General features: G+C 33.4%; 13 protein-coding genes and 3 long non-coding RNA genes across 22 annotated transcripts in view; 9 read left to right on the forward strand and 7 right to left on the reverse strand.

Moving 5' to 3' along the window:
- Positions 1-4,573: 4,573 nt before the first annotated feature.
- Positions 4,574-22,229, reverse strand: Diap2 (Death-associated inhibitor of apoptosis 2). Of its 2 annotated transcripts, XM_053748928.2 has the most exons (12): positions 21,618-22,229; positions 20,465-20,610; positions 18,241-18,378; positions 17,544-17,748; positions 17,046-17,207; positions 12,454-12,525; positions 12,063-12,165; positions 11,587-11,734; positions 10,869-11,283; positions 10,490-10,670; positions 6,742-9,937; positions 4,574-6,629 (listed from the first exon to the last, which is right to left on the reverse strand). In XM_053748928.2, the coding sequence occupies exons 1-10, from the start codon at positions 22,020-22,022 to the stop codon at positions 10,548-10,550; spliced, it is 1,917 nt and encodes a 638-aa protein (XP_053604903.1). In that variant the 5' UTR covers positions 22,023-22,229; the 3' UTR covers positions 4,574-6,629; positions 6,742-9,937; positions 10,490-10,547. The 2 variants fall into 2 exon arrangements, with proteins under 2 accessions (XP_053604903.1, XP_053604902.1); XM_053748927.2 differs by having other exon boundaries at positions 4,574-9,937.
- Positions 12,376-15,419, forward strand: LOC128672037 (uncharacterized). Of its 3 annotated transcripts, XR_008404900.2 has the most exons (9): positions 12,376-12,542; positions 13,176-13,205; positions 13,318-13,507; positions 13,615-13,690; positions 13,970-14,089; positions 14,245-14,365; positions 14,520-14,648; positions 14,860-14,963; positions 15,266-15,419. It is a non-coding gene; the product is annotated as an uncharacterized LOC128672037 (long non-coding RNA). The 3 variants fall into 3 exon arrangements; XR_008404901.2 differs by lacking the exon at positions 13,176-13,205 and having other exon boundaries at positions 12,379-12,623; positions 15,266-15,418; XR_008404899.2 differs by lacking the exon at positions 13,176-13,205 and having other exon boundaries at positions 12,382-12,542; positions 15,266-15,416.
- A 596-nt stretch (positions 22,230-22,825) lies between the features above and the next one.
- Positions 22,826-25,611, forward strand: Kdsr (3-ketodihydrosphingosine reductase). The gene is made up of 3 exons (XM_053748586.1): positions 22,826-23,595; positions 23,814-24,055; positions 24,723-25,611. The coding sequence occupies exons 1-3, from the start codon at positions 23,052-23,054 to the stop codon at positions 24,933-24,935; spliced, it is 999 nt and encodes a 332-aa protein (XP_053604561.1). The 5' UTR covers positions 22,826-23,051; the 3' UTR covers positions 24,936-25,611.
- Positions 25,612-25,809: 198 nt separating this feature from the next.
- LOC128671815 (cuticle protein 76-like) lies at positions 25,810-28,001 on the reverse strand. Its single transcript, XM_053748587.1, has 4 exons — positions 27,856-28,001; positions 27,284-27,454; positions 26,616-26,771; positions 25,810-26,047 (listed from the first exon to the last, which is right to left on the reverse strand). Exons 1-4 carry the CDS (start codon positions 27,865-27,867, stop codon positions 25,949-25,951), a joined length of 438 nt encoding a protein of 145 aa, XP_053604562.1. The 5' UTR covers positions 27,868-28,001; the 3' UTR covers positions 25,810-25,948.
- A 15-nt stretch (positions 28,002-28,016) lies between these two features.
- Positions 28,017-35,967, forward strand: LOC128671812 (uncharacterized protein). 2 transcript variants are annotated; one of them, XM_053748581.2, is made up of 9 exons: positions 28,017-28,504; positions 29,511-30,334; positions 30,443-30,600; positions 30,875-30,983; positions 33,744-33,829; positions 34,408-34,548; positions 34,803-34,905; positions 35,209-35,361; positions 35,620-35,967. In XM_053748581.2, the coding sequence occupies exons 2-9, from the start codon at positions 29,674-29,676 to the stop codon at positions 35,715-35,717; spliced, it is 1,509 nt and encodes a 502-aa protein (XP_053604556.1). In that variant the 5' UTR covers positions 28,017-28,504; positions 29,511-29,673; the 3' UTR covers positions 35,718-35,967. The 2 variants fall into 2 exon arrangements, with proteins under 2 accessions (XP_053604556.1, XP_053604558.1); XM_053748583.2 differs by lacking the exon at positions 34,408-34,548 and having other exon boundaries at positions 28,133-30,334.
- Fnta (Farnesyl transferase alpha subunit) lies at positions 35,968-39,797 on the forward strand. Of its 2 annotated transcripts, none has more exons than XM_053748585.1 (6): positions 35,968-36,257; positions 36,410-36,550; positions 37,447-37,570; positions 37,952-38,042; positions 38,354-38,493; positions 39,018-39,797. In XM_053748585.1, exons 2-6 carry the CDS (start codon positions 36,421-36,423, stop codon positions 39,529-39,531), a joined length of 999 nt encoding a protein of 332 aa, XP_053604560.1. In that variant the 5' UTR covers positions 35,968-36,257; positions 36,410-36,420; the 3' UTR covers positions 39,532-39,797. The 2 variants fall into 2 exon arrangements, with proteins under 2 accessions (XP_053604560.1, XP_053604559.1); XM_053748584.1 differs by having other exon boundaries at positions 35,983-36,149.
- On the reverse strand, positions 39,794-40,622 carry LOC128671816 (uncharacterized). Of its 2 annotated transcripts, none has more exons than XM_053748588.2 (2): positions 40,257-40,622; positions 39,794-40,132 (listed from the first exon to the last, which is right to left on the reverse strand). In XM_053748588.2, the coding sequence occupies exons 1-2, from the start codon at positions 40,311-40,313 to the stop codon at positions 39,809-39,811; spliced, it is 381 nt and encodes a 126-aa protein (XP_053604563.1). In that variant the 5' UTR covers positions 40,314-40,622; the 3' UTR covers positions 39,794-39,808. The 2 variants fall into 2 exon arrangements, with proteins under 2 accessions (XP_053604563.1, XP_053604564.1); XM_053748589.2 differs by having other exon boundaries at positions 39,794-40,030; positions 40,257-40,590.
- A 3,267-nt stretch (positions 40,623-43,889) lies between these two features.
- On the forward strand, positions 43,890-47,847 carry AsnS (Asparagine synthetase). The gene is made up of 2 exons (XM_053748778.1): positions 43,890-44,050; positions 45,813-47,847. The coding sequence occupies exon 2, from the start codon at positions 45,819-45,821 to the stop codon at positions 47,496-47,498; it is 1,680 nt and encodes a 559-aa protein (XP_053604753.1). The 5' UTR covers positions 43,890-44,050; positions 45,813-45,818; the 3' UTR covers positions 47,499-47,847.
- Positions 47,848-64,794: 16,947 nt separating this feature from the next.
- On the forward strand, positions 64,795-65,921 carry LOC135309770 (uncharacterized). Its single transcript, XR_010369975.1, has 2 exons — positions 64,795-65,454; positions 65,783-65,921. It is a non-coding gene; the product is annotated as an uncharacterized LOC135309770 (long non-coding RNA).
- Positions 65,922-69,346: 3,425 nt separating this feature from the next.
- LOC135309771 (uncharacterized) lies at positions 69,347-70,159 on the forward strand. The gene is made up of 2 exons (XR_010369976.1): positions 69,347-69,554; positions 69,923-70,159. It is a non-coding gene; the product is annotated as an uncharacterized LOC135309771 (long non-coding RNA).
- A 1,607-nt stretch (positions 70,160-71,766) lies between these two features.
- On the reverse strand, positions 71,767-76,467 carry LOC128672106 (myosin-9-like). The gene is made up of 6 exons (XM_053749013.1): positions 76,331-76,467; positions 75,503-75,620; positions 74,175-74,310; positions 73,186-73,249; positions 72,487-72,641; positions 71,767-72,218 (listed from the first exon to the last, which is right to left on the reverse strand). The coding sequence occupies exons 1-6, from the start codon at positions 76,412-76,414 to the stop codon at positions 72,125-72,127; spliced, it is 651 nt and encodes a 216-aa protein (XP_053604988.1). The 5' UTR covers positions 76,415-76,467; the 3' UTR covers positions 71,767-72,124.
- Positions 76,468-86,287: 9,820 nt separating this feature from the next.
- On the reverse strand, positions 86,288-111,859 carry LOC128672107 (uncharacterized). Its single transcript, XM_053749014.1, has 5 exons — positions 111,625-111,859; positions 96,363-96,492; positions 92,328-92,473; positions 89,518-89,662; positions 86,288-87,858 (listed from the first exon to the last, which is right to left on the reverse strand). The coding sequence occupies exons 1-5, from the start codon at positions 111,695-111,697 to the stop codon at positions 87,642-87,644; spliced, it is 711 nt and encodes a 236-aa protein (XP_053604989.1). The 5' UTR covers positions 111,698-111,859; the 3' UTR covers positions 86,288-87,641.
- Positions 111,860-127,174: 15,315 nt separating this feature from the next.
- On the reverse strand, positions 127,175-129,071 carry LOC128671869 (tyramine/octopamine receptor-like). The gene is made up of 2 exons (XM_053748689.1): positions 128,961-129,071; positions 127,175-128,660 (listed from the first exon to the last, which is right to left on the reverse strand). Exon 2 carries the CDS (start codon positions 128,590-128,592, stop codon positions 127,195-127,197), a length of 1,398 nt encoding a protein of 465 aa, XP_053604664.1. The 5' UTR covers positions 128,593-128,660; positions 128,961-129,071; the 3' UTR covers positions 127,175-127,194.
- A 2,504-nt stretch (positions 129,072-131,575) lies between these two features.
- On the forward strand, positions 131,576-135,664 carry LOC128671996 (transmembrane protein 127-like). The gene is made up of 4 exons (XM_053748869.2): positions 131,576-131,747; positions 132,329-132,580; positions 133,135-133,434; positions 133,901-135,664. The coding sequence occupies exons 1-4, from the start codon at positions 131,723-131,725 to the stop codon at positions 134,179-134,181; spliced, it is 858 nt and encodes a 285-aa protein (XP_053604844.1). The 5' UTR covers positions 131,576-131,722; the 3' UTR covers positions 134,182-135,664.
- Positions 135,665-136,329: 665 nt separating this feature from the next.
- LOC128671803 (nuclear receptor-binding factor 2-like) lies at positions 136,330-137,578 on the reverse strand. The gene is made up of 2 exons (XM_053748571.1): positions 137,394-137,578; positions 136,330-137,287 (listed from the first exon to the last, which is right to left on the reverse strand). Exons 1-2 carry the CDS (start codon positions 137,415-137,417, stop codon positions 136,556-136,558), a joined length of 756 nt encoding a protein of 251 aa, XP_053604546.1. The 5' UTR covers positions 137,418-137,578; the 3' UTR covers positions 136,330-136,555.
- Positions 137,579-141,368: 3,790 nt separating this feature from the next.
- LOC128672060 (phosphatidylethanolamine-binding protein 1-like) overlaps positions 141,369-144,179 on the forward strand; it is a 2,926-nt gene continuing 115 nt past the window's right edge. The window contains exons 1-4 of the mRNA XM_053748956.2: positions 141,369-141,650; positions 142,003-142,095; positions 142,391-142,451; positions 143,273-144,179. The exon at positions 143,273-144,179 is cut by the window's right edge and continues 115 nt beyond it. Of these exons, the coding sequence (XP_053604931.1) occupies positions 141,420-141,650; positions 142,003-142,095; positions 142,391-142,451; positions 143,273-143,466 (579 nt within the window). The 5' untranslated portion in view covers positions 141,369-141,419 and the 3' untranslated portion in view covers positions 143,467-144,179. The remainder of the gene's footprint in view (positions 141,651-142,002; positions 142,096-142,390; positions 142,452-143,272) is intronic.

Raw genomic sequence — 144,179 nt, forward strand, 5'->3', positions numbered from 1 at the left:
ACGAATATAAAACGAAGATAAAAGAGTCTCGTCACGCTTATAACTCATATGGCACCTCAGATATTCCGCCAACATTTGTCTTAAATAACCTAATATTACATACTTATTCTATAACCCAACATAGAACATACCGATAATTCCAAACAACATTCCTAGGCGCAACTCGCCCTTGCAACAATAAAAAAAAAAGGCCCAATATAAAAATAAAAGATAAGAAATTAGAAAGACGCCATTGAAACCAGGAAACACAACAAACACAATAGCTAACACGTAGAACAAAAACAAATCCACAGCTGCAAGCCATAAATGAATAACATCGTCTGACTTGACGCAAACCATAAATTAAAACAAAGCAATTGATCCCTACAACAAAAAAAGGCATGAAGGTTACAATTTATTACAAAATAGAAAGCTAGCAAAAAATATACCCTATTACGCAAACGACTCTATAGACAAAGGAACCCCGAGCATTATAAACCTTTATTACCTACCTAACAAACTCACCAAGTTGGCACAACCCAGAGATTTACATTCGACGTTATAATTTAATATTGGCATTAGGTACCACAAACCAAACTTCATAACATATTCAACTAAAACTAATACATTTTTCTCCACAGCTGTTTTAGAAATTAAGCTCTTTTTACAGCATAGAAATATGGAGATATACGCAGACACCATAACAAAAATCCCAGGTGATGGTAACTGTCTATATAGAGCAATCGCATACCAAATCAACGATCTGTTTGGTATTACATTCGACCATCTAGCAATCCGACGCGACTTAGCTAAGTACGTTGAGGATAATCAACACAACGATAACATACACCAAGCTATTAGGAGTAACCTAAATGACACACTAACAGATCTACAGACTCAAATCAACAAATACCTACAAGCTCAATATAAAGAAGGTACCTGGGGTGGGACTGATATATTGATAGCAGCAGCTGAATACTACAGCATCAACGTCAAAATCTTCCAAGGCTATCCGCTAAAAGAAACAATACAATTCAGCCCGAAAAATAATGACGCAGCAGGTTGCATAGGCCTGATATTTAATGGAAATCATTACGACTGCTTCAAGAATCATTTGGGCGCTTCTTCACTAAACCCCACACAAAAGACAGAAAGCTCAGACGAATGCACCCCGGAAGAAATAACTGACGAAACCGGCTACAGACTAATAAGACCGAAGCCTCATTACACAACTATAAAACAAATAGACAACATCAATATCGCTACATGGAACGTAAGAGGCGCAGCGACCTTAAACAAAAAAGCAGACATTGACTCGATACTAGAAGATAAATTGATTCACATTGCATGCCTACAGGAAACCCACTTAAAAACAGGTTCTTACAAATCTAAACACTACCTCTGGTCTCTATGTGAAAACCGAAAAAGGGGATTAGCCATCCTAATCAGAAAAAATTGCGGTCTCACAATAAAATGGACAAAATCAAACACAAACAACATGGCAGCGCTAATCTACCTAGATAACCAAACTACACTATTTATAGTTAATATACGTGTCTCAAACTCAACGTCAGCGGCAACAAATGATTTAGCTAAATTCATACATTATAATACTGGGCGACTTCAATGCACACGTCGGCTACCAAAACCCAAAGACACGGCATAATCCAAAACAAATAGGTAAAAACCTGCATCACAAAACTACAAACAACAACGGTGAAATCATGACAGATCTATTAAGAATGGGAAACCTCCGACTGGACACATCTTTCGGCCGCAATAGTTGTAAAACGACATACAGATCCGGCCGCAATATTTCACAAATCGACCACATTATGACCCAAGCTAAAACTCCACCATCATTTAACTATATAAAAGGCGAATACTTACTACGAATATTAATACGCCACTTTCGGACCTTAAAATCATCTGGGGCAATCTAAGACCTTTAAATAGAAATACCAACAAGACCCACCAATTTAATACTCAAACAACAACACCCAAAAACAAGGAGCTAAACACATTTAAATATAAATCGCTAGATTATGAACTACTTCAAAGTAAAGGCACAAAAGAAAGATACCAAACGGAAGTAATTGAACTTTTAAATAAAAGACAGCAGAACAAAATCAAAGCCAATCTTTCCTGGGAAGAAATAACAGGAACTATGAAAACAGCAGCCACGAACATCCTGAAATTTTATCGGAAATATTCCAGAGATATACAGGTTAGCTCTAACAAAACTACAAAAAGCAAAATGCTTGAAAAACTAGCGGCCCTCTGACCCAATCCACCAAAAAATCCTGAAAAAGTGCAGATATCACCTACAAGCAATAGAGGTCGCCGAGGAACAAGAAAAATATCGTGCATTCTTCAGTGACCTATTAACTAGACACCCCTCAGTAAGAATGAAATTCACATGCGAATTCTATAGAAATCATAAGCAAACAGAAAGACGCCGACTAAAGCAGACTTTTATTCCTATGTCTAAATGGGAACAAGTACTGGCAAAAACAGAAGGACAAATCATAGAAGAATTGACAGGCGAAAACGCAAAAAAAAGAACTAGGCGCGGAACCTACACTATAAGAAATCGAAGGAATAATAAAAAAAAATGCGCAATAAAACAGCCCCGGGAATAGACCAAGTCGTAACAGAATGATACAAAGCCAACCCAGAAGAGCTAAATTTAGAAATTCTAAACCACATTCGAACTGCATGAAAAAAAAATCATACTGCCATCCTCATGGACTCAGTCGATTCAAGTGCCACTCCCTAAAAAAACTAACCCGAAACAGGTAAATGACTACAGACGTATATCAATATGTAGTAAGGGATACAGAATTTATGCAAACCTTTTACTAAAACGACTGGACGAAACAATTGAAACAATAGACAACTACCAAGCCGCCTTTCTAAGTAATCGCTCCACGGATGACCACATGTTCACCTTACGTCGAATATTGGATGAAGAATGGAAAGCGGGTGAAAAAACTTTTGTTCTTTTGATCGACATAGAAGCAGCATTTGACACCGTGGATCACTCAGCTTCAGAGATATAATCGCGTCTAGAACAAATAAATCCATGACAAATCGAATCATAAAAGCCACTTTGAATGAATCTACATGCATTAAATGGTTCGGACAACAAACCAAATGGATAAAAAAAGGTAAGGGTGTCAAACAAGGCTGTCCCATATCACCAAGACTCTGAACAATAGTTATGGACGACGTCTTCAAAACACTAGCGGAAGAACTACCTTATATAAAAATTAATCAAGATGACAAAATTCAACTACCAATTATTCTAGCCTTCGCGGACGACGTAATCATAATATCAAATGATATTCAATAATTAAACGAAATTTTTGTAAAGGCCACAAGTCTATTAAAGTCAGTAGGTCTTACAGTAAACGATACAAAAACGAAATTACTAGTTCGCGACCCACTAAACATAAATAACAGGAACTTTTTTGTACTGGGAGAAACTACTTTATCTCCCGTTAAAGAAATTAGGTATCTAGGGACCTACATCTCACCTGTACTGAACAGGAATGGTACAGTAAATGCCCGCTGCAAACAAGCGATCAAAAATTCGAAGACTCTACAAAAATTTATTTAAGAGTTCCCGCATGCAAGGGAAAACAATAAAACTTCTTTACAAAATGGTGATAGAACCAACTATGACCTACGGCCTCAAATGCGCAGCACTAACAAAAGCGAATCGCTCAAAACTTAGAAGATACGAAAGAATGATTTTACGCGACATGCTAGACAATGCAGGCCCCGCACATATGTACAGCAAGATACACGACATTCTGGATGGAAAAACTATTACAAAAAGAATCAAATGCCTTCGAATGTGTTACTATGGACACATACTACGACGCAGAGACCCACATCTACTACACGCTGCATACAAACATGAAGCAAAAAATCGTAAAATAGGTCGACCTATTTATACCTGGAAAAATTCCCTACAACAGGACATGGAATACTATAAGAAAAGCCCTTCAGAGTGGATAGAGCTCGCAACAGACAAGAAAGAACTCATTTCAGCGGCTAGAGAAATATACAAAATGGACGAAACGGACAGCGAAATAGAAAACGACGAAACCGTCACCAACACACACAACGAAGTCAGCGAGGAAAACGAAACACACCAACGCTCTCCTCCATCGAATAACCCGTCCTCCTAAATTCCAATATTGGCTACAGGCTGCATAGTCGGTTGATTGTGGTCGACCGGTTGCGGCTAGTCGACCGTCCTCTCCCATCCCAGAGCGTGTCACTCCTTATAAAACCGTGCCCCCTGGTGTGGGGTCGTGGGTCTGGGCTTGTGCGACGCCACCGCTTCCACCCAGCAAGGTAGCGGTCGCTGGGAACGTCCTCTGATACCTCGTATTGACAGCAAAAGTAAGCGAGCTCGACGCTGTTTTGTTGGCAAGGTGAAGCATGTAGACGAAGGACGTATATTCCAGCAAACGTGACTTTGATGGATGGAAGCAGCGTCGCATAGGTACGGCCAACGGCCTGTATTCGGTTCGTCCGTTTCAGCTTCGAGCTGGCTGGGTGTGGTGCATATGTTCATGTTCAATAAGTACTTACTTTTAGTTTATACGTAGTAAGCCGATTTACATCAAGCGAGCTCATTCTTGCATTTTAATTATTCGTAAAACAGTGGGTTTGCTATATGTAAACATAGTTAGGTATGATTATTTATGATTATTGAAAACTGCTTTCTCAAATTCAAGACATTCGTAAAACCACCACAATCACATACATCCAGTATTAAACCTTAAATATAGAAACTACACTATATAGAAACACTTTGATATTTTGGGAACAAGACTTTCAAGTCAAGATATGAGTTCAATTCCCGTCTATAAATATTTTACAATTGTTTTTTACTTTACCAGGATTTCTACTCCGACCAACTGAAACCTTAGATCTAAAACAGATATTGTTAATTTTCTACGGAATAGGACTTTACAAACATAGTAAGACAACAAATATCTTCTGTTTTAGTACAGACAAATTGGGTAAACTATGCATGTATATGTTTTAGCAAACTTCAACATACGAGAATATGTGCCCAAAAGTTTGCTTGGTGGCACAAAGTGATATATGGAACATAAGGCGAATAGATAAACATTAATCATACTTCGAATCGACCTCGTTAAATTAAATGTAGTACCTATATATGAGAATGTAAAATCTATTGACACACATGCTTCTAACGATCTAGGTAAGGTGCTTAGCTTTTTCTGTAAAAATGCTACTAAATTTTGAATTGACTGAAGTTATAAAAACAGCCAGGAAAATAGATGTTCCGGAAATCCGGATTCCGGAAATTACGAAAGTAGGAGCCATTTTGGAGTTTTTAGGCAAAAGTCGTTTTTCAAAATATCAGATCTCTTATCAACCTCCAGTCAAGTGGTCAAAACAATGTTGTTCATCTAAAGTTGTTTGTTCAAGCATTCCCTGTCCCCGCGGTGGTCGACGTCAACCACACACGACAGCCACTTGACAAACACTACTTCGGAAAGTGTTTACTTTATACCGCGTTTAAGCTCTATTTACAAGGAAATGGTTTCAGATAAATTTTATCACGATAAAATAATGTTGTAGGTGACTATTTGTATAACCTTGTCTCGCTGGTGGTAGGCCGTACCGAAATGGCACCTATAAGCTACTCTATATTATTGAAAACATTAGGTAATTTGTATTTTAATTAACAACAAACAAAAAAATCTAAACTTTACTTTTGTTTATTATTCAGGCTATATAAAATATCAGGGATATTTAATATAGCCTGAATAGTTTTTATAGGTAAAATTTATTTAAAATGGACATAGCATTTCCTTTCGCAGCAAGGAAGTCGCACCTCATCATTGTCCACATCCTGGTGATAATTTCTCGACCACGCTGGCTAATTAGCCGACAACCATTGACGGCCGTGCCTCCCGTACCCATTCATGATTGTACCATTCACCTCCCGTCCTCTATTAACCCTCTCTCGCTAAGTAGGGAATATTTTTAGAAGTTCTGTTACTGTTCGGGTTAATACTGTTTACAAACTATGTTTGCTTCTATGCGTGTGGGATGGGCAATGAACTTTTTTTACTTACATGCTCGAAGTTTTAATCCTTTTTTTGCAAAATTTCATACGTTTATCATCGTACAATTGTCGTTGTTCGAAATTAACGGCCGAAATTAAAGGAAAACTGGTCTTTCATTTCGGGGAAAAAAACTTTCAAATAAATCTATTAACATAATGCTCAATGTAACTGTTACTGCAACAAAAAACACCTTGCTTTTTGCGAAATTTAAATCTCAGAAATTAATTTGCGTTGGCCCTGATGTGTTTGAAGCTCAGGTCCAAGACGTGTGGGCTCCAAATTGTTTATCATTACCTTACTTAGGTAGGTAATACGCCTTTCAAATTACAATGGACAATTTAATCAGTGTCTACTAGGCACCATCCCTTATAAGAAGTATGAGTCAGAGATATTGCAGCACATAAAGACATGTAACCAGATAGACGCAGTCGTAAGGGCTTTATCTGCTGCAGCAGGCGTCATCGGCGCCACTGACAGTTTGTGACTGGGATATTATGTTTTAGAATTCCTTACTGTATGAGTATAACTCTAGAACAATATATTAATTAATTAATTTCTTTGTGGCTAACATTATTGTTCTGTTTATAACTTTCTATCATGACAACATTACACAATCGAATATGAAAATAAAACAATGTACCTATTTATTTTTCGTATCTCGATCCATTCTTTGGGACTTTGTAAACTGTTAACTCATGGCTAAAACGTTTAATGCCCACCACCTACAGCAAATAAATTAAAATACATGCAGGTACAGACTACAGAGTGATCTCATGAGTAATTAATGAGTTAATTGCATGATATGATACTTTTGACGAACGTGACTGATAACATTTATGATTATGACGGCCAAGAAAGATGTATCAGTTCTGAGAATGCATGTAGCATTCATAATATCGCACGTCACAAATACACAATTATGTGGAAATATTTCAACAAGAACCAGACGTAATTTTTTAGGACTGGTAGCGCCATCTAGAGATTGCTGCGCGATACAATTCATCAAATGTTGTTTCCTGTTTATTCTAACCAATCCATTTGAAGCGGCAATTTGAATTATTTTTGGGTATTTATTTACTGAATATTGATGAAAACAATGTTATTAATGAAACATATATTAATGAAGACACAGTCACTATTTTTAAAATCTGATATCAGTATCAGCTTAGGGATATATTTACAAGGTAAACTAAACTTTTTTACACAATTAATCACACAGGGATTACCAGAATATTTCATTTGCCTTAGTCATAAAAAATATTTACTATATTTTTACACAAATCTGCGTCTACATTTACGCCGATATGTTTAGGTATTTACAATCTCGACATATTTTTATTGACAATTAAACTGTTTAAAAATCAACATCTGCGCAACATTTTAATGCCTATTGTAATTTGGTAATTGATTATAATGTATGTAATGTCTAAAATAATCAATTGCAAAGATATTGGATTTTAAAGTTAAAATTTCAATAAAAAGTCCTGTAAAATTATTTATATACCTAAATATATTTGGTACAATGGTCAAGGAGGTAAATAATTGGTTGTTAGTATAGTTACTACATAATTAGAAAGACAGCGGTAATTACCGGGTAGATTCATATTTTCAATGAATTACAAATAAATTATAAGGAAAACCATAAACAGTCGTAATTTATTCTATGAAGTAACATGAGTAATTTGTATTTTTTTAACGATATAGATAATAAATAAGTACTTAAGTAATGATTTCACTAGTAGGTTGAGATTGGCATACATATCAAATGAATAGTGTTGTCTTGTCGCTCCGAAAACCAAAAACTTGAATGATTCGCGATGGAACAAAAAATTATCCTAAACCTCACTAATATTATAAATGCGAAAGTAAATTTGTTACCTCTTTACGCTCTCTCGACTAAACCAATCTTCTTGAAATTTTGCATACGTGTAGTTTAAAGTATGGAGGACATAGGGTATTTCGTCATAGCGGAAAAATAACAGTTCCCGTGGAAAATGACGCGGGCGAAATCGCGGACAAAAGGTTGTAATGTTATAGTATTATCATTTATCTCCATGCTTTGTTGTTTTTATTTATTTTAATATAATGTTAAATATGTTTAGTTATTTTCGTTTTCTTAGTAAAAATAGTGTGGTACATGTGACAATATGCTTAATGATGAATCAATATTATATATAAGAAAAGCTCTTGCGTTACTGAGTCACTGACAGACAACGCACAGCCGAAACTACTGGGCATAGAAAGCAGAAATTTGGTGTGTAGGTTCCTTGGACAGTGTAGGGGAGCACTAAGAAGGAATTTCCTGATATTCCCACGGGAAACGGATTTTTACTCACATGCGAAGTTAGGTAATAAATGTCTGAAAATCAACTTTACCTATTCGAGTTATTTTTATAATATTAACGCAAAGTTTTTGTGGGTTCGCAATTATTCTGCATATTTGATAGAATTTGAGACCAAATTTATTGAGCTAAAATTACACGAGTTCGCTATATGTGTTCAACAGTTCACATTTATATTATTCTCGACTCTGTAAGGGAGTCAAGTAACAAAATAATGTTGAAATAGGGTTTCTATATTCAATTACAATAAAAGCCACATTATAGTTAGACCTTTTCATTAAACTTTGTTCACATAACACCACTATCACTAATACAATGATCAACAATTATATTTAAACCATATCACTGGTTAGTTACATAATCTTACTATTCCACATCAAAAAGTGACACGAGCCAAACCCTCACGCTTTTCATTTTACCCATAAATATTTAGGCAAAATTCATTGATTTGTTATTTGACTGAAAAACGTTACTCGTCTAAGTCGATGAGCTAATTCATCAAAGTAATATCATTCATTCCACTCACTCAAATAAAAGGCTTGCTAAACCTATTTTAGTTAAAATGTGTGCGATGATTAATATCCTTCTTTTAAAAGAGAAGCAGAACCTAAACTTAACTAAATAATCATCCGTGTCAGCAAAGATTTGTTTCTCAATAAGGCGAGTATACTCCAGTCAATTCATAGATATTTTAATAATGAAAGTTACATCTACAAAACAAAATAGGATGTTCAAGTAATTTGCTGCAAAAATAGACGTCAATAACGTGTATCTGTAATTGTACAAATTTTAGCGGACCCTGGGCTCCGACGTTTGGGATGCAACGGGGAAAACGCTCAAAGGAGACAACAATTAGAAAAATAAACCTTGAAAAGTTTTTCGAAAAAACCTATAAAATACTTCTTCAATCGGCCGGAGTATTAATTCAGAATCATTACGAACTTCGCAAGGCCCACTACAAGCGTACATTACATGTAAGCCTACAGTGTAGATTATTATATTATTCTAAATATATAAACACCAACGCCGATTCTACAGAACATATTTGTATATATATATAAAGATTGTAGATTACACATCATGATTTGGTTACTTCATAAAACTATAATAATTTAAAACTTGATGAGGTTCAAAACCAATTAGTATATTTTAATGATAGCGCAATACTTCGTAAGTATGCGGAATTAAGTATGATTAGATCATAGTTGTTATACTCTAAATTTTAAATAATAGGTAACCTAATTATTTATAATTCGATGTTTAGTAAGTACTAGTTACAATGACATTAAATTCTTGCAATATTAAAATTTATAATTTTTGGAAATATATTAAATTGTTTGCAAGGATTTAAAAATAAAAGGCTGCTCAATAGAATCGTCGTCCGTGCTGTCTAATGATAACTATACCACGACCACATCAACAGCTAATGCACTTGACTGAACAGCTAACTTGCGAGCACGACACGAGGCCTACTCCAGTGGGAATCCCGATGTTCTGTAACAAGTAAACTTTATTAATATTTTTATATAATTTCATACCATACTTATTGATTATACTTTATTTAGCTTTATATCAACAACAGCATTGCCATTCCCAAAGAAAGTTGAATTTAGGTAGCCGATCGGTCGTAAATTTACAATCTTCAAAAGTTTTATTTTTCAGGCGGACACCGAGTTTTGCGGCTTCTAGCTGAGAGAGATATATCCAATGGCACAGCGACACAGTGGACAAGCGGCCAGCACGTACACCCTGTATAATGTACTAACATTTACCGGCGGCTTCGCCGGCGTCAAATGAATATCGCGTCTTTTAAAGAACGCGACAGCGCTTTTTCTTCTTACGTTACAAATTTCTACCCTGTTTTAAATTTACTTACTACAAAAAGTATGTTTACCAATTTTCAGCTTTTTATCTTGAAAATTGTAAAGTCCCATACAATCTTTTACCCCCCTCTTGGAGAGGTTGAGGATTAATTTTCAGAAAAATCTGAAATATGTATTCATTAATTTGTTGTAAACTAAAATCCAATCCTCTCTTAGTGCTCACCTACACTCCCCCAGAAAACCTATATGGCAAATATCGTGTAAGTGTCGGCTGCACGTTGTCACGCGAGGTAGGCGCGGACGAGCGCGCGCACGGCACAGCGACACAGCGGACACGCGGCCAGCGCGGCGCCGCAGCGCGCGCACGACACCAGGTGGCCGCATGGCAGGAACACCACGCTCACCTGCAACGTACGTATTGCATACGATCGAGGACAGGTCAAATTAAACTAACAAAAATAATGAAAAAGAAGAATGAAAGGAAAAGCGCTCAATACCGACTGAAGAAACCGGGAAAAAACTACGAGGGAGAGAGAGATAGATTCAATTTTTCGATGTTTACTTTTCATTTTTAATATCGGAAATGCAAATGTTTTACTAACCTCACTATCCATACACACTTTACACAGCCTTGCTTCTTTCAGTTGCCTGTTCTCCTCTTCTAACGACAAATGTTTCTTTTCTACCACAGGACTTGTTGGATTCTCCTTATTCCTATCAGTTTTTATCACTTTAATATCGCTAGTCGCCGTTTGAGGCATACTTGAAGTTTCCACAGCTTGGCTTGAAGGTTGGCTCAAAAGTTGACCCGAAGATTGGCTAGAAGTATGGTTTGAAGGTTGACTGGAATTTTGGCCTGAAGGTTGGCCCGTTTGGTCCAAACTTTGAACTGGTTGATTGATTTGGCTCGGAAGTTGACTTGGTGCTTGTCTGACATTTAACGGTGAAACTGAACGTGTAGAACTTGTGGTGGATATTCTGCTATCAGGTCTGTCGTCCCATTGCGTTGGTATAAGACTGGAAAATAATTGTGTAAATTAGTCAAATCTGCTATTAATGTAGTTATCAATCCCAGTATACTAAAAATACAAATGTGTGTTTGCTACTTTGTTAGGTTTTATTTTTCAATTCACTTTAATAATAGCTACCTTTTATTCCAGAAACAAGTACCTACTGTTACCATGGAAAATTCACGCAAACGAAACCAAGGACAAAAGCTATCGCTAAGGAGTAGATGTCTCCGCTTGAGGACATATTCGACCGGCCTTACATCACCTAGTTGTACATAGCTGATCAGAGCAAAATATAGAAAAAAAATACCCAGAAATAGGCGCGAAGTCCCTGAGAGTCTCCGCCAGGATGTCTCTCGCGAACCTCTGGCTCTGCGGAGTGACGCTCCAGGCCTCCTCGTTCAGCTGCTCGTCCAGCACCGCGTCGATTAGCGCCTCCGACGAACTGAACGGTAGACCTGGAAACATATCCCATCTACTTTTTATCGAAGGGGGAAGCCGCGGTACGGGTCTATAGTGTGTAAAATACATATTGACCCCTGTGACAGAAGGATGAAAGAAATTATAGCGACAGAGACAGATGTATTATTTTCATACTATTTGTCATCTGTAATATATCAAACTTACGTTTTATAAACCATTATACAGCATAGATTATATAATCTCCGATTTTTCGATTCGATTAGATGTCGAACAAAATTCAACTTATTGTTGAATTTTGTTAAAAATACCTTGACGATTGTATACCTTTTAGGATTCGTAAGAAAAAACAGAGTATAGAGTTACCGGTGGCCCGCAATCTCCTGGCGATGGCTCTCCGCACTCTGGCGGCGTCGAGTCCGGCCCCCAACGCCGCGAGGGCTGCAGTGCTTTCCATACCTTCCTCCACCTACAGTAAGGTTCAAAATTCAATTTCGATTCGCATTGGACATTACCATGAAGAAGAAGATAAAATAACATTTATTACTTTCACACACAAGATAAATTTATATCCATTACAATACATATCATATATTTTTTTATTTCATACATCTTATTTGTAGTTTGACTATACATGTAGTTTGGCGACGTTTTATGATTTATTTATAGAAATCTTAATAGTTTTGCCAAGGTTATATGCTGATGCAAACACTGGATGCTTCAATGTCATAGAAATTTATATGTTTTTAACACGTACCTGACTCTCAGTAATAGGAAAATTAACACCAGGATTTCTTCTTCTCGAACTAAGGCCACTGTCAGCAGAAAACTAGAAACAAAAATAAGGTATCTACTTATTTGGAAAAAAAATATCTGAGCTAAGCTAAAGACATGTTACTATTTTACTAATAGTAATAAAATAATTATGTAGGTATTTGTTACTCATTCTTACATATTCAAAAGTTATATCCATTGTTTTTTTGTGTAGGTAATTGCACTGTGGCGTGATTTTTACAATGCCACACTGGTTGATATTATTAATTACTTTGCTTTTGATTGATTTTACCTAAAAGAGAATAAAAATAAAATAAACGAATACCGAATCATTGTTTTCATGCTTCGTTTCAAAATATATCATAATATTTCATAGTAATAATATAAATTGTAAATTAAAACACATTTTTAGATAAATAGTTACATATTTTCCTTTTAATACCCATATTAAACATAAACACTACTTCTTGTATTTCTATTCATTTAGAATTATATTGTTAGTCGCAGTTTATGTCAATATTTTTCTCATTTCATGTAACCAAACTGGATGCTTTTCTAATTTATTTATAAAAATATCGATAGTGTATGTTTGTGTTACAATCTGTTAAGTAAATTAAAATCCAAATTTGCTTAAAAATGTGTTATAATTATAATCTAAAAATTAATGATTGTGATCATAATATATTTTTTCCAACCTTCTGCAAGAAAACAAACATTCTGTGTAGAGCTTGACAGGTATGTATTTTTATCGTATATATGTTTAAATTGAAATGCATTTTATTTCTTTTGTATATGTATATATGTGTATGATTACAAATTTTATAGTCCAATGTTTTTATTTTTTCAGACTACAGAGGGATACAAAACTGCATCGATTGAACTGCTGGCAATCTTCAGAACAATTGAAATATCATTCAAGCTGCAGCTAATAATTTCAGCAATTGTGGAAATTGTTGTTTTTGTGTTGTGTGATTTTTTCTTCAATATTTGTAAATCAGTCAATTCAACAGCTATGCATAAATGAAAATGTAATACAGGTAGTAACACTTGCATGCTACTTATTTGATTGACTTAATTAAAATGAACCCCAGTTTAACATGTATAATTGAAATGACTTATTTTATTATATTATATTTTATTTCAGAAGAAAAATATCGTAGTATCGATAATCTAATACAAGTAGCTGGTGAACCGAGGAATGCATATACTACCTTATTCAGGTATTTCAACATCTGTTTCTATCCTCAGAATACTCACACAAATATTCACGTTCATCCATTACGGTGCCAATGTTGTTAAACATTTTGTATTATGTATATATATAAATAATCGGATATTACAATCTTCATACCGGATCACTATATTTACTTACAATAAAACTGTTATTGAACATATAACTTTGTGTAATCGTCGGGACGTGATTCAGCCTTTTGTTTTACTTTTCTTTACTTTATTTTTAAAATTACATACACATTAATCAAATTGTTTTATTTTTTCAGAATACAAAATCTATCTCATACTCATACGACCAGCCATAGTTGAACTGCGTAACTAATAATAGTACAGGTGGTGACAACGAAAATAGATATTTAAATATTTGAAATAAAGAAAAACAGAAGGTGCGATAGACATTATTTATTCTTAAAAGATTTACGCCATATTAAATATACAAATGAGATCAAGATCAAGACACCACTTAAATGTCATTATTTTTTAAATTTCATATTTATCTGACTTCATAATTCGAAATCTATATAAAAAATCATTATTTCAGAAAATGATTGCTGAATTCCGGTCAACAGCCTCTGCCTTCATGGAAATCTTCAAACACAAAGTACATCAGCCCTACATCAAAACTATAACAATATATGAAATGATCAACAAAATGTTTTGAAGTAAGTATTGTATTTCCAATTTATCTTCACACAGAACAAGATTAGCATCACTTTATTTACATAATTTTTGTTCGAAGGTTTTCAAGTGCCCCAAACAAAGTTGTTCCTAAAGGGAAAGCAAAGGGTGCTAAATATATCTATTGTATTTTTACAGATTCAAATTCATCTCAACTACATACGTGAAGTAATGCCTAATAGAAGGCCAATAAAAACGAAACATGGCGGAATTCGACAACTTTTATCAATTTTACCAACTGGACCAAGATTAAATAGCCATTATGACGTAAGTAGTATATTTCAAAATCAATTTTATGGAGTCATACAAAGATTGATTAATTTTTATTAAAAAATCCCAGATGATTTAAAATTTGTTAGCATTTCAAATATGTACCTACCTATACTAAATTAACATTTTGTAAATAACTTCTCTACAGTTGAAATTAGTAAACTTAGTTACAATAGATATAATATCTATTGTGTTTACACTGTTTCAGAAGATGCTCACTATCCGAAGAAAGCGCGTAAGACAAATCAAACGAAATAAATGAAACATCGACGTCGAAATCGTCAGCATTACACTCTACCACATAATACAAATGTAAGTATATTTTCTATTCAATATTTTTCATGGCTGTTTTACACTATTGGTGAACACGACGAATGCGAACATAAAATATGAGATAAAATCTGCAATGTAGGTACATCGAATTAAACACGATCGTAATTTTCAAAATCTACCTACGGTTTATTATATATTCATTTTAATACCAAGACATTGTGATGGTAATTTAAATCCAAGACTTCGTCAGAGACATCTATCGGGGCTCTCGACACATTATGATGCTGTGTTCAAAAATATATCATTTCAATTATTAATATTCTTATTGTAACTTGTTACAGGTAAACCATTGAAATGAAGATCAGCCAGATGGACATGAAAGGCATCGTACCAGAACAGAATACATTTCTATTTTATTTTTTGTGTTTTGGTGAAATAAATATTCAAGAAATTAAAAAAGTTAGAAAACTTTGTAGTTTTATTGATGTTTTCATTATATTAAAATATTTCAAACAACGAAGTGTGCATTTAATAACAAATTAATGTATAGTTATTTTAAGGTATTTCTTTCAACCAATTGCAAATTTGAAGCAAGTTGACGAAATTCTTTTCTGCGATTTTTTTTTACCAAATGTAAGTACATAGGTACCTAATAACCATAGGTTGCTCTAACGCTTATTAATTTGAATAAACAAGCAACATTTAATAACCGTTTAGGTAGATAGTAATCGATTTGCCAAATACCTATCTATAAGAATTAACCATATATAAAAAAAACTGTTACAGAGGTTCATGATAATTAGGTAACAAATACACACACTACATACATATGTAGTGTGTGTATTTGTTACCTAATTATATATGTAGTGTGTGTATTTGTTACCTAATTACATACATATGTAGTGTGTGTATTTGTAACACACACTACATACATATGTAGTGTGTGTATTTGTAACCCTGAACATTCAGGGTTTTTATTTTATTCAACAAGATAAGGTACATGATGAGAAAGTACAACGGACCATAAACACTTTATACATGGATGATGACATGCCAACTTTAGTTAACCCGACTGGACAACCGGATCAGTCACAGGCCGAGCCACTCGTACACACTTTATACATAGATGACATTACACCTTTCGATAACCCCATTGTCCCGGAAAAATCCGACTCGACTACCAAACCAGTTACAAAAGCAACAGCCGCATGCGCCCCCACTCCTGCACACTTTATACATGGATGACATCCTACTTTTCGGTAACCCTGTTTTCACCAGAAAATCTCAACTCTCCAAACGAGCCAGTCACAGGCCGAGCTGCACACTTTATACATGGATGATATCCTACTTCTCGGTAACCCCCTTTTTCACCAGAAAATCCCAACTCGACAACCGAACCAGTCACAGGCCGAGCAGCCGAGCCCCCATGCAACCTCTAGTTCACAGTTATGAAGCTAAACATAATTCTGGAGATCCACTTCCAACAATATTGTGAGGTAAGGTATATTTATATTGCTATCTTTTTCATCAGATGCCCTCCTATGTATTGCTATGTTTATATAATAAGAACAGAAGGTATAAGAACACAATTATAACTGTACAATGCAGCGAGCAAGAGTAGTAGGGTATTGGTAGAAAGAAAGACATATTAAAATAAAAGTTTTTCAGAGTATTGTTTGAAACAACACTTTTTTATTTGGGTCTACGCCCAGTATTTTCCTAGCTCTTTTACAAAAAGGCCAAAGGTACGTTTGCGTCCGGTTTTTTGGAATGATACTGAGCATAAACTCATTTATGGTTGTCTACATTATCTATAGCTTAATGCTTGCGTGTTGACGCAAGTTGAGGAAGCTGTTGGGGTTACCGAGACACTGTACCGTGTCGAGAATGTTTGTAGCGGTCGCGGGAAGCCATAGTGCGGAAGAGGGTAGCCTACCAAAAGAGCAAAGAGTGGATGCTAGCCCCAACAGCCTTCTCTCTGTTATTGTTGGCAGGGACCCAGTTTCATGTAAATACTACTGTTACTAACTTATTCTTAAGATCATTGTTAAACATAAAACTAACATTTACTGTGGATTCTATCAGAAATAAAGAATTATTATCAAAATGCACACAACTGACCGTGCGTTGGACGGAGCTCCTGCTCCGGCATTGGTCGACGTACTCCTGCCCCTTGATGAGCAGCACGTAGCCGCAGTGCGGGAACCAATTGGCGTGCTCCGACCACGGCGCGTCCCCCGCCTCCCACAAGCCTAGCCCGCCGTCGCAGTAGAAGCAACGGACCTAGGAAATGATGGTATTTTAAATACACAGTAAAATAATGGTATTTTAAATACTGTTGCAGCCAATATCAAGCATGAATGCAAAACGGACTAACCTGTTTGGTATAACGTAACAAAAAATAGGTTTGGCTGCGTCAGGGAATATTTTACGTTTAAATAATAATAGTTTTGATTAATGAAATGAAAATCGGGCAGTAGAAAGTAAAGTAGAAAGTACGTGCGGTCGGTAGACAAGCCGTCATAGAAGGCCAGGCGTAACCTGTCTTTATAATATTAGTCAGGATTTGCCACAGCACAAGCGACCCAACACGGATGAAGACCGTGTCGCCTCACATACCTGGTCGCCAGTGCCGGTGTAGAAGAAGCCAGCCTCGGCCAGCGTGCAGGGCAGCTGCGTGCGGTCGGCGGGCCAGCCCTCGTAGGAGGCGAGGCGCGCGGCCAGCGACGCGTGCGCCGGGTGCCGCGCCACGCCCCCCACCACGCCCAGCGTGCGCCACGTCCCGCCCGACTCCAGCAGGCGGGCGTTGTGCTCCGCACCGGTGCTAAACATCATTTCAAAGTATGTACAGACTTTCGGCAGATTTGTGGAAAAGGGGAGGCCTTTGTGGAACACGTCGATAAGCTCAAAACAGCAGACTAGTAGGTCCGACTTTGCTGAGATAAAAAGTAAATATATATATATATATATATATATATATATATATATATATATATATATATATATATATATATATATAGCTATTCCTGGTAATTCTTAGGAAAAAAATCATCATGTGGGAAATCTTAGAGATCACTGTTTATCCTTCTGTGGATGTTGTTCGAGGTGATTACACCTTGGCAACTGAGGCAACAATGGCTTTCTCATAGAGGGTTGGCGTTAGGCAGAAGGCAGAAATCTTTAAAATTGTAAGGTTTAATTTCTACACCGACCTCAGGTTTCTCGGCGTCGAAGCCCCGAGTGCGAATGGGATCATGTGAAGTTGTTTGGTATATACTCTTATTGTGATTGTGTAAAAATAAATAAAATAACCTACGACTGAGACTGATGATCCGTGGTGTCGGGGGGTGTCTGTATAGGCGTAGTCTCGGGTGTGGGGGAGGCCGGGGGAGACAGGTGGTTGGTGCGGCGCGCCGCTTCCAGGGTGGCCGCGTGTTCGCATCTCGGGAAATACCTAAACGTACAACTTTAAATGAGTTTTTTTCTTCCCAACAGCAATAAGTAGCCATTCCAGAATAACAGTAGTATCTTTTTTTAAATGTCCTTTAAAATTGGACTTGAAAAAAAGCATAAGGTCTAATTTCTGAATAAATGGTTTGACAACTATTACATATTGGAGAAAAGTGTTTCTGTATCAAAATCCAGAATGAAAAATTGACACGACGACCTAAATTCTAAACTTTCTAATTATTCTATTTCTATTATTTAGTTGTTTCTAATATATGTATATTTAGTTGTTTCTAATATACAATATTATTAATAATATATATATTTAGTTGTTTGTTTAATAATACTGTCTGTGGAAATACAAATATTCTATGAAATCTATATATTAGTAGGGACGCCCGCATTGGGTCTAAAAAGATTGCCAACCTGTATCTCGACGACCTCGGTGGCGCAGTGGTAAAGTTCTTGCCACTGGACCGAGAGGTCCCGGGTTCGATCCCCGGTCGGGTCATAATGGAAAATGATCTTTTTCTGATTGGCCCGGGTCTTGGATGTTTATCTATATAGTATCGTTGAGTTAGTATCCCATAACACAAGTCTCGAATTTACTTTGGGGCTGGCTCAAACTGTGTGATTTGTCCTAATATATTTATTTATTTATCTATCTAATAACATTCCTTAAATGTCTAAAATTTTACTCTTAATAAAATGCAAGTTGCAACTAAGTCAAAGCAATGTGGAACTTTTGATGATTATCATTTTCGTTTTAATGGTTGTTGCACCACAAATACTAATTATAGAATTACAAGAAGACAAATGAAAATAGTTGTGACTTCTTTCACCCATTTCATCAGAATTTAACACATCCTCGACACAAAATGTTTGTTATTGTTCGAGCTGTTTGTATAATCCGACCATGTAGAATAGTTTTCAAATGATAACCAATAAGAAAATAGTAAAATGCATACTTAATTTGATAAACCTACTTTAAAGTCAGTGGACTCAGTCGTTCGTTCCTACCCATAGATAAAATAAATTCTTTTATCTGTGTTCCTACCACTATTATAAAGTTCATTTTCTTTTGATTTAAGAATGTTTGTTGTTTTTATATTGCCGGACTATTTAGGTACTCCGTGATATACTTTCTTAGATTTTACGTGCTTTTCTGTTTTCGTTTGTTTTGCCGACCGCGGTGAACTAATACAAAATTAGTATAATCCTACTGTTTTATAATAGTAAAATTCTACATAATATCACAACAGTGAAAGCGACGTAAATGATTAGCTTTGAAATTTTTAGTAAGTAGCTAATTTTTTTGTTCATATACTGTACAAAGATCAGAAACCGAGATATCTATGTTTTAGAGCCGAACATTAATGGGGGCGGTACGACGTGAAAGTGAATAAGTTCCCCTCAACTCAACTTCCTTTCATTTGTTAGTAGATAAAATAAAAATCGTATATACATATATTATTTTTGATAATTTTTGCTAGATTTTGTTAGTTGTTAAAACACGATTGAATAAAATATCTTGATAGAATAATAATTCTATCAAGATATTTTAATAACTGAATATTTAAGCTAAAAAGCTTTAGCATACCAAAACAGCAGGTATTTTAGAAGTACATTTTTGACTACTTAGTTGATCTTGTTGGGAGGCTTTTGCCCAGCATTGGGACATGTTATAGCTATAAAAAAAAAACTTGATCTTTATAGGCACACATCAGGTACTAAATTATCATCCTTCAGTTTTTTTTTGGGCATTTAGTTTTTAAATATTATTTTCATGTAGAAAGCTTGAAAGATCTCACTATACTGAATATAGAATATGACTTACTTAGAAATATTCATTTGACGAGTGTCATTTCTAAATTTGCAAGCATTCAATCACGAAAAGCTTTTTTGTAAATGTTCTGTTTTGTTTATTTCAGTAGGCAATGTACAATACAATGTGTCGCACTGGCTTTATCTGGCATTGTACTATGCTATCTCTGTTTCGGTCTTATGGTTGTCTGGTATAGAAGGCCATACTCTGTATACATACAGAGAATGTCGATAGAAAACTCATCAATTAAAATAGAAAAGAAACTTACATCCTATGCACCTCTAGTGGCGTACCAAGAGAGCCAAATCGCCTAAAAGGGGCTAACTCCCCTCCGCACCAAGCACAGCGAAGTCGCCCTTCACCAACATGGTAAAAACCAGCACTGACCAGTGCTTCTCGTGACACTGACGGGTCCTGTATAAAGTGGAAAGTTGAATATAAACAAATATATATTAAGTTCCATAGAAACCAAACTGCTGATAGAGTAGAAAAATGTTCTGCTGTTTATTTTTATAAATATTCTTATTTCCAAAAAAATGCAGGGTAAATGAGAAGAGATCCCTTCATGGGATAAGTCCACATTTGCATTCACTGTTCTAAATTATAATTCTATGTATGCTATAAATTAAAACTATTTAGTAAACATATATTAGCCTATATTTCTGTGGCCTTTGAAAGTTGTTGATACCTTGAAAATTTAAAACAAGTATCATATAGCCCTGTTCAAATATTATAAAAACAATATTAACTATTAATTTAATTTTACAAATTACCTAGTTGTTATTGTATTATGCATTCACAAAAATTCTGGGAAGTCAACAGTCATAGTTAATACACATAGGGAAGCCAAACAGTTGGGATTTATTAGGTTTTATGTCCTAATTAACAAAAACTAACTACTCTGTGTATACAAAATATTTATACTAACATTTTGTATACACAGAGCCCTGATAAAATGCAAAGTTTTTGTGTATTGTTTTTGTTAATTAGGACATAAAACCTGTCCTTTGCTTATTTGTGCCATAGCAGATAAGTAAAACAAGGTCAAATATCAGATGGTGTTAATTAAAGGTCAAATAACATGTATGACCTTAACATTTCTATTTTAAGTTATATCAGTTAGGACTTAGAAATTTTGGATATACAAATAAGGCCATATGTAGATACTAACATATACTAATTAATGATTGAACATTATTGCTACAGCTTGGGATTTCTCCCAAGTGATAATGAAAATAAGTCTACTTATTTTAAAAAGAAAATAAAATAAAAATACATATATTGAAGTCACATGCTAAGCAAAATAAACATTTACTATTGATAAGAGTTATCACCGTTATTATTTATAAAATCTTAATGAGGAATAATGTTACAAATAGGTTTGAGTACATATAATAATAAAACATTGAGAATTGTCTTACATTCCAATTGATAAATGACAACAGCCGCAATGGATCACTTTTATACACTTCATCTTCTTCAGTCAATCCATAATCATGAGATTCTACACGTTCGTTTTGTTCCTCTGCCGTCCAAGACGTAGAGGAGTCAATGGTTGAAGGGCATTCAGAGCCCAAAACTAAAGGCACGTTCCCTGACTGACGAGGGTTTACAACAAACTCGCAGTTTGGCTCCATGTGACGGTGGCGCCACATTACTTGGTCACCATAGTTCCAGTGAGATATTTTACCGCCACAACTGAAGCATTGCACTTCAGTACCCTCACCAGTATAATAAAATCCGGCCTTGGCTATTCTAATGGGATCTACAAGGGCTGATGCAGGCCAACTCGAAAACGTATTAAGCCTATTTGTCTCATAATTCATTTTTTATACAACACTACACAATGTAAAAAGGAATGTTAATACGAAGTAGTACCTACACAATAGTTTATTATTCAATTAAAAGATAAGATTCAATATGCTTTTTTTAAGCTTGACTGAAGAATATCACTTCGTCCAAAAGGATAGAATAACAAAATTCTCTTCCGACTCAAGTTCACAGGATCCCAAGAAAATTGACTGACAAACAAAATTACTTTTCTGACTTTTTGTTTTTTAAAGTGTCATGGCTCCATCGTTCGCCTAAACGATGATTTTGCTAATGTCAAGGTTGAGATTGACGGTACACGGTCTTAGACACGGAATGTGTGTAACCTAAAAGATAAGTGTATTATAGTCAAATATATTATATATACATACGTATATAGGGGAGAGTAAATAAAAATTATAAGTAGATATTATTATTTTCTATACATTTTGCCAATATAATAGGGCATATTACGCAAAGCTCAAGCGTAAATGGCGCTACTGGTACAACTAGGGTACACAAATATTGCCAATGGAGGCAAAAAGCGCCAATTTTCAATATATATTTTGGAGATTTACGACCAAAAATTCAAACTTATCTGTATGGACTAGTGCTATTTGCCTCCTCAATGAAACGAGGGAATAAACGGAAAAAAATAGAACGTCATAGGTACAGAACTAAGGTGCACACTGATCCGTGTTTATTATAACATATTATATTTCGTGTCAATTTCAACCTTGACGTTGGCAAAAACATCGTTTTGCCGAACGATGGAGCCATGAAATTAAAAAAAAAAACTAAGGTAGTTAGGTGTACCTACCTAGTCAAGTCATTCGTTTTGTTTTGGAAGTCATAATTCACTCACTTTGGTTGGTTTGGATTATGTGGAGTGGAGTAAAGAAAGAGATAGCTTATTAAATTCTGTCGTCTGAGTTTACATTTTTACTATTTTTTTACAAAGGTGTTAATTTACTACATATACTATATAAACTTAATCAAAGATAGGTTATCTTTGATTTTTAAAAACAGTTGTAAGATTAAATACAATGTTTTTATATATTGCTATTATTATCAGTACAGTAGTTGCTCTGGTTTCTTCTGTTTTATTTTACTCTTTAGAACGCAAGACTGTGTATAAGAACTTAAAAAATAAACACGTAGTCATAACTGGTGGCTCTAGTGGCATAGGAAAAGGCGCTGCGCTAGAGGCAGTTAGGTTGGGTGCTAATGTTACTATCATAGGACGAGATGTAGAGAAATTAAAATCAACTGTATCAGAATTAACATCACAGTGTTCAAACACACAACAGAAGGTGCAATATACCGCTCTAGATGTCACATCAGGTTATCAAAACATAGAAAAATGCTTAATGGGCATAGAAGAAGCAATGGGTCCTATTTTTATGCTTGTAAATTGTGCTGGCATGTGCATCTGTGGAAAATTCGAAGATATGAAACATGAAGACATCAAGCAGATGGTGGATCTGAATTACTTTGGTACTGCTTATGCTACGAAGTATGTTTTGTCTGGAATGAAGAAAAGGAATGAGGGATTGATTATTTTTGTGGCTTCAGAAGCAGCATTTATAGGTAAGTTATATAGTTATGTTACATATTATGAGTGTTATATTATTTTTAAGCAATTTCAGTAATTGCATTTGGAAATTTCAATATATTAAATCATCTATGCCATTGGTGGTACTTTCTATGGTGTTTGTTTTTATTTCTTGAATAACTTTGCAATGTACTAATATGAACATTTTCCTATATTGTGAGAACGAATTTCATTAAATCTATTTTAATTATAGGAATTTATGGCTATGGTGCATACAGTGCTGCAAAATGGGCATTAAGAGGATTGGCTGAAACAATTCTTATGGAGCTTGTTGGAACAAATGTGGGGCTGATGCTGTCATTTCCCCCTGACACAGACACACCTGGCTTCCAAAATGAAGAGATTTCTAAACCTAAAGAAACCAAACTTATTTCATCATCTGGTGGTTTGCATTCTCCGGACGAGATTGGAAAAAAACTCATCCATGATGCTGTGGTATGTTGAAGTTATTAAAGCAATATTTTACTTCTATATTTTTAAAATTATCAAATGGGAGGCAGACCATAGTTTCTATGACATTGATCTCCCATGTACCTATCTTACAAATAAATATGCATTGTGATTCCAAAATTATTTTTATTACATCCATTATTTTGTGTTGTAATTTGTGACAATGTTAACATACTTAGCTATACCACTTTATTGTTAAATTTAAGGCTCCGTAAATGTGTTTGCCAATACCAAGGTTGAGAAAGACAATGATATTTACCTACATCTACATATACATAATATGTCACTGTTTATGCAAAGATTTTCTTAGACTTCTTTTTGGAACCTCATATTATTTTACTTGACTAGTGTTAATATGCTCTTTAAATCTTCTTTAGTTTGAACAAGTGCTAGCTTGATTTAGCCAATCATGAAAATCAATTGATAAGCAGTTTGACTTCTAACAATGCCAATGACTATGCATGCAAAGTGGAGAAAAGTAGGAAGTCCAACCACCCCTGGGTTGGATTTCCTACTTTTCTCCACTTTGCTAGCTTTAGAAGATAACTACTGGAAAATGTTCAAATGAGAGAGAATGTATACCTATTTTTAAGTGGATATTTGATAGTACATAATAACTTATTTCTAACAATTCTTACTTTTTTCTTTTCAGGCTGGAAAAATATACTCTACCTATGGTATTTCTGGAAAGCTCCTGTCATTATTATATGGAGGTTCCCTTGAAAGTGTATCTCAAATACTAATACAAATATTTTCTTTGGGCATGTTAAGAGCTGTCATGGTAAGCATTGTGTTATCATTTCATTCAATTGTCAAAGATGTGGCAAAAGAAAGAAAAAAGGAGGAAAGTGAAAAATCCAAATGATAAGTTGAGATTTTTTAAGATTATTATTCAGATGTCAAAAAATTCAAAAGCATTTTAAATTATTATTAATGATTTTGTCTAAATGACAATTTAGACAAAATCAAGTATTTGAAATAATTAAATAGGCAGACAATAATCTAAATAAATTGAGATCTACAACATGATAAAGTTGTTTTTATGAATCTAAAATTATTTTACCAAATATTATTTATTATTTTTTATTAAAATTGTATTTCAGTATTGCATGCCGAAAGATAAAATGTAGTGGTACTATTTTCTATCTATATAAAATCACTGTGTTACCTATATTTGCAATAAATAATTTGATTTGATAACATTGACAAATTTTACACAATAAATTAATAATTTAAAATGCTATTTATTTTGAACTAAGAGAATTAGTAATAATTGTGACCAAAGGAGTATATAAAGTACATGATATTTTTGTAATCAGTGTATGCAAGCAATTGTATGTTTCAATTGCATTTTTTATGCTAAGTTGAATTGCACAGTATTTATGCTTGAATGCTTTTGTTATACTTGCACATGCATAGTTAAGTAATACTATTTATTTAGAACACTTTAAAATCTGTATTGTAAATCAATTCAGATTGTATTTATATTTTTATGATGTAATGTTTCAAGCATATGGAAATATATATGAATTTATGAATAATGATAAGAGTTTTAGTGAACTAATCTTGTATAACCTGTAATGAAAGACTTATTAGAATTCATTATTCAAGGGCCTTATCGGTAAGGTGTAGAAAAAATGATACATATTAAATTCCCCCAATAGTCCACAACATTGCCTTAATTAACTGTATTTTGTAACCTACCATTATTTTCCATTAGGACGCAATTAAAAAACCCATTGAATTGAAAATACATTTATTCATAGGCACTTACAAAACTATAATAAATATGTTAAGCTAGTAGGTAACAATCAAAGAGGAATCATTCAATTCGTTAAATATTAGTTACATAAAACATTGTTCTAAGAATTCCTGTGTTTACCAAGCGTACGCGAGGCCCAAGCCATTGCTGTACGTCATATGAGAGACGGCTGGCGCTGCGGAGTATGCTACTCCTAGGAGACCACCTGCTGCCACCTGGGTGAAAAATGTACATATGTAATCTCAAAATATAACTTCCGATTAGTTAACTTTTTTCACTAGTGTGCAATCCTAGGTGTACAGTTGCATCTACTGTCATAATCGTCACATCAGATACCTTTAGGAGACATGAATAAGTTTCAACACATCAGTAGCAGCAATAACCACAGTCGTCAAGAAAAAGAATAGTTAGCTTTTTTATTATTTTCAAAAGATCAGGGAAATCGCTCAAGTAAAATAAATTATTTTCTGTCGCTCTTTTTTATACAAAACTACCCTTCACAATCGACCTGACACGACCAATGTGACAATATATGACTGAATATTGCGTAGTTTGAATGAGAGTTTATTTACCGCAAAGAAAAACCAGCATTGCATATCGAATCTGCCAAGTTTGGCGAACTGTTTCGTGATAATGTATAGCCGGCATAATAATCTTCAAACCTTTCCCGTTCATAGTCCTATAGGATTCTATACTAAAGTAAAAGTTTCGTGTAGTTACGATAAAATGCGGCACAGCTGTGAATGCAACAGGGAACACGCGAAATTAGTAAAGAGTTCTTACCTTAGCCACAGGGGCGGCTACTCCAAGGTGGGACACGTATGGAGACGCTAGACCTCCATAGGCGGGAGCCACTGCGATGCCGGGGTTGCTAACACGAATATCTGCTTTACGGACGCTGGAAAAAGGCGTATCTATGCTCTTCGAGTATGTAGATACCTAGATATAAAAATGCTATTCATATTACTTACGTAAATATTGTGTACAATTTTAACAATGACAAATGCATAAGTCAAATAAGTCCTACTAAATATAATAAGGTGTAAGCATTGAAGCTGTGGTGGTGTAATGGTTAAGACGGCCGTCTGTGGATCGAAAGGTCCCAGATTCGGATCCTACTCGTGCCACATGTTTGTATACCAATCTGACTCATGTATAGTACTTTTCATATACCACCACTTGCTTCCGGTGAAGGAAAACATCGTGAGGAAACCTGCACACTGGTTGATTATTATTAACTTGTGTGTGAAATGGAGAACGCATTGGCAAATCACTCCATTAATAATGCCAAGTTGTTGTGTTTCATTCCACCTCACGACCCTAAGCCATGAAGAATACGACTATGAAGAAGAAGCATCGAAATAGTAAATTCTTATTAGAGTGTATAACGTTCTTGGTTGACGATGTCATTTAAATATCCGATTCAAAGGACCAAGTTTCAAAAACAACACCTGTCCAAGGTTAAATGGCGATCTCAGGATGTTGGAGTGCTGAGTGGCCAGCGCCGGCTGCGCAGGGTACGCGCTGTAGGGGTTCCAGCCTCCGTATGGCGACCCGTAGACACCAGCAACAGGCGCCACCAAAGCATGCGAAGCTGCCACCATGCACGTCAACAGGATAATCTGTGTGGGAGAAAATGATCTGGTACCCAAAAGGCTAAACAATATTAGGTACTACATGCTTCCCGGAGCTAGTGCTCTGCAGGTAAAACACTTGGATGCGTTTCGGTCAATCTTTTGTCGTCAGTCGTTTTCACCTAATTTCTGGGCACTGTGATTTGAAATTTTGCATATCTACCACCAAATTTCTTTAAAGTCGGTTTAGCTATGAAATCAATACTTTCCTGGTGAATGGATGTATGTTTTCCAATTAATTAGAACTAAAGTATTAAAAGTATTATAATTTTAATTGATAGCAGACGTATGTAATTTTTTTAGGCCTATCTCTTTTTTCTCTTTGCTTTAAAAATATGAAAGACTAATTAGAAAATTGGTAAAAAAAAACAAATATATAAATTACTCACTTTTAGAATCATATTGTTGTTTAATCCTTCAGATCTGGACCTAAAGTGCTCTAAAACAGACTCTTGTATGTCTTTTATAGTAGGCTTGCTTTAAGAACATTATATGTGTCATATGTTTGCTATATAGCTAAGAGCATAGGGCGGCCAATTGTATGTCGACATAGACGTATTGCACAGCTACATTAGGCCTTTAGAAAAAGCACCAAGGTGCGGTGTCTGATTTAGATTGTTACTTCCAAGACTAAATTGGAGAAATGGCTCAAAAATAGAAATATTATTAATTTGCAAAAACATGATGATTTACATAATTTTAACTTTAAATCATTTAGAGCTTGCTATCATCCCACAAAAACTAAACATTAATAAAACTTACCACTTACCACTATATAAACGAACCAAATTTCAAACGTTGAGGTTAAAAAAAATTAAAGTGTGAAAACAAGATACGAATAAACTACATTGAATGTTTTAAATTCAAAAAGCTGTTGCGAATTTCTCTAAGAATTCCGACCAGTGGGCTGGTATAGGGCACATAATTCATAATAATGATTGATATTGATTGTATTTTATTTTAAATATTAATATAATCTAAGACTGTTATTATATTTGACGAGGATGAAGATTCAGAGCATCAATCAGCTCTGAAAAGGTAGAAAATATTTCCTACTTTACTGGACTTGTTATAAGTATGGCTAATTACTGCATAGCTGTTGTAAAGAGGCCAAACAACTTTAATATAATTATAGTAGGTAGGTATGTACATACATTTCATACACCTACGATTATTTTCTTATCCAACAATATCCGCGACCAAGTGGAGCAAGTTCGTCTGGTTACCAACATAAAGGCTATCTATGATCGGCCAATAATAAATTATTAATATCGAGAAACAATTTGTAATAGGCCTAGTTTTTGGTCCTTCGAATCCGGAGATACTGTTCATGTACTTGCAAAAAGAGGCGAGAAAATTTAGGTTAGGTATGGACAATTTTTATGCTTGATTTTAGTTTTTAACTGTGATTTTTTTGTAATTTGTGAAATAAGATCATGTTCGAGCAGTAAACCGCTGAGAGCCTATTCTTTATATTATATTAAATTATATAGAATATACATTTTTATGAGAACGGAAAAGCGACGTGAATTATTTCAACTCTGTAGGACAAGTGGAACTCACAAGATTAGATTAGGTACAATGTACAATCAGACTAGTTAATTAAAAAAGTGAAACTAATAAATGCTTTTAAAAAAAGAATGTTTGCTGCAATTGCACACTACATTCTATGTGCCAGACCACAAAATTAATGGTTAGGCACGTGTTAAGTTATTAACAGGGTGCGGCCTAATGTCTCGAACTTACCCATTGAATATGTGACCTAAACACGTCAATTACTAGCCCAGTCGCGTGTACCTGCCTCGATTACTTTGTGTGTAATATGGTATATTGAGTCATGTTAGAAGGAGGCCGATAGAATTTCACGGCAAACAGCATAACCACAATAATCAAGCAAAATTAAATTTATCTACCTAAGTACATAATGTACTTAGTATAGGGTGAACTGATTAGTACTTAGTTATCTCTTAGATGCAAGAAGGATAGATATTTATCATCATAATATATAGACTATTCAAGGGACAATAACTCTTGTATCTTCCAGAACTGTTACGGTATACTGAATCAACTGAATGCGATGCTCGAGTGTAGCTTACTTTCTGACGTGCTAATGATAGGTCGCATGATAGCTAAACTATCACCTGTGGTATCACAAATAAACAAACCAGAACGGTTTCTACACATTTAATTACATCCGTTCCGCAGTCATGGACCAAGTGCATCGTGACACTGGGTGCAAGGTAGACGCCTTGCACTTGACAAATGTTCTATTTAGCCAAATAGTTAAATATAAAAATAAAGAAATGAAGTATTTCCACGTAGTCGTACTATTTAGCTTAATCATCATCGGTGATGGCGAACTGTGGTATTCGGCAACGGGCATCGATAAAGATAAGGCTAAATCGACAAAAGCTTACGATACAGAATATCTTCAAACTGAAGGCGGTTTCGTACCATTAATTGTAAAGAACTTCACCAAATCAGTTGACATAGACCCGAATAAATGGCATTTCAAAAGAAAGAAACTGGATCTGAATTACGCTCAAAATTCAAACTTGTCTGTAGCAGCTCACCCTAATGCTACATTATTGCGGTACTTGAATAATGTGCGCATAATAAACGTAGCACAAACCAAGAAAACAAACAATAAGCTAATTCGAAAAAAATGTCGGCCTATGAGTAATAAGAAGCTGTTGGGTAAGGGTAGGACAAGGTTTTTGGAAGTGTTTGAAGTGGTTGAGTTTGAACATGTGGCCTGTATTTCGAGTAGTGGCTTAGAGGGTACCTGTTTGCCCGAAAATGAATGCCAAAATACAAAAGGCAGTCCTATGGGAACTTGTGCTGATGGATACGGTACTTGTTGTGTCAGTAAGTAATATATTTTAGTTACCTAATCCGGTTATACGTAAGCTGTGTGCACCTGTTTAGATGTAATTAGTGTTTATTTTACATAATTTGTGTTTCTGTTATTTTCAGTTGAATTCAAATGCGACGATCATACAGTAGCATCTTCAGGTTGGTTCACTAACCCAGGTTTTCCATCCCCAAGCACTGAAAGACTTTCTTGCGCGCTTTCTATACATAAATCATCAGAGGATATAAAACAGTTGCGTCTGGATTTCATGAATTTTGAGGTAGGCATCCTTTACAACATTACTGAAAACATTATATGAAAACCATTGCAATTAATTAAATACCTACATACAGAAAGTATTTGATGGTATAAATATATTAAATTACAAAATTTTGGTGATAAATTGAGGAAATTTGCTCAATTTTCGCAGTTAATATATAGGTAGATTGAGTAGGTACATGTCATCAGAATTTTACGTACCTTTTTTGTAAATGTAACAGAAACAATGTTTTAATCGATGATTTATACAGTTTTATTTTTGTATCAATATGCAGCTGCTACCACCCACAGGCGGTACATGCCAAGAAGACCAATTCATAGTATCCGGACAAAATGTAAACAATATGATACCAATTATCTGTGGAGTTAATACAGGTCAACACAGTACGTTTCTATTTATTAATTTTGAATAGCTACAACCGATTCATTGCGGATGGCACGCCTGCCGTGCCATTACTTTCTTTTACGTGTGGCGTAGGGCGCGGGAGCCGTGTCATTTTTAAATCGATGATAACTCCTTCAAATTAGGTTTTAGGGAGATCTACCCAGAACAAAATTGTCGCTATTTTTCATCTAAATCAAGGTCGTAGCCTTCGTTTCTGGTAATTGTATGATTTTATTAAAAGCAGGTGTAACCAACCTTTTCAGATGCTTAAAATTGCAATTTAATAATACCTAGGCTACATGACTCAATTTTGTTTTGTTTAAATATGGAAACACCTCTAAAAATAAGCCCACTAGTAAAAGAAATACCATGATTACTGAAGAACTCTTTGACATAAAGTCACACTTTTTTGGCGAGTCCAAAACGTTCCATAGAGAAGGCTACCTAGGTGTGACGTCACTTCTAAATAATATGTATTTCGTAGGACACGTGCGTGAACTTTATATGATAACTATGTAAAATATTGTGTTTATGGTATAGGCCTCATAATAAAAGTTGCTTTGATTTTAATAAGTTACCTTATGATAATACAATTTTTTGCTTTTTCTATAGTTTTAAAATGGACTTGCCCAACTAACTTCAAATAATCTTTAATATAAAAATAAATCGCTAAATGTGTTGGTAAGCGCATAACTCAAGAACACCTGGACCAATTTGGCCAATTCTTTTTTTTTAATATTCTTCGTAGCTCAAGGATGGTTTTTACGGCGAGAAAATGTATGTACCTCGGGCGAAGCCGGGGCGAGCAGCTAGTAGTTACAAAATTAAAAGTGTGATTATTAGTTTCGGTTAGGTAAAAATTTATGTATTATGAAACATTATTTCCAAAACTCTACTCCTGTCATGTAGCCTATTAGTTATGGAAAAATACCACGTGCGGTTCAATATGGCTAATATGAGTCTTATTGCACACGACACTTCATGTCCTAAACAATGGAGGATCCCTGCCGGAGAGATAACAAGTTGCATGTCCCTACGAAGTACCAACAATGTAAAATGACCAGTACGTTTTGTACAATATGGTCCATTTTTGCGTGGACAGATAAGAAAAAGGTCCTAAAAAATTCGAAGGTGAATGTTTTCTTATCTTTTGTGAATTAGTTCTGTTTTGCTATCCTTGGTGATCAGATCTGCGTGCGTATCGATGACATTGAGATCGTATATCTGGGCTTTCGACATTTGTGTTGTGAGGACTGTGTTACTGTGCTCTGATCTTCGTAAAAAAACGACTGCTGCTTGTATAACTGGACTCCGTGATCTGCCAATGTGACGACTCAGCCTGTGTACATAAATCTCTGCTTGCCGTAAACTTCATGGTAACTTATTGGGTAAGTTACTCTTATTGGTACTCTTTTGAACTCCTATAAGAGCACACTATAAGGTAGGTACTCTTTTGAACAGAGTAAACTTTGTTCAAAAGAGTACCTATCTATGTATCCAATGGAGGGATCCTGTTTGTTCTCATGATTAAATTTATCATAATATGGTTTGTCATAAGGCCTTTCTCATAATTTTTCTAACATAATAATTGATTCACATAAAGTTTATTGCTATAATGCTTGTGTAGGCATAATGTTAGTTTATAATAATGAGTTTTGCTGTAAAATAGTATATCATAATGGGTTTGTCATAACAGTTATAGTCATAATCATAGTTTATTATAATTTATTTAGTTCATAAATTCTATTCTAACTCTATTTTAAACCCTTATAAGTGGCTAAAATTTGAATAAGTTTTTTCATAAGATTTTCTAACGAGAAAACGAGAGAATTTTGTTGATGGTTTCCTGAACCTGAAAATGTAAGACATTAACATTTCAATAAGTATTTTCACTTTAAATTACTTAAAAACACTAGTATAGGTTAAGGTGCGGCGGCCCTTGGGCCACCCCTTAGCCGCGAACATAAATAAACTAAATAAACTAAATCACTTTAACTTATCACATTCTTCTTATTAACATAGGTAAAAACTTAAATGTTATATGTTATATACTTAATATTATTTTTTTTTTTTATTGGATCTCAATCACGCTGAAACGGCTGAACTGATTTGGATGAAATTCTGAACGGGAATAGTACAATCAACTTAAGCTTAGACAATGTATTAATTTGAACGCGGGCGAATTGCGGGAAAAAAGCTAGTATTTTTAATAAATATATACCTATTAAGTACTAAATCAAACTTGACAGTTTATCATTACGTAGTGTAAATAAGTTGAAATTTCTTGTGAGCAAAACCAAAACAATAATTACAGAACTAACTTAAAACCTCATTTAGTCAAGCCCACATTCCTATAAAACTATTCAAACCATTAGGACTTAAAAATAAGTTCAAAAGGTTTTGCACACCTTCATTAGAAATGTCACTTACCTTCCATTTTCAAAAATACACTTGTTATGCCACTTATAATCACTTGAAACAACGTTTCTGTATGTTCGCGTTAGATTTCGAATGTCAACTAAAAGTATGTAAGCCTAAAACATGTAAAAACTGGTTGAAATACTGTATTCTTTTCCACATGGCTGAAGACACAGGAGGCGTGTCATGTAATCGTATGGCGCTTGACCCGGCAGCCGTGTCACATAGTTTTTGTTGAACGCCATTAGTAAAAGTTTGCAAAATTAGGCATCGCAATGAATCGGTTAAATAGATGTTTGATTACTTACCTACTGAAAATGCTTTCAAATACGTTATTTCAGTTTACATCGAAGTTGGAGAAACTGAAGGACCTATAATATTGGCTATCCAAACAGTATCTCCCGACTCAAGACTCTTTTCGATAAAAGTAAGTACAAACAAAAATTACCTAAGTAGGTAACAAAGCTTGTTAGTTGCACTTTGTGATGTACTTAGCTAAGTACTTGAAGCGTACAAAAGGAAAGAAGTGAGGTCAAGATGGTTTGTTTTAAAATTGTTTTCAAGAATTCCGATCTGTCAAAGGTCTACTCGAGTTTCCAAGACACGACTAGTTTGTGCTTAACTAGGTAGGTACTGTTTTCCTAGAAGTAGATAATGTTAATAAAATAAAATCCATGAATTCATAAAAAACCGTAGATAGGTATTTCTGTTATATGTCTATTAGGTAGAGATACGGTTTTCTATGAATTTCACATGCATGTTTTTACTAATTATACATCACATTAATTGAAATACACCTAACATTTCTCAGGAATCACACTATCTACTTATTGGTGAAACCCTACAAAAATCAGTCAGGTAGTTTTTGAGTTTATCGTGTACGCGTTAATGTCCGTGTCTTGCTGTTTGTACTTTACAAACAGTAGAGAGACACGGTCATTTTTTCCGAACGGGATTTCTTTTTATAAAGTACCTAAGGTCTAAGGTAAAGGATGATTATTACAGATAACCCAGGTTTCTGTAACGGATGAGTTGGCTGCACCCACGGGTTGTTTCCAATACTTCACGGAGACACAAGGTATTATCGAGTCCTTGAACTACCGAGACAAGTCTGACATTGGGATCGCACGAACTCCCCAATACCTTGTGAGTAATTAAATCAAGCTTCAGGTCGAAACGCTAATGGCTCCTCTCCTCCCCACTATGCGATCTCTGACAGATGCCGACTCCGAATATGAACATAACTTACTTTGCGTAGTTTCTATCAACGTTGACTTCAAGAAAAAAAAACGCGAAAGTTTGTCTAATTGTTTGCCGATAGTGTGGAGGCATGACTGCTGCTGAATTAATTAATATACATATATTTCGATCTTCTTACTTTTCAATGTATTTCTTTTCAGAATAATTTAAACTATGCTATTTGCATAAGCCGAGCAGCACAAACATGCAGCGTTACGTACACTAATTCAAATTATTACATGCAAATCGTCAATTACGATGCTGGTAAGAATGATTGGAATAACGCCATGGGATACCTAACTTATAATGTGGATATAATATTCTACAATATTCATAAATGGATACCTATTACCATAGATTACATAATACCCTATTACATAATTATCTGCTTTTGCTTTTTACCTCCGCAAACGTTGATTTAAGGCGTTGATGCTGTATCTTTTTTTTCTCACATTTAAGTATATCATACCTTTATAAAACACGTACCTACACGTATATTTCTTATTTTTTCCTATTTCCAGAGCTTGACTTGCATTGGGGTTTTTATTAAATTTATGGGTTTTGCAGATGGGCTACCAGTAATACCAAAGGGTCAAGCAGGCGTAGAAATATTTAATTGTCCCAGTGACTGGTTGTTGATATCGGCGACTCGACTCTGCGGCGAACGTCTTAATGACGGATCTGTAGTGCAAGACTTTTCTTTGGACGCCCCCGTCACAGGTAAGTAAAGATTATCCCTTTATCATATAATAGTTAAAGTATACTCAGCTATAATAGCTTAAATAATAATTTAGTAATAGTATAGTATATATAATAGCTTTAAGCACTCATGCACATGAACCAAGCACTTTATAATATTTTTCAGAAAGAGAAAAAGCATTATTTATCTTTAATTTTTTTATGACTAACAGGCTACCCCGGAGCTGCGGGCAACAGTTAGTAGATTTATTATATCATCAAATGAATCCATCCTTACAGATTATGGAGCTGGCCCGATAGTCGTATGGTTCAGAACTGATGAAGGATACGTTGGGCGTGGATTCCAGCTGCGGTATCAACAAAATGCATGTAGTTAACATGCATTTAGTAAAAATGATTATTTGTAGCAAAAAAATCTTAAAACGAATTGTATTACATATTTAAACTACCTACATACTACATTTAATAAAAAATATACCTACTGGTACATAATTTCATTTGGTTTTGTATATTTCTAATTTCAAAACGGTGTGAAAGGTATAGCTTTGCATTACTTATGTAAAAAAAATGTGTTTGACACTGGCATACTTGACAATGACATTCTATTCTGTAACCTTTCTTTGCCTTGTTGAGTGAGTGAGTGAAATTTAGTAATCCATTTTAAACCAACTTAAAATTATTGTAAATTCTTCGTGTTTAATTAATTTTGTATGGGGTTAAACGAGTTCAATCTCTTACTTACTAAACGAGTTTTCGCTATAGAATTGTTAACAGTTAAAAACGTACATCTAAAAACTATTTTGAATTAGGTACATATTCAATTCTTTCTAGCGAAGTTGCATATAGTTTCATTTGCTAAATAACTAGGTCAGGTACTCTCAGTTATTAAATTTACCAGTGTGTAAAAATAAATATAGGTAAGAGTTAATTAAATCTCAAATGCTACGGACTTAGATAACTGGGTGTTGTTTATTCACGTCGCTGTAGTGTGTCTTAGCATTAAATGATTTGATAAGATTCTAGTGTAAAGTAATAAAAGAGAATCCTTGGTTTAATTGTTATTGAATAGAAGTAGTCGCGATGTCGGATAGTGGTGAGAGCGATTTGTCTTGGGTCCTCTATAAGGACAGGCCTGAATGGAGGGACTTGCAACCAATTCCTGAAGACGACGGACCTGCACCAGTGGTTGTCATAGCACACTCAGAAAGATGTAAGTATATATAGGTAATTACTAAAAAATTGTACCTAATACTTTGAGGTTCAGTAAGTTTACTTTTGTTACCTTATCATCTTATTATATTAGTCATTCTAAATGCTTTTTGATTTTATATGTTCTGTTTACACCTTTAATGAAAAAGAAGTTATGCATAAAGTTTAAAAACATTAGCTTTGTAATCATGTTTCATCACAATGCCATGGTGTAATCAGTTCTGATCGTTTAAAGTGAAAATAATCACACAAAACTTAGCAGTATAGTAGACATATGGCTTAAACTATGTTTATCTTAAAGAAAGTGTACAGTACAATAGGTTGCCTTATCACCAGAGTGTAACTATACAAAAGAAAATTAATAATGATGAATCTATGAATCTCTCTCTTTTCATTTCATTCATTCTTCAAGAATCTTGAAGTCTAATGTAGATCAAAATAGATTTTTTGCAAAATGGTTCCCTTCCATTTGTCTATGTGTAAAAAAAATCTACCAATCATGATGAAAGCAAGATTGTTGCATAATCATCTATTCCTTAACCTTCCCCCAAAGTCATCACATTTTGAAAGTAGCTACCAGAATTCATTGAGTTACATATCAATTAACAAATAATTAGTTTAAATGGATTTGTTATACATGTCACACACTTTTTAACTTATTTTTTTCTAATTATTTTTGATAATAATAATGATATGAAAAATTCTCGATAGCTGAGTGGAAGAGCACTGTCCATGATAGACAGGGGCACTGGTTCAATTCTTACTCAATTCCAAAAATTTTTCATATCATTATTATTTTCAAAAATAATTAGTTTATGTTATAATGAATAATATAATATTGTTGAATTTTTTTTTTTCAACTATCTGGTTTTGTGAATTTCTGTTTACATATTCCAGTTGAGGATGTATACAATTACTTCCGTGCAGTGCTGAAAAACAATGAGAAATCGGAGAGAGCTCTTCATCTCACTAAAGATGCAGTTGAAATGAATCCAGCTAACTACACTGTTTGGCAATACAGGTATGTGATTGGTAATTTATCCATCTACTTGAGGAATTCCAGAAATAAATTTAGTCTCAGAGCATTTGTCTTGAATAAGATATATAAGACGGACAGAAACTATAGTAAACTTTTTTCATTAACAAGTTGCAGTAATTCTTTAACTAATACTTGTATGTTGTAAGTATATTAAATGTTATCACTTGGCTTATTGAATTAGATTTTATGATTCAAAGCATTCCATTCCAAAAACCCTTATCAAATTATGACAGTCTGACGGAAAAGTGATCGGAAAAGTGATCCGATTATATTATAAAACTTTGTATGTTTGATATGTGTAATAAATAAAAAAATAAAGAAGATGGCAAACCAAAGATAACAATATGCGTTTTATCCTTTCAGGAGAGACCTTCTCCGGGCTTTGGGAGCAGACTTAAGATCTGAATTGGAATATGTTGAAGCTGTCATTAAAAGTTCACCAAAAAACTACCAGGTTGAATATATAATTTATTGATTCTATTTAAGAACCCTTATTTGTAGCCCACATTGCATGGTTGTAAAACTTGTGACAAATATCTTGAAAATATTCACTCTCTTTATAATACACTCTTGATAAATCTTGTACAAAATCACTCTTGATATTCATCCATTTTCTGATCATTATTGCATTGTATGTATTTGGTTCAAATCATTGATATATCAAGATTTTGAATGATTGAGTAACAAACATTCTCACTCACATCTAAACTTTCATGTGTTAGTTTGAGTTTAGTTAACCCAATGAAATCCATACACAAATTTCAGGTATGGCATCACAGAAGAATGTTGGTGGAATGGCTGCAAGATCCGTTATTGGAGTTGGAGTTGACCGGAGATGCACTACTACAGGATCCTAAGAATTACCATGCCTGGCAGCATAGACAATGGGCTATGAAAACATTTGGGTGAGCTGTTAATTTTCTCTTCTTTTTCCATTTTTTATGGGGTAAGTTTGGTGTGTTATCCATATAAAAAGGTCCTTGTTACCCTGAAGTGTATTCGAGGGAAGATAAACCTAAATCCCCATCTTATTTTATAGGGGTCAGGTTTATCTGCCCCCAAATGGAGGTTTAGACAAGACAGAATAATTACATTATAATACAAGCTTATTAGACACCATATTATAAGAGGTGGGATTTTCCGTTCGCTGTGTTGAAAATCGTAAGATAAATTTTTACGATTTTCAACCCATCCAGTTCCGTAGTATTGCCTTAAATGAGCACATACTAAGTTAGAGAAAAGCATTTTTCGAATCCGGGAAAAACATGTTTTAAATTAGACACAATATAAATAATGTAGTATCGTATAATTCAATGTTTTTAGGGTTCCGTAACTCTAAAAAACAGAACCAGTGTACCACTCGTATAACTTCTTTAAAATAACCCTGCCTTATCTTTTTGTTACAATATGTTTTATTTTAAATTTACAGCCTGTTTGACAAAGAAATGGACTTTGTGGACAATCTAATCATGGACGATGTTCGTAATAATTCTGCGTGGAACCAACGGTACTTTGTTGTGAACAACTCTCTTGGCTGGTCGGACATGATTGTTCAGAAGGAAATATGCTATACTTTGGAAAAGATTAAATTCGTGAAGAATAACGAAAGCGCATGGAGTTATCTCAGAGGTGTGATTCTACATGACAAAAGAGGAATGAATGGGAATGCTGTTGTGACCTCATTCTGTGAAGAACTGTACAAACATAAATGCCGCTCGCCATATTTATTAGCCTTCATTATCGATGCGTGCGACGAAGCGATAAAGAAAGGCGAGACAAACACGTTCCACAATGCGGACAGAGCAATTATGCTTTGCCACTCTTTAATTACTAAATACGATAAAATTAGGTGCAAATATTGGAACTACATTTGTGATAAGTTCAAAAAACTGCAAAAGGTAGAGAATGGTGTAGAAAATCATGAAAATAATATCAGTGACTAAATATTAGATAGAATATTCGTGCAGTACATATTTAATATTCGTTTATCGTTCTGTTTTTTTTTTGCAATAATAATACATAATTATCTATAAAGACAGCAAACAATTACAAAATATAAAAATCTTGATTTTGGAAATATTTTTGCGGTAGTTTCTGAAAAGTCGAATCCAGAATTTACATTTGTCCAGAGCGGTCGCTAGTTTTAGCTTCAACGTCGCCGTCATATCAGTGATGAATTTGTGCAGTAATAAATAAAATATGAAGTAAGGATTTGTGTTTTTATTCCGGTTTGTGTTCGGCGTCGGGGTTGGGGTTGGGGTCGGGCTGAGGCTGGCGCGCGCGCCGCAGCGGCAGGCCGAGGTGCGCGTGCGTGTGCGAGCGCACGGTGCGCGCCATCACCTCGCACGCGCAGTCGCGGTCGTCCAGCACGCCGAGCAAGCTTGGTGTCACCGTGATCTTGTTCGAAGACTTCCTCTTTTTCTCCCCGCCTTTGCCCTTGACCTTAGAACCGAAATCGCATGATTTTTCAGTGACCGTTATCCCTAGCAGTCGTAAAATATCTGGGCAGTCCCGGCATGCGCATTCCACGCAGTCGCAGAAAGGCTAAAATGAGTCGTAAAAGGGCTATAATGTTTACAGTATCATTATAAGATGTACTAAAAGTAGTAAAAAAGGAAGCATAGTATGTTGATAAGATTAATTCAAAACATATGTATTGAAAAAATACCTTCGTTTTGAACGGCGATCCGCCCGGCTTGCTACTCCCCTGTGGAGCTTTTTTCATGTTTATTTTGACATTTTATTTATTGGTCTGGAATTAAAATAAGCCTTCAAGGCTTATTTTAAATTGATGGCTTAATTTTTGTTGAAATTCATCGCAAGACGTTGCTCAATAGTCTATTGTTAGTATGGTTCAAAGAGTATGTAATACACTACCGTGGTATGGATGTCACAACATTAATCAAAGAACCTACCGAGAGATGAACGTTCAGAAACCTTTTTATCACATTTATGTAATGTTTTTATATCTGTGCTTTTTATAAAAATATACGGGCACATAAGTTCCCGCTTTTGCCTGCAGCTTCGCCCGCGTTTATTTCACGCGTCCGCTCATAACTTATTACACCAATATTATCGCGATGAAACCTGTACCAGATTTTAAATTAGACCTTCCAATAAAAAAACAGCATCAAATAGAGAGTATTAAATAGAAAAAATGTTTTGGCTTCTGTTGGTCCCATAAAGACCCTCATCATAATTTATCTTTTAATATCTCCTATGTATAGACATAGCACACATACAGTTTTTATGTATGTATTAGGTAGGTATTTAGATCTAGGTCACAGATATATAAGCATATTGCTCCAGTTTAAACAAAAATCCAGCAGTATACATATACACAATGATGTGTTACCTATGTGGAAATTAGTATATCTATGTTTGAGATGTCTAGTTATCAAGGAAGGGAAACACATTGTGTGCAACAAACCTCGGTTTAGCCCTCATGGGGACTAAATAACAGATACTTAATGTTATAACATTTGTTATTAATATCCGTCACTTTGCCGTATACCTCATATACGAATCTTGGTTATCTACCAGCTGTATTTATTTTTTTTACACTCTTTGTTTCACCACTGTCTGATCGCACCACCACTTATTATAATAAGTGGTGCCTATAGGCTCCAGCTGAAATTCTCAACCGATTAAGCTGAAATTTTGTATACACGTTTAGTTTGGATGACAATACACGAAGAAGAGTAACTCGAAAAATAATGTGACGTCATTCTAAATCCAATATGGCGGAACATTCAAGATGGCAGAAAGGTTATTTTTTATGCACTTTTACAATATGGGTATCAAATGAAACGGCTAGTTGAGAGTAAGTAAATAATGTGACGTCATTCTAAATCCAATATTGCGGAACATTCAAGATGGTGGAATAGTTATTTCACTTGAACTTAAACTTTAATTTGAGTAAATCGAAAAATAATGTGACGTCATTCTATTTATGTATACATTTATAAACCTAGTCAACGATAACTAAAAATTAAAAAATAAATTAAAAGAAAAAGGTTTGCGTAAGTAATAGGTACTTACGCAAACCTTTTTCTTTTAATTTATTTATAGTATTTTACTCAATTAAACCTCGCGACAAGCTTTTATGATCATATTAATTGTATATAATGAGGTTATAAGTTGATAGTTAAAATTTTAAAGGAACATTTTATTTTCTTTTATTTGGAGCATTTAAATAAAAGCTTTTGTGAAAAAAGCTTTTTCTCTTTTATTTTATTATTGGTGCAGCACTCGCCTGCACTGTATATATGTTTTGTATGTTTTTCTATCTACCCTCTTTTTTGATACCTTTTTTTATGTTGTGCATGTGTGTGATTGTGGCAAAAATAAATGTATCATCTATCTATCTATGCATGAAATTTATTTACATAATAAAAACACTCATTAGGTAGGTGCTCGTGTTAAAGTCGAGGCATGGAAAATGCTGTGGGAAAATGTTTGGCCATCTTGTACGACACGTTAATCTGATTAAAAATCTAATTGAAGCGGAAAGAGGAAAAGGAAAGCAAAGAAGAGCTTATACGAACCAGATAAAGGAGAGAACAAGAGTGGTGTCGTACAGTGAGGTCAGAGCAATGGTTGGAGACAGAGACAGATGGAAAGAACTGAAAGCACACGGGGCTCCTTTCTAAATCTATGCCGTTACACAAGAAAAGAAGAAGAACCTTGTTATTATAATGAATTAATGAAAATGTATTGGAATAGCCATGAAATTAGTAGGTACATACTCCGGGAGTACTTTCTCATTCCATGGGAATAGTTCCTTAAAAAAGAAAAAAAATGCTTTATAAAAAATCTACTGCTATCATGTCTACCTAATGTCAAAACAAATAGAAATTAATGTATTATAATAAAATGTGAATTGTAAAATTATAATCGTATTTCCACTAACATGACCATTTCAATGTAATAGTCGCCGTAAAATTGACTCTCATATCCCAGATATCCTATAAACACATCCTATATTTTGAAATAGCTTCTAGAAATAGATACAGCTTCAAAATGATGTGGTGCAATGCCAATAGTAATTGGAACAGCGATCCCATTGAAGTTCGTTCGTTGAAAAGGCAACTAGCAGAAGTATCCTGTAGGAACGAGTTTCATAAACATGCAACTGTTCACGAGACCAAACCATATTGCTACGAACAAGGTGTACAAGTGAAATGCGAGCCCAAAACAGTTAATAGGACAACGCAAATGGTATATAACATGACATCAAATTCTAACTTGTACAGTCCATTTAGTAAGGTATCCATGTGTCCTACTTGTCTGGTCGCGTTCAGTTTACTCAATGGTAGCGTCAAGAAGGTTATGAAGGATGAAGAGTTGGTCACAGACTTTAATATATTCAGCGATAAATCAGTCGAGAATAACCTAGACTATGTATCTAGAACTACTTCTTTTACCAGCCCGTCTTACACCGAAGAAGATGCATTATACGACTACTCTAGCGAATGCGTGTATGATGATGCGTACCGACATCGGTCGCCGCCAGGGCCTGGTCGAAACGAAGTCACTTTTGTTGATTCCTGCTTAGGGTACCGATTGCCAGTAGTACATTCATCAGAAACACACGAAGTTTGCGTGGATACATTTATTAATTCTGTAAGACCTCCATATAATAAGTAAACTTCTGATTAGAAATATATCTAGCTACCCACGTAAAATACACTTAATATTTTTTTTTATCAATCTACCTTCCTACTAATGAAAAGCGATTCAATCGTTTAGATTAAAAAGTTTTACTACTAAAATTCATAAACTTTATACTCACAAATAATAGGTAAATGATAACATTTACCTATTATTCGTGAGTATAAAGTCGTCGTCGACTCATAAGAGACGACCGTGGTAGAAAAAGTTCGAAAATAAATAATAAGAAAGGAGAAATAAGTCGCAAGGCGTCGAGCCCAGGGTTCGCTTTTCTACTTTTAGTCAGATCCTGTGATCAGAATTAAATCTTAGGGTTAAATACTGGCACGCATATGCGCCTGCTGTAGTATAATAGCAAAATAGTTTGCTCACATCAAGTTTTGACTCTACTTTGATCCATAAATGAAAGAGGTGTCTCTCGCTCGAGCCCTCTCTATTAAAATAAATGCTCTATTTTATGAGTCGATTGATGGACATCGATGTATGGAATTATTTTTTTTATTCAGCCAAGGAAGTATAAAAATTCCGCACAATTGGGTCTAGGTATCACAAACAAGGTTTCGTAATTTCGCGCGTGATACTCGTCATCGACATCGCGCATGCGTTGATATTTTTTTTGAGCCAACCAGTAGCAAAGCAAGGTTAAGGTGTAGTGTGTCTATTGCCGACTGCTGACGAACGCGTCGCATAGTAGTTCTAGTGTTTCGTTCGTGCACGCTACCTATAGCAGCTAGCCACATTAGTTATTTTGAGAGGTTAAGTTTAATGATTCGTGGTTTTTAAAAATTGGTGAGTTACATTAATTTGTTTTATAATTCTATATCCTTTTGATATTTTTTAAAACTTTTGGATTACGTTTTAATTTAAAATGAAGTGAATATCCACCAATCTTCCCGGTATGTTATTTATTGATAAATAGAGTTTTAACCATTGCAAAATCTTGTCTATAGGCAGACGAGCTAATTTAGAATGTATAATTTATCATATTGTTACTAAATTGTAATAAGTATTTGACATTATTTGATATATTCGTACGGCATTGACCTATTAATCAATTATGCTTACAAAACAGATTTTTATTCTTAAGGCGGGAGTTTATATCATGGTTAAATAAATTTTATTTTGTGTTTTTTATTTACTTCTACCTACCTAGTGTTTTATTTTAGTTTTGGTTATTATACCTATCTACTTATATTATCTATATACTACTGTAAACTAGTATTGGCAGAAGTAGAGAGTTTATTTTGTTTAGATGATAAGTTTGTCATCTAAACAAAATCTACTACTTAGGTAGGTACCTACTATTACAATTGTACTATATCATTCGTTCCTACCCAGGTGCGAATCAGACATAATATGACTGATAAGTTTCTAGTATAATAAATAAAAAAGTAAAGCTTTATTATAAAGGAACGTATGCTGTAAGGTATGATGCAATCGCCACGATTATTGGTGTATGGGTCTATCTTGGGCAGTACTGTGCCGATCTTTTCGATTCGACTTTAGTTTATTTATAATACTTATATGTCGAATGCTTAGGCAGGTATTTTACTTATATTAAAAAAAATTATAAAAATATATAAACTATAAACTACTTACTAAATTTTTGTCGCATGGAAAATTGCTTGTATCCGCTTCTGTTCGGGCGCTTGGCTCTGACGTAGGTGTGTACGTACCTACATACCAAAATCGATTTGTGCTGCACAACATCAATAAATATTTTTTTCATTTCTGTTACTTACTGGGAAAGTAGGTCGTGAATGGCGGGAAAACTCATAATTGCGTCTCAAGGACAGGAAGTGAATTTAAAAAGATTTCGAACCGAATTTGTTCACAAATAAAATAAAAAAATACAAAAAAGCTGGCCCGTGTCGCTGTCATTTAAGTAACATATAATCATGGATTTAATAAGTACTAAGTAGTACTTATTAAATCCATGACTGTATGATGACTAATTCCATGCATATAATAAATGTGTCTGTCTGTTTGTTCGCGCATCACACTAAAAACTACTGAGTGGAATTTGATGCGGTATTTACAATTGTATAGCGAAAGGTCTAACATAAAATCTGGTATAGGTTTCAACGCGATACGTTGCTTAGAACCCAAATAGAACCCGAGATATCGATAATAATAAGTTATGGCAATAGCTAGTAGTAAATATTATGGTGGGTAAAATAATTTCTTGAGATTTTAACGGTTGTAATTTTCTTCACTTTCGTTGTAACTTCCTATCACTTTAATTTCCTCAAGTAAACACGGTTGAAAGTTATTAATTCTAACCAGTACCAGTACAGCTTAAATACTATAGGAATAAACACCTAAACAGTGGGAACTTATTCATTTCGAACCTTGTTTTAACAATGTACTACTTAAACGAGCTTTTTTTAAATCTTCGTAAAAAATTTCAATGATGTCGAAACGAGACGTTTTGATAACATGTCTTCTATAATGTTTCTGCGACAGACGTTTGTCAACACAGGTGTGAGAGTATTATTGAAACGTGCATGTTGATTATTTTGTTTAATGACACGAATGTTTTTGATTTCAGCTTATAATGTGCGGCATTTGGGGAACTTTTGGAGTAGACGGAGGATTGAGTGCGACATGTAACAAATGTTTTGGGCAAATCGAGCACCGGGGTCCCGACGCCTGGCGCATAGAGCAAGATGCCAGAGAACCGAAAGCCATACTTGGCTTCCGAAGACTGGCAATCGTCGACGGCCTGCACGGCATGCAGCCGATGCGTTTACACGCATTCCCCCGCTCCACCTTAATCTGCAACGGCGAAATTTACAACTGCAAGCGATTTCAAGAACAATACCAATTTTCTTATGAAACAAATTGCGACGTCGAAGCCATCATACATCTGTATCATAAATTCGGTATTGCCGATACGATAAAGCAGCTCGATGGCGTATTTGCGATCTGCCTTGTAGATGGTAAGAATAAAAAAGTGTATTTCGCTCGTGATCCTTACGGAGTACGTCCATTATTTAAACTGCAAGATGACGAAAATGGTGTCGTTGCTATTTGCTCCGAAGGCAAAGGTTTAATGGGTCTTAAGCTTAAAGCGAGTAAGAGCGCTACATTGGCTCAATTTCCACCCGGGCATTTTGAACAATGGAGTATATTAGAAAATGGGAAGATGAAACTGGATTACGCAGAGAAATATTTCACGCCAGGTATGCCACCAAGATTTGTGCCATTTGTTTCAGAAGATGTGCTTGCAAGCATGGACTTAAAACAAAAAACTGCATACTTATTAGAAGCAGCTTGCCGAAAGAGATTGATGTCAGATCGAAGAATAGGTTGCCTTCTTAGTGGAGGCTTAGATTCTTCTCTCATTACAGCACTTGTAGTTAAACTGGCGAAGGAAGAAAACATACCTTATAAAATCCAAACATTCGCTATTGGTATGGGTGACTCTCCAGATCTCGTGGCGGCTCGGAAAGTAGCGGATCACCTTCACACTGAACATCACGAAATCAGATTTGATGAAAATGATATACAGGAAGAATTAGACAATGTTATTTATCATTTAGAATCATTTGATATTACAACAATACGTGCTAGCCTTCCTATGTTCCTTTTGGCTAAATATATTAAAAAAAATACTAACACTACAGTAATATTTAGTGGCGAAGGTGCTGATGAGCTGGCACAAGGTTATATCTATTTCAGAGATGCTCCCTCTGCCACAGCTGGCCATGATGAAAGCATTCGTCTCTTATCAGACATTTATCTTTACGATGGATTGAGAGCAGACCGCACAACTAGTGCATTTAGTCTAGAGCTGAGAGTTCCATTTTTGGACATCCAGTTCACAAACCACTACTTGAGCGTTGACCCTAAATTACGCCAACCACAAGACGGAGTTGAAAAGCATTTATTGAGAAGCAGTTTTGATAATAGCGAACTCTTGCCCAGCTCTATCTTATGGCGACACAAGGAAGCATTCAGTGACGGCGTCGCATCTGTTAAGAAGTCGTTGTTTACTACTATATCTGAAATTATTTCGGAGAGATTAAAGGATGAAGATAAAGATTACGAGGGTTTACAGCCTACAACAAAGGAATCAAGGTACTACAGATATATTTTTGAGAAATCTTTCCCTGGACAACATTGTTTTACACCATATTACTGGATGCCAAAATGGGTGCAAGTTTCAGATCCATCTGCAAGATTCATCAAACACTACGCAGCTTCTTCGACATCAGACAGTAAATTTTATTAGAATTAATATTTTTTTTATATAAGATTATTAAAAAAATTGTCTTCTTGTCACTTTTAGGTTGATTTAAAGTTCTTTTAATTTAAATGTACTTATCCAGTTAATATATGCACTAGATTGAATTAGTGGCCAAGTCTTATTTTTATCTGATTCTGAATCTCCTCTTTGACAATATTGTGTTATTGAGATTGAAATTAAATGTATTTTTTTTGTTTTCAATAATGAATATAAATAAGTATGTATATTCTTAATTAACACGCATCATTTTTATTAAGTAGGTACTTATTATTTATGGGACTTATTATTTACGTGAAAAGATTAAATAAATAATTTTAGTTTTTGTTGCTGTTGATATGTGTTACTTTATGAAACACGAAGTCTTATCGTGGACTAAACTAATACAACTTTGACGTCACACAGGTGCAAGTTAATATTGAGTATTTAATCCGACTGAATAGGTACTGAATGTGCATACAGTCCGTGGTACTGTTTACTGATGGTAAGGGGCGTCATAGATCTTATCGGTTGGCCTTGTGTTTACGGTTGAGTAAAGATTAATACGTGAGACTTTGGCTTTTAATATAATACGATATCATTCATTCCATGGTATTTTGGTATATAAATAGTTATTTTTCACTTTGAATTTGCTGTCATCTAGATACTCGTACTTAAGATCAAAATCTATGACATCGTAATGTGTTTTTGCTAGCACTGATATTACACGTATGACACCACCTACCGCTATCTATTGAGAAGTGCTTCCATATATATAAATGCCATCAAAAACATGCTGTAAAAAACCCAAGTCTCGCAGCTCAGTTTTTCTACCGTAAAAAGTTGTGAGATCCATGTAATACCAAGTCGATTATTTTATTTAGACCCTATTTAAGGGACCTGCTGTCTTAAGTTATTACGTAAGTCTTTATCATATAAATATAAAACATCCTTTAGGATTTAAAATAAATAGATCGACTTGGCCATGACATGAAAACAATGTATTACAAGTAATACATACAGTACTATACAGTAATGGATCATTAATTGCAAATGTAACTTTGTAATTTCCTATATTTATATGGAATTACAGTTATTAAGTTATTAATGCCGTTGGTGTATCTAGAAAACTGGATGGAAATTCCACAATATTTAGGTTTTCCCTTGATTTAGACACTAAACACTAATTGTATTCTAAATTTGAAGCTTCTATGTCTGCTAGAAGTGCCTTAGACTTTTGATGATCTGTCAGTGAGTGAGTGAGTGACAAAATCAAGAATCTTTTAAAAGTTACAATCCTTAAACTACTGGGTCAAATCGAATGAAATTTGAAATTTACAGTGTTTATACAATACCTGCTTAGTTACTGAAAATGCAGGCTTCCTGTTTTATCGACAACGAAGTTATTGGGGTTCGAAATTGGCCTTGGCCGCTGTTTTTTTTGCTCGACTTGCGGGTGCATTGCCGTGCCCCCACATGGAACAGTCAACATGCAGGTTTCCTTATGATGTTTTCCTTCACTTGAAACTTGCTTCCGGTGGCTCATGAAACAAGCATACACGACAAGCGTCCTAATCACTGGACCGCCACCGATTCAAAATATGTAAAACTATGACTAAAAATTAACATATTAGTTGATACAGATGAAACTCTTCATCTTCCGCGCGAGCACCACCAACTTCATGCAGAGCACACTGCTTATCTTCATGTTGAGGGCGCTCCTGTCATTACCACTGACAGAACTCGACTAAATAGTAAGAAGTTTCATTTTATGGGTTAGCTTTATGTGTTCTTGTACAGTTTAATAATTTGTAAATTGTGACATAAAGCCTAAGGTATATCATTTAAAAACTAAAGACATGAAAATGTTTTTTTTTTTCAATTTTAAGGACAAATCGCACAGATTGATCTAGCCTCAAAGTAAGTTCGAGACTTGTGTTATGGGATACTAATTCAACGATACTATATTCTATAATATATATATAGATAAACATCCTAGACCGGGGCTAATCAGAAAAAGATCATTTTCCATCATGACCCGACCGGGGATCGAACCCGGGACCTCTCGGTTCAGGGGCGAGCACTTTGCCACCGAGGTCGTCTAAATTATACACCTAATCTTTCCTCAGAAATCACATTATCTATTGGTGAAAACCGTACAAAAACACGTCCTACGTTATTGTGTTTATCGTGTTCATACAGACAGGTATAATAGATGCGACAGGCCAAAAAACGAGTAAAAACGGCTATTCATAACAAAATATTTTATTTACGTATAATTATGGAATGACGGTAGGTACTTGTTGATGCTCTTTGGTAACAGTAATTATTTAACTAAAATAAGTTTTCAAATAGTAGTAGTAGTAGTAATAGTTATATCATCCCTGTTGATGTTGTTGCCATAGATCGTGCGCAGTACCAGCGGCTCCTACGAAGGACAATCCTTTACCCTGGAAAAAATCACATAAGTATAACATAATATAGAGAAAAATACTTTCCCAGTATAAACTATAAGTACCTACTTATATTAATTTTCCACATACACGTATGTATAACGATTCATGTGCACCATCAGTTCATGCTCATTGTAATATTTAAAGAGGGAATTTCAAACTTACAATAGCTTTAGCTCCCTTCTTGATAGCTTTGACGTTGACCTTGGGCGCGGCGTGTCCTCCGCCCAGCATTAGCGCGAGCGCCACCAGCACCATGCAGAACAGACCTGTCAGCTTCATGTTGAGGGTGCTACGGTCTTTACCAGCTCTTCTTATTTCTAGTGTTATTGCTAACTTTGGTCTTCACCAATGGAGATGTCAAAAACGAATGTGTAGTTTCAATCCTTGCTTGGCCCTATTTAAATAAAGCGAAGCTAGGAATGTCACGCATATTATGGGTTTATCCGCTTAATGCGGTAAACACATAAGGATCGTCCATCCTTTGTGTATATGTCATGGAATTAGTCAACGAATGGAATTAGTAGTTCCATGACATATGTACATTCAGAAAAATTGCTTAAAAAATTAATAAGAAACAGTTTTTGTTATGTCTTGGCATTTCCCCTCATACTTATAACATATTTATAATTTAAATTTGACGTGAAGAATCGCCTGTGCTTAATTTCTGGATAATTTCTGATTTTGAATTTTGAAAGAAATGTTTTTATAAGTGCGAAATACCTAAGCGTCTTTGTACCTGTCTACTTAAATTTTGCTTTTCGAAAAATGACCCATAAACCATAGCGTTCTTTATATTAAAATATATTACAGGAAAATCATAAATTTAAAGACGAGAAAACCCAAAATAAGCTATTTAACATGAATCAATTTACCGAAACAAAATTATGATTTGTACAAATCAATAATTTAAAAAACTACAGGAAACCTCGTGGGGTTTACCCATAAATAAAGTACATATAAATGGATTCAAAGGTGGTGAATGGCTATTCTTACTTGAGATCTTTAATAGTGAAGACAGTAGCGTCCTCAACATGAAGCTGACAGGTCTGTTCTGCATGGTGCTGGTGGCGCTCGCGCTGATGCTGGGCGGAGGACACGCCGCGCCCAAGGTCAATGTAAACGCTCTCAAGAAGGGAGCTAAGGCTATTGTGAGTAATTTTACTATACCTAGGTACTTATATATCCGTCATAGAAGATATCTAAAAACATAGAATTGTATCTATGATCTCTGTCTATTAAGGACATTACTAAACCGCCCACAAAAAGCTTTTAAGTTGTGTCGCAAGAATTATAGGAAGTCCTATGGATACATACCTATATAAACCTAGAACTGTAGGAAAACATGATATTGAAATTTTTTTTCATAACATATCATAGATATTTTCAATGTCTGTTCAAGAAAATAAGAATCTTTCGAACGCTTTATAAAATTGCGGGGCAAAGGCGCCTCAGATGATACTCGGCTTTGTTGTATCCGAGAAAATCGTTTTGAAATCGACAATTTCTTTCAACTTAACATAATGTCGCATTATAGTTTGAAAGTGGTGACATTTGTACCTAACTCTATATTTAAGGTAGGTAAAATAGTACATTCGTAGTTAGATTTTATCTAGTTACAATAAAAAGTATTATATGTATCAAACAGATATATTAAGGTGATGCTATAAACTACTTTTACTTTTCAATAAAGATCTAATGACATAAGAGGACATCGCCAATGTTCACTTAGTAATTACAATGTACTTAATACGATGCAAAAAGTTTATAAATATTTTAGTCAGTACTTGTTGTTTTTCTTTTTTTAGATGTAAGTAAGGAGTTAGAAAAAAAAATACTTAGTCGAAATAGCCTCATAAGAAGAGGTTCCCTCCAGCATTTTCAGAATCAGAGCCATACGATTTATGATGATAACTAATATTTTTTATGTTTTTTTTCAGGGCACAGGATTCAAAGTCTTGAGCGCCGCTGGAACGGCGCATGACTTGTGGAAACAACATCGGGAAGGATGATTACCATTTGTTTAATAAACTGTACAGTTAACTAATGTATTAATGTCCAAAGATGAAGAATATAAAATAAGATATTACAAGTTCTGAAACTATTATTTGAACCTATTTCCCACCTATTCACCCTTTGTTACTAATTCAATCTCGGTCACTAATCGCTAAGTTTCAGGTTAATGAGGCCAGAACCACCAGTCCAGCTAGATGCGCGGGTAAATATTTATACCTACTTGTGATCACAATAGATCAATTAGTTATTTTCAATTACTATAAAAGATACTAAATTAATATAATGTCCTATATCTATTATTTTTCTACCCAAAGGTTGGCTGGAAGAAATTGCACCTTTGCGCTCATTTATGTTTGAATACCTAGTTATAACTCGTGATTTATCTGTAAATGGTGCAGTAAATACATCTAAATAATATTTATGGACGCAAAGTATGTGTATCTAGTGGGAAGATAAAAATCTTAAATTTCATTAGACACAACAAATTCTTAGGACTAATATTTTATACAAACTTGCTTTAAATTCCCTAAGGGTTAGAATTATTAAAAACTAACCAATTATCACTATTTACTACCACAAATGCAAATATAAAATTTTTATGTGAAAATTATGGAGTTTCATACAAATTTGCCTCTATTTAATAAAGGGGTGGATTTACAAGGTCAAAACTATAACGGTGTGCTTCGTAGTTGCAGGACATAAGAACATGCAGACAGAAAAAATGTAACAAACGGGTTAATAATACCTTCATACTCGTATGGGGAGGTGACGACTGAGTGGTGGTCGAGAAACGGTAAACGGAACGTACGAGTAGGTCATACTGAAGCAAGAAAATTTGCGAGTTGAAAGTGGCTGCACAAGACCGAGAAGAATGGCGTTCATTAAGAGAGGCCTTTTCCCAGCAGTGGGAAAATGAAGGCTGGAAATGTATGCAAACCAATTGATTTATGTAAATCTGTGACCCAAAGACGAAAAAGTAACATAAATAAATGATTTTTATTTTGGAGGCTACTTTTACCTGAGGTTAAAATAGTAAAATAAGTTTAATAATTTAAATAATAAGTTACAATAAAATTGATTATTAAATTATTTTTTACACACTTGTAGCACCTGGTAATACCATGTTTTTCAGCATATATAAAGTTAAATGATTTCAATTGATATGCCTCAAACTCAACTTACGTTACTAATTGGTGTTTTATTTTGCTTTGCATAATTAAGTAGAAACATACGTATTCATATATTCTGAATTAAAATCCAGTGTACAAATTATACAGGAAAAAAAAAATAGTAATATAATGTCAATTTTAAAATTTCCCCATCTTGGGAATCGCACGAAGTTCTAAACAGGAAAACACGATGCGATGTTTTGTTTATATGTAAATTGGTATAAATACGACGGAGATTGATTCTGGTTCATTCTCACTTGAGACCTCCAGTGGTGAAGACAGTAGCGCCCTCAACATGAAGCTGACAGGTCTGTTCTGCATGGTGCTGGTGGCGCTCGCGCTGATGCTGGGCGGAGGACACGCCGCACCCAAGGTCAACGTTAACGGGATTAAGAAAGGAGCTAAGTTTGTTGTAAGTATCGCTCAGATTCAACCTATTTAACTTATTATTTGGTACCTATTTTTATGTTTGGTACTTGTTTGTTTGGATCAGTTCTCCTGAAATTTTCGTTAAGCGCTAATTTATGCTACTTTGGTCAAACAAAGTGGAATTTTAGTAAAATTTTTCCCCTCGGTCGTTAGCAATCTATGTACAAAAAGTAGTGATTGTTTTTATAATTATAATAATGCATGTGATATGTCTTGCGTGCGACTTGAACATGTGTATTAATTTAACAAAATCGATAACAAGAGAACACAAGAGAATACATTAATGTTGTCTGAACTATGTGGTTCTAACTCAATGAAGAAGAAATATGTAGGTAGATAGGTATCCTACATAGTAGAGCACATTAAACGTTTTCAAATTAAATAATGTTAGGCACTTGTAGCTCAAATCCATCAGCTAAGTTTGACAGGACTTTTAAAAAAACAAAGGCGTAATTTGTACCGTTTGATTTTGTTACAGGGCAAAGCTTTTTCCTTAGCAGGAGCTGCGGGCACTGCGCACGATTATTGGCAACAACGACATGGATGATTTACTTTCTAGAGTTATACTTCGTTTTATTTTGGTTTGTAACTTATTTAGATTTAAGTACAGTTATGTATGTTACCAAAGTGATAAGTAAATAAATAATTAAATATTTTAGTTACTTCTTGTTTTTTTAGTTTATCTTAAAAATATGCCCAATTCTTATTAGCATAATCAAAAATTCTACACATTTTAATCAAAACGGCTGCAAATTAGTTTTAGTACATACTAATGTATTGTTGTTGGGTAATAACTTATTTTCATCTTTTTCGTTTCATTGTTTGACGTATTGTCAATAGCTATAACAGAAGACAGACTGGCTAAACCAGATGTAACCATCTGCGACCGACTGCACCCAGGTTTAGCCGGCTAAGTTGAGGTCTAGCCGCACTTCGGGGTTTAGCCGGGTTTAGGTGTACATACAGGGACTTAAAACACCATAATAATGGATACACATTCTTAAGTGTTACACATTAAGTCTGTTCCAGAGTTACCTATTCCTGTAACACTAATGTGGATGTTTTAAACCTGTTTTGCTTCGAACACTTATAAAAGTGTAACAGATGTGTTTTTTCCTGTAACCAAACGGTTAGAAAACTGATTTTATAATTTTCCGTGTCTGTGTAAACAGCGTCGCTGTATGGGGAAGTCCCATTGGCCGCCGGCATCGTCAAAGCGCGCGCTGTTGCCGTTCCGTTTTATAATGAACCGGCAACTACACGTCGGCTGTCGCATTGTTATGCCATTATAAACCTTAAAGGCTGTAACAGTTATAAACACTTTTGAACCTGTTTTTCAAAAATTAGATTTATAGTGTTACAGTTTATTTCTGTTTTTCCTTTAACTCGAATGGAAAAACTTATTGCTGATGATTTTTATTCAATATAACACATGTCACATATAAAGTATAAAAAACTTGAAAGAATATAACATAAGTATAATAGAAATATTTTTTAAAGAATGTTTGGGGTAAATTTTCCGACGCTGGGAACATTAAGCGGGTGGGTGAGGTGAGGTGTAAGCGGGGACTATTTGCGTGAGTTTTGGACACACTTCGATAGCTCTGTAATTATGTCGTCTAATGCACATCTTATCTAAGGAGAAATGGATGTACAGCAATAAAGTAATACTTACTTTATTGCTGTACATCCATAGGTTTAATGATTACTAACCTAGACGACCTGCGTATTCGAATTTTACGTTTTAACCTAAACTTTTGCGGGGCTTTACTTTTATACGAAAGTCGCAAAAAAATGCTTGCCCAAGGCGCTAATTTAGTCGAGAGTGTTCTTGGTTATCTGTGGAAAATGTGTGTTCAGCCGTTTGAAAGCCATCAGTTTTTTCTAGCAGATGAGAGGATGTAAGCAACTTCCACAGGCCAGTTTGTGTTCTCAGGAGGCGGGGGCTTTTTGAATTTAAATTTTATTTTTTGAGAAAGCACCAAGTTTTATTAGTACCTTTACCTATCTTAAAATACCTCGCCTCATCCATGAAATGATCAATGGGTAAGTCCTTATTTTCTCTCCGGCTGAAGATAGTAAATCTTTTCATTAAAATGATGATAGAATTATTTTATATTTACCCGAAGAATAATTTTTTTTTGCCCTGTGGCTTTATACATATACATGTGAGCACTAAGAAGCTTCTGACCTTACATATGCATTAGGTATAAGTATAACTCTACCCTAGCGGACCTTTGGGTTCGACCCAGATACTACATTTTCGTGATTTGCTAAATAATTAAATTTGAAGGGAGTAATGGAATAGGAATTAAGTTAGTGTTAAAAGGTTAACTATGGAAGTAATGGATTATGTTTCTCCAAAATACAATATATTAGAATCTAAAAAAAACACATCACACATACATACATCATTAGAGCAAGAGTGAGTTTGGCAGGCATTTTTTGAGCTTGCGTGTATGTTATGTCAGGTGATTGCGGTTGACCTTGAAATCGCTGTCAAATCATTAATAAAAAATATATATCATAGAACCTATTTACTTACCTAAAACTAAAGTACCTAAGACTGCCTAACCAAATTAGAGTGGACTGAAATACCACACTTATCACTGTATTAGATACTTATCACTCGTTCTAAAGAATTACGGACACAAACAATCGGGTTTCCTATGTTCTTTTTATATTTTAAGTTTCCTAAAGACACGTGCCATTTTTCATTTGCAAAATGATTGATGTATTCTATACAAAATTAATGAAACGATCTTATTAAATTTAGTATATATTGTAAAAAAAAAATCAATTTTAAAACTTACGCATTCAGATATTTTTGTAATATGAATTTGGAGATTACCAGTAGTTTACTCTTGAGTAAAAAATAATTTTTGGCAGCTTACATCCCATCTTAATGTCAAACTTTACGAGCATGACAAGTGAATATGGTGTCGCAAATATGGTGTTTGCGTTTATTTAAAAAAATGCATGGCATTTTATAATGAAAGTGAATCTAATAAAAAAACTTATTTGTTCTAGGGATAACTTAGTGTTATAGTATACGAAATAACAAATCAAGTAGCAGGTAAGTAATTTATTTGGCTATTTCTAATATTAATAAAATGGGTTTTAAATATAAAATATTATGTATCACAAAAAAATATTTATTTTACTCTGATCATAGCGGAGCTCAACCGTTGTGTCGTTGTTGCCACAACTCGTGCGCAGTGCCCGCGGCGCCCGCTATGGAGATACCTCGGCCCTGTAAATATATTAATTTATATTCAAACACATATAATTTATTTTAAAAAGTCTTTTTGCACATGACTGACTTTTGGTACTGATCATTTATTATTTATTTTTATACTTATAGGTGTTTCTTTTAAGAATAGAAGCGTTAAAAAATAAGTTCAATTCTCTCGTAGCTAATCCACTGTGTTCAACCCGTGTTGATAACTATAGTGTATTGTCGAAGTGGAATTAGATTAGCCTAAAAAATAATGAATTAGTACTTTATCATTGGAAGAAAAAATAACTGATTCAAATTACGAAATCGATGACACTATCTATCACAATTCGTACCAAATTGATTAAGTTATACTATTGCTATGACTAAATAATATATCATTTACTTACAAAAACCTTAGCTCCCTTTTTGAGAGCGTTGACATTGACCTTGGGCGCGGCGTGTCCTCCGCCCAGCATCAGCGCAAGCGCCACCAGCACCATGCAGAACAGACCTGTCAGCTTCATGTTGAGGGTGCTGTCTTCACCACTGGAGATCTCAAGTGAGAATGTCCAGAAGCTCTACTACTCGCTCTATTTAAATGATTTTTAGCATAAACAACACGTATGGGAATTCCTACTTGGTTTTTAATAAATTTCCTTAAGGCCCAAGCCAAGTGTTCGTTGGGAAAATATATGATCGATTGCAACTATTAATTTGGTTATATGGTTAGTTTAATGGTTTTATTCAAGTTTATTATAGTTTTCCTGTTTTATAAGTATGTAAATATGATAATCTTACGATGATTTTTTTAGTATTTGCCATCTGTATTAACTTGCATTTTTTATTACATTAAATGTAAAAAATGTTTTCATTTCTGTAACTTACATTATTTCTGCAGCTCTAATTATAACTAGAAAGAAAGTAGATAATTGTTTAAAGTTTTGCAAGGGCTGGCAAGAGCAGTTTTCTTTGCCCTATTAGCAATATAATTTGTAAGCGTCTTCATCATCAACAGTTCTAAGAAACTGACAAGAAATTGTTGATTTTTTAATAATAATGAATTATGTAACTTTACATACAGACGCAATTATATCAAGCATAATTGCATGCATTAGTTTATGCGGTAAAATATTTTAGGTTTTGGCTAAATCTATAACTTGACTAAAAGCTATGGACATAGTTGTAAGCAAGTGCATTCTTGATACAGCACGTCCCAGGGTCACGGCACCGCTGAGGAAACCCGTTGGCCACACCTCCAAGATACAGCCGATCTTGGACGTCATATGACGTAGTAGTTATCTGATACGCAAAGGTCTGTGAACTTGATTATAGTGTAGCAAGTAAGTATATAAGTGTATGTAATGTAGCCTCCACAATAACTATGTTGGTTTAATTTGAATATAAGTAGGTAATTCTTTGTTAGTTGCTAGTTCTATTAAACATTATCTACACAAATGTTCATAAAAATAGTATATTTAAGACTGAATTTTTGATATTGTTGGGTTGGGTTGTTTTTTCTTTAATTAGACAATTATTTCGTGAAAATTTTAGAATAGGGAACTACTAGATTGTCACTGTTTCGAGTGGGAGAAACCCAAACTGAACCGTGATTTATGGAACGTTATTGTCTAGGAATTCTGTATGCGTGAAGCTAAGGATTGTTAACTGGATATACCCAGTCTCATAAATGTGGTTACAAAATTTAATATAAATAAAGGAAAAATTTATTCCTGATCATTCTGTCTTTACTTCTTCGTTAGTAAAAAAATTTGTACCTCAACATGAAGCTGACAGGTCTGTTCTGCATGGTGCTGGTGGCGCTCGCGCTGATGCTGGGCGGAGGACACGCCGCACCCAAGGTCAACGTCAACGCTATCAAGAAGGGAGCTAAGGCTATTGTGAGTAATATTTTTATTTTAATTTATTTTATTACTTTCATCCACAAATGCAATAAACAATTCGAAATTGAAGAGTCCTTCATTTATATTCCTTGTTACAGGGCAAAGGACTCTCGTTCGTAGGAGCCGCCGGGACTGCGCACGAGTTGTGGCAACAACATCGCCAGGGCTGATTTAATTTTCCACCTTATTCGAACATTAAGAAAAAACAATACAATTTTGTATTTATTGAAAGTCAATAATGAAATAGATTTTTTCCTTAAGTATCTGAATTCCTAAATTAAATTAAATTTAATTGTACAGATAATGTTGTTCTTTTTATTCTGTCGGTATTTTTATTCTGATCTTGTAACGCCTAGATAAATATCTATTTACAATAAAATTTGCTGTTTGGTCCTGGCCTCACTAACAACAAACTAAGTACTTTCTATTCCGTTATGGTAAAATGAGTCTATACGACAAACACCGATGAGGAATTATGACAAAACGATTGTTACCTAGTCCGTGTTCACATCGTTTACTATCGACACAATCACAAAATTAACTCTTTTTTATTAGGTTAATAAATAAAACAGCGTTTTCTGTGAAAGTTAAAATCTGAATTTTTTAAAACAGGCCACAAGAAAAAAGTAAAATAAAGTCGTTTCTTCGATAAGAACAGTTAGCAAGTTCTCAAGGGAACTTGGGCAAACTCGGTAACCGAACAAAGTGAGTCACTTGACAACTTGCAGATTCACCCTGTGACAAATGGACATGAAAATGTTGGAAGCCCTCCAGCAAACTGTGCCTTCGTATAGGGTCATTTGGCCCCCTCCCCAACGTATTTACATGGGTTAATATTATATAACCTGAATGGAAGAATAGATGGATATTTAGAGTTACCAGTAATTCCCACTTGAGAGAAGCTCTGGGTTGTTCCGGAGGTTCCTGGTGTCCGTTCTGTAGTTATATGAAAAATTAAAAAAAACTTTCATTCTTCTTTCCATACTAAATATTTACCAGATCAGCTGATCTGATGATCAGTTTTTGCTGTATACTAATAGAATAAAAGTATTTACAACATAAGTACTATTTACTATAGTTTTTGCTATTCCACTAATACTTGTTGTTCGCCGCGAACGTACATCTTGCGAATACAATTTTTTTTTACAAAATTGTGAATATTTCAGAAACCATTTAACCGATTTTGGTGCCCCACGAACATAAAAATTCTATTGACAGATCCTATATACCTTTTAAATTTTATCAAAATCGGACCAACGGTTCAAAAGTTATCGCGTTACAAACATACATACTAAAAAATGAACATTTTAAAATACATATTAAAAAATGTATTTTTGCCCCAAGTAGAATGTAAGAAAAAAATTGTAAAATAAACTTCGAAATAACGTTCGTAAAAATAAAACTAAATACCTATAGTGAACTAAAAACCTATAGTGAACTAAAAAGAGATCGTCTTCCAGCGGGAGCCGAACTCTAGACAATCACGTCTACGCTCAAATCTACGCTAAAGACAATCAGTCATTATCTCTTTGTAAACGAACCTGGACTATTCATTTTTTGACAACCATGGTGAAAATATCCATCTATATTATGTCTATGTGTATGTCATAATAGAAAATGAAATTCCTTTGTTATTTCGTTGACACTACAAACACAAAATAGTCGTAAGAGCCATAAATTCCAAAGGCGCTTAGGCCATTTGTGCCAACTCCGCCATTTTCAAAAATTTCCAAAAAATAGCTCGACAATCGACTTTCACAATGTTTTTCGAACTTGCTCCCAAAATTTCACGGGAATCGGTTGAGAAATGCGACCTCTAGAGGAGAACACACAGCCACACGAAAGCACTTTTGGCCAAACTGAAACGGAGACATCGGGTTTCGCTCGCTCGGTCAATTATTAAAGCATAGGTATATGAGTTATTTGTTCCAGTCGTAAAATTTTAATGAAATTTGATATTGAATTTTGATTTTAGTTAGTTTTAACAAAACTAACTAAATCAAAATTTAATCATAAAAATAAGAGAAGCAAGAGACCTTTATTAGATTTTAAGATACTAAATAGAAGAGATGTTGCCAAACATCACAGGACATTCAACTCTCCTAATCACTTTTTCACTTAAATCATAACAATTTACTTTAATTGTGGAAACTTCACTGACGTGTGTTGTTATATTATTATCTTTATGTAAGTATAATTCTCTAGTATATGTTTCACAAAGCAAATACTCGTAGATAATGTGCGCTGCATTAAAACTTGTTGCAGCATTTCTTCTTCAAATGAAAATTAATTCTACCGCTCATACGCGCTGTGCTTTGGACGCGGTAGAAAATTTATTTTTAAATAAAGGAACTCATTATTTCAAATAATTTGTAAGGTGTATTGCCTATTAAAAAAAACATTATTTTGATTTATGACTATAGGATACAATAAAAATGGCGGGTATATAAGAGAATGATGAGATATTTTGCTGTGAAATAAAATAAGAAATAGTTATTTCCAATGAATAAAAATTTATTTTAATATAAATAGGTAGTGGAACTTAAGAACTTGCAATAACAAACTTGTAATTAACATATATCTAAGAGTTGAGAGGGATGATTCTATCATCCCTGTTGGTGTTGTTGCCACAACTCGTGCGCAGTCCCGGCGGCACCCACAAAGGAGAGGCCTTTACCCTGGAACCAGAAAATTCAAAGTTAATATATATTACAAGAATAATTATATTGTTCGAAACAAAAGCATTTGAACTAAAAAGGCCTTTGTCAATACAAAGGATGCCTACTAAAAATAAACGTATCAAAAATATAAGCAATCGAGCAGTAACGGCGCATTTCGCCGAGTCACATTCTTTATATGGATAAAAGAATGGTCCTTCCATAATGTCCCCGCGGACATCCATAAAATACTAACAACCGCGTTTACACCACGGCGAGTATGCATATACCATATGTATAAAAGTGGAAAAGAGCAGTAAGATCTTCCAATAAAATAAAATAAACTCACAATGGCTTTAGCTCCCTTCTTGAGAGCGTTGACGTTGACCTTGGGCGCGGCGTGTCCTCCGCCCAGCATCAGCGCGAGCGCCACCAGCACCATGCAGAACAGACCTGTCAGCTTCATGTTGAGGTACCTACAGGAGTCTTGGCTAACGATGAAGTAAAGTCAGAATGCACAGGAATAAATGTTACCTTTATTTATATGAAAATTTATAACCACATTAATGAGACATCGGGTTTATCCAGTTAACAAGAGTCGTTTCCCTGTTCCTCAGTCAAGTAATTTAAAATAGGAAAATGAAAACTCGTGATTTAATTTTAAAATTGTCCCTCGAAAAACGTTTTTTACGGGTTGGGTTTTTGAATTTTACGTCCGTGATAAGGCTAAAAGGCTAAATTTAAAATTTTATAACGATGCACGTTCAGACGTACAACGTAAAAAAATCACATAGTATCTTGAGAAATAGGTATTCAATATTACGCGACCAGTTAGACCCGACCTTGTACCAAATTTACTGCTTTCAATATTAAAAATGACCATTTTTATCTTGATCCGTATGCTGGTCGAATTCTTGGGTATGATACGAGGATACGAGTATGCCTATAAAAGTGTATTATTTTGTTGGACTCTTTTCAATATTCGTTTGAAAAGTCAATATAAAGAAGCAATATTTTCACTGTAAGTACGAGTACTAGGCAAATTCAATTATGCGCGAAGTGTATTTTAATTACAAGATTTGAATAAGGAGCAGTTTACCTAGAATTTAAAATCTCTATTTGCGTGTCTTCGCTAATCAAGCAATGACAATAATACCTACTACTTTTCCCACTTTGTTATTCATAGCAAAGGGGATATACCTTACCGCATATTATATCTTACCCTGAGTACCAAGTGTGTGTGCCCTTGATGAGACATCAAGGCACTCGGGCATAAATATTTTATTATCGAAATATATTTATCAAAAATTATTTATTTATCCTCAATGTTACACAGATAGTTTTTATGGCCTGAATCAATTAATCAAAATATTATCGATCAAACAAAGCTTCGTGATACGCCACATAAATCATGACTGACGCAATACAATAATGGCGTTTTGCAGAGGAAAACACCAGTTTATGGCGTTCCAAAAAAAATATATAGATGTATTCAATAGTAATATTTTATGTGCATTCAATTGTTTTCTTATACGTGAATTGAAAATCCCAATTGGGATAAGTTGAACACCGAAAATAAAATAAAATAAAATAAAATAAGTTGATCAATTCTTTCATATAAATCAAATTTATGATACGATGTATGAAGTTATTCCTGCCTGAGGCTATTGAATGTATACTATGTATATACATTTTATATGAAGATTTATGCAGTAATAATGATGGTTGTAATAACACTATTTACAAGCTGGGCCTAGTATAGCTCACCCTAACAGTGATGTCAAAATAAGGGCCTTTCTTGTGCTTTTGATGGTTATGTCACCTAGGTACTTACTGCACTATTTTACTATTGTGAAGACACAGGCTTTGAAGGGTTAGCTAGCGATAGTACTATAATACAATCAGGGTTACGTGCAATAAGTTAATGTTACTAAACTAACTAAAACACAAATTATTTTTTCATATTTCGTCTAAATTATGTCTTGAGGTTTGAGACAAGATGTCAAATATAATAATCTGGACTGAAACAAGTATATATTACTGCCCAATTATGATGCACTATTAATCTCTACTTAATTAAAGACATCAAGTATCATGTCTTTAATTAAGTAGAGATTAATAGTGCATCGATGTTTTTATACTGAGTGAGGCTAAAATGCGTAGAAATTTTAATTAAATTCCGGAGTGAAAGCCTCAAAGTAATTCGCGAAGGCAACGCTTACTATCAATACAGGAATAGACACTTAAACTAAATGCCGTTTTAATAAAAGGATTTTATGGTAGTATACATATATACCTACCTGTATAAAACATGACAGTTTACCATACACCTGTTTAAATACAACTTTGTATACCACTGTAATTATACGCGACTCGAATAAATGTCTGAATTGACCTTTTGAGTTCTTGGTCGTTAGCGTTGAATTATTGTAACGCGAAATCCTATGAATAATAGAAAAATAAAAATAGCATACATTCACGTTTAAATTTAGTCAACAGTTTGATACTTTGCTTGATTCACTTTCACTCGGAATTATATAATCAAAATTTTTCTAAATCACCTTTCCGCAAGACAAGCGTACTCTCCCGCTAAATTGTACAAAATGCATGCATTTATTATGTGTAACTATTCAAACAAGTTTTTGCTTAGGGTCAGGTACTTTACCGTGAGTAGAATGTAATAAAATATTTGCAGTACCCAGAGAGAAACTACAAAGATAAATAAAGACGGGTAAGGGAGAGCCCCAGTGTGACTCCTAGCAAGTATAAAACTGCAGTTTCAAATCAAACGTCATTCAATTTTCAACAATCTCAACTAAATACGGATAAAAAAATATTAAATATGAAGCTACCAGCTTTATTAACCATTGTAGTAGTGTTGTTGTCAGTTTTCCTGGGTTCCGGGGAAGCAGCTCCGGGGAAAATACCCGTGAAGGCGATTAAGAAAGGTGGCGAGATTATTGTAAGTACCTAACCTACCATAAATTTTATTTGGAAAAAAAAAGTGTCAGAAATTTTAAATTTATGGTTAAATTGTTATAGATATCATTTTATTATTTTATATTAGGAATGCATTTAACTCTAAGGGTAGGTGCCATTTAACGTCCGCAGAAAAATTCAAATTATTTAAAATCAACGACAAATTTAACGGTGCAACTCTGCCTAAATTACGATATCACTGACATTTGTGTTTCATAGAAATTATGCTTTTTGAAGAGAACAGTTTGTTTTGGATTCTCTTTTTTACTGAATAAAAAGAAAGTTTCTGACGTTACTAAGAGTGAAACAGACACACTTTCGATGTATAAATGCGTGTACGATTATATAGTTAACCAGATAACGCATTATAAATTTTATTTATTTGTACCACCTTGTTTGCAGGGGAAAACTCTAAATCGTATCAACATAGCAAGTACCGCATATGACATTATCAGCCAGTTCCGGCCAAAGAAGAAGAAACATTAATGCTTCATATCATTAGAATATAATTTTTTGGTTAGTAGGTACTTAGTTATATATTACATATTACACCTAATCATAAGAATAATAGGTATAATGTCATAATAATGTAAGAATACTAAATAGTAGTAAACGGTATTATTACCTACAAGAGAAGTGTTTTTTTATATTAATTATGAGTACAGATATACTTACTATATCACTCGAATTCTAAATTGTTAAGTACATACATGTTGGCCTATTGACCCTATTAAGATATACTAAGATATATTGAGATATACTATCAGGGTCAGGTACTTTACCGCAAGTATAATACAATACTCCCAATGAACCAGACACTCATGAAAAGTACGCTATAGAGATAAATAAAAATGGATTAGGGAGTGCCCCACTTAGTAATATATAAAGCTGCAGTGATTTCAAATCAAGTGTCATTCCCATCTCAAAATTACAAATCAAAGCTAGACAAAACATTCCTAATAAAACAAAACAAGAAAATAAAAACAAAAAGAAGAATTTAATAAAATTATAAACAGCAGATATGAAGCTACCAGTTCTATTCACCATTGTAGTGGTGTTGTTGTCAGTTTTCCTGGGTTCCGGGGAAGCAGCTCCGGGGAAAATACCCGTGAAGGCGATCAGGAAAGGTGGCGAGATTATTGTAAGTCTTCATGGATGGATTTCCTTTAAGACACGAGCTGGGATTTATTTTTGCTAACCTTTAAAATCAAAGGTCATAAAAATTAAATTTTTAATATAATAATAAAAAAATAAGTGTAAATATATTATACTTACAGAAGCTCCAATATATAAATAAAGATTTTTATTTATAGTCCGTGTATTTATATAAAGCAATCTAGAAAATTATAGATTAATCGTTCGATAATTTTCCTTGTGGTTCAATAATTAATAATTGTTATTTCTTTCTTATCAAAATGTCAAGTTCTAATGTTTGTTAGGTAAAATTAATCTAAACTGTTTTTTTACAGGGAAAAGCTCTAAACCGCATTAGCATAGCAAGTACCGCTCATGACATTGTCAGCCACTTCCAACCGAAGAAGAAAAAGAAGAAGAAGAAAAATTAATGCTCTAATTTGTTAATAAAATATTTTTAATTACGTAATAATAGTTAGTTGTTTTATTTCTGGTTCGTGTAAATACCAAGTGATAGATTGTGATGAAATATCAATGGAGAAGTGGCATCGAAAAAAATTAAAGTACCCGAAACGTACGCCGAAATTCTTGTTAGTCGTCGTTTATCACTTTGAAATGTTGGAAAAGTTTATTGAAAATTATAGAAACCTTACTAGAAATGTCTATTTTTCCTCAGGCATGACTTCTGTTACTTTGCGAAGCCCGGTGTATCAGCGTAAAAAAAGATTCGATTATGATTTTACAAACGCCCGCCTGCCTGACGTCCTTGGGAATGCTATTGTTGCCTAGGCTATTATCCCTTAGTCGCTTCGTACGACATCCACGAGAATATATAGATGGTTCTATTCTAGGGCGGAACTACACGCCACCCCTTATTACTATGCCATATAAATATACTAGCATTTGCCCGCGGCTTCGCACGCAAGGATTTTAGTTCTTAAAAGGAATAGAAGTAAAATTTCAGTTATTCTTTTATCGCGTAATCTAAGACTGGTAAAATTTATTTATTACTACTCGTAATTCGATTTAAATTCGTATTTTTTGCCATCTTTAGTTCAATTCCCCGTTTCCCGCTACGTTTCTCGTTCCGAAACTTGTCCTGTCCCGTTTCCTGCAAATTGTCCCATGTCGTTTCCTGTAACGTGCCCCATCCCATTTCCCGTTGCGAGTCCCACTACCACTTCCAGTAACACGTGCCAAACATTTTATGGATCTCCTCTACAAAAAGAATAAAGTCGTCATTCCTCTAGAGATGCAATTTTCCAAATCTAGTTATTGCATTATTATATTTTACTAATCACCAGTTTATACCACTTCATGTTGTTTCATACAAACTTGCAATCCCTATTTTACCCCTATAGGGACGAAGTTTTCTAAATCGGATGAATGCATTATTATGTTTTACCAACTACAAATAAAAATAAAAATTTTCATGTGCCTCACTTCAAAAATGACGAAGTTTCATACAAACTAGCAACCCCTATTACACGCCCCGTAGGTATGGAATTTCGAAATATCCTTTAGCGGACGTCTCCTAGTCACAGTCTACCTTCCTGCCAAAATTCATCTTCATGGGCACAGTAGTTTTCGAGATTTCGTGATGAAAAATTTTCAGGTTTTCGCTTTTATATATATAGCTTTTGCCCGCGGCTTCGCACTCGTGAATTTCAATTCTTAAAAGGAATCGAAGTAAAATTCGTGTTATTATTTTATCGCATATTCTAAGACAACATTTAATTATTACTATTATTATAATTCCAGAGGTGAATCCAGATAGTGGCACGGAAATACGCCAAAATGTTTCCAATACTCCCAATAAAGTATGGTGACTGTCGTATCCCCAAATAACTAAAAACCATTCCAAGTACACTAAAATTGAAATGAAAATCATATTAAATAATTCTGTCTGTCTGCATCAAAGAGATTTCAAATTTGTCCAAATTTATAAATGCTTTCATATTTGGGAAGAAGTTCAATTTTACATACGAGTTTAAAACTATTTAAAGTAAATAAAAAGCATTACTAGAAGCATTATTAGAACTGAGAAGAATTTACATTTATCATTACATAGCAGACATATGTATTGGTTTGAAGATAATTTATCACGAAGTAATTACGTAATTAGTTACGTACAGCTACATAGGTACATCTCTAACCGAGTTTGATTAAGAATAGGCGCTGTGAATATATTTAAACCTAGTATTCATTATTAATAAGACGTCTTAGAAACTTGATCTAAGGTTTGGTAAATTTCCGCAAAGCCCGAATTTTTGACTTTGATGATTTTGACTATATTGTTTATAACTTTTATAACCTTGATTGATAGCCTGTAAGTAGTGTCAACTAAATTTTTATAGAAAATTTATCTCTAAGAAATTAATAAAATTCAAGACATTTGTAGTACGTACTCAAATTGTTGTTCTTTTTTTATATAACTTGCCATTGACCTTTAAAGGTCATCTTTACGTATCAAGATTTGAATATAAGATTTTGTGAAGTTCTCTTATCTTAATGTTTATTTATTTCGTTATGAGGTCTAGACGGGAATCCCAGATGATAGGCGTTGATGGACAAGGACAACTAACCCTCATAACTTTGACATGTATATCAAAGTTATGAGGGTTAGTTGTATTCATGTTTTACACATTACTCTGGGCTTATTACAAAATATGAATTCTCAAAATTATCTTTAAGGATTGCAAATATTTTTTTAAAAATGCATCTCTGTGAGAGCCATACATACTCGTATTTACGCCTTTTGCTGTAGAGACCTTGGGACCTTGGGTTGCGGATGCAAAAGCCCTTTCAAACAAAGAAATTTCCGCACGCCTGGTCGATGTCTCTGGGGACCCAAGGGCTGGTGACTATTTTGGCCAACGTTTGAGTTTGGCCATACAAAGAGGAAATGTCGCCAGCCTTCTGGGAACTTTACCGCACGACGACGGCGATTTATTGTCAATTTTTTATTTAAATTAATTTAGTATTTACTATTTTAGTTTTAATTTTAACTTATATGTTACATATAAGTTAAAATTAAAACTAAAATAGTATGTAACATATGTTTTAATTTTAACTTATATGTAACATATAAGTTAAAATTAAAACATATGTTACATACTATTTTAGTTTTAATTTGTTTAAGTAAGTAACATATGTTTTAATTTTAACTTATATGTACATATGTTATAAATAACATATTATATTAGAAATTGCATTGTGGTAAAATTAAATATAACTTAAATATGTATATATAAATGCATTTATTCCATGGTTCACTGTTACAATATACATATATATATTTAAATTCTTTGAACTTGGTAAATAGTCTATTATGTATATTTCAATTAGGCCTGAGTAAACTTTTTTTACTTTATTTTCTTTGACATTTTTTCTGATGAGATTACAGATTACCTATATTGAAGTCAAAGCATTTGTTCAAAATTAGACCCTAACAAAACTTTTTCACGTCATGTTTTAAATTAAATAATGTTTAATTTTTTAAATTTAATTTTAAAGTAATTTACAAATGTTCTATTATAGTAGCATTGTAAATACGCAAAAGTATATATATTAGGTATAAGTATATATATTATTTACTATCCTTTCCTTTTTTATCCTATCTTTTCGGAATAAAATGTGAGAACGTAATTTGACTGTAAAAATTGTTGAATTAAATTGGCATGTATATGCCATCATTCATGTAATCGAAGTGAAATACTGGTAGGTAATTATAATAAACGCGCTTTAAATATTCTATATATTAAAACGTAAACAAAGACGTGGTAATTGACAAAACAACATGGTATTACCAAGTCTCAATTAAAACATGTGAATTTCCTCAAGCCTGTTGTCGCAGTAAAAGATGTATTTTATTTTCCTGTATGTCCATATAAAAGCTACTCAAGTCGACGGATTCGTCATTTGTTTTCAGTGTCGCGGGAAGAATCTACTTATCTAGACAAAATGAAATTAGTCTTTCTATTCGCCTTTGTAGCTCTGTGCATGCAGATATGTTCAGTATCTTGCGATGTCACTCAGATACTCAACGGTGTAACTACATCAACAACCACTCCTAAGCCGTGGGGTAAAAAGATTAAAAATGGCTTGGTATGTATAATAAAATGTGTGTGTTTTTTTTTTAAATAATGTGTTAATAAAGATAATTTAAAAAGAAGTGAAATAGTTGAAATATTATATAGTTCATAATATTCGTTTGTTTCAACAAATAAATAATGTTAGGGCATCAAATGCTAAATTTATAAATTAGCTTTTATCAATCTCAAATATGGTCGTATCAGATCTACATAATTATATATGAAATATTGGGAGTAATAATTTATGATATCCATTGCATGAAATTATTTTCTTATGCAGTTAATTATAACTTGACTGACTAATTAGTCAGTGCGCTTCATAATAATTATTAGAACCCCAATAAATTTACTTTTAAGAATTTAATTGAAAAATTTTTTCAGGATAACTTTTTCCGAGGCGCTGCCGTGGTTGGAGTGATACAAGGAGCCTTCCAAGGCAGTAAGGCCCATAAGATGAAGCCCCATCATGATGCACCTAAAATCTGAAATTTAAGCTCGTTCCTATTTCTCAATGAAAATCAAATTTACTTCATTTGGGTTAGACATTTTACCAAAGCTTACTAAGTAGGATGTAAACATAACATGAAAGATTTTAAATAAATAATAAGTTTAAGTTTACTTCTTTATTTTGAATTTTGTATACCTAGCGAGCCTTTATAACTATGACTTACCCAATTTTTATAAAACATCACAGTTCAAAGAACATTGTTTGCGACCTCCATGAATGTCCAATATAAATCTGTAGTTAATTTTTGTGCACAGATCCATAGAACTAGTCCATAGTTGCATTTTCTTTATTTCTCAGCATTCCCCAGTCAATTTTATTATAGTGTTAAAAATAGTTGTACAATAGGTACTGTAACTTATGAACGAGATTGCATGCTCAGAATAAAATATCTGCAAAGGCATTGTATGTGGAAATAATGGTGGAAGACGAAGACATTGTATCCAGTTCTCGTGACATATTTTACGATAGGAGAGCTAGAATGTCAAGCCTAGACGTCATACGACTGGCCGCCGGCCAAGGAAGGAAGTGCCGACATGAATTACATTTCTGTTATCAATAGTTACGAATTTGAGAATATATATACCAAGTTTGCCAAGCGCGGTTAGAACATGGTGAAATGCTGCATACGACGAAATGCACAGTATGGATTTGGGAGCTCGAAAGTATCATGCGGAAGCGGTGGTGGTGTAATTGTTAAGTGGATCGAAAGGTTCGAATCCTACTCGTGCCACATGAGTTTGTATACCAATCTGACTCATGTATAGTAGTTTTTATCGACCATCATTTGCTCCCGGTGAAGGAAAACATCGTGAGGAAACCTGCACACTGGTTGATTATTAACTTGTGTATGAAATAGAGAAGGCAAATCACTCCATTTTCTAATGCCAAGAAAGTTGTTGTGTGTGTTTAATTCCACGTAATGACCACGACCCTCAGCCATGAGGAATACGACAATGATAACCTATACATACTCGGATGCTTATGGCACAAAGGACCAGATTACCTATTACGAGAAACTTCAGAAAAGATGCCATAACAAGTAAGAACGACTCGAAGTCACAGCGCCTATAAAAGATTCATATTTTGATGGATGGTATCTATTATAATAACATTACTGAACGTTCGGGTATCACCGTGACATTTTGCCAAGTAATTTTTCATATTGTTTGCTTTTGACGTTAATTCTCCCTCGGAGAATGCTAAAAGTTTAAACCTTCCATGTAAAAAATGATCTCATGTCACTCAGGCACACAAAATCTAAGTTTGTTTTTAAATTAACACCTCGATGCAAAAAGTCATGTTAACAAGCAAAACCACAAACAAATATTACTATTATACTTATGTTTTCAAAGGAACATTTTACAAAAGACAATATATTTACATCTATATAATAGCTAAAAAACAATGAAAGTAGAAAATCGGGGGTAACGAAGGTACTTACACAAATCAGACATCTTATTAAAGAATCGTTTCATTCATTGAAGATAGGCCTGAGATAAGTATATTATTCAGACAATAGGGACAAATTACCGTCGAGCGTCGAACGTAAAATCCTACTTTTTATGGAAATCGCCGTATTCCAACGAATCCCCATTTAATTGTGAAACATGATATTTATTCCTGGCACATATATTGTATCAGAATTTCCACGATCTCAGGTATTTTATTGTCACGTTAAAATGCAAAATTATAGATATGTATCGGTATACAAAATACAGATTTCGAGCACAATTTCACATTAATTTGCTAAGAATATGAATAAAATTGTTTTTTTTTAGCTTTGCTCTTAATTTCGTAAGTATTTATGATTATAATCGAATGCGGAGTAGTATATATATATAGAGTAGTATGCCTTTCTTATAATTTACAAGTTATTCCTTGCTTATTTGTAAATAAGTGCAGATGAACTCAAACCACTTACTATATGGCTAAAATAAAAATTAACACATTGTTTTAATTCAAAACGTCACAATTTAATGACTGAACTTAAAAGTTAACAAAAAAATAAACTTATATCTTAAGTAATTAACTCAAAAATTTAATGGAAAAATATGAAGGGCAATTAAAATAATTATTTACACATATGAGCCGAGACATTTTCTTTGCGCGTCCAAGTCTTTGTGTTTTTCTGAAATAATCTTGACTGTTTCTTCTAAATCCGTTTTGCCTCTGTTAAGAAAAAATAGATGTTTCATGTAAGCTAAAGGAAACATAATCAAAGAGTGTATTATAACAAGGAAATCTTTTCATCTACTTACACCTAATTTATTTTTTGTTGGTTGTTTGATTCAAGATTACCGAAGTAGGGTGATTTCAACAATTAAGGAACAGCATAAGTAACGAATTAAGAAAAAAATGATCAAGTGTTTATATTTAAAATAATGTAAAATTTTTCATTGCTTAGAATAATAGAAATTTAACAATAATTTGTACGTACAATATGTCCAGAAGTTTCGCCGGAACAGAGGGCTGCAAGGTTTTCAGTTGACGTATTAATTCTTCAACCGCGCTTTCCAAGTTTTTCTTTTCATTTTCTAGCTCTAACACCACGTTGTTTACTGTATTTATCTCTTTCTGAGTTTCCTCTTCATTCTGATAAATTAATTTATTAGAATTTATCATGTAAGTAATAAAAATAATAAATTCTTATTTTGACGCCTGCAATGCAACCCAATTTCTAGAAATTGGTTGATGACGGTGTTATATATATATATATATATATGAATTTATGCATAGGTATCTTAACATAACTTCAATTTAGTTGGATCCTGATAATAGTTAATTATGTGATTTATATATTCTATTAGAATAGAATAGCAAAGTAATAAAGTAGTAAATATTATTCAGAATTCTGCTTTAGTTATGGTAATTTTGACCTCATAATTTAGGTACTAATTTCAACTACACTATTGTGGAACACGACGACGTCATGTTGGATTATAAGTTTTTTTTTCTATGCTAAACCAAATTTGAAGAAAGCCTGCCTTTTGAGACTGCGCATTCAGGTTGATACAGAAATATCATGCGGAAAACTGAGAGAGAGACTTACTTTATTCCGTCTCTCTAATTAAACTAAATGAGACAAAATTAGACCAGCTATGTTTGAGACTTTTATATATAAATGACGTTTACTTACGTAATAATTGCGCGTTCTCCGAAATCTGTCGGCTTTTTCGCGAAGAGAATCTTCGTATTTACGGCTGCAAAAATGACATGCACGCATTTTCATTACAAAATCACCTAATATAATAATAACATATCTAAAGACACACAAACTGTGCGTTTTAAAAAAGAGGAAAGTGTGAGAGGAAACACAATTTACGTTGTAAAACGTAAGAACAATTAAAAAGGTATAAAAATCTAATATTGAGACTTCTTTTTGTGGGAACAAAGGCTGACAGTGATTGAACGGGAGTTAATGAAAATGAAGTCGATTGAAATCCCATTTAATTCAATTCGAGGTGTCTATTTGAAAATAAATCAAAGGAATGAAGAATATTCAGGATGTAATACTTACTAAAACGATGATTTATTTGATAGGAAATTAGATTTACGACGTAAATTGGATTGAATACTGTATACAACATAGGTATTGATAGTATTTTTATGAAGATGCTGGGATACAATTTCAGTATTAAATTCTCCATTATTATAATTTATTATATTTAAATGATTTATGAATGAAGCGGTAATTGTGTAATGGTTAAGACGCCCGCCTGTGGATCGAAAGGTCCCAGGTTCGAATCCTACTCGTGCCACATGAGTTTGTTTACCAATCTGACTCATGTATAGTAGTTTTCATCGTCCACAACTTGCTTCTGGTGAAGGAAAACATCGTGAGGAGACCTGCACACTGGTTGATTCTTATTAACTTGTGTGTGAAATGGAGAAGGCAATGGCAAACCACTCCATTAATAATGCCAAGAAAGTTGTTGTGTGTGTTTCATTCCACGTAATAACCACGACTCTCTGCCATGAGACATAAAATTATTTAAATACATTTAAATAATTTGCATTCCAAAAATAAAAGAAGTATTAAAATTATTTCAATTAGAATATCATTTGGACGCTATTCCGCCAATAACGGTGAGACGAAACAAGAAAATTAATTCAGCAGAAACTCACATTAGCAATTCCGCTTCTTGCTCGACCCCTTTCAGATGATCCACTAGTTCTCCGCGGTACTGCCTAGCTTTCTCTAGAGAAAATGTTGCGTCGTGGCATTGCCGCTTTAGCTGCGTGCGTTTGGCCGTTAATCTCACTGGAATTTCAATTAGTTACTGTTCTGCTGTAACGTTTCTTTTTACGCAAACGTCTGGAAAGACGTTGTGGCCAATGACGCTATGTATAAAATGGTGCAGTTTATAAAATAAGCTCGGGGATTTCTTATTAGATATTTTATAGTTGATACTAGTTCAACACATTACACAAACTCTCGTACTCTCGTACAAATTAGTTTTTATTTATTTCTTTGACCTATTTACTAAAATACAGCAGACATATCAAATGAAATGTTTTATTTCTGATGAGGGATGACAAAATAGTAAATTGTCTCTATTGTGCCGAGCACAATGTATAAATTTAACGAAATGAAAGGAGCGTCACGCGTTGTCAGGGTATTTTATCGTGACAGTCACCCCAACATAAATTTCAGATTCCAATTTTCTAGGCAATTTGGTGTACTCTTTACGGTGGCAGTCTTGACTTAGATTACTAAAAGAAAGAGCAGTCTTCCTCCAGAAGATCTTGATAAACATAACATAACCATTACTCTACCACCGCTTCAATAATATCTTATAAAAATATTTAAAACATAAATATATTTTATAAGATTTTAATATTTAGAGTAATGGTTAAGAAGGCCTGTGAACCGAAAGGTCCCAGGTTCCAATCTTACTCGTGCCACATAAGTTTGTATACCAATCTGACTCATGTATAGAGTAGTTTTAGTATAGACATGGACTTTTGTCACTCAATTAATGGAATAAGCTCTCTGACGACAATAAAAGTTTATTGCGCAGTTTTTACACTCTAGTTAAGTAATAAGCAATAAGAACATCCAGAAAAATAACGAAACTTTTTAAGATTATATTTATATTATTAATTTTATCGTCAAATATAAATTAAATACACATAAATAAATAAATCACAGGATGCAACGGCATGCTTACCTTTATATATCACACATATGTTTACACCGCCGCTTTCACGGGTAAACCGCTGATTTTGATGAAATTTGGTATGCATGTACTTTTTTCCAAAATTTTACCCCGAAATGACTATAATGGAGAATGAAAGTGTGTAGTTATTTTCGCAGATAAATTACGGGCAATTCGCAGATAATAAACGTGGGCGAATCCGTATAATGTTAACATTATGATACCTACTGATTATTTCTGAACTCATAAATAAAAATTTGAATAAAGCTTGAATAGATTGTTCAATTTCCTCACCATTTTCTTGATTCAAGCGTTCCTTTTCTGCATTCAGAGAGCGTGCAATTCGTAATGCTGTCATCGTCTCACGGTACTTTTGTTCATTTTCGGCGTCCAACGCTGGCAGAGCGGAATTCTAAAAATGATTATTAAATTAAAAATTGTATTTTAATAAATTTTGCTCGCCGTATTTTATTTATATTGTATTTTAATTATATTTTAATAAATTGAAGTAGAGTAACAATGTCCTTACATAAGTAATTATTCTAAAACACTGTGCGCGAAAACTACTGTACAAATTTAAATACGGTTTTTTTGTTGTTATCTACAGTTGCTTATTTATATGAATCTCATCGGGCCTACGGCGCATGATATAATATTGACTTCCTATACAAACGAATTTTAAAATGATATTCAAAGCTTGAATGTTACATACCTATTACAGGCCCTCCTATCTATATATTCCAATGTATATTTAACAAGATATACCAACAAGATAACAGTCATCAAACTAGATTTCCAGAAATGAAATAGTAAATATTTTTAAGTAGCTTTATGGAATATTATATTTTTTATAAAAGTCGTTTCAATAGAAACATATATTAATACTGTTTTATTTCGTATACGTAATACCAAATAATATTCACGCTTTGAATATTATTTGGTATTACGTATGTACTTTGTATATATAAGAACGATTTAATGATTATGTACTAGGTAATTAATTTGTGCTATGATTTTGAAATAATTAATATAGGTAACTAGATAGGCAATTAGATTAGAAGAGTATTATTTTATTATCTGTCTAAGCTAGATTTGGTTCGAATGAGAATTGTATGTACTTACCTGTACAACTAAATCATCTCCAATTCTTTCGAGATTAGATTTAAGTAAACATATTTCTATTTGTTGTTCTTCGGGAGTAAACATTTTGAAGTTGTAATACAAATATATAATATTCTGCAATAAAAAAATAGCAAATATGTTACTCGTGTATTTTTACGCGCCGAAACACGCTAAAATTTTAAAATTTTCAATTTGTTTTTTTTTTTTTTACACAGAAGATGAAGAACTTCATTTTTATACGGCCATTTTCAGATAGAAGTTGTTCTAAATTCGAAAGTTATACGTACAGTAGTTGTTGCTTGAGTAAAAACGTTTCAATGGTACCTATTTCAATTTTATACGATTCACAATTATTACAGTTCTTATTAAAAACCACCGATGCCACAAATATTACAAACGCTTTTTTATTTCATGGAAATATGAATTCTAACCCTTTATCATCTGTCATTGTAGATGCTTTTCGACTCTTTTTGAATGACATATTTTTTTCAAACGTCACAAACAAAAGTTTTGATGGACTTTGTATAACAGTTAAATAAATAAATATACAGGGACATATCACACAGATTGAGTTAGCCCCAAATTAAGTTCGAAACTTGTGTTATGGGACACTAAAACTCAACGATACTATGTCAAAACTTGTGACATCACAATTTTGGAGTGAAAAAGCATGCATAATATACATACTACTCGTATATGCCTACTATAATCACTTTTTTTTTAAATCGTGTAATTAATTTAACTGATGAATTAAACTAGTATTAATTATCGTGTATGATTATATTTACATACCTTTTACATTTTATTTTTTACATAGTCAAATAGCCAATTGCTTTTTGTCAACTAGTCAAATTAGATACTTTTTTCTAATTTCTAAGATAGTATGACAGTGACATCCTGTGACGTCAATTTCGTGTGACAATTTTGAAGTCCATAAGCATTCTTAATATTATATTGTAATCAAAACAAAAATATAGTAAACCGCATAAGCAATAAAACTACTAATTACAGTGGAATTAGTTACTTCGTGTTTGGTTATTTAAATTTATGCATTTTATATTTTACCCAGTCAATTTATGCTATTTTATTGACGTCACTTCAGAGTTAAAAATGATTCCTTAAATATTTTAATGGAAACAATAATTAGCAAATCTCGTAACTAATAAAAAGTGACATGAAATATTCTCGTTTGAATATTTAAATATCTTTATGTCCATGAGCATTTTATTTGTACCCACTGAATTAGCCTACTAAATACTCATACATACACACTTCATACTATCGGTATTTAATCAGATGATTTAGGGGACAAATTCCGCGTAATATATAATAGCAATTACTATTAATTTATTACAGCTTTAAATCAGCATTTCGTTCAAATTTTAATTGTTGAATGGTTTCATGGAAGAGATAATAAGTATTGATGAAATCAAAACAGTATACCTAACACACTCTTGATATTTAAAATGATATTTTTTATATTAATTATGAGACTCGAAATATTGTGTGCATATTCAAAGCCTTTTAAACCGAAAGTTGTAAACAACTCGGCGGCGGTGTAAAGTTTTTAAAAGGTAAAAGGTAACTTAAATTTAAGGCAAACTCTTAACTTATCATAATAATTTTGTTTTCCATTCGCAACACTTTGGGATCTTTTCAACCGTGTAATGTTACAACTTACGGTTAATCACTTTGTAATTAACGAAAAAGTGCCTGTATTTAGGTATTGTTTAGCCGTTTATTTCTGTCTATCTGATCAGTTGCCTGGTTTCTTCCTATGCCATTAAGCGTCGGAGCCCAGGGTCCGTTGTCATATATTTTCGTCTTCACCTCGCACGCTCGGTCGTCCTAGCAGTCAGACTATTTTCACACATTTCAATATTCTGTAGATTTGTTCAGAATGTCCGCAGTTTCAATTAATGCTACCTATTGGTCTTGAAATCTTAATATTTATTCCAATAAACGGAATACAGTGAATATTTTGCTCAGCTCATGATTAATAATGCACGCTGACTTGTCTGTCAGTGGTTGCCTCAGAAAACATAATTCCGAGACATTGGAATAGGAGCATCGAAAATCCTAAGACCAATTTTGGATGACAAATTAAATGTGATGTCAGCAGAAATTGGTAGAAAAGTTACACCTTTCGCTGTTATTAATAATGTTATTAATATTAATGACAGGACTAAATGAGATTGGGCGTAGGTACGCAACGTATTATTCACATTCCAAAGGGTAATATTAATGTAATGAAAAGGATTACTATATCGCTGACGACTTTGGTAATTTGCTAGCTTTGACCAAGACAGTTTCATAGAAAAAATTGTACGAGATTGGAACCTACGAACTTAACGTTGATGGTACTTAGTGCGGGATAGTAGTCCCAGCTTTACCGACTTAGGTATATCTCAACTAGGACTCCGACTCATATCTGCCTGGTTTTCACAGATCGGCAGATATGATGGCAGTTTCTGATGAAGCCATTGAGATGCGTGGTTCTGATTCAGACAAGGGAGGATTTAGTAGCCAATGATGAATCGATTTTGGATGGCATCAAGGCATGCAAAGTAGAGAGTGTGGGTGGATTATTACATACTCGGCCTTTTATGGTGCTTCGCTTCGCTTAGTAATCCGGATTCGTATATAAATTGGCCATCATTTCAATGTCCTAATATATTTTCGCGTAAAAAACCTATACATTACATATAAATTGCCGTTAGATAATAATTTTATTAGAGCTGAAAGAATATCAGATTTATAGCGAACATAAATCGAAGAAAAAAGAAAATAAATTGGCACAGAAATACCTACTTAGAGAAGTTGAGTATCACATCATTTTTAGAATTAAGAATCCTTTTTGCAGACTTGGGAAGGGTTCAAGGGAAAGGTTCAAATCATTTCTCGTTAATCCTTCGTTTTAGAGCGAATATCCATGTTATCCTAATTTATTTTAATTGTCCGTTGTGTTTGGGATGAAAGAACTGATTAATTACCAACTAAATTAACAATATTCGAGTATGGACGTGATGCGATCATTTTCGTTCGCCCTTTTGTTAAGAGGATTATAGATCCTTGTTCTAGGGGCTTGCTGTGCAAATTACCTTTCATTAAAGGAGAATCTTTATTTCGACTGATATTTTATTACTTATACAAATTTCGTTTCGTGAAAATCTCTCGTAAACTGTTAGGTACTCATGTTGGCATTAGATTAAATTAAATATACCTATTAAAACTGATGAACGGCTTGGTATCATTGATCCGTGACAGGATGAATTTTTTTTTATAAATTCAAATGTAAATAAAGAATAAAAAATATTTCGATATTGGTGAAAATAAAACAAAGATCATTGCATGCCGATATCATTTTCCAGGAAATGCGGTTTATATTTAATAGTATTTTATAGCAGTAAAAATTTAAATCTGGAAGAATATGAAGGAGCAATAAAATGAGGCAACAGGTAAAGTGAATCTTATAGCGGAATATTAAGCGAGTAAGATTGAAACAGTCGCACCATCTAGTCCTAGGTGACCGACAAAAGCAGCAAGGCAGCGCGACATGGCGGCGCAATCTGCCAATATCAAATATAATTAATTATTAATGAAATGTTGTTATTTCGTGGTAGATAACATTCTCTCCATTCGTTCATTTTTACAGTCGGGCCTTTCTTTTTTCGTTCATTTATGCACGATTCTTCCACCGCTCACCTGCAGCCCGACTAGTTGTTATTCTTTTATTCGACCTCAACATGGGCGGTAGCATAATAAAGGTTTTACGAGACAACCCTTTTTATCATATGCGTGCGGCAGATGCAAAAGTCATATGCAAGATGAAAAGGTTTATTACCTTAGTTATAAAACCAGAAAAAATATCTTAGCAAACAATACGAGCAAGCTAAGATAATAATGGACACCCTGACTGACTTAAGATATTTTGAACACGTTGTATGCTGATAACAAATTGATGATTCTCTGCGTAGATCAATTATATTATCGTTCAGTTTATTTTGGCAAAGATGAATGAAGAAGATTATAAAATGAGCGTTTAAAGTTTAGAGTAGTCAGAGCTCATGTAATTTTTACGTTGACTGTACTAGAAAGAAGAAAGAAAAAAAAACGTTTCTTTCATACAACCATTATTAACGATACAGCGCAGTACAATATTGGGTATTTCTTTTAATATCTATAATATGTCCCACCGCTGGGCAAAAGCCTAGGTGAAGATTAGTTATAACTCTAAAGATTATAACTCTAAGATTGTAACAAAACTGTATCTCTTAGCATATGTAAAATTGGTCTTTGCTTATAGCTTAAACCATAACTGTCTTCCGTGTCTACTACAAGTGCATCTTCGCTAGCATGTTATATGAAACTTAATTAAATCGAGCGTGAAATATGGCCGTTGGCGCAAAGTTAAATAGCGTATTACATAGTCAGCGCCTAAACTTACAGTCTTCAAAGTAAGATCTTATTTACCTCCAAACTGTAATTTGAAACTTGTAGCCAAGTATTTTCATAAAGCTTTGTACTTGCCACAAGAACTTTGCCATAATAGGTATTTTTAATTATTTATTTGAGTTCCAAAGTGCCTTTTGCCATCGATAAATTGTAATTATATATTACATGTAGATGTCACTATTTGGGGTACGGATGTAATTAAGTTAAACATGTTGCCCTGCCCACTACCCGTTTGTTTCGTTGTGGTCAATCAAACACGTGAAGTGCGAGCGAATCTCTAAACTGAAAAGGATTATGGATTTTTCAGTGATACAAATATTAGCAATACTATTTTTGCTATTATAATTATTGCTTACTAGGTGTTTTTGCACATGACGTTATGTCGGTCACACAAAATATTGGACAACGTTTGAATGGTATTTATGTCTATCTAAAATCAAAATCTGATCCGCCTCCACTGTAAAATATTTTCTGCCCCGCTAGATTTTCACTAGTATTTTCTTCTACAAATCATAGGTAGGTCATTCATAGTTGTCCTGTCAATATCAAACTGAACTGAAACTCTTTACGGGTGTTATTATTAAAATTAGAGAGTACCTGCCTAATGTAAGAGATTTAATTTAAAAGAAAAATTTAAATTTAATTTGGGAAGTTTTTGAAAATGCTTTCATAAATTCAATGTTTTGGAAAGAAAAAGGGAATTTTTATTATTATTTTTATATAATTCTGTTTTTACTCAGTTCAATGTATTTTTTACTTGTATTAGTACTTTTTATCCCGATATTCCCGCGGAAGCGTAGCCACAGGATGCAGCTAGTGATTTAATTATGATACTAACCTATGACCCCTTAAAATACTTAGAATTACTCCCCTTAGAATACTAAAAAATAATTTATGTACAGTATATACTCGTATTTTTTTAGTTTTGCATATCTCACTGGCCAGTGCATTCATAACGAGCGCATTAATTCAGAAGGGACAATTTGTATGCAAGTGCAACTGGGCGCTTACCCCCGCTACGTGATATTGAATCTATGTAGTCGGGTTAGTATGCAAGTAGAGACTAGACCGTATTTCTCTCCACTTGGCCAGTCCAAGTTCATAATTTTTTATGTTCATAATCTCACTGGCTGTAAATTTATTTAGTCATCTAAGAAATTTCGTTTGTGTTCATCTTTGGATTATATTACCTAGAAAAGGTACTTTCTGATGTATAGGCATTATTTTGCCCCTTTTCGTCACGCCATTTTGTTCCAGGTTCCTGAATACAATTACAGAATATGTTGAATAAATCACTGAGAGAGTGGATGAGCCTCGGGCACAATCATGCAAAATGGACCAACCCTAAATTCAAAACCCTATTATCGAGATTTTTGGCTTCTTTTTTTTAATCGTAATGGTTACTTGGCACAAAAGGTAAAAAGAGTTAAATTTAAAAACTCAAATTTCAAGCCCATTAAATGTAGTAGAATAAATTTATATGTTTGTCACTTATAAAATATAGTCAACTAGTTGTTTCCCGCAGCTTTGCCCACGGTAGCCTATGTTTAGTCTATTATTGATTTCGTCAAAATCAGAAACCGTGTCATAAAAGAAATCCTGGTGTCGCGTCTGTCTTTATGTGTGTCTGTATGCACGCGATGAACTCAAAAACTACGAATTTTTGTTCGGTATTCTCCAATAGATAATGATTCCTGAGGAAGGTTTTGGTATACATTTTTTTAACTACTGGTATAACTGGTATATAATTCTTAACCCAATATTCCCATGGTAGTGAAGTCCCACGACGCATCATGTGTATAATCAATATGTACATACCTACAACAAAAAATGTTCAAACTTTTTAGCATATCATTTATCAGAGTTTACAGGTCCTAAGATACGTTAACAATGAACTGGATCTAACATTCTTCTCTTAACAAATAATGAGATGTAAATTTTAAATGACGAGAATTGTTACAGTTACTTTTTGAAATTGAGCCTCATCCTATTCCCGAAAGTTAAAGTGAACTCATTTCGTTTGAAAAATTGATCTCATGGGCTTGTTGCGTACCTATCAACATTTGTTAAATTAATTGTGAACATATACAACGTTGTTCTTTTTTCATTAAGGCGATTACTTCCTGCATATTAGCGCCACCTCACGTTTTTATTAATTTCTGTCTGAACATTAAAAAAAAAAGATTAAGGAATATTGTAGTTTGTAGTTTTGTGATAAAATAAACTAGTGATTTTCGGACAACTTGATATATTTATTGCCGGCAAAACGAACGCTTAAAAACAGGCAGAGTGACAGGTGGCAATAGACATTATGAGTCTTTAATTTCATCCAACTATACCACATTACATAAAGAATTTTAGTAGAAAGTACAATAGTTTTTTATTGAATAATGTAGTAACATTGACTACATCGTAAACTGTGGCCACTATAAGTCCTTTTCTGCGACCACATTGTATTATAGAAAACTATAATAATTTGTACTAATATTATGCATGCATGGCATAATCTGTTAAAATACTTAGTTATATATATAGTTTTAAATAGATTGGATATATTTCGGTCCTATTTCTATCAGACGCAATGAGGATAAATACTGCTTTTTTTTACTACATTAATTAAAATATATTGATTTAAGAATCGCTACAGTATTCTTTTAAGTATAAACATGACAGAGAGGAATCATTATCCTTATCCTTATATATTATAAAACAAATATCTCTGCCGTGTCTGTCTGTCGGATTTTCAAGCAGACAGACAGACTTTCGCATTTATAATATTAGTATAGATGGTATGGATAAAACGATAAGTATTTTCTTCTTTGAGCCTATCCTGACCTGAGTGCAATGCACCGTCAGGTCATGCATATCATAATGCATTGTCATCTAAACTATACGTATTTACATAATTTCAGCTTAATTGGTCGAAGATATTGGCTTTAAAAATGAGTTGAAAGATTCCACCAGAACAAACATAGTTTAGTTACCCTCATACATACATTGCAAGTTAAATAAAATCTTGCTGTATTTAGGTAGCAATATTAATTTAATTGAATTAAAATCCGAGCATTGCAAGTATTCAAATCAGCCACTTGAGTACTTAATAACTTTCCCTCCGCTTTGTCTCCCTCTATATCTAGCTTCTGTTATATATTACTTAGCCTAGAAACTTTAAGTTCTATGGTGACCTTTACAAACTTGTCATTAGTTTTGATGTGATTTTTACAATAATATGTTGATGATCCCGAATGGTTATAAAAACACAAATGGGATTTGAAACTGGACCTTTCGATCACCAACATAATAAAAAGTTAAAATTAACGCTTGAACACCATCCATCCACCGTCTTTTCGAATTTATAGAAATTAAAATTTCTAGAAATAAGCCATATATAACAGAGAGATTAGTACGTGAGATCAACAATCAAAACTTTTTGTTTATATATAGATCACCTTAACAGATTAACCATTTATTGTATTAACAAGTTGGAATATCAGCAGTTCATTAGATAAGCAGGATTTTGTTAACAATTAACTACATAAACAGTTTAGAAGTTCAGTATCATTTAATATATTTATAACAAAAATAGAAATGATTGTGAAAATCAACGTTTATGTTTTCAAGATTATCTTGAGACTGACTGTAACATAAACGAAAAAATAAAATTTGAAATTATTATTTTAGCGGTCAATAAAATAAATGGGATCCATGTCAATAAATTGCTCGATGTATCGTAATAATTTTCAGAGGTAATTTATTCCATCAAGTTGCCCCAGCGAATTGATGGAATGGTGGAATTGATGGTGGACTCCCCTCTAGGTGGGAATATGTCCATTTTATTATATCTATCATTAGGGACTAGGTTTTAGTCACAAAATATATTAATACTTTGAGGATGGATAGTAGTATGATTGTATGGAATGTTAAAATTCCATGCAACCAATGCTACGTACGTGCTGCATATGCATTCTGTATGCACGGGCCTTTAGGAGAACAAAATAAGTTAATCAATATTAAAGTAATTTTATATTGTTTTCTTATTTCTAAATTTTAGTATGTAACCCATAGATAAAAGAATAATATGGCAAACCCAAGAAATGCTGGCTTGATGTCGTCAAGATGATATGCATGCCAATGTTCTGACGACTAGGGATGCCGACGACCGTGCGAAGTGGAGGCGAATAAAAGATATGAAAGTGGACCCTGGGCTTCGACGCTCAATGGCTCACTAAGATGATGAACTATAGTGTGTGATTTGTCCTAATATATATTATTAAAAAAACACACTCGAAAAAATTAAAAATTCGGTCTGTTTATGTAACATTTACTTAAAATGCTTTAAACTGAGATCCTCAATTCCTTAAGCAATAACTTGGAATAACTTATTTTACATTTAACCACAATTTCTAACGACAAGACATTTAAATTACAGTTGACAATACATCAAGCTAAGTATTCTAAATTAGTTTCTATTTCCACTCATAGAGGTCCAAATTTAGCAAAGAGTGACGTATGTATTGTACAATTCTCGTCTGCTTGTAATTTAATTTTAGAGGCTGCACAGCACACTTTTCTACAAGCCTTTTCTTAATTAGACAAGTTTGTTGGAGTAACAAATTTCCATGGAATTAGTAGGTACTCCTACTAACTAAATCCATGCAAATTTCTAATTTTGAATTGACACATTGAACGTGTTCTTTCAAATTTTAAAATCTCAAAGTACCTACCTACTCTACTCAACTCTGTTTAGCAAACTATACTTTTACAGTCAAAAACGACTTTGGAAATATAATGGTAGTTAAGACATACAGGTAAAACATCTTCTGAATGGGAATTAAGTATATAAAATACACATGCAAACAAATAGATCTTAAATTATGCGATACCTACATGTATATGTTTTTCTTCATATAGTACTCATGTACATCAAAGTATACGAAAGTATATTAAATTCAATTTCCTGACTTCGCTCACTGGTTTCGCACTACGAGTTGGTTGTTATGCATGTGCACATGACAGGTCAACAAAAGAATACGGATCTTCTTCGTTTTGCAGCACGTCTAGGAATGGTTCCAGACGCTATATAGATTAGGACAACCTAACAAAGGTTCACATTTATTTTAAGATTTTTGATTTTCACGGAGACTCTCATTTCTGCCTGTTTTTATTGCGTTTGGAGCTGAGAACGATGATTATGCTGTGATTTACAACTGACGTTAACCTTTCTTGGGTATGCTATTTGGATAGGCTTGGTTATCAGCTGCCTAGGATATGTGTCCCTTAGTTGGATATGGAGTGGTTCAATTCTAGGGCACACCACAATTGCCACATTTTTATGAAAACTATAAAGGTAGGTATAGTAATATCTGTATCTAATAGCAGATTGTTAACTATTCTTTTGTAACAATTTTAATGTAAAAATGTATTGTTGAATGTAAAAATAATAAGTCAATTCTAATTTAAGAACACATTTATTAATAAACATTTTTATTAACTAGTTAGTGCTTAGGTACTTAAATATTAAAATCTGTAATTTCCTGTATTTACTAGTTATTGAAACATACTATGTATGTATATCTAAATGAAAATTGATTTTCTTATATTTAAATTATATATATTGTGCACCATGGAATAAATGCATTTATATATACATATTTAAGTTATAACTATATTTAATTTTACCAATAAAGCGAATAATTCAACATGTATTCTGTTCATGTTGTTTAGATAAAATGGCGTATTTTGCGTTTTTCAGCAGAGATTAAAAGTTGACGTCGAGGTTGACTGTTGCAACACTTTAGTTTTTACTGTGCTAAAAAAGTATGTTTCCAATTTTTGAAAAACATAATAGAAAAAGACGAATTTTATGCAACCAACCATACTATACAAACACGAACAATATAGTTGTATACAATGGTATTGGATTATTATCCTAAATTTTCTAAATATTATATATTCAATGGTATTTAAGAAATTCTTAATACCTACGAAAAGGTATTAAGGATTTCTCTTTACTCTTTGTTACTCCCTAATATCTAGTCTAGTAATAGAAGACAATTAGGGTAAGTGGAATTCCTTGTTTATTTATTTACAAGAAGATCAATCGGCACATTTTTTTCTCGCCATGCATTTTATCTCTTCGTATAATAATGTATACCTATGTAAGTACATGTTGTAGGTAGAATATATAGGTAAAGTTTTCTTAAGCGGCGTTGTGCACTTTTTGTTATGGGTAAAAAATGTTAAACTCGCGTCAGGACACTGTATTTGAAATGAAAACTGTCATATACAATTAACTACCTAGGCATGTACCTATGGAAATTTTCCGAAAGGAATCTCTTTCTATAACCGAAATAAGTAGATTTTCTATTTTACATGCTTTCACCTTGGAAACCTTCATTAACCCTAATTAAATTTTACATGTTTTTAGACATAGAAGCATTTTTACCCTTGTTGTAAGATATTATACAGGTAAAATTTATAAGCCAACTCGACTGGACGGACCATTATAACTGTTCATCTTCTTAATTTCTCCGTAAATTTCTTTCCTATGTCTAAATTTAAATTTAGTTTTTTTTTAAAGATAAATATTTAGTTAAAATAAAATAATTTTGTACGTATAAATACTTAAGTAGCAAAAGTTTATGAAATTTCATTATTTTCTTTTCTATTAATTTACTGATTGCCTTCATGTAAATTTTACACGAATTTCAAGTGAACACGTCAAGTAAATATGTAGTACAATCAATTAGTATTATATTCGTAACATTAAAAATTACATGAATTCTCGTTACATTTTTTAGTGCAAACATTTTCAAGCATACTAAACACTTATCTTATAACTAAAATGACTACAATTTTACAACCTAGGCGGGTAGAATATGACTCCGTAGAGAGCGGTGAGGAGCGGGGCGGTGAGCGGCGGCGGCGGCGCCGAGCAGTACGCGCGTGGCTGTTGGCCGCACGCCGCCACATCCTGAGCCAGCACGAACGCCATCCTCTTCAGCAGGTTGCTGGCAGAAGTAGAGCACGACCGCCCCGCGTGTGACACACACATTAGGAACGCGTCTCTAGCGCTGCAATAAAAATAACTGGTCAAATTAGTTTCGATAATCGGGAGAAATAATATAGAAAAAATAAAGAATAAGTGTATTTTATTATCGCAAAAGTGTCAAAAATCATCAAACATGTCTAACTGATCTCGGTGAAGTTAGTGCGTTAGTTGCAAAGCCATCCATTATTATTTTTTGTCGCGACAAAAGATTCTTTGTGTTTTCTTTTCCCGAAGAGCGATAATGATGGATCATCCGCATCACGTCTCATCTAATTGAATTACGAGTACTTTGGTGCCGCTAAAATAAATCACATTGTTTCGATTCATTCGGTTACAGACAATAGGCTTACCTCAACGAAGTGTGTCTGGAATGGTTTCAACAATATAGTGTTACCATTGTAAAACAATGATGTTTTTCATAGTAAACTAGCTTCGTATATATATTTTCTCTTTCCAGATATATAAGGACGTCGTTTTAAAATTTTTTGCAAAACTTCCGACTTAGAATATGCGTTTTGGACCTCGCAATTCAAAATTCAATGACACAGAACAAGTATTAGAGATTATTTGTCTACAAAGCTTCTAATCGGATAATGTAATCAGAATGATTGGGCACAGTTTCCGAAACCCATAATTGGAAAAGACAAAAATAATAACATATGTTATTTCTTATTGGATAGGAAATATAAGAGCCTCTTAAAAGAGGGACGTGAGCAAATAACATGGTAGAAAAAACTATGATTGTGCGAGGGTACAAACTTCAAAGGGAGTCTCGACTCCCATTGAGATTTGCTAGTTGTATTAAATTCCATTATGTTTTGTAGGAGAGTTAATAGAGCTGTTCAGATCAGAAATATAGATTCAGCATTGAATATGGCGAGATCTTACGTTATATGTTCATTTCATACATTAGATCAATACTTTGATAGTGCTAGCTCTGAGTGAATTTAGAGTGGCAATTGTAGGGTGTAATTTAAAAAAAAAGGTATATGCAATTTTACTTTATAAACAAAGAACTTTATTTACCTACCGAGAAACGGGATAAAAGGGAAATGAAATAAAATTACTAAGTGTATTTTCTTGTTTACTTTGTACGTACAATAAGTACGTATTTAAGGGAGTTAGCACCTATAATTTATTATATGAAAAAGGTTTACTTACCTTTTTCATTTTTTTATTATTTTGTATGTAAGCTTGGATATTGAACAGTAGACAAATACATCTATAGTCATGTTCCGAAAATATTCAAAACGTATAATATATTATATAACATTTTTGGACCTCAACATAGTACAGTGCGCAGGCGCACGCAGACGCAGTGAGGCCGAACAGGCGCCTCAAGTATTTGAAGTAGTTTTTGGAGGGTTTTTTTGAGGTAAGTTTAGTTAGAGGTTTTATCATTCTTGTTGCTTCGATTGCGTTAGAACCGAGTCTATTTAGAAACTTTGCTTAAATTAACATAAGTATGGAACCCCTATGAGGAACAGTTCTAAAATATTAGCTCATACTTATACCGGCACATCTCTGCGTTCCTGTTTAAGTAGCCGAGCTCACCGCGCCCTGTAGCATCCTGTCAAGCCGCCCTGTAGCTCGTTCACACAGAGCATCCAGTCGGAGGAAACGTGTGCTCAGTACTGAGGCTTTTTGAGGGACTCATCAAGAACATTAACATGACCAATACCAGCACATCTCTGCGTTCCTGTTGAAGTAGCCGAGCTGCTGCTGCGCGCGGTCGCTGATGTCCCTCACCGCGCCCTGCAGCTCGTCCACACACCGCGTCCAGTCAGGGGATACGCGCGCCCAGCACTGAGGCTCTTTAAGGAACTCTGAAAACAATAGACCTTCTGCATAGGCTTAAATAACATACTCCATAGGTAGTCTGAAAGTCGATTGAATTTTCTGCGTATTAACAAAAAAGTGGGCTTAGATTTTCTTCGCTTCATACCCAAGTTTGATTTACGCCCAGTATTTTCCCATTTTATTCCCAAACAGACATACATTTTTGCTTAGACTAGCTATGAAAGGAATAACAAATTCAAATTTCAAGACTGCCACTGCCGAGAAGTTCCTCAATCTGAATTGATTTTCCTTGCTGGGTGATCCTAAAATCCTCCAATGCTACGGTTCAGTCAAAGTTCAAAACTATGTTGTACGCCCTTTTAGGATTGATCGACCCTACCCGACCGTTTTGTCTTGCTTGGGTAGCTACTTGGGCTCGTCTGGGCTTTGCAAAGTCCATTCGATACTGACTTAAGGGATGACTAATTGCAATGGACTGGAGCTGTTAAATTAAACTTGTGGGAACAACTGTTGATGTAATTATACTTGTGTTAATTAGCGAATATAGTAATCCCTAGGTATGATTTCCATCTTGGTCTAGTCTAGCCACAATTATACGAAACTCTAAATTGAAAGTGTTATTATTATGCTAAAGGGCAAATAATCAAACTTTATAATCACAGGCGTAACGTGTGACGGATTGTAAAGTTTTATTAATTAGGGATTTGAATTATCCCAAAATGTAATCACAATCAAAATTTATACCCATGGTCTTCCATATTTAATTATCAAATTGTGTTTAGAACTACCATACTCTAAACCGCAGATGATGTGTGAATATTATGGTTGTTTTGGTAGGTATTCAAATCGTATTCTATCCGAAGTCTTTTCAAAAACGTAATCCGGGTCAACCATGTAATCTTATGCGGGGATGTTTCCAATTTATATTCGATAAAATATAATAAATTGTATTTCACGTTTATTTTCTTCAAATGTGTTATGTAAGTATATAGCTTTGAAAAATGAAAAAAATAAACACATGTTACACCACGAAGTGTGGCTAGATCTAGTTGGTAACACCTAGTTATTACCAATTAAGACCGGCAAAAAGTAGGCTACATCTAAGTGTTATGTTTGCCTACTTATTTTAGGCTAAACCTAGGTTCAGCCGTTATCATCGCGACTAGACCTAGGTGTCAGACAATTACACCTGGGTATAGCCTGCTCATTTTCGCCTAGACCTAGGTTTAGCCGTTATTATACCTATTCGACCTAGGTGCATCCGGTCTAGCTGATTGAGCCCAACTAAACCTAGGTATAGCCGCACTTCAGGGTTTAGCTGTATCATATATAACAAGTATAGCAACTTCAGATTATGGTAATCTGATGGAATACAATCAAAAGATTTTCTTTTTTTACTATAAAACATGCAGTTTTAAAGTAAATATGAATTGAAATTACATATGAACTACAGAAATAACCAATTATTACTAACTCATTCAATAAACTTAGTAAATTGGTTTGTTTACTTTGGGTATGTGTAAAGCCAAAGCTATTGGTTATAACTATGTGCAATAGAAACGAATGCCTGCGCGCTACATACTTGCACTTAATTTGGAATAATAAAGCATATGGAAGTGTCTTTCCAGATAAATCATCGGAGGTATTGAATAAATTCTAGCCATATCTCTAACATAAGTAAAATAAATTGTACTAATTCCCAACATAAAAAAGTATACTAAAGTTTAGTTTTAATGTATAAATATATATTTTTAATAAACCTGATTATTACATAACAAAAATGTTCGTGTTAGCCCGTCGCATAACCCCATACTGCTGGAGGACCACACCCGTCTTTGGTCAGCGACTTCCATCGGACTTAGCCGGAAGCGTAGCTAGAAGATCTGAGCTGGGAGCGGTAGAGATTGGCAGAGCTCCGTGCAGAACAGAAGATTATGGCGTACTCTCGTTTCGGAGGCATAGATCCACTTTGGGGTCACTGAGCCAGCGTAGTAAGTATTAGATGAGAACAAGTATATTCAAGTTTACCCAATAATGACATTGCAATTATTTTTTTTATTTATTTATGGAAAAACAACAGCTATACAATAACAACACAAATCTGTTAACATTAATCTTTCTCCTTTATCTCTGCATGTTCTTAGTTGTGTTCGAGATTGTGATGACGCGAAGCCCGGGGTCAGCGTAAAAAATACCTTAAAATTTTGGAGATACGGCTTTTACAATCGGCCGCCTGCATGACATCAACCTTCCTTGGGAATGCTATTGTTACCTATCAACTGCCTAGGCAGTGTCCCTTAGTTGCCTCGTACAACACCCACAGGAAGATTTGAAGTGTACCTATTCTAGGGCGGAACCACACGCCATAGGGCCCCATAAAATTGCTACCACTCTATTGTGTTGTTATTTCAATTTCTACGGACACACGTGTGGCTGGCGGTCGATGCAGTATGCAGTGACATACCAGACGCATTCAAATGGCATTGGCGGTACTTCCGTAAGGAAGGGTATTATGACTGGCCTGATTCCGTTTCTAAATGATTTCTATTTGCGATTTATAGGAACTTCCACGATCACATTATGGGAATTGGTTGATTTTAGCTGTCCGATAATGTATTTGCAGTGGATCTACCTCCTAAAATTGCCATCAGCGCAATGTTGGGTCTTAGACCATAAAGTAGAGTTACATACCTCTTCTAAGTGCAGTCTCATTAGTGCATAGGAACCGCATCAGCGCCCGAGCGCCCCCTATCTGCTGTTGCACCAATTTTTGTCCGTCCGTGGGGAGACACCGCTTGATCCACGCGTCCATGCATACCATCCCTGTCTGGTAGGCACTGTACAGAACAATATATATATATATATATAAAAGGTTTTGTTTATCCGTCTGATGTGCACGTAAGTACTACTTGTAAAGCATGTAGGTAATGGGGAATTTATGTTTTGTATGAATACGAATAATAAGGACAAAATACATTATTGCCTAAAATTGGCTTTATTATTCGATAATGTAATTGGCAATGTATATTTACCATGTATAGAGGATTTTATACTATATACGGTTTAAACATCAGCCAAATCACAATATCGGAATAAGGACAACAATAAAAATAATGTTAAAACAGTCTACTTACTTCATAAATATTAGAGTTTCAGTAAACCTTCAGTCAATTTGTACGAAAGAGCAAACACTTACTATTTTTGCTTCACATTATTACAAAATTTAGCAGATGTTTTGAAAGTCATCCTGTATTATTTTGTACTTTATACCAGAAAGCTTTGAAATGTTTCGACAATATTTGGGAAGGGGGATTTCAGAACTTGAAATATTACAACAAGGAAGGGGAGGAAAAGTAATAAGGCGCCGGCTGAAATTCAATGGCTGAGTCTTTTACACTGAATGTAATGCATTATAAAACACTTTTAGTATGCCGTTTACAATACCTTTATCACTTTTTTGTATACCGAATTTTTTTTAAATAGTAGCTATAACGTTACAAATATATCAATATCAATGGATAATTGAGAGAAACTCCTTCTTTGGCTTAATCAGATCAACTCATGGCTAGTTAAATATACCGTAATGAAAGCCAGGCGCTCCCACGTACAAATTAATGTATTGTACATTTTTTCTTCGAATTTGAATGAAATATTATTTTTATGTAGGGAAGGATATTTTTTCTGAATTATTTTCTGTTGTGTAAGTAAATTCATAAATTTGTTTTAAAAGCATCAAGAAATGAATAGATCAATAAAAAATTAATATCACATTTTTTACTGATCCATTCATTTCTTGGAAAATAAAAGTCTCGGAGACTTATAAATACATTTATTGAAAAACTATCTCTTACACGGAGCTCCACCCGTGTAACAAGCCTTTTGGCACTCTTCAGTTTTTCACTGCCACTACATCAAAATACGTAAAAAGTTTCTTTCTTTAGCAGCGATTGAAGATAAATATTATAAAAAAAATATCTTTGCTTTGGTGTGCTATGAAATCCCTTATCGCCAATTTATTTTCAGTAGCGACATTAGGGGCACTAAAAGAAATTAGTTGCCATTTTTTTCTTAGCTTATTCTTTATGTTGTCCCTTGTTGCTATTTCATTTAACTTTATTTTGAAAATTAACTAGTAAATATGATTTTTTGAACATAGCAAAATTTTCCTTCCAGCTCCTAGGACACTACGCAACTAGTTTTCCAGATCATATTTTTCGAAAACCTTGAAATTGATAGGGGTATTTGATTAAATCTTATGTCTATTGCATCGAGGTCACTTAGAGTATCGATTCTATAGCTTCGATTTCAACACCATCAACGCATCAGTGTTGATGGTGTTGAAATCGAAGCTATACCTTTAATTGCATACTAATATCGAGGTATTTTCTGCTCGCAACATTGATTTGGATAGCAACTGATCGTGAGCTACTAATCGGTGCTCTTTGGGGAATACCTTGAAAATGCTTTAGTGTTTTCCACATCGTCAGCACATAAAATTAAGCTCTATCTGCGCAGTATTTCAGCGTTCTTCCTTAAGATACTGTGAAGTGCAAATAGCGACGTAGAAATTGGTTTAAAAATAAAACTGAAGAGTACCAATTTGGCATTGAAATCCAACTATCGTTTTAGTTCCGACGACGACCCCTCTATTATAATTATCGTCTTGAATTTTTAAGTGTAGCCAACCGCACCTCAAATTACCCTAAATAGAACTCTATGCAACGGCGGTAAATTTCCAATGTTTTTGGAAAGAAAAGCTAATTTTTAATTACTTGTATTAAAAATAGGTATGAGTTATTTTTTACAACCTATTATTGAAAAAAAGGTAACTGTACAGTATGTTTTACAACAGCCAGTATATGTCGTCACTACGATAACGTATGTCAAAACTCTTATTTTCTTCTCACAAAAATAAAATTGTTCCCGAGAAGCTGTCACTAAAAGTGGATAATATAATTTCAATTTAAAGAAATCAATTAATTTCGCCTGTCAAGTTCTTACTCGCTGAAATGCCTGAAAAGATTATGAATATAGGCGACCGTCTGAAAAATTCAGTTTTGTTTGATTTATTCAGTGGCTTTGTGATTCAAAAGAACTTCACAAGAATTCAAGAGAGCTGTAATATTTTATTCGTGTCTTTATTGACTGGAATAATTACAATGAATTCAGTTAACCCCTGACGCAAATAAAGTGTGTGTATCAGTGTTTGTGTGGTAGCTCTTAAAAGTACTTATACAATAATTTTGTTTGAAGTTTTATGGCATAACAATGATTCAATTTAAATTCTAATTATTTAATATCAAATATAGATGTAACGTTTTTGAATTGAATAATAGTGTTTGTGATGTAAGTGATAAACATCATATGTTCGTGCAGTAAATCGTTGAGGAGTACCAACGTCTAGATTTGTTAGAAAGTTGACGTGAGAAAAGAGAATTGTCGTTAGAAACTGGAAAATATTTATTCGGTAAGGGTTAATAAGTACTAAACGATCTTTAGCACCGATTAGAACCGTTAGCACCGTTTTTTGAAATAAACATCTCATCTACATGCTCAGCCGATAGTACTGAACAACTCTTCATATGAAAGCAACCTAGAATCGTGACAAAAATCAGCTCCATACATTTTCCACTACTTAGATTTTGTCGCGATTTCGGACTCACTCCCATACTAAAAAATGTTCAGAATCGTGGACTGAGCGTGTAGACAAAATATTGCTAATGTATAAAAAAAGTCACCCTGTATAGTATTTCTCAAAAGGCAAACAAAAACAATTCGCGTTACTATGATGCAGTGTAATTTGAAGAATAGCATCGTACTTCTATTATCCTATTATTGACAGATAATAGAGTGACGAAGTACTGAGAGATTTGGATCATCCAAAGAACCGACTGGTAAGACACTTCGTACTTAAGATGATCCAAATCTCTCAGTACTCTCTCAGTACAGTGCTCCACTGAGCAGAATATATAGAAAAGATGGGAATTCAACGTTTAAATAAGATTTTAATACTCTAAGACTAATTATTATAATTATTTTTGAAGGCATGTGATACATAAACTTATCAAATGCACGCCTAATATAAATTCGGTACGATTTCATGGTAACAAATCTAAATGAGAACATAAAGAAAATGCCCGAGACCTTTGCTCTTTCATTATAGCTGGAATATTGTAAAGGGTATCCATACTTTGGCCGTTGTAATTGTTGCGGGAGACGCTGAAATTGTTCATAAGTATTATTTATTTCATTCCTAATTTCTTCCGTTCAAAAATACGCAACTGGTAATAAATATATTTTGAAATGAGAGAATAGCTAGTTGCATTTTATTTTGTTTCGCGGACTGACGGCTTTATTTGAAATCAGATTGTTGAATACAGAATGATGAAACTAGAACAACTTATTTGAAATAATTGTAGTTATATTTTTATTTTTCATCAAATATTAGATATTAAGATTCTTTTTTCTTTTTTGTCTCCATTGGACCCGCGATACAAGCTTGCTATTTTTTTCTTATGTTTTCGATCGATTATTTTTGACAATCCCACATTTTTTATATAAACTCGATATAGTAAATTAAATGTAATCTCAAATATACGTTATATTTTCTACTATAATACTTATCTATTTAAAATTGAGGATACTCAGTCTAGAACAGAGCCTAATAGTATGACTCCACCTCACCAACTCACATATGGCGAGCATTTTTTTTATTTAGATACTTACGAGCAATGCAAGTCTAATTCTTCTTTGGTCCGGGGCAAGCCTACTGGAGTCTTCGGGATCAGGTCGACGCAAACCTTCAGTTCTCCAGCATCACAATTTTCACCGTCACTGACTTGTGCGCCCCCTCCGCCTGTGCCAAATATTAATTATTACAATGCACTGTTTTTATAAACAACAGAAAGAACTCACTGTTACTTGAATACTAGAATACGATGATGTAGTAGGAAGTTGATGCATAGGCAGTCAATTGCACATTAAGCTATACCCAAATTCAATGGCAATTCGTCAATATTACCACCCCGCATAGAAGTCAATTCAGGATAACTTGATGTTCGGTGGACTACCACCTACTAGCAACTGTTTCTTTTTGTTATATATATGCAGATTTTATTTATAACATTTATTCCTAAAATACTATAAAAGTTTGAATGAAAATCATGTTGAAAAGACGACCATAGACCGGTAATGGTCCCTGGAAATTTATTTAGAATAGGTAAACAAACATATTAATCACAAAAAATATTATGCTGCCAAAGTAACTATTCTACGCTGACTAAGTCGCGGGTACACTTACGCACCTGCTCTCATTGCCGGGCAATCCATATTCAAAAAATAAGCAGTATAATAACAACATTGAGGATTTATTGTATTAGAGGCTCAAAAAGTTTTTGTATACGTTTGAATACAATAACCGAAAGAAGGCAGAAAATTATGAAAATAAATTATAATTTTCATTTGGGTTCAGGAGAAAGAACAATAGGATTATAGGCATCCAGATTGAAGCATTGTAAGAAGCCAAATTATGGCTTGTAATTACATTTTGGTAATTAAAATCAATATACATATAATAAAACAGTAGAAAAAAAATCCTGTAAATTGAATATATTTACATAAAAACAAAATTAGGCGATAGAGTCATATCAATAGAGTAGGAATTTGATAAAAGAAATCTGTTTGTCCGTACGTCTGTATGTCTGTTTGTACAAGCTAATCTTCGGAACTACTGGACGGATTCAAATGAAACTTTTTTTGTTATATAGCTATTAAGCCTGGCCAACATATAGGGTATAAATGATTTTAAAAACTGGAACACCTGATGGAGAACTATGATGGTCCAGCTAAACTATAGGAAATAAAGAAATGACGCCTTAACAAAAGTTGATCAGCCTGATGAGTATTTTCTGTCGAAGTATAAAAATCGAAAATCTGGAGCACCTGAAGTAGAGTCATAATGACCCAGCCCAAACTATAGGAAATATACAAATGACCCGTTAACAAACGTTTTTCAGTCTGATTAGCATTTTCTGTATACGCTTTGTATAAAGGTATTACGCTTTGTCTATACAGTTAAATTTCCCTAATTTTGACTCCTTACAAAAAATTGATAGGCCACGCGAACGAAGTCGCGGGCATCAGTTAGTATTACATAAGCCTGTCATTTTATAACTATATAGGAATGTTTTGTTTTTGACTATTGTAGGTCTATGACACTGAATATTGAAATTAAAAGCTTCTTAAGAGTACATAAGTCGGAGGCCACATTAAACCTCACCTCTTTCGTATTTATATCTGAAGTATCAAGTATTTGGATTCATCTTAAACAGTTAATAAAAAAATAACACTGAAAATAACAAAATACCGTTGCGTGGTTTTAAAGAAGAATGCTTAGAAACAGATAAACGCGGAGGGTTTGTTTTATACTATGTACTTTAGTACTTAGTCATGATGTTCAGTCAAATTTTATGACACGAATTCTAGTTTTTATTGGCTATGTATTTGGTAGGTAATGATTTTGTGTTCTGAATTTTGGAATAGTACAGATATAATCTTAGCAAAGTTAGTAATAATTTTGACGAATGACAAATTAAATTTTATTATCATTTTCAGTTATTTGTTTGGGTAGTTTATTGGGCCGTATCCACTGAATTGTAATGGTCATCGATGGATATTGATAGAGGAATTATCATTTTGAAATGATATAGTTCAATCATGAATTAAATATTAGCTTTAGTAACGAAATTGTTATCTAAAATATTTTGTGAAACTTCATTAACATGACGTATTAAATTTTTATTAAATAAAAAGTATACCTGATATATTTTTTATTATTTTTATTTATACAATGCATCGCAAATATAGAAATTGTTAAATTAAGATCGGATTTATTCGGATTTAAATAATAAGTATAGTAATACTATATTTCTTTGTATTCTTAAATAACAAATATATTTAAATACATGTTTTATTCAAAATGGAAAATAATCCAAAGAAATGTCCTGCTACTTAAAAACTAAGTATTTTTGTCTATTATTTCGCAAAATTTAATATAACGAAGCCTTTCGAAGCCTTCTTGGATGGAGTGCCCAATAAAATTTATTTTACTTCTTTCAGCAGAAAATCCGAAATGTTTCGAATCCGAACGCTAAATCGATCGCCTTAAATACCAACATAAAATAAATAAAATTATATCGCATCCATATCAAACTCAAACTGTTTGTTGACTTATCTCAGTCATTAGGGGAGTTATTTTGGCAATTTTCCTTTAAATAGCTTCGAGAAGCGATGATGACTCTCTTTATTATGTAGTAAGGCCCTCGAGTTTATCTAACGCGACATAAAGTAAGGGTCGTTATATTTATTTATGTCAATATTTCCAACCTCAACAATGGAGAAAATTACAGGTTATATTTTTAAAGGAATTTTCCATTTACGTAACGGATTTTGTAGTCAAAGTGGCACCGCATTTGAAATTCAAATGGAGAAGCCAATTGAAGTAATAGTTAGTGCAAATATCATCAGGTAGAGCTGGGCTGGAAGAGTAAATAATTAATTGCCTGATGCTGTATCTTTTTAAAGATTTTTAAAATAGATTTCCTAGGTAGTAGATATTTTCTATGGATCGTGTACCTATTTATATTTTCCATATGTTTTTATACAAAATATATTCCGTGGTCCTTTCTTTAATTTTATTGAAATAATTATACTTAATTGAAATTCTGGTTCGCAAGTCTTAAAGCTTAGCATGCTAAGCTGCGACTTGCGAACCAGAATTTCAACATATTTCAAGAGTTTTTGGGTTAATTTCAAGAGTCTTCGTTAGTACCAGTAATTTTGTTGTTGAATATACCTAAGCAGATGTTAATATGGCTTACAGTAAGAACTTGGCTAGTGTAAAAACAAATGGAAAAAGTTTGAGCCGATATTAAAAAAGTTTGTGGCAGTTTGGTGGGTGCTAAAGAAAGAGTGCCCAACATATGTGGTTTACTAATAAATGTAATGTATATTATTTATTATGTTTATGAATTTCACATGTGAGTATGTTGTATATAATAGAAGAAGTAGAAACGAGGATTCTGGGTTTTGACGTTGCACAGCTTGTAAAGAACCGGGAATTCGCTCAGCTGAAAGAGATTATAGTTAACATAGTTTATTAAGTGGTTATAATTTGTAATTAATTAAATGTTTTCAACAAATGACGAATGGGAACCGCCACTTTCGAAAGTAACAAGTCATAAACGCGCAATTCGGTGAACCTGAAATAAACAAAATTTGTGTGACTAATATCGCAAAAATAACAGTCTTTGGGTGACGACAGTGACAGTCCCCTCAATAAAACCACCGAGTAAACAATTCATAACGAAGCAGGACACTGCCCTGTTATTCCTTGGTATAAATTAAAGATCATAACAGATAGGTACGTTGCGTAGCTATGAAGTTGAAAATATATTATGATGAATAATCCTAAATTGTTTGCAAAATTAACTTACCTTTTTAGAGAAAACGGCACGGTGAAGATTATAACATGCATTTGAATTTGATTGGCTACATAATTAACCTACTTTCATAAGTAGGTTAATTATGTAGCCAATCAAAATGCCTTTAAAATAATTGGAAAAAATTAAGGGATGCAGATATTTTTTCGGTAGTGGCTCATATCATTCTCATTAGAAATAATATAGCTATAATGATATATTTTCATATTCTGGCTATTATATAATACCTACTAGAGTAATTTCTATTTTTATTTACACAATTATAGCCAAGCTTAATACGGCTATTTGTTATCTTTTTAAGGAAAACATTAAGAATGAAATAAATAATCCGAGAGATCTACCCATCAAAATTCTCCAAAGAAATTATCTCAAACAGAAAAGCAGGGTGAAAGCAAAGTTGATGCGTTATACCTACTTTCTGAAATTTGTAATAAATTTTGGTATTGTAGATCGATATTAGGATAGTGGTAAAAGCTGTATAAATTAATAATGTAGGTTGCTTAATGGAAAGTAAACATCGCCGAACATGGTCACTAGTGACCCGATAAGAGTTATTGATTCGTTGCGTTTTATTGAACATAGGGGCTATGTCAAACATATTCGAAAATACTGCTGCACTAAGATTTGAGATCCAGGTTAATTTTCAAAGTCGGTTGAAAATAGAGGCACAAAAAATCAACTGAACAGAATTTCCACTTCACGATTCAATACTTTATTCCGTTGTTGTTTGACGTGGAAAATAATAAAAGTTAAAATCGGTCGCAAAGTACGATTTCTAATAAACCGCAGAAAGAAATAATAAAGAAACGACCTGTACTTTAACGGTTGCTGAAATCGTATCGTAATCGTGACGTAATATCGCCGAAAAGGGTTGAAAGGCGCCCTTTATTGGTATCGTATAAAACTGTATCATTCATAAAAATATAGCCACTCGAAATTTCTGCTCTAAACATCATACTTATCATCTGGCCACAAATAGTGAGAAGTGCCTACTTTAAAATATACGATAATTATTAAAATTATAAGTTCGGTCATGAGTAGTTATGAGTAGTTAAGTAAAGTCTGTTAAATCGTCAAACACAGAGTAATTGTTACAATGATTCATTTCCTAATACAATCAATCTCTTCCATTATTGTACCAAAATGTTTTCATTTCCAAAATCCATTCACTGTCTCGTGGAAAGGATTACTTAAATAACGGCGTATTCATTATCACATAAAATATTATAACGAAGTACACAAATTGTGTAGCTAAATAAAGTCCCGGAAATCGAATACCTACATTTAAATTTCAAATTAAACTTATGTTTTAATAGTTCCCATGAGATGTGGTCTCATTACATTTGAGATAATTAATGAGCTGTACAAAGTTTGCAGTTTACTAAATACTATGGCGTTTTAAACTTCAGACTAATTACTATGAATATGCGCAGCATAGTATAATACAATACTTAAAAAAGTAATAACTATTATAAAACAAAAATAATAAAATTGTTGTTATATATTGTATTAAAATATCTGCGAATAGTTTTATGGGGAATGAAAATCGTTGAAATGAATTGCGATGAATTGATGGGAACCCATACAATGCTTTATAAAACACATTAGGGTATTTTAGCGGGAACCGATTTGGATTATTAGAACACTAATGCATTTCACATATAATTTAGGTAATAAACGGCATAGATAATTAATACATATGAAATAATAATTAATACATAGCACGATCAGTTTTTCTGAGAAATTAAGGATTTGAAACATTTCTTAAACAGCTGTGAAGGTAGGTATAGTAATAATTTTTTTTTCGTACAATAAACAGAGAGAATTTTACTTCCTAAAGAAAACATAAACATGGGTAATTAACAAATCTTAAACTTTTCTTGTTACATAAATAATATGTAAATTGCGGGTAGTATTATGAAATGAACTCTAAGCAAGAAAATAAATTTAATTGATAATAAATATATAAAAAAACATTACTCAAGAATGTATTCGTATAAATATGTAGATATATTTTTTTTATTGGAATAATAACGTATACTATTTATTTAAATATTTATTAAAACTCTATTACTTTCACACCCGTATTCTATAGTGACTTCGTACAAATAAATTTAGATAACACAGATAATAATAGTCTATGTACAGCCAGGTCGGTATTATGATACAGATAACCTCAGTATATGTATAAATTACTTCGTACAAGCGCTTTGGAAGTTTCCAGAAAAGCATTTGAATTCAAAAGATATCCGGCTCTGCATGTTAATTTGCTGTAATACTTGAAATAACCTATTGTTGTAAGTAGCTCGGTATTTGGCGGTAGCTGGGACATCATAAATTAGAATTATAATGTTCTAAATGTTAATGTTCTAAAAAAATATACTAGCTGCATATGTATTCAGAATCTAAATGTCTTCTTTCTGGTTTATGACTTAACACTAAGTGGGATAGATCTGATTGTCAGATAATCCAAGTTTGTGTTAGATTACTATTCCGGTATACCGACTTATCTATTCCGGTATACCCCTGTCAATCTTACGATGGGATATAAAAGCTGATAAAAATTGTTTTAAGATTTTTTATAAAGATGAAGAATGTTCCATGATGTTCTTTTTTAATGCGTGACTCTTGAAAATAATTCAGAAAAATATGCTTCTAAAAATAAAATTCTTAATATTAATGTGAAAAGTAGTTTTATTCAAAACACTATCCAGAAGCAATAAAAATAGCTTGAAAAGAAACATAAAAAACACTGAAATTTCAATTTTTATTACATTGAAGTAAGCATTACGTAAAAATTTACGAGATGGATTAAATTAGACGCGTTTAACCTAGTTAAGCTGAACTCTGTTGATAAAACTTCCAAGTCAAATATACCGGTTTTTGACAGGCGCAACTAATTTTATAACGTTTCCTTCATCAGGTTTGAAGTACCTGTGGTAGTATCTCATTTATTTACTTTATCACAGAAATATACGCAGCGAAAATGGTGGTGAAGTTAGGTAAACACAGTAATTTCCCATAGTCAAATAATATTACTGCTCTTGATAAAATGGGAATTTTATCAAGAGCAGTAATATTATTTTATAATTCCACGACTACTATTAACTAATGGATACTGCTAAGTGTAAGGTAATCAAAATAACAATATCAAAACAACCCATACGAGGCCTAAAGTTTAACGATCCGTTGAAAAAGTTTCGAGTATACGCCCGCCCTTTACGTACGTTCACTTCATCATGGTGACATAATACTCGACAGTAGTACTTACTTTTATCATCAAGCATTACTTAGTTATATGAGGGATATTGTTGAAGTGAATATGAGTATAAGTCATCAATAGAAACTATAACCGAACAAAAACTACTTGCAATAATTGGTAGGTTTCTACTTGCTTTGGAGTAAAATACGTCAACGTAACACGGTAAATACGAGACGAAAAAGATTTTTTTTGTATGTGTATAATTATTTGACATGTGTTGGAATTGTAACACTTTATAGAATCTATAATTATATCTTATATATATAATTATAATTATATCTTATTATAAGTTTGCAGTGATTTGGAGTAAGATGTATTTTGATCCATGATATTATTTCTTAGCACACATAACTTTTAATACCAAAGTTTATGATGTGAAAAGGGCTTAATTTAACACTAAAAGTTTAGTTCATTATAAACTCCATAATAAGGTTAACTGTAAGACTGTAAGTCTTACAGTTTGATCAAGAACAAATTAAATTAATCAATTTACTTTCCGCGCTTTTCTCCAAATCCTACCCTGAGAGAAGCTATTCTTCTTTACTCAGGAAACTTCTGGATAAAGTTCGATAAGCCAGGTCGAGTTTTAATCCGCATTCATACTTAAAATCACAATAAGAGTAAGTAAGTATTGTAAGTAAATATTTGATAGCATACAAGATATATAATGTTATGGTAGAGTACCAAAAAGGAGACTGACATGAATAAATAGTCGTAAAAAAAAAATTGTTGCCCCATCATCCGCACATGGAGATTCTGCCTGGATCAGTCGCTTCACATCCTCACATATTAGGTTTTGTCCTGTTTTCACGTCAAACGCAGCAAAGGATTGGTGTGAAATTTGATGAAAAGTGATGAGAAGTTGAGTTGACCTGGAGTGATGCCTACATGCCTGGCTACACGCGGGCAACAGCTAGAAGTTTTCTGTTTCTACATTTTTTGATTCCTATACGGCTAAGTAATACATGTCACACGTAAACATACACAAATGAGTAACAAGGCAGACGTTTGGGTTAAGTTTATTACGTTTAGCGAAGTTTAGGAAAAACGTGACGCGTCAACGTTTCGCATATGACTTGCGAGAGTAGGGTTACTGTCCTAAATGTTATAATAATATTTTCATAGTCATATACATAATACATATATGTTCAGGGCAAGATTTTATTATAGCACTTTATCTCACCAAACCAATCCTAACTAATATTATAAATGCGAAAGTAAGTTTGTTTGTTACCTCTTCACGATCTATATACTCAACCAATCTTCTTGAAATTTAGTAGTTTGAAGTATGGAGAAGGACATAAAGTACCTTTTATTCCGGAAAAATAACTATTCCGCGCTCACTTTATGTTTTCATAATATATTCATATTCATTTATTTGCCAACTTCATAATAATATTATTTTTTCTTGATCGCTCTGTACCTGTTTTATGTATCGAAATAACGATATATATAACTACCTAAAAATATATCTGAAATTATTAAATATTAGGAATATTTGCATTTATCTTATTAGGATTATCCTCTAATGATAGCAGTAACTTTGATATTTAAATATACTAGCTTATGCCCGTAGTTTTATTCGCTTAGTGATGAAATTTTTAAAAATCCTTTCTTAGGAGATATTCATAGTCATATTCTACTTTTCCACCTTTCATGTAGTTTTCGAGATTTCGTAATGAGTGAGATTATATTTTTATGGGACTTAATATAAGTATAACAAATATCATCTTAAATATATCGATATTTCCTCTCAATGCTTGGAATAAACAATATGAGAATAAGCATAATTTATTATGAAAAACTTTATACGGACAAAGACGTTGTTTGGACCTTACGTATCATGAACAAATCACAATGGACTCTACCTATGTTGGTTTATGCGATAAAAAATAAAACATTGTATCACATAAAGTTTCATCAATGCGTAACACATTTTACAGAGAAATACATATCTCACTGTTACCTGCTCCTTGTTTGTGTTTGGCTGTTACACCTTGTTTGTTGTTTCCCAAACAAAGAAAACAAATTGAATGTAAACATAATATGTAAGTGTTTGTGCAGGAATGGTAGTAACCATAGTTACTAAAGTAGCATTTTTGCAATTTAACTTTTTAATTTAATACATAATATGGATAACATCTAGTTGCTATTGTTTGCGAATTTTGCGATGCTCAGAAAAACCTAATTTAGACGGAAGGGGAGAGTTGATTAAAATCTTCGACTTTCGATGAAACATCTAGAGCCAATAATGATATTAGTATTTTCTAATTTAAATCATGGAATTTGATCAAATTAATTATGTTTTAATTTTAAAAAATGTTTGTGAACGATTCATTAGATTATTACGGCATACCAATAAAAATGTGTTATGACAGAAATTGTGTTAATGTAAACACAATTCTTTACATATTTATTTATAACATATTTTTTAATAAATATGTAAACAACAAATAACATTGATCATTAAAATGAAAGTACCAACGTAATCGTAGATTTAAGTTTGAAGGAATTTGAACGCGTAGAGTGACCTTGTAAGTTTAATGTGTCGAAATGGGTCGCTTTAAGTTCTGTTTAAAAAAAAGCCGTAACGCAATTCAAAATCATACATCTGTCTAGGTATATCCATTTCTAGTTTCTAGGTAAAGTTTGTATGGCTTGAGTAAACGAATCGGCGTTCAAATACGAAGGAGTTGGACGCGAAACACATAACCATTGTGATTTGTAATGTATAATAGATAGTAAGAGATAGACAGTGAGTGGTACGACCCATAGCTGTCAACTGTACGTAACGTGCATTGGATTAAGGCTACTGTGGGGAGTTGTCAAGCTGTCATGCATATTGGATGTTCGAAATTGCACATAGTGGAATGTCGAATCAGAATACAGCATACAGCGCTGGCTATATAAAGTGAGTAAAGCGGTTAAAGGGAAAGGTTTTGTTATAGGTGAAGACAGTTTTGGCCACAATATGCTGGATACAAATTAAATACTAATTTGTATTATTAAATACTAGATGTTGCCCGGGGCTTTGAGATAAAATACAGCCTATAGCAATATGGATAATGTACCTTTCTAACAGTGAAAGAATTTTTGGAATCGGTTCAGTAGTTTCGGAGCTTACCCGCCTCAAACATACAAACTTTATATTAATAGTTTAGAAGTATAGACTAGGAAATAATCTAAGAATTTGGGATGAATCTCACTCAACTCACTCACTCTTAGACTAGAATTCCTAGATTCACTCGTATTCACTGGGAGAGTTGTCACATTGGACTTGACCGTTTTCTTTTGGACAAAACGCGTTCTTGAAAGCGAGTAATTTTTTAAGAGGTATCAAACAAATTATTTATTATTAACAAAGGATTTGGTTTAGAAATTAGCAATATTGTTAGATAAAAATATTGCTTATATCCAAATAGTTACTGTTAACACTGTGACATTGCTAAACCAACATTCAGCCGGCAATAATATTATTTACTATACAAAGTTACTAGGTAGTTATATTAGATAAACAGGAATCAATTTTACCTTAATCATAATATTGACAAGATACTCAACTCAGCTCTCTAGTAAAATATTGGCATTATTTAGTTTACCTAGGTATTTATATTTACGAGTAGGTACTCTTTATGAAAATTTGTGATTAACGGTGTGGGTTTCACATTTATTTACCTGTTGATTATAAAAATTCTACCTATAATTAGTGTGAAACTGTTTGTTAATCCAAATAAATTAAAAAAAAAAAGTATATCTGTTTTTATGATGTTGATTTCATTTTGTGGCCTGTGATTTAAGCATTAAACACAAATAAGTACTTATCTATCTACTTTTGAATTATATTAGGTACCTATATAGTATATTAGGTACCTCGATGGTATCTACAACCTTTCACCCGAAGCATTGTGCTTCGGGTGAAAGGTTGTAGATTCCATCGCAGGCAGATATTCACTGTCTCCTATTGAAGTATATTGTGATTTGTGTGTAGGGTATTTCTTTCTCTTGTAAGTTTCTACATTACTAGCTGAGCTAGATAGAAGCCCAATGTAGGATACATTTTATTAAAATATGCCCGTTATATTATATTTAAAGTGTTATACTGGTATTTCTAATCAAATGACTAGAAATATTGCTGTGCACATTTTATAATTATTTTGTAAATTAATTAGTGGTTCTCAATATTTACAATTTTCCTATTCATCTTGGGATAGTTATGCACAGTTATGCACAGTTATGGTTGGTTGTGTTGAACACACAATTAATTGATTTTATATTCAGGGAATCTAACAGCTGTTATTATGGTTGACTTTAAAGGCTATTGGGAATTTATGATTGCGTTGCTAATTTCAGTACGGGTTTGAATTGCAACTAGGTATCTTCAGAAAGCTCAATCTGTCTAATAAATAATAGAATAAGGTGTTCTCTATTAAGTGAAATTATATTTTTATGAGAATTAAGATTTCTTTATCTCGAATTAAATTCACAATTTATAAAATATTCGATCTGATATTATATACTAACATATTATATACTAACTACTGATTGAAAGTACTTCTCGTGTTAAGTTAAAATGCAGCTACTTCGATATCTATGTATTTAGTGCAACGGTTTGTGTGTGTTTGGAACGTTTGCGCGTGGTCAGCAACTTGGACTTAATGGGACAGTGATTAGTTTCCACTAGTTAGTGGCTCCTGTGAGCTCAACTATAATCCTCGGATCAGGCCAGGCTAGGCCAACCCGCACACGAGCACCTCCATCACATTTTTGTCATTTTATTTTAATATATGAATAGTGAAAACTATAAAAATAACACAATCGATATGTAACAGTAGATAAAATTTTATCGGATAGTATTGTAGTTTTTTGTGGTCACAATTTATGACAAGGATTTTGGCGGTCACCGATTTCTTTTGAATAATTTATTGTTATTATCTGATGTTATTAGAAAATCTGTGCCACAATTTGTGGCACAGATTTTGTAATAACATCTATAATCTAGTGTAGCATTATCTTCTATGGTATGTTTTTGTTTTCGCTATCAATTAAAAGAAATATATGAACATCTGAGCATAGCTCTAGTGTGCGTGTGATCCAGTCTTTAAGTCTACATATTCGTGACCAAGGAATAAATAAGCAATGTACAACATCTACACGAAAGCCATGTTTATTAATTGATTTCAGATTGCTATGAATGACATGAGTTTTTTTCATAACATAATCAAACGTAAGAAAGAGAGGAAATATCCTACGTAATATTCACAGAAATCGAGTTATTTCAAATAACAAATCGCTCAGTCGAAAGTTGTTACTGTTTCTGACAACATTGCTAAATTGCACAGAGTGAGTACAGACAACAAGAATATCAACCTACTCAAATTCACTCTTATTACAGCGGCATAAGAATTCATCCTTAGGTGACTTAATAATAATATGCGGTTGATTGTATATATGTAACACGAGAAGAAAATCGATCTCATGTACTTTCATATTGGAATTTTGTGCTAAATAAATGATTCTCAAATCTCTCTATCTTCGCATATTCCCGGTTGCGTTCGGGGCTGTTACGCCGCAAAGCCCGGAATCACCGTAAAAAGTAACCTAAAAATTTTGAAAAACTCGGCTATACTTATTTTTACAACCGGCCGCCTGCGTGACGTTAACCCTCGTAATCTCCTATATCTATTCCTTTAATAAATAAATCAGTTTGTTAAAAATGCAGACCTGGCAAAGGATAACAAATGTGTTCCTGGAAATAGTACTTAATTTAGTGCTTTTTTGGCATATAACCTTAATGTGAATTAGATAATGTTTTGCGTTACCAAAAATATAATAAATACGTATTTAAGGACACTACCTAATTCGTTAATCCTTTTAGATTTTAGCAAACTAAACAAGAAAATATCGGATCCGGATCGTTATGAGCCGCGCTAGATAAGTGATTTTTTTCAATTTTGAGATTGTCCCTTTTAATCCCGAAATCCCGATATTATAAATAAGTCCCATGATAGAACCCTTTGGACGTGACCAATCGCAAGCTTGAAGCGAAAGCGGAATAAAAAACATGAATGTCTTTGTTATTTGAAAATATTACCTTTACCCTTGTTATTCATAAAATAGTTAAAACATAATTTAAGCTGAAATATTTGTCTCTTTCTGTCAATGGCAAATATTATTATGTGCAATTGTGACAATACTTTGCTTAAAGTATGTTTTAACTTTTTTCCTAAATAAATCTGATACTTAATCATAAACAAATTAAAACATAGTGCGCAATTTTGAGAACGATATAGTATGTAAGTTAGTGTAGGAACAAAAAGTTACAAAATCGTTGAATTTATTTAGGAAAAAAGTTATAACATACTTTAAGCAAAGTATTGTCACAATCGCACATAAATTTTAACTTCATTACTTTTAAGAAATGAAATTTACACGAGCGAAACCGCGGCCAAAAACTAGTTTTCTATTTCTATAAATATAGTCTATATTTAAATTTCATGTCTTAAAAGTAATGAAGTTAAAATTTCAATCATTATTTTATTGCGTTTTCTTTAAGCCTGGTGAACATATATGATTCAATTGATGCAATTTTGAATAAAAGTATACAAGTAATTTCCATGAGGAAACGTAGAGTTTCGAAGACATGCATTGACTTCACGACGAAATTTGACGGTTAGGTAACTACGTGTGAAATTGCTGACAAAATTAATGTCATGAAACTATTTTCATACCGTTAGTATCGTAACACTTATTGCAAAAAATCCACAACCAATTTCGATAGCGACCATACAAAAATATATAGTTACAACAGAAAGATTTATCCTAACAGCAAGCGCTGGAGGGGCGCGACTAAATAGATTAATGTTATTTACATAATTTGATATAGGAATTAATTGCAGCAAATAGGTTTAGGTAATAAACTCAGTGATTCTCGTCTTTCAGTGGACAATTTTACGATAACGACCTTTCATGAAACCAATTTATAACTTGGTCCAACTTGGTTACGTCAAGCAATAACACCCTAACACCATAGCCATATTGTTTTATTGTACTACCAGCTCAAGTGAATGGAGAGATGCCTATGAAAGGGACGACATTTATTTTAAATTGCAATAGCTGGTGTATCAAAAGAGAGAATATTATAACTACATGAATAGTTTGACTTATTTGTTTGTTTGATAACAAGAATTCATATATTCTCGTAAAATATAGGTTACTTACCTTTCGTATTTGTTTATATATTTGTGATCTTTAAGGTTTCGGTAATGCTAATTTAAATTAAATGAAAAAACATTATGTGGATAACGTGTTTCTAGCGTTTTAATGTTATGTATATTTAATATATATTTCTAGGTATATATTAAATATAGGTACCTAACATTAAAACACAATTAACACAAGTGCTAAGTTTTTAATTATCCTGTCGAGACTATTTAAGCTGGTATAGCGTTGCAGATAGTAAGTTTAATTACCTATGTTCAGACAACATAAAGGCATGTTAAGAGCAACCCGTAATTATAAGAAGCCCAAAAGTCAGTTTAGTTTATTGCGCCCCAAAAGTTTATATTTATTCCTGACAAAGTAAGCCATTAAAAATAGACACAAAATCTTCGCTAATTTTCGATATATAAAAATATCTCTTAAATAAAATGCATTTAAGTAGACATTTTTATTTCTTTTAATTTAAATTTATGACTTTCTCGAGGTATTTGATAAACCGCTATCATCAGTTTTAGATTGTAAGTGTAATTCTTGAACATAAATTTTGATTGTTTTTATTAATTCACACATACGTGTAATATTTAATTTAAAATTTACATATACATTTGAAAATATGTATGTATGAATACCTAAGTAAATAAGATATAATGTTTTGTATAAGAGTAGACTGTATTTGATAGTGGTAATAAAATATTCAATTATTTCTTGAGTAACTTTCTGTAAAAAGCTCTGTAAAAGGATCATTCTTTATGGCATAAATTATTCACACGCTTCAACCTTTAACATTTAAGTAGTATAATAAGTTATGATTAAACAAATGTGTGATATAATTTTAAGAAAAATATTAATCTCTAAAGAATATGGAGATGAAGTGAAATGAAGTTTTTTTTGACTGAGATAAATGATAAAAACATAATCATTGCAGTTACATGATCAGTAAATATATGATTACTTACAATAAAAGTGTCAACTGATAATAATCATCGAAATAAAAAAAAAAAATACTTACTGGCAATAAGTAAAGCACTGAACATTAATAAAAACATTGTCTTTAATTCTCTTCCAATGTAACTAATCAACATTTACTACTAGCTCAGTTAAAGTGTCAACCGCACACTACATTAATTGATAAGTCAAAATTTATTTCTTCACTTGGATTATTTATTTTTCTAAAGTTATAAACAGAGTCAAAGTTTGCGTTTGATTTCAGCAGCTAAGACTGAAGCGTTCATACGGACCGAGATCCCGCGCCAAACTGAAGTGGATTGGGACTGGATCCTACAGGAATCCTTTCACGATATTAGCCAGTTAGCCTCTATTCTATTGGAGCGCAACCTGTACTTGAAGATAACTTCAATGAGAGGACTTGAAATTAATAGGGTAAAGCTGGAGTCGATTTAAGTTTTACAGTCTCAATTGTGCCTTTTTTATATATAATTTAGGATTTTATATATTGAACAATTAAGTATTTCTACTACTTTTCATTATAAATCGATGGCTTTAAATATAGAGTCAATTATATTTATACACGACTTTGACGAATTATATTAACGTGAATTTTAACAACATTCTACTTAAAGAGCCCTCTCATCAGATCTTTGCATATGAAAATGAAGGCTTCGGTTTGTGGGAAAGGTCCTTACCTTTCCTTTACCTTTAAAGGAAAGGTAAAAATTAAAAACATAATACGAGCTAAATTATTTACCTTTTTGTCCCAAGACTATAATTTCAAGATATAACTATTTTAGATGATATTTTTTAGTTTAGGTAGGAAATTGATATAATAATATTAAACCGTTGTACTTATTCGAGCTTTGCTATGCCTATGAAATTGCTTTATCACACTAGCTGGATCTGTTGGGCACATGGATGTAATTACGATCCTAATCAATTTACACCGCACACCGCCCTTGAGTCTATGTCTTTAAGTGTCATTGGATGCAATTTACGATAATTATCTTAAATATCTTAAAGAATGTGATATAATGTCAACATTCTAATTTCGATAAATGATTACTCCCATGATACTCTTGATGTTTATAAAATTGGAACTATAAAAAATTTAATTATAGAAATCATGTTTTATTATCTGCGTGCGTAGAAAATAGTAAAGAGTTCTTTCGAATAATAAAAATGAATATTTGGCAGATCACTATTGGGCAAGATAACACTATCATATGGTTATATTATGTGAGTAATAGCTCATTCATATTATTCCCAAAGAAGGTTGAAGTTTAATTAAAAAACTTAAAAAAGCATAATTAATTTATTAATTGTGACATGCTTAGATGATAGAGATGGGTCAGATCTCATGTAGTACTCTTTTGGTGTACATACAGACCAATAAGAAAATGTATTAAAAAAATTATATTTTTAATGTTTTTTTTTTCCTTCGAATATGAAATTTGTCAAGAAAACGAGGGACGGCAAAGGGTCAGAAAGGACGAGCCGCATACTACGCTGAAAAACTAATTCAATATAACCCAACTCAATGTCATACCAGTAAGTTTATCAAAATATTGACTCCCTTGAATGTCTTAATATTTATATTCCTTACATTTTACACAGAAAATTTCATTCAATGTCATTTTAGATATTTTTTTTTTCTGATTTTAAATATTGGTAGGTAAAACACAGTGTAATCTGCAAAGTTAGTTTGCAATAATAAATATGAACAGATAGGTAAGAAAGTTACCCAAGTATGAATTGAAAAATATTGCCACTTTTAGTGAAAAGTTTTTTGTGCGTCGTCATGCAAACAATTTTGTCTCAAATTTGGCAAGTGCCTGTGTATGCGGTTGAAAGCCGGATGGGCGGTAGTTCGATGTTTGTTCTCAGTTTAGCTTCTATGTGCTTTGGGGATCACGTTTAATAGAAGCAGCTGTTGCTTTCAGACCCCAATTGTTAGGCCAAAGTAGTTTGTGTACTAATAACTCAGTGCGGTCACTAATATGGCGAGGATCTGAGAAAACTTGTCAAACTTGTGAAAACTTTGCACGGATTGTTTCGTATTCATGTTATGATAATCAATTTAAGTAATACAGTTTGGGATATTCAAGGAAATAGGATGACCCGTCATAAGATGACCACGGATCAATGCTTTAATGCAAAATTTTTCAAAATTCATCTTCGGATCATAATATTCAACACTTACATAGGTATAGGAAACAAAACACATACAGTGCTTATTAGGATGTAAGAAAAGTTACTTTACTTCAGTTATCTGATATTTGTTTCATGATTTTAGAATGGAAAGTAATTGATTGAAATTACCTTATATACAGTAGGTATATACAGATACTTAACGTCTCCTCTATTTTTCTGGATTATTAAATCATCAATAAAACAAGGTACCTACCTGTGTAAAATTAAATTGTATGTAAATTAAATACCAGGTTTGGTCTCATTGATGATTAGCTTGTGGAATGACTCAGTGAACAAATAATTTCCAGAGTATATTTTAATCGAGATTGATGTTGTGTGAATGGGTAAAGCTGCTATAATGTGACGTGAAATCTTATTAACTGCACTGAATGTATGTCAACAAAACATTTATATGTATTTTTTAACACCGACTAAGTATGTAATTTATAGATAGTCAATTAATTATTAGATTTAAATAATTCTTTAATAACTACCAGAAACTATCAGAGTAACATTATCGCTGCAAAATGTAAACGTGCACATTGCACTTACATCTATCTCTTCACAATACCTAATTTTATATGCACCAATGTAATACTAATATTGGTATATACTGACGAGATTACCAATATTCCTGACCTATCTGAGCGATGGGATTTGTTCAGTATTTACCTTGCAACACCTCTACACCTGCAACAGGCTTTCATCACGTTTCCGGTTTGTGTCAACGTTTACAGACATGGATTTACTGTGTAACTAGTTATTCTATTTGTTTCTCTCTCTCATCACATTGTTATCCCGGTAGTCGGAGCCTAGGGTCCGCTTTTCTACATTTTCGTCTTTATTTCGTTGTCGACATCCTTGGTTGCTATTTCTTGATAAAAAATGGATAGCCAATTTTTTTTCCTATGATCACATTACCGATTAATTACTTAAAAAATAATTGCTTTCCGATAACACATTTGATGGGTTGCCGTTTCTTTTCCGTCCATTTTTCTAGCCGCATCATGTTATACGCATATAAATTCAGTTCATACCTATTTTTCATAAATACATTTCTTTTCACACTTTTTATCTTCTTCTTCTTGAGTCGATATAGCAAACAAATTATATTAATTTAGTCCAGTACGTAGCCACGTCAATTGCCTTGTCATTGGCCTCATAAAGATCTGTTATCATTTTCATCAGAACTTTGATAAATAGTACGGTGCTGGCTGGTATACTGACTGTGTAGCATCGTGAAAAATAACATTGAGAGGGATAACACTTGATCCCGATTGAATTTCTGACAGGATAATTCAAATTGTTTCCGCTGTTTGTCTAAAGTCATTGCCGAACGAGGCTGGCCTCGTTCGGCAACTGGTCTGGACCAGTGAGTTCCATTCCATTATTTTTGAATTGGAATTTGTAATTTACAAAATCATCAGTACTGAATTACTATAACAGTATAGATAGATAGGTACATAGTTTTTTTTCATTCCCCTTGAATGAAACATGAGCTAATTGTTGACTATCACACCATTGTTGCGCTACTGGTCCGTATGTATTAAATATAAATTCGAAAATCTTATGAAATCCTATAAAATACTTACTTTGCATACTGGGTAGCAAAAATTTACATACCAACATGTGGCTTTTTGAAGTTTACGAAACGCGTACCGAAGATATTTTACATACATTTTCAACCATACTTTCAAATAATAAAGTAACATTGTTTAATTATGAATATTGGTAAATACAATGGGTACATAAATGAAATGTGTTATCGATGTTCTCGTATTTATGAGATAAAGGGATTAAAGCCTAAAAATTCAGCCACTGTGAGTCTCTTAAACAGTTTCAGCTACAAAATGGCTTAAAACATGGCCACAAATCACATTTCACGCGCTTTGTTTTTGCGTTTGAATGAACCTCGACCGCACCACAAATTTTGTTAATTTTTTTTTTCTCTTATAACGCGTAATCACAACCTACATTTAATTAATAGTTTAATACCGTAAAATTTATATTTAATATTAATGTATTTAATAAAACAAAAATAAATAAATACATCGTTAACCATACCTCATAAGAATCATGCAAAATATATAGACACTTAAAACATGGTTAAGTTGCGTAATTGAGTAGTATGTAGGCATTTTTAATGTTATTATCAGTTTACCTTGGACATTCGGAAGGCAATATTATGCTTTAATTAAAATTACTTACGAACTTAAAATCGTGTTTCGATTTTCGGGTTTCATTTATCATCGGGTCGTTCGGAACTAGAAAACCGCAGTGTAGCGTTACATTGTATTAACAATGCTATTGTATTAATGCAGGGGATAAAAAATCTGCAAAATATGGCTTCCCACCACCCCGTGCGCCCGTGAATGTTTTTTTGTGGATTTATTTTCAATTTTCATAAAACAAAGCTACGTACTAGAAGGGTATGTTGTGTAATCTATATTCTTGGGTCTGGGTATTCATCATACGAACAAAGAAATGAATGATCAATTTTAGAAAGGTGATAAGTAGGTAGGTACCTACTTATCACCTTTCTAAACTTAAACATAAAAATACAATGTGTATCTAAAACACACTGTTTTTTAGATACACATTGTATTTTTTTTATCCTATATAAAGAAAAACGTTTTAAAATATTTGCGAAAAGGTGACTAGATGGCGAAGGTTAATAAAAGTTCTCACAAAGGCAAAGGCTTGTGGTGAATACCCTGTTGGTATTAAAGCACTTGTGGTTTAAGCTCATATGAGCAACATTCCTCATGCAATACTTATGTAAATAAAACAGACTTCAAAAAGTTACCTACTTTTAATTTATTGACAAAAGTAAATATAGGTTTACTGAACTAGGAGAGCGTTATTATAATCGTTTCAAATAATATGCAAGTGTATTTTATATAATTCAAGTTGAGATCTGATATCGAGTAGGTACATAAGATTGCTGAGAGTGAGTCAAATAAATTTTCCCATTCGAACATATTATTATATTTTCAATCGGACCGGGAATCGTTTGTACAAATATGACAATATCTACTACGAACAAGTCTGCACATCTTACGGATAGGCTTTTCAATCAAGTTGGAAAATGCATTCATGGGTGACTGGTCTACAATCTAACTACGTTGTGGTTCCGAGGGCCGAACTCGACTAGTGCTTCGCTATGCTGTGCTAACTGAAGTTAAGTTTCAATAAACCAAGAGAATTTCATTTGTCAAAAATTACGAATTTCTATTGGTTTAGGTCGCCCCAGCCCCAGCTGGGTAGGTAGGTAGTAGGCTGGTAGCGCCCAACCAACACCTATACAATATTTCTCAGTTTCTCATTTAGACTACGGACTTCCTGATTAAGCAGAATCTTTGATATTTACTTATACACTTCTCTGATAATAATGCTATGGATTTAGAATAACTTTGATCCAAAGGTTTCAATAGTTATATTCAAATATTTGATTACTTAGTCTTAAAATTAAAGATGTTTATTACTGATATACGTTTTTGAATTTTTTTGCGCCGCTTCTTCACCGCTTCGCTTTTTGGAAATAGACTTAGTTTAAGTAAATTTTTGACGTCAATCAGTGATGTATACGTATCATCCTAAACTGAAAAAAGAATTGTGATGAAAGAATCACAGTCGATAAATTTACGTTTATGTTGTTTAAGTACTTTACGTACTTATAACAACGTGACATAACTTTTTTTTCTCTTATTTAGCTAGAGGTGTGTAGGTACTAGGTATGACTATACCTATGTAAATACGAGTATGAGGCCAATGTAATATATACCTAACTACGAGAGAAAAATATATTACTTACTGTACTCGTAAAAAATAGATTAGTCATGAGTTCGAGCGATGTGTAAACTAAGTATAACCATTTACAATAAACCTTTAATTATGTCAAAAAGTTGCGGCGCGGTCGTATTTTCAAGAAGTTGGTGCGATACATTTCTCTCGTTGGCAAAGTGTCGTCGGCAAAAACAAGGTGAACCGTAACGGATCGTCCAAGTTCCTCCTACCGGCGAGAACATAATTGCTTTGCTTTTTCCCCAATTTTATGGCAACACCAAAATTTATTTTCTTAGTAACCGCTACGTTTTTCGCTTGTTTTCCAATGTCAACTTTATTTATTACTTAATTACTCAGCTGCGGTTTTTGCTTTTCAAATTACATTGGAATGACCCAGTTATTTCGCAATGTGACAGATTTATTAACAAAGCACATAGATACAAGATTGACAGACATTTTTTCATTCGCAATTTCTGTTAACAATACTTTCGTTTCTGATTCGAACAGGGTAGTTGCCATCAAGTCAAATCAGATTTTTTTTTATGTGTCAAAACAAAATATATATATATATATATATATATATATATATATGGGGGCTTCTTGTATGACAATGGACACAAGTGACGTCACAAATGTTGAAACAAAAATAATGTATAATTGTACTTTAATTAGAACAAAATATACTTAATGTCAAAGGCTAAGTAAGTAACTTACTTAGCTTTGTCCTTTTAAACACTCCCTTCCCATTCATCATTCATTGATTTGATGATTGATTTGACATGATTTGACATGATTTTCCTTTACCCAACACTTTTAACTTCAATATTTAGCGTTTTTTAATAGTATACTCTTCATCCCGGCTATGTACAATATCTTAGTATGTTCAAACCAAAAATACAGAGAACGAGCTGGCGTAACCAAATAAGATAGAATTTCTATCAAATTTCCGGTGTATCACATACAAAACGGCGGAGACAGGCGTGGCATAACCGGGCACACGACGAGGGCCTATGATTTTAGCATTCTGTTCCGTCTCTTTTCGTGTATTTCTACTTAATACGTGTCTCCATCTTGTATGAGCGTGACGAATTTTTACAATCTTCTCTGTCTACGGTTCAAGCAAACAAAAATATTCTTTTGATAAAGATGTACATGGGAAACAAATTTTTGATTATGTTAACTAGGTACTAGATTTATTATGTGTATATCGAAAATTGGTATCTTCCTATTCATTAAAAAGTGCTGGCGTCATCCTCTGAATTTAATAGGTATTTTCGGACAATGCTTTGAAAGTTTTTGTTAAAGACAGCCTCGGCTATCTGGCCCCACTCCAAATGACCGCTTTCTAGTTTTTATCAGGGCTAAATTATTATAGTCATTAATTATGTAAGTAAATAATGATAATTTAATAATGTCTTTCTATAAAAAAAAACTTAACTAGTGTAGCGTTTATTGTTAATATATTTTCATTGATTTGCTAAGTTTAGATGGAATATATGGCAAAGGTAGGTAAATAATGTATAATTATTTACATTACATGAAGAATCCTAAAGTAAGTACATAATGTAATATTATACGGGAGTTTGTACTCCCGTATAATATTACATTATGTACTATGTTTTATGTGAAGTTGTCTTCACATAGGTCAAAAGTTTATACTTACATCTTCGTAATAGACAACAGAGGTATAAATTTGAATTTCAAACTCAGAAAAAGAAGCCGAGAAGGAGTATTCGGTTTCTACGTAGGCATTGAAAGTACTTCAAACGTAATTCTAATGATCTGATATCAGTAGCGTATAGGGAAAATAACAGAAATCCAATACGTGCTTGCAGTGGAATCCGAAAATCCGGTAAAAAGCTTTTAAAGCAAAATGGAACAACAGTAGTTACCATTCGGTTTAAAAGCTTTCCGGGCGCACGGTTCCTTCTTTCCTTCGTCTATATTTTAACTTTTGAACTTCCAACACGCTTCGACTAACAATTAATGGTTCGTGCATCTTACTTCTTGTTTGACAAATTAATAGCCTTTTAGTTTCTTCCTACAAGCGCAGTATCCCAGATTTACATTTTGCGCGAACAAATTTTCTATCTTGAGATTTTTTCATAATTTAATTTTCAATGCAAATTAGACATTAAATAATTCATTGTGCATTTTATTATATTAGTGACTTTCTGAATGAGCGAGTTCCGATACTAGTAAATGACCTCTAAACGTAACGCCTCGAACATTTTGTAAAAGGGGCTCGCCCCGGCTTCGCTCGTGTAAAAACATAATAAACTATACCCCTAAACCTACACAGGGAATCACTATCTAATGGTGAAAATCGCATGAAATTCCGTGTTTCTGAATTCATCGCTGTTTATATCGGAAAGATGCGACAGAGAACTTATTACTTTGATAATAATATTATGTAAAGATAAGATAGGATATAGCAGCCTCAAAGGTAAGTTTCCCAGAAACTGTCAAACAATATTTATGTTAAATAAGGGAAACACACTATACACAAATGCTAGGCACAAAAATCTTCAGCTAAAAGCTGTTTCCCTTATTATTAAATTTATTACTGCTTAGTTGAAGATGATACGATACTTATTAAACTCATATTTTCCTATATGAAACCTCCGGGTGTTCTTCACGGCGTATAACAAGATAAGGTAATGCGTTATAAATGTCTCATGTAACGATAATGGTGTGTACGCACATTTCAGAAAAATGTGATATAGATTGATACGTATAAATTATAATTGACCAACCAAAATATATGAGAATCTAACTGAACAGTAACTGTAATAATTAAAGTACTTTATAAAAGGTAATGCCGTTTCAATGTCCCTGACAAAATGTTTGGACAATTTCATGATGTGTCTATTGATACCTAGTTAGGCGTCAAAGGATGATAAATGAGAGAGGATTTCAATCGTATTATTAGTAAACATATTTTTGGCTCTTGCTAAACATACAAATTTTATATTTTTTAGTTTATGAACAAAGTTGATTTTAAGTTGAACAACTGAATAAGTTACAGAGTCAGGATCCAATCTTCTTTAAATAATACCGACGTTAAACCCGCTTGACAAGGGTTGCGTTATGGACTTGGACATTCTGTCGTTTATGGATTCATATTTAAAGGCTACAGTTTGAGTGAAACAGCCCATTGAATAGATTTTAATATCTGGAAGAATTCTAAACAATAACAAATGTGATTGGTATGAGATGTGGCATTGTGGAATAAAATGTTACATTAATAAAAAGAATATTGTGATAAAGGATCGTACATTTTTCATCAACTGATCGCTCAATTTGTAAGAGAGAGCAAGAACATTTAACAATTCTTGCTAAAGATTAATTTCAATGTTTGCTCAGATTTTTTTATCTAAGTCTACTACACATTCACGGAAATTTCTGAATAAAATTTACGCCACAATCTGTTGTATGTTCTTCTCTAAGCAAATATCATTACAATTCGCCTAGTGATTGAAGTATCAATTTAAACTTTGCATTTATAATCCACCAAATTAGGAAGATCTGAAGGCACTTTGATTCATTAATTATGTGTTTTCTTTTGGTTTGATCCTAAGTAACTTTAATTGCCTTTTCTGTAGATTTTGCATCAGATTTTAATTGAAAACTGACGGACTCGTCTCATAAATTAAACATACCTAAAAGTGGAACAAAATTACGGATCTTCTTCATAAATTTTCATTCTTTAACCTCGATCTATATCTGCAGTGCTAAATCACTATCAAAATACGCAAGCCAGCTAATTTAGGTAAAATTCCCACTAGTATATTCAATGGTAAATGGGATCAGACTATATTTCTGTGAAGATCTATGGATCATTAATCATCTAAGTAAATACATATTTTGACCTAAAGTGCCAAATATTATGTTTTAAGAGTAGCTGAACCACTTAGCTTCTTGGGATCTCTACTTTATTCACATAAGTAAAATTAGAAAATGAGAACTAATAGAGATACTCATTGAAGACTGGGAAATTGATATAAAACTTTATGGAAGTTGGAGTGAGTATGAACTTAAATATTTCTAGAACGAATTAAATATATATCTTACTAATATTATAAATGTCAAAGTGTATGATGATGCATGTGTGTATGTTTGTTAATCTTTCACGCATAAGATGGATTGTTATAAATATTTGATACACGGGTAGAATATACCCTAAAATAACACTTATGGTAATTTTTAACCCCAAATTCATAAGGGAGCGAAACTCCGGGTTGCAACTAGCACAATATAATTTGAAAACAGATATTCTGTATGTGGCAAGGGTATTCAGATGTCTAAAGTTTTTATAGATTTGGGCATTTTGTTTAGGCAAGCGCTGTGGCTCTATCAAACCAATGGATAGCTTAGGCAATTTGTCTGTAATGCTAATTTGTTGTCATATTTAGCGGGTAAGTGTCGCAATAAATGTCATGCAGGGTGAAATTTACACTGCTGGTGCTAGCAGTTCCGCTATAGCCGGTAACCGCCGTTTTATTTGTGTTTTAAATATACTAGCTTTTATCTGCGGCTTCACCCGAGTTGTTTGGATTTCGCGTATTTAAACCTTCCGGAATAAGTTGTCGAAATGTTGGTTAAAATAAACTGCTTAAAAATCCGTTTCGTGATTTAAAAGAAGAAAGCCGAGAAACAGACTTCGTTTTATAATGTTGTGATGAAAGGTTTTTCTTCGTCAGCCACAAAAAGTTCCACTGCTGGATATAACCGCTCCAAATAATACAGAATATATTATTTGGAGAGGCTATATTCAATATATCACTTCAGTATATCAACATATCAATCAAGTTGATATATATGTGTATACTTAAACAGAAAAATGTTGACTACAATATAATGGAAGCATTTAGCAAAACACTCAATTTAAAACGTTGTTTGCGTAATTTTCGCCAGCTGTATAGATAGTCAACACATTATAACGTAATGTAACATCAACATAAACAAAAAGAAAAACAAAAGTAAATTAACTGCTGAGCTGGCAACATAGAATGCATTTTAGTCTTGTCTAAAAACAAGATATTTTGCCTTCCTTCCTGTAGCGCATATAAAGCGAAAATAAAAAGATTCGTTAAACGTTTAATGTGCACTGTAACGTTAGAGAATCAAAAGTTTCAGTGCACATTCTGAAATTTTATTCGGCTTCCGCTAAATGATAATTATGCATAAATAACATTTGCTTTGATGTCCGTCTGATTCTTCCTTGATGATTAATTAAGAAAAAATGATAAAAAACACGATGCGATCTGAGGATGGGGCCTAGCACAGGTTCCTATAGGAACCTATTTCAGGAACTAGCCTCTAAACGAAGATGAACTCATTCATAGCAATAGGCAGACTTGACAATTATTAGCTATAAGACTCACCTCAATTTATCTTACCTATGTACCTAATCAAATGACGAAATATCTGGTAAGTGGTTGCTATGTCACTCTTTTTCGTGGAATAGGGTCGTTGAGCGCCGATAGTTATTTATAGGTGATCGATTCATCACTCGGATTAGTCCGATCATATTTCTTATCTATCTGAAAGTAGATTTATACTTTTTATCCATTGATATACACTTAAATACCGAAGTGACCCTATGTCGAGCAAGATAGGTACTTACCTATCTTGCTCGATAAGTACTTACTTATGAGGGTTTCAGAGGGTTACTAGTTTACCAAGTTTAGTCACTACTATTTTAGTGAAAGGTCAGACTTATAAACTTCGGCTTCTTCCACTGAACAATGGAGTATAGGCTTTACGGTCGAGGTTTAAAATCAAATGTGAACAAAAAAATTGCAAGCACAACAAAATATTTTCTTTTGTCCTCTTAAAAGTACCTATGCAAATAGAGCTTGCGGACCGCGGTTGTAACTCACTGGTTGGCACGCGGGCAGCAGCTAGCTTCTATGATTTGTTGCACACCCCTGTATTTCCGACAACTGGCTTTTTCGAATCTCATTCCAGTATATTCCGTATATTCCTACCATTCCAGTTATGAATTTTGGGTTACAGGTACTAATTATGTGCCAAGACCAATCACTTAATTGATTGACGAAGGTCAAGTGATCTGTCGGAATTATCACTATGGTTTTAGAACAATAATTACCTATATGAACTACCTACTTACTTAATAATTAAAAGTAGCTGTGAATGATTATATATCAAACCGTTTTCGACATTACAATATAAAAGCCAAATATAGCTTGCAGGTAGTTTTGCACATCAAATAAAACAATCGTATACTTAAAACTAGAAAAAAATGCGGAAAAGGCGGGTCTTATTGCTATGAATAAACTTGACAGATACCTCAAAATGGCAATTTTTATTAGGCAATGAATAAATCAAATGAATAAACCAATCACTTCATTTGTAGAACTGTCATAGTACTCATACCCTTTGGCACACACATTAATTTGTTTTACGATATTAGGTTCCGTAGTATATGGAATATACAGAGTAAATTACGGACTATTTTTGAACATTTATATTAATAAATTCATTTCAGAACATTTATATTAGTAAATTCACGGACTATTTTTGAACATTTATATCTTTAAATGTATCTAGGTATATTTTTTCGTGGCGTTCTTCGAAGCGTCTGATATTTAACGCCTAAGGAACCAACGGGGAAAACGCTCAAATAAGAGATAGAGAGAGAAAGGAGAATTATGGAAAATGAAACGGGAAAGGTTTCATTTAGTGTTGTAAATTAAACTGTTGTGGGTTTCTTCTTCATTCCATTACAGTGACACAGGTGTTTAGTATGCAAATTCGTAAAGTCTATAGCGCGCGCCGCTATCGAAGTAAATATTCATGCTTAGTTAGCTGTTAGCGCTTGATGGTTTGGGAATAGCTAATAATAATGGTCAGTTTTGGTTGCAGTGAAGAATTCATTCATAAGAATGAGTGCCATAATAATATGCCACTTTATTAGTGATCAAAATCACGATCGTTTTGTATTACGTAATTAATAGATAATTAAGTATCTGCTTATACAAATAAAATTGATCGCGTTACATACTTCTAGTTATCCAGTTTTGTTGTTTTAATAGTTACATATACTATACTATAATACGATACTAAGTTTATATTTTTTCTATTACCTAGGTACATACTCTGTGTTTTGTAAACACAGAGTAAGTAGGTATAGGGTCGTATATAAAACCCATAATGTAATTTAAAAAACACAGATCGATTATTTTTGATCAAAAATTCCAAAATCCAGAAAGCCAGAAACCAGAATCAGTTTTAATTAGCCGCTCCAATCCGATAGCAGTATTCTACATTATGGCACTGGCCGAAACCGCAGCGCAGCAGGAAATGCCGGCATTAATCACTGGGCATTGAAATTACACAAACCAATTTCGTACTAACGACACGTACTGTGAAACTGGATGGAAATTCATATCTGCCGATAGTTTTGGCCAGGTCGATTCATATTCTAGTGGTAGTACTCATTAAAGAGAAAATACACTTGAAATTAATTTTCATTGAAAAAAAAACACAATTACAGTTCTAAAATGATGTTATAGTAGGTGCAGCAGCGACCGATAACCGATTCTACGTTTTCTGTGGAATTCCATAGAAGTTACTCGTAAGTTCAATAAAAATCAACGGGTTGATGTCCGTTTTACACAGGCAATTCAATTCATATATCGAATGTAAATTTGACACATCTATATAAAGTACGTAAGGTACTAAGTATTAATTAGACTGTAACCTAAATAGTGGTCTTTTGTCTAATTCTCAGACAAATTTTTACTTTGTTGATATAGCTTTGAATTATATTACTGAACAAATATGAAGAACGTAATAAATAGTCCAAAATTGTTTTACTGCGACGGCAGACAGGTGCGAAAGGCTGGAACTTTGAATCAAAATTATATTAAAAGGTTGACTTTGGCATGATGTCGCCAGGAATGCTTGCTTACGACGCCATCGTTTTAAATTACCTACCTACTTCGTATAACCGTGCCACTTCTCACTTGCTGGCTGGGGACAAGTAAATTAATTACATGTGTATTATACCTATAATAATAAAATAATTTCTACGCATTTTTATTCCCCCCAAACAAGAGACTATATTACAGATTTTCTTCAAGCTACTTATACTCGTAGGCTTGCTGTTTTAAAGTGAACTAAAATGTACGAAGTGATTTGGCTAGAATAGAATGCGATCCTGTGACCTTTCTATCAGATATATAGCCCTAGGCGGGCTAATAAGAAAAAGTTTTAGATCCTATTAAGTAGATCCTTTCTGTTATCCATTTAGCTACACAATTTTCTCATCGAGAAATCAGCCGCTAGCTGTAGCTTAACCTACCACTAAAATCTGTAAGCCTTTTAACTAGGTATGTATGTATAGTAATACATACCTAGCTTGATTCAAGGAAATTCATCATAGTCATAGATGTCCTCGACATGTGTGTGATGTTCCACATAGGTGCCAACATCATGATCGATTGTCTGTTCGATTCAGGCACCAGAACGATCTTAAATTCTAGATAAAGTTGCTAGACAATAAATATAGTTTGTAAATAGTAATTTAATGGTAATACTTTTTCAAAATATCCTTTAAAAATGCCTAGAATTATCCTGGAAACACCTTCACAAGAATCGCACTTACATTCCCGCTTCAAAGAAAGCATCTCCATTCTTTCTTCAATTTCTCTATTAAATTTCAGTCTTTGGTAACATATTAAATAAGAATTCAAAAGTTCAGCTATTTGATAAACAAGAAACTGCAACGCTAGTATCGACATTTAGGTAGGTATGCATGAATTTCTGTAATCGAAGGTACTTACGTGTATGGAATATTAACAAAGCAGCGTCTCTATGTTCCATACTTTGTGATGTCGATATACGTTTTTGCATATAATTCGTTCTCACCCCACTATATAAGTATAACCAGATAAAAAAATGCACTGCAAGCTCGAAGTCATTCAAAACACAATTTTAGTTTACCTATATCCAAACAAACACAACACTAATAAGTACAGAAAATCAATAAAATAATAAAGGAATTTACTGAGAGGATTCAAACTACCTAATTAGGACTTAAGTATCTATCTAGATCTCTTATTTCCATATGAGATCTAGATAGATACTTAAGTCCTAATTAGTTGACCCATCTTCGGAGAAAATAGCACAGTCAGCGCAGTGCTCTCTGGGGCGAGCTGATCTCGAGGCCGGCTACAAGAGTAGGTGGATATAGAGTACACGCGGCTAACAAGCCCCGCAGGCCCTCCACGGAATCTCGACTCGGCTCCTTCATGTTATTGTTGAGCCACAATTAGGCGAATGCTACACTCTAGAACTTTTTGTAAGAGGAAGTATTCAATTCACGACAATGTTCGCGTAATTACAACCAATTCCATTTGGAAATCTTGATAAAGCAATAGCAAGATTGAAAGGTGGGTACAATGTTATTTTTAACAGATTTTCAATTTGTGTTTAAAAGTTCATGTTTAGTAGGTACTAATAAAATGTATCTTTGTATATAGGTATGCCGCTTATAACTTACTACGTACTTACTTACTACGTGATTAGTGATTAGTTTTATTATGTGATATCTAAAATAGAAAACACTTTAAGCTAAATAACAATTGTATTTACAACTTTTTACAATAACGTCAGTCGATTACCTACTCAAGCACAATATTTTCTTGAAAGCTTTTCTAAAATCTAAATTGAATATAGTGTATATGATTGGGTTAACTGTAGAATTTAAATAACCAAGCCAAGTAATGAAATTAATTAATCTGTTGCTTGGGCAACAATAGGGACAAAACGGTAAAATGACATACATCAAGAAAAATGGTAGCCAGCAAAAGACAAAAACGCCCATTATGATCCCGAGGGTTCGCGCCGCGCGTCGTTCTTTGGACAGTGATATTTTTTGTTTCTGTTCTATAAACTGATGCACCACGTCATCACTTTTCCCAACATTGGCCAACAATGGTTTTTCATGCTTCTTTCTTCTGTGAGTTATCTTTTTAATCGATCCCACCACTTTGGTCGTGTAGCTATCGCCATTGCTAGGCGACACTTCAGATTGTAGCTGCTTCATATTAGACTCGATCCTCTGCCTAGACACAGGGTCATGCAATAAGAGCAAAGGCATAAAAAAGTTTTTCTTAATGTCGTTGAACGCCCTTCTTTGCCTATTTAGGCTTTCACCACTATCAGAATCATTGTCAGTGTCTTCCTTATTCTGACTATCATCTGCATTTTCAATTTTCGTTTCTGGTTTCTGGATCCTAGCTGCTAAGGTCCGACGCCTTAATCTTTGCTTTGCAGCCATGTATATTTTAATGTACACTATGGTCATTATAAATAAAGGAATAAAGAATGATCCAAGAGAAGAATATACTACATAACCGGGTTCAGATGTGAGTTGGCAAGGTGTTTCTAACGTAAACTCATCTGGCCAATCATTCCAGCCCAGTAATGGTGGGGAACTTATAATCAACGATAATATCCATACTCCCGCAATTTGAACTATTACCCTTTTCAACGTTCTTTTGTTGGCATAGTTTATGGGATCAGTAATCGCCCAATATCTGTCGAGAGCTATCGCACAAAGGTTCAGTATTGACGAGGTGCAGCTCATAATATCGCAAGTAAGCCACATCTTGCACAAATGCTTTCCCCAGTACCATCTGCCTAAAGTCGAGTATGCGACGTTGAGTGGCAACACCAAGACCGCCACAGCTAGATCCGCGGCAGCTAACGACACTATAAAAAAGTTTTGAACAATTCGTAATGGTTTATACGTAAAAACCCCAAGTATTACTAAGATGTTTCCAAAAATTGTCCCCAATATTACTAAGGTTAGCACTATTATCGTAGTCGCTGCTTCCCACTCTGGTACTGCAATATCTAGTCCAAAGCTTGAGTTATACAGCACGCCACTTGAAACAGGACACGACGAAATGGTAACATTTGAATTATCTAATTCCGAGATAGTCGAGTTTGCCTTTTCGTCAAATTTGACAGTAAAGTTGTAAAAGTAATATTCCATAATATCTTCAGTCATCGCATTGGTACTGAATGTTCAAGTCATCGCGAGAAATAATTATTTTAGATAACATAAATTGAATTTATCTGAAACAAGAAGAAAACGTTTATTAGAATGAGATATACTCGTACTTATACTATTATTATTATGGTACTTTTTCATTACAGAACAATACTTAAAAACTTTTTTTATATTTACATAAGTTACTTACGTAAACACTTAAGTTTGATGTCAAAAGGAAAAACAACGTCAAAAGCAAAGTTTTAAGACGTATAAATATTAAGCCTTTGTTAACTTGGAAGTTATTTCTTTGTGTTATAATATTTACATTTACAAAAGCTTGTCTCTATCAAGAATAGCTAAAAATATTTTTTGTGTCTACTCACCATATAGTGTCGCATAACTCCCACATCATAAACTTTACTGTACATACTAGACATTTCTTCAAAGAATTGACTTTGGAATTTTCTAGGTTATTAAAGCGCGGGAAAGTTAGCCTCCCATCTAGACGAGTTACCTCAGACTGAAAAGTCATCGCGAGTTTTCTGCGACTGCAGTCGGATCTCCACGAATTCAGTGACTGATGAACCTACTTCAGGCATACATACAACACACTTTCACGATTCTAGAACGTGTTACATTTTTTAAAGGTTTATGTTTTCTGACCGTTTCACCAATTTGACGCACCGAATTTTATCTATTTAATACTAATATATGTAGAAAAATTCAGCCCACATAGACTGACTTTTTATTAATTTATTTTTATTGTTTAAAACAACATTTAGATAATACACTAATATGTATTCTCTGTTATCCTGTAAACTACAATAAAGAGAAGTACTTTTCTAAATCTTATCTTATGATAGAAACGAACATGTAGCCGGAAACATGAACATGTGTAAGCGTTTGCATTCTACGATAACGACGGTGGATGAAAGTATCACTTTACAGATATATGCATCGTTTTTAACCCCCGATGACCTTCCAAGGATTTAAGGTATCGGTGTATCTGTATGTCTGTCCATGGGATCGTAGCAGCCAGAATGAACCGATTTTGGTCTGTTTTTTTTTTACTTGTTTTTCACTATGTTTGGAAAATGTTTGTTCAGCCCCGTTTAGAAATCGTCAACTCTTCTACCGGAATCTTAACATTCTAACTTAGTTTTTACATATTATTATATTATCGAAGGTGTGCAAGACTAAAATCAAATAATATGTAATCTCGTTCCAATCCAAGTCATCTTTAAATAAGTACTTACGTACTTATATATTTAATAGTATTTTGTTTGTTTTTATCTCCAAATACTTAAATTAAACTATCTATACCAATCTCACCTTTCATCACGAAAAATAATTATAATATGAGTGAGAGAAAATTGAGAAATAATTACATTACCTTAGTTATGTAAATATATGAAAAGTAAATACCAACTAAATAACTGACGAATTACTCTACGATTCGTAGCATCGTAGATGAGTCTACAAACCAACGCACAACGAGACATGGAAAAGCTACGAATTCAGCTCGTGCTTGCTACGCTTTTTTGTAGCATTTTTAATGTTATAAACATAGCTGCCACTAAATTATACTTAGAGTGATTCCGAAAAAGCTTATACTATAAGTAAGTTCATGTAACTATTCTTAGTTACGTGAACTTACTTATAGTATAAGCAGATAAGGTACTTAATTACGAACGCCAAAGTATCAGTACTAGTCGTTCGCCGCGAATGTAGACCTCGCGAATACAATTTTTTTTAATATATTTTTTTCAACGTTACAGTCTTTTGGCTTCACAAGTCAGCGCGTGCCGTATTAAAAAATAGGTACCGATAAAATAATTTGGCGTGCGTATTTTTTAATTCCACAATATTTCAGAATCTATTCATCCAATTTATGCGCTGTAAAGGACAAAATTTATCTTCATGAAATTATCTTGATGATAAAATAACTTTTAATCATTAGGATTAATATGCTTGTGTAGTAATAATTGTCAAAATGCACCTTTTAATTTACATTATCTTTTTACATATAAAATGCTTTATAGTTATTTAATTATAAAAGATAAAATTATAGTGTCGCGGACTATGTTTGTTTGTTTGTTTTATGGACCTACTAAAAACCTATATTTTTGTAGTACATTACATGCATGTACAATCAACAGTAGGGCCATCGCACGCACGTTAATATTTATGGTAGCGCTTTTTTTTCGGATTACTTTACAAGTGTTCATTGATATTGCTGAAAACTAATTAATTTCAAAACAAATATGTAGCTAATAAAAATGTAGGTTTCTATTGGTGAAAGAATTTTTGAAATCGGTTTGGTAGCTTCGGAGATTAGCCGCCTCAAATATACAAACTCACCTCGCGAACACAATTGATGACACAATTGATGCGGATTTTTATATATATAGTGTTATTCCTGTTTTAGGTGTATAGTTTATATGTATCGAACATACATCCTTTTTTGGAAGTGGGTTAATAAAACGCATGGGTATTTTAAATTAACGAAAACAATAATTAAATGTGACTATAATGAATGACCTTTATAATAAGGCACGTGATAAACATTACCTAAATGTTTAACCCACGATGTCAGAAGGGCAGTTATAAGTTCAGCATCGTAGCTGAGCCAATCTAGGTACCTAACTATGTAGGTTTTTAGAGCCTTCTCTATTCTAAATCTATGTATCACAGATATAAGAACATTACATTTAAGACCTATATTAAACATAGTACTAGTTGTTCACTGCGAACATAAATTTTTACAAAATTGTTAATATTTCAAAAAAAATTGTTGCCCCACGAACTTAAAAATTCTATTGATAGATAAATAATTGTATTATCCATACCTGTCCTAAAAGGGAATAGAGGTATTATTATAAAAGAAGTATGGATTTAATATATACTTCGACGGAGTACCTACTAATTCCATGTAAAGAAGTCAATTACCTGTCACTGTCAAAATGAAACTTACTAAATGAAATGTCAAAATCAAAAAAGAAGAAAAGGAAGATGACCGAAGCATAACATTTCGTGTAGAGTTTCGTGTCCATAATTTGTTTGGTGCCCTGATATATTTCTTTTCATACGTCCATATATAAGAAATATATATTCAGAGTGATTCTCTGATGGTCGTTACGACACAATGGGATGTTTAACTTGGATTAAAGGTATGACGCCTTCAACCTTGGGTATGGTTTACCTATTCACATAAAAAACATTAGTGTCATCTAGTCTAGTCCCTATATTAGAGTGCAAATAAAATTCACTAGAAGTTTTGTTTAGGTCTACGTTTATGTCAAGCGAATGTTAGTCATTTCCTCGAGATCAAAGTAAAAAAAATATGTGGAGGCAATATTGGACATAGATGTATTTCAACACTTCTCAATTTTCCATACCTACTTAAAAAGTCGTCTAAAAACTATATGAGTTATTATATGCTTACAACAAATAATTTATGTACTTAAAACAAACAGCAAAGTATGCTAACCTCCCTCAAAGACAAAGACTACCTCCTGTGAGATAACTTGCTATTAATAGGTTTTCAAATCAACCATCAACACAATCAAATGTTGTTCAGCTAACGCTAATTTCATTTATTCACAGCCTGTTAACTTCTATAGTGTTTTTCAGTAGAGTGTTATTTTGGATATGTAGCTTATTATAGATCAAGTTGAATAAAAGTAATAATTAAAAATTATTATCTTTCAATTTCAAAAAATGTGAATAATCAATATTATATGTGCTCTAGGTTTGAAGATGCCATTCTCCTTTAAGGATAAGGAACTGAACAAAATAGCAGCATTCTTTAATGTGACTACATTCTTACTGACCTGTGCTGCCTTGGTTCAACCCAGCTGGTTCCGGATCAAGGGTCTGCATTGCACTCAGAGTCTGTCTCTTGCTCAATTCTTTGCTTTTGATGAGAGTGACGATGATTATGATGACATCAAAATACGCCAGGATTCTGATTCAGATCCGATAAATAATAATAGGATATACGGTGAGTAGTATCATTTAGCCAGTTTTTCTCAAACTTGTTAAATATTCACTGGTGGATTATCCGGTTAGCTAATGATAGTTCAACATTTGATAAACAATCAATTCCTTGTCTCCGTGTTTAGTGTGAGGTCAGGCTATGATGTGCGTGACTCAGTCAGATTTGTGTACTGTGTGTAATATGGAGGAAGACTTAATACATGTCTTGCTGGAATGTGGTCGATTTTCTGCACTACGCGATAGGCGATTTTTAGTCAAAGTGCCCATGTGTAATGGATTGCTGAACATAGTGTTGAGCAGTCCATTATCACAGGTGGCTAAATCGATTTATATCTTGTGGACAAGCATTATGAAAGCTAGAGAAGTTTATATTAGAGATCCCCCATGAGGCTGACATAGTCACACAAAGTGCACTGAAGCCTTGTCAAAAAAAGAAGAAAAAAAAACAATCAGATAGTTTGTATATGGTTTTCTTTGACTTGCTTCTAGAATATAAGGGTATTATGTAATATCTGAAATGAAGAGTACTGTTTAACTGATCATGATTTTCTTTTTCAGGCTTACCACCATGTACAACACCAGAGATCATAACACTTATGAGAATATTGATATTACTATGTTTTATGGTGCTTCTATGTTCTTGCATTGGCATACTGATAAACCTGAGCAGCCTCAACAGCAGGGCAATCAAAATGTTACGTAGGAATGCCATCCCGAGCATTATGTGTGTGTTCTGGGTCATTGCTATTGTAGGTGTATGCTATTACACTACTGTGGTTCTCGGAAATGAGAATAATGGGGATTCTAATTCTATACAAGTGGATTATGAATATGGATTTTACACAATAACAGGAGCTGGTTAGTATTAAATTTTTAGGTTTTTTCTTTCACTAGTTGCTGCCTGTCTGCTCCCAAAGTAAAATTGGGTTAAGCCTTTGTAATTTTAAGTTTCATTATACTTATATTCAAAATTTAATTGAAAACTTTCTAGTAATTTATGCATGAAGCAACATCCATCATTTATGTATAATAATCATAATAGGTTAAGATGGACAACATCTAGGGATAGACCAATACAGAAATATTTATTGCTGTAATTATTACTTCATGACATAACTGGACAAATTACATGTGTCTTCCCATCTGCAAAGCTACTTGATTTTTGTATGAAATATAGGCCTGATAATAGATTTAGCTTTAAATCTAAATGTTGCATAAGGAAAAGTAATTTTAGACCTAAATTATATACCACCTATTTGAACCTGAACTTATGAACTTTTGTTGAATGGTTTAATGTATATTTTTTATATAATTCTAATTTCAGGTGCTCTTGCTCTCCTGGCGTCTGCAGCTAACTTGTGGGGCGCGCCGCTGACGACCGAGGATGACACACATAGACGGACTCTGTTGGACGACTGGGACGGGTATGAGGCACATAGCGTGGGGCCCACCCCAGCCGTCCCCACCCTCCCCCCATACACTCCGAGCGCAGACTACGTACCCACTGTACATACTACATACGCCCCACCTGTCCTAGGAACACAACAGTACTTTCCCTTTGATGATCTCTCGATTCTTCCTCCTCCGCCGCCTTACAGTCCTTGAAGAATGCACTAATACATAGTTGACCACATAAATTCACTGAAAAGTAATGTTCCAGTGGTTAATTTAAATTAGAAAATACTGTTTATTTGTGGCGCGGCATAAGTAAAGTAGTATAGAAGGCTTGTGAAAGAAATAATTTAAATAAATTAACAGGGAACATCTGGCGTTCTTCAGTTCACATATTCACTAAGTAACAGAGGCTCACTATTTCTTGCTATATAGTAAAAAAAACAGGTTTATTGTTTTTTTTTATATTTGAACCTTGTTTGTTTGGGTAGTTAAAGTTATATGTATGTCATATTTAATTTTTTTTGTAAGTACATATATATTTCAATAATAAGATGTGAAGATGGCGTATATATATTTCTAAGTACCTAAACAATCTTGGATAAGCCTTTTTTGGCTGGCTAATTGTGTTTTGTGTTTTGTGAGCGATGGAGTGTACAGTGCACTTACTTGCACACCTTGTTCATTATTATAGATTGGGTGTGTAAATTGTAATATGTACTATTACAGTACACATGTTTTATTATGAAACAGAACATTGATCGCCAGAAAGTGTCTATTACATTTTAAGTCATTGTTTAAATTATCTCATCAGTAAAATAATTTTAGTAATCATAAATAGCCAAATATTAATAACTTAAATGAAAATTAACCTTAGATATGCCTAAATATTCAGTGTTATGTATCTGTTTATGTATATATATTGTGGTTGTGAGTTGATGATTAATTAAATGACTTACTGTTCACTTCAGTACCTATGTGATTTGCCATTTTAGTGCCTACTCATGTCGTATTTCTCTAAATGCTTTAATATTTAAAATATTGAAAAAAATCATTTGATTAACTTAGTCTTAATATATTAGTAATAAGGACCAATACGACTTGCTGATTCAACAGGACAGTTAATAATTTCAGTTCTATTTTGGGTAATGCTACCTTTTCTGTTGTTTGCGTGTCGGAAACTTTTACAATTTTGTTCTATTTTCTGACAGGTATAATTTATAGTTTTTTTGTATTATAGCATAATATAAGAATATTTATAAAATAGGGTTATTAAAGGAGACATAATTTTTATTTTAGATTATTCATATAGGGCATGAAGGTCTAATATATGTATACAGTTATTTCGGCTTTCTCACAAATACGATATCTAACTTCAAACTTGTTTTATAAACCATAAAATCCAATGCATATATATATATAATAAATTATAACTTTAAAATGAGCTTTTAGATTTAGTAATCAACTGAAGATCTGTTTAATTTGTAATAGTTCAGGTAGCGATTGATGTATTTATATTCCATGTTACCAAAATATAACAATGTTATTAGTTCTATTGTTCGTTGATGTATAGAGTTCTTCTAGGATTAAGAATAGTTATTCCTGGTCCGATAAACTGGGAAGTTTATTTTTACATTTAAAATGTAAGATTTTATTTTATGTAAGACCAATATGCAATACATATCTATATAATAAACTGATTTTTATTTATTGTATATTTTGAAATACATATTTACTAGATCAACCAGATCCGTATACAATATCACTGCATAGAATTCCTGCGGTCTGTCTGTCCCTATGTTTGGTATGGATTTTTTAATAAATACCTAGTGTGATTCCTGAAGTTTATGTGTCATTCATTATGGTTTTACCCGAGCAAAGCAGAGACGGGCTGCTAGTTATTTAGAATAGTAAATCCTTATCACAAAAGTAATTTGTGTAAGGAACATGGAAAGTATATAACAAGTTTCTTGGCAATATTTTTATACACAAGTGTGTATGTACATAGCTGTAATTTTCTAAAGAGCATGTAGTTTAATATGATGCTTTTATCAACTTGAATAAAATCTGATACCAGGGTGGTTCGCAGAGCATTTCAACCGCTGTAGTTGCACTGTCATTACAATTTTTCAAATTTTAACAAAGACGAGTGAGTTTTATTATATGACTGCATTAATTACTTTGTGCTGTAGTAAGGTCAATTTTATGAATGATTGATTTTGGAAATGATTTCTTCCTTAAGAAAATTGACAAGGTTGAAATGCTCTGTGAACCACCCACTAATGATATTTATAACCCAAGAACTGAATAACTAAGATGGAGGAGAGTGATTATTATCAAAATAAATAAAACACAACAAAATGTGCTTCAGTATTTAATTACTGAAACAATTTACATGCAAGTAAATTAACATGGCTAATAACATGATATTAATTTATTTGTTTACAAATGTCAAAAAACTTCACACACAGCACCTGCTTACATATTATGAACAAAAAAATAATGTTACATCTATGCATATAAATAATCTATGCATATAAAAAAATTAATACTTTTCGGAAAGTAAACTTAGAAGTGTAAATATTAATCAATCGTTTTTCAAAGCACTTAAATCAAAGTTGGCTTGTGGTTTATCTTCATTAGGCAGTTTGGTGATGGGTAATCTCTGAACATGTTCTTTAGGTCCCTCATCAAAAGTATCTTGTGCATTATTTATGTCATTCTGTGTCACAGATATATTAAGATATTTAGTTCGCTCTTTTTCTAAGTAATTGACTCTTTCTCTTAAAGTTGCATTATCATCTTTTAGAACTTCTACCTGCAAAACTAATTGGTCTACTAAAGAATGCAAGTTTTGGTTTAAAATATGCAACTCTTCTAAGACAGTATCTTGTGTTTTCTCAATCTTTTTACCATCAACTAAATCTTTGCTAGCAACATCTTTTACAATTCCTTTGTCATAACCCTTGGTTGCCAGTATTTTTAACAAGTTATCATTTTCATTTATAGCTTTGTAAATAGCAATTTCTAATTTTGCAGATTCATTAAGATTGAGATTTTGTAACTGATCATTTCCTAGACATTTCAAATTGTCCATTGCTTTTTTAACACGCAAATATTGTTCTTTCTTACTTTTGATAAGGTCTTTTTGTTTTAGATGGTAACTGTGTTGTAGAGTAATAGACTCTAAAGCGACCGACGAAGTGGTGGATTTCATAGCGTCTAGAAGAAGCTCAGCTGCGTTATGATGACACTGCATGGCTTCGTCGTATTTATTGTTGATGAGATGGGCCTCAGCTCGGCGATGTTGTTGGTGGGCCTAAAATTTAAACAAAAGCACGATAAAATTACTCAACAGTAATTATTGTAGAATGAATGTCTTTTAAAATCAATGTAGCAAAGAAACTTAACATAACGGTAATTACCAAGTTCAGAGGATGCGACTCCATTACAAATGGAAACTTAAACAAAAAGTAAAGTAAAGTAACAATGCTATCGTGTTAGCTAAATATTTTTTTCTACAATACAATTTTACTTTACTTCCTCTTTCTATTGTTGTGTGTTGCCGTTAGTTGCGTTGCGTTCGCTGTTTTGTCTGTCAGCTGTCTGTCGCTCCCAATTTTTTTTTTTTGGTTTATTCCCTCGCTTTATTGAGGAGGCAAAGGGTACTAGCCCATACAGCCAAGTCTTTTGTATTGAATATTTATATATAAATAAGAGTGGCTAATATCCGCTGAAGAAGAAGACATAAGCCAAGTCTGTAGTGTACATCAAAAATTGAGGCCTAATAGGCCTAGTCTTTAGTAATAAATCCAAATAAAACATAACCAAAATATAAATATTTTTTTAAGTCCAATCAAATTTCCATAAAAGTATTTGTTACAAATTCATATAAAGGTTTAAAACATGCAGGATTGGATAAGAGTTCCTGAAGCGAGCGCGGGATTGCTTCAGAAGAATTATAAATTTGTGTTAGGCGATCGACTAACACAATTCTTTGCAAACAGAAATCTGTCGCTCCCAATTTTGACAGTAGCAGACACATTTTTTCATCTTGAGACTAAACAAAAGAATACGTAGAAGATATTCCTAACTTACGCGTACACTAGCGCCATTATTCAAAATAACTAAAAAAATATTTAAACAAAATATGCTACCTATACTTGAGGACTTTATCAGTTGAAACGTCAGATTTGTGGGTCCCCAAGGTCAAATATTTTTTAAAGAATCGTTGGTGCATTTGATAGAGGCGGGAGAGACTTCAGGCAGATTCGCTGCTCGCCTCGGCTGCTCGCTCATCGAGTCCTTTGCCGTAGGTACTCTTATGAAAACTTTCCAAAGATAATATAATCAACTACATTTTAATACTTTCTAAATCTATGGGAATCTTGTTACGGATCTATTTACAGGGTATTACAGTGTATTCCAAGATATTACCAAAATATAAGGAGTATATTTTTTCCAAATACAATGCCTAGTAGACCTTTATCCAATAAATGGTGTAAAAAGAGGGATGAAATATTGAAAACGAGTAATTTGTCAATTCCCAAGAAACTGTTGGCGTACAAAATATTACTAAGACCAATGCTTATCTACAAATGGTTTGAATTTAGACAGAATAAACTTGCCATAAAAAAGCTTGAAGCCGAAGCGCTTAGGCTAATTTTTGGAACATCTACCAGAAATCGTTGTCTGTATAAAAAATACACAGACTTGGATGTGACAGCATATATGAATATACAAGCTATAAGGTGGCGACGAGCGACCGGTTCACCCGTAGCAGACTTGAGAGAAATGCTTCATGCAATATCGAGGTATAATGAAGACCCGGCGCCGTATTTCACCAGATCTTGCCGACATCGGCGCCACAGTTGTACAGTTACTCCCCGCAGACGAAATCCTAACAACGATCAATTGAACAACTCTCGGGATGTGACTGCACCTACAATTGAAGAGCCTACAAGCGTCACACCTACCTTAAATCTGCGAAGAAGCAAACGACTATCACAGAAGTCCAATTGCAATATGGTATAATTATTTAAATTATGTTTCATTATTTGTTTCAAAATAAAATAAAAATTATTTACCAGATATTAAAGTTAGATTTATTATGCTTAACAACAAATGTATGTATTCAATTAAATATAGCTACATAATTACTGAATTAAACAGATAAATAACTATAGTCTAGTTTTTATCACTTCATTCTTATATCAATCGAATTCTGATTTATATTCCTAAAATATACCTATTCAACCTGGAGCTTCGTTAATAGTTACATCAACGCTTTGATTTGATTCTCTTATTGTCTCCCTTCCATCGCCAGTTGGCACATTTTGATCCCACCAGCGCACTCTCTTTCTTCTACCAGAAATGTGTCGCCTCAGCGCTCGTTTCTCCCTCCTCAGTAAGTCCATCCAAGCCAACCTCTCAGTTTTTATGTAGCTCACGACATCATTGCTATTATATGAACAATAAACTATACCAATATTGGGACGTTGCGTATCTGGATGTCTGTGTGGAAAGCCAGATTTATAAATTTGTAACAGAATTGCACTTTCGAATCGCAGAAGTTTCCCACAAACCGAGTTATTCAAAGTCCATAATTCACATCCATATGTGAGAATGGGTATAACGAACATCTTGTAAAGCTGGTATTTCATTTTGTTGGATGATTCAGGACTGCACAGTATCGCCCAGTGTCGATGGCACCACATTCTGGCACAGCGCACCCTCTCAGCTACTTCCAAATTCGTTCTTGCTCTATTTAACTGAGGAATTCCTAATTTCTGTAACAATCTTCTTTTGTTGTTTGTTTGCATTATAATAACTTCATGATTTTTCTAAACACGTAAGTTTATTCTTACTATTCATTAAAACTTAAATTAACAAATTTATTTGTATTATCAAATTATTTGCTTCAACAACGGCTTCGTGCAGCAATTGATTGTTGACAAGATGATTGACAAATTGGAATAGAAGTTTCAACATGAAGATTCAGACAAAGGTTTCAAGCAGACAGTTTAGAGCGAAGAAAAACAAATGCAACTTCATAAATACTCCTATTAGAACACTTCCAATATTCTAATATCTGTGTAAAGACTTCATTTGGAGGATTGGAGGATTCATTATTTAACGTATCTGTGGCATCATAGCAGCTAAACGGTTGAATCGATTTTGAGTATTTTTTTTGTTTGAAAGAGAATATAAGCGAGTGTTCTTAGTTAAAAGATGATGGTTTCCAAACGGCTCATCACACATTTTACTATTTTAGTAAAATGTGTGATGAGTAAAATGTGTGATCTTTTATCTAGTAGATGAGAGGATGTAAGCAACTTCTACAGGCTAATTTGTAACCTCAAGTTAGGAGGTGGGGGAAACTTAAATAAAATTTTTATTTTTTGTTGATTTATATATAGTATTTAGACAAAATGTCAGTTTTCATTCACCCAAAATTGATTCGAATGTTGGCTAACAATCTGCTATTCCCTCCAGGCTTCCCCATTCCTTTTGTGTTTTGAAGCAAGCTTGTTTTAGATGCATAAATATTTTGTGAAACATAGAAGGAATATATACAATACAAATTTAAGATTTTTGAAAGACAAATACATCGACCTTAATTATATAGGTAGGTCCAATGCTAGCGTCTACAATACTTTCCCGATATAAATAAATATAAATTTATTTCATAAAAAGTAATATCGATTGTGTGGGTAATTAACTAGTAATCATCACAAAATTGTTTAAAAATCAACGACTATTGTTGCACATTTTGTTGATTTTGCGAACCTCTAAACGAGCAATAACTTTTAACAGTTCGATTAACACAAAATAATTAGTGTTTGCAAAAATATCATTTTTCGTAAATATAGTATTTATCAACAGAAAACTCTGTTACCATCCATTATTATCCTACTTCATATTATATATACTTGCAATTAAGTAACTAGGACGGGCTTTGTTGAAATTTAGTACACGTGTAGAATATAACTTGGAATAGAATTTGGGATTAAAAGTACTTGGAATACATTATGAATCAGGTTCTTTTATCTCTAATTCGGCGAAGTTATACTTTTTTCCTTAAGTTGGTAAATGTAACACACTGAACTTAATTCATAAATTTAGGTAGGATGTATTCATTTTATCAGCTTCATATATCTATCAAACGGTTTAGTTAGATCAACATCATCCACTGCAGCGACACTGGCATTTCAATACAAAAGAAGACAATAGGTACCTATTTAGTAAGGACCAAATCGAACTGAAACACAAACTTACCTAATATATAACTACTTATGCATTATAATACATATAATTATGGTATACCATAATCAATAAGACAAAATCATGTTCTGCAGTCTTTTTAATTTGTTTGGTTGTATACGTCATTCTGATTACACACAATTATAACCGCGTCTCATTTCTCAGGTAGCACCACTACTGGCATAACCATGCTAATGTTCAACATATTGATATTAGTTTTGAGCTCAGCCTTAGTGGACGCAACTCAACAGTGTACCGTGACTGAAATAAAAAGTCTGTTAGAAGGATGTGATAGGGTATCGGGCTTGAACATTACCAGTGTCGGGGGAACTATCGTTAATGATCACAATTGCGATGTTCTTCTTCCGAAACAAGTATTCATGGAGGAACCTCTGTATCAATTTCAATTGGCTGACTCGGTAATTATTTATGATAAATCAAAAAATAATTGCTTTTCTCTCTTTTACGGGTCTTGATTTCATTTCGGAGGTGAGGTAACCCGACCCTCGGAAAAAAAATTGAAAAAATGTTACTGTAGTAGTAATAAAATATTTACATCTCATATCTAAGCACGTGAACGTACCTCACTCACGTGATTTCAAAATAGTTATGAAATGTAATTATTTAATTATTCCGTAGAATTTGTCACAGATGTGGCGTGGCGTACCTAATTAGTTGTCGTCACCCGCACATAATAATGATTATTATGTGCGGGTAATAATAATGATATAAAATTTAACAAACATGCTAAATTTGACTTTGTATTTACAGAAAAAATTCTACACCCTCATAATGGTCGACCCAGATGCTCCACCTCAAATAGAAGGCGAATTTTTCTTGCATATGCTGAAATCGAATATTAATGTTAGTACCTACCTACCAACTTAACTTTATATCCTAATTCTAACTAACATATAAATGTGAAAGATCTTTGTTACCTCTTCATGCTCTATTACTACTCTATTCTACAGTCTACACTCAACCAATCTTCTTGAATTTTCTTGCATTCATGTCGTTTAAAGTATTGAGTAATTTTTCATACTGGAAAAACAACTATTCCTGTGGGAAATTTACGAGTATACACACTACTACTATATGATAAGTAATCTTCTATAACTTAAGTTATTTACAAATAATAAACTTTACCTTAATTTTACAGGGTCTCGCTTTGAAGTCGAAGGACACTCAAAGTATGAAAACAACAGGAATTGATTACCGAGGTGAGTGTTAACTTGTTTTCTGTAATGAAATTTAAAAGCTTGTACAATTGACGTGGATTGAGCCAATTTAGGTATACTAACTACTTATATTTCCCAATTTTACTGAATCGGTAGTCTGACATGTTTTTCATATCCATAAGAATTTATTATTTCGATATAGCTATTTCACTCATTTTTCGGGGAACGTTAGTTTCTACTTATACTTAGATTCTAACGATGTATTATAATTTTTATAGATGAGAGAATAGATGAGAAATCTGTAAATTATTAAGAACTACTCATTTTTTTTTTCTTTTTTGTTACCTATAAATAAAATAAAATCATCGACACTACAGACGTGATTTAATGCATTCTTATGATTACCAGATGTTGAACTCAGAATCGGCACCCGACGTGGGAATTCCTGGATGGTTAATAATGTTTACACCTAACTTTAGTTACGATGGCAATACATTATTATAATATGCACGGTGGACCAGAATCGGCTCACAGGTTACTTCTCAATAGTTTACTGCGCGGACATGGTTTTTTTTCTCACGCGTTGAATGCATAGATTTAAAACAAAAGAAAAATGTAACAGCATAATTTGATTTTGTACGACGCAATCTCTGACGATCATTGAATTAGTAGGTACGTTGTACGGAGTACCTACTAATTCCATGCTGACGACCTTTTATCTATAGGCTGATGACATTGAAAACATAGATAAAATAAATATTATGTTAAAAATGGTTTATTATTTATGGTTTAGAAGGGCTTCGCGCAAAAACTTGTGGCAAAAATGTCATTTTTGTAAAAAAACTATTTCTATTTTATTACAGGATATAAACCTCCAACGCCACCTCGCGGAACCGGTCCACACCGCTACATTACGATACTATATGAACAAGCAGATGGAAACAACTTTTTACCTACCGTGCCACAGACTAGAAACCGCTTCATCCTAGCAAATTGGTTGCGCGGAAAATCACTCTGCGGTCCAGTGGCTGGCATTCAGTTCCGATCTCAATTCTAGATGGCGCTACTAGTTTATAAATGTAACAAATAATGACATCATTTATAATAACATATTAAATTGATACAAAATTTGTCTATTAAATAATCGATATTTTTTTACTTCTTGATCAGTTTATTTTCATAGTTTCATTTCTACTGCAGCTGCAGTTATATAGATTTAGTGGATTCAGTACTTAATTGGTTTTTTATTTCTAGATGTCTACCTACACCGAGAAATGAAACACCCACCTATTTAAACCAAAAATATCTAAACTGACAATTAAAAAAACTGTAAAAATACATAGGTAATTGAATTAAAAAGTATTTATTTAGGTACATAAACAAATTGTAGGCCTCTAGGAACCCAAACGAATAAGTAAGTATTAAGTATATCTTGTTACTTATACGACCTCGGTGGAGCAGTGGCAAGGTTCGATCCCCGGTCGGGTCATAACGGAAAATAATCTTTTTCTGATTGGCCCAGTTTTTGGATGTTTATGTGTATTTGTTATAAAATATAGTATCGTTGAGTTAGTATCCCATAACACAAGACTCGAACTTATTTTGGGGCTAGCTCAATCTGTGTGATTTGTCCTAATATATATATTTATTTATTTATAAGTAAGTTCTTCTAAATTGTAACGATATTATATTTTAAACTATTTTATCTACTACGTTTTATATACTTGATACTAAGCGTCAATGACTTACTAAAAAATAGTCTTTGAGTTT

The sequence above is a fragment of the Plodia interpunctella genome, chromosome 8 (assembly GCF_027563975.2).
Source record: "Plodia interpunctella isolate USDA-ARS_2022_Savannah chromosome 8, ilPloInte3.2, whole genome shotgun sequence".
In the NCBI taxonomy this organism is placed as follows: domain Eukaryota; kingdom Metazoa; phylum Arthropoda; class Insecta; order Lepidoptera; family Pyralidae; genus Plodia; species Plodia interpunctella.

What these genes read in the sequence shown, in the direction of transcription:
- Diap2 (XM_053748928.2), bottom strand. Translation starts at nt 22,022, where the DNA reads ATGAATTATGAGACAAATAGGCTTAATACGTTTTCGAGTTGGCCTGCA. An exon ending in GGAGCTCCGTCCAACGCACG is followed by an intron (nt 12,526 to 17,045) that starts GTCAGTTGTGTG and finishes TTTTGTTTCTAG; the next exon opens with TTTTCTGCTGACAGTGGCCT. An exon ending in AAGTGTGTATGGATAGTGAG is followed by an intron (nt 10,671 to 10,868) that starts GTTAGTAAAACA and finishes CGTACGTTGCAG; the next exon opens with GTGAGCGTGGTGTTCCTGCC.
- Kdsr (XM_053748586.1), top strand. Translation starts at nt 23,052, where the DNA reads ATGTTTTTATATATTGCTATTATTATCAGTACAGTAGTTGCTCTGGTT. An exon ending in TTCAGAAGCAGCATTTATAG is followed by an intron (nt 23,596 to 23,813) that starts GTAAGTTATATA and finishes TTTTAATTATAG; the next exon opens with GAATTTATGGCTATGGTGCA. An exon ending in AACTCATCCATGATGCTGTG is followed by an intron (nt 24,056 to 24,722) that starts GTATGTTGAAGT and finishes TTTTCTTTTCAG; the next exon opens with GCTGGAAAAATATACTCTAC.
- LOC128671815 (XM_053748587.1), bottom strand. An exon ending in CGCCATTTAACCTTGGACAG is followed by an intron (nt 26,772 to 27,283) that starts GTGTTGTTTTTG and finishes TTTTATATCTAG; the next exon opens with GTATCTACATACTCGAAGAG. An exon ending in TAGCCGCCCCTGTGGCTAAG is followed by an intron (nt 26,048 to 26,615) that starts GTAAGAACTCTT and finishes TTTTTCACCCAG; the next exon opens with GTGGCAGCAGGTGGTCTCCT.
- LOC128671812 (XM_053748581.2), top strand. Translation starts at nt 29,674, where the DNA reads ATGGACCAAGTGCATCGTGACACTGGGTGCAAGGTAGACGCCTTGCAC. An exon ending in ATACGGTACTTGTTGTGTCA is followed by an intron (nt 30,335 to 30,442) that starts GTAAGTAATATA and finishes TGTTATTTTCAG; the next exon opens with TTGAATTCAAATGCGACGAT. An exon ending in AATCGTCAATTACGATGCTG is followed by an intron (nt 34,906 to 35,208) that starts GTAAGAATGATT and finishes TGGGTTTTGCAG; the next exon opens with ATGGGCTACCAGTAATACCA.
- Fnta (XM_053748585.1), top strand. Translation starts at nt 36,421, where the DNA reads ATGTCGGATAGTGGTGAGAGCGATTTGTCTTGGGTCCTCTATAAGGAC. An exon ending in GTTCACCAAAAAACTACCAG is followed by an intron (nt 38,043 to 38,353) that starts GTTGAATATATA and finishes CACAAATTTCAG; the next exon opens with GTATGGCATCACAGAAGAAT. An exon ending in TGGGCTATGAAAACATTTGG is followed by an intron (nt 38,494 to 39,017) that starts GTGAGCTGTTAA and finishes TTAAATTTACAG; the next exon opens with CCTGTTTGACAAAGAAATGG.
- LOC128671816 (XM_053748588.2), bottom strand. Translation starts at nt 40,313, where the DNA reads ATGAAAAAAGCTCCACAGGGGAGTAGCAAGCCGGGCGGATCGCCGTTC. An exon ending in GATCGCCGTTCAAAACGAAG is followed by an intron (nt 40,133 to 40,256) that starts GTATTTTTTCAA and finishes GACTCATTTTAG; the next exon opens with CCTTTCTGCGACTGCGTGGA.
- AsnS (XM_053748778.1), top strand. Translation starts at nt 45,819, where the DNA reads ATGTGCGGCATTTGGGGAACTTTTGGAGTAGACGGAGGATTGAGTGCG.
- LOC128672106 (XM_053749013.1), bottom strand. Translation starts at nt 76,414, where the DNA reads ATGTTTACTCCCGAAGAACAACAAATAGAAATATGTTTACTTAAATCT. An exon ending in GAGATGATTTAGTTGTACAG is followed by an intron (nt 75,621 to 76,330) that starts GTAAGTACATAC and finishes AATCATTTTTAG; the next exon opens with AATTCCGCTCTGCCAGCGTT. An exon ending in CAAGAAGCGGAATTGCTAAT is followed by an intron (nt 73,250 to 74,174) that starts GTGAGTTTCTGC and finishes TCATTTTTGCAG; the next exon opens with CCGTAAATACGAAGATTCTC.
- LOC128672107 (XM_053749014.1), bottom strand. Translation starts at nt 111,697, where the DNA reads ATGTTGATTAGTTACATTGGAAGAGAATTAAAGACAATGTTTTTATTA. An exon ending in CAGTGCTTTACTTATTGCCA is followed by an intron (nt 96,493 to 111,624) that starts GTAAGTATTTTT and finishes TATTTGGCACAG; the next exon opens with GCGGAGGGGGCGCACAAGTC. An exon ending in GAATTAGACTTGCATTGCTC is followed by an intron (nt 92,474 to 96,362) that starts GTAAGTATCTAA and finishes TGTTCTGTACAG; the next exon opens with TGCCTACCAGACAGGGATGG.
- LOC128671869 (XM_053748689.1), bottom strand. Translation starts at nt 128,592, where the DNA reads ATGACTGAAGATATTATGGAATATTACTTTTACAACTTTACTGTCAAA.
- LOC128671996 (XM_053748869.2), top strand. Translation starts at nt 131,723, where the DNA reads ATGGGATGTTTAACTTGGATTAAAG. An exon ending in ATGTTTAACTTGGATTAAAG is followed by an intron (nt 131,748 to 132,328) that starts GTATGACGCCTT and finishes TATGTGCTCTAG; the next exon opens with GTTTGAAGATGCCATTCTCC. An exon ending in AAATAATAATAGGATATACG is followed by an intron (nt 132,581 to 133,134) that starts GTGAGTAGTATC and finishes TTTCTTTTTCAG; the next exon opens with GCTTACCACCATGTACAACA.
- LOC128671803 (XM_053748571.1), bottom strand. Translation starts at nt 137,417, where the DNA reads ATGGAGTCGCATCCTCTGAACTTG. An exon ending in AGTCGCATCCTCTGAACTTG is followed by an intron (nt 137,288 to 137,393) that starts GTAATTACCGTT and finishes TTTAAATTTTAG; the next exon opens with GCCCACCAACAACATCGCCG.